The 144,179-nt window shown below is 33.5% G+C and overlaps 2 protein-coding genes across 10 annotated transcripts in view; one reads left to right on the plus strand and one right to left on the minus strand.

The window, feature by feature from the left end:
• The first annotated feature begins 46,337 nt into the window (after positions 1 to 46,337).
• LOC124365926 (endophilin-A) lies at positions 46,338 to 117,460 on the plus strand. Of its 9 annotated transcripts, none has more exons than XM_046822052.1 (11): positions 46,338 to 46,448; positions 75,174 to 75,390; positions 77,468 to 77,601; positions 80,239 to 80,305; positions 81,179 to 81,235; positions 94,038 to 94,123; positions 95,016 to 95,119; positions 98,698 to 98,879; positions 106,184 to 106,264; positions 110,728 to 110,846; positions 112,267 to 117,460. In XM_046822052.1, exons 1-11 carry the CDS (start codon positions 46,383 to 46,385, stop codon positions 112,384 to 112,386), a joined length of 1,233 nt encoding a protein of 410 aa, XP_046678008.1. In that variant the 5' UTR covers positions 46,338 to 46,382; the 3' UTR covers positions 112,387 to 117,460. The 9 variants fall into 9 exon arrangements, with proteins under 9 accessions (XP_046678008.1, XP_046678014.1, XP_046678009.1 ...); XM_046822058.1 differs by having other exon boundaries at positions 98,698 to 98,789; XM_046822053.1 differs by lacking the exon at positions 81,179 to 81,235 and adding an exon at positions 88,586 to 88,624.
• Positions 117,461 to 132,595: 15,135 nt separating this feature from the next.
• Positions 132,596 to 144,179, minus strand: part of LOC124365927 — a 12,167-nt gene continuing 583 nt past the window's right edge. Inside the window, exon 2 of the mRNA XM_046822062.1 lies at positions 132,596 to 134,276. Coding sequence (XP_046678018.1) covers positions 132,860 to 134,269 — 1,410 coding nt within the window. The 5' untranslated portion in view covers positions 134,270 to 134,276 and the 3' untranslated portion in view covers positions 132,596 to 132,859. The remainder of the gene's footprint in view (positions 134,277 to 144,179) is intronic.

A 144,179-nucleotide genomic window follows, 5' to 3' on the forward strand; every position in this document is an offset into this window, starting at 1 on the left:
AATAACGTTTCCGCAGACCATGTACATAACACACAATGTGTAGTAGGATCATTGTTGCCAGCCAAAGCAGAGACCTAGTTTATGTAGTTTAGTTTGTGCCAAACAACTGAATAACGTTTCCGCAGACCATGTACATAACACACAATGTGTAGTAGGATCATTGTTGCCAGCCAAAGCAGAGACCTAGTTTATGTAGTTTAGTTTGTGCCAAACAACTGAATAACGTTTCCGCAGACCATGTACATAACACACATTGTGTAGTAGGATCATTGTTGCCAGCCAAAGCAGAGACCTAGTTTATGTAGTTTAGTTTGTGCCAAAACCTCTGAATAACGTTTCCGCAGACCATGTACATAACACACAATGTGTAGTAGGATCATTGTTGCCAGCCAAAGCAGAGACCTAGTTTATGTAGTTTAGTTTGTGCCAAACAACTGAATAACGTTTCCGCAGACCATGTACATAACACACAATGTGTAGTAGGATCATTGTTGCCAGCCAAAGCAGAGACCTAGTTTATGTAGTTTAGTTTGTGCCAAACAACTGAATAACGTTTCCGCAGACCATGTACATAACACACATTGTGTAGTAGGATCATTGTTGCCAGCCAAAGCAAAGACCTAGTTTATGTAGTTTAGTTTGTGCCAAACAACTGAATAACGTTTCCGCAGACCATGTACATAACACACAATGTGTAGTAGGATCATTGTTGCCAGCCAAAGCATAGACCTAGTTTATGTAGTTTAGTTTGTGCCAAACAACTGAATAACGTTTCCGCAGACCATGTACATAACACACAATGTGTAGTAGGATCATTGTTGCCAGCCAAAGCAGAGACCTAGTTTATGTAGTTTAGTTTGTGCCAAACAACTGAATAACGTTTCCGCAGACCATGTACATAACACACAATGTGTAGTAGGATCATTGTTGCCAGCCAAAGCAAAGACCTAGTTTATGTAGTTTAAATTGTGTCAATGTATGTAGTTAGAATGTTTCTGGAGTCCTTGCACTTTGCACAGGTGGATGTAGTATGGAACATTAGTGCCAGCTAATGCAAGGATCTAGTTTATGTTGCTCAGTTTGTGCCAAACCTCTGAGAAATGTTTCCGCAGACCATGCACATAACACACAATCTGTAATAGGAACATTGGTGTCAGCTGTAGCAGAGGTCTTGTTTATGTTGTTTAGTTTGTGCCAAAGCTTTGAGTAATGTTTCCGGAGTCCATACACACAACACACTGCGTAGTAGGAACATTGTTGCCAGCCATAGCAAAGACCTAGTTTATGTAGTTTAGTTTGTGCCAAATCTCTGACGTTTCCGTTAACCATACAAAACACGATCTACATATTGAATGTAACATTGCTGCCAGTTGAAGCAAAGTCCTATTTTGTGTGAATTAGTTTGTACCAAACGATGTTCTCTTTCTTTCCTGTTTCTGAAAATCGTTTTCCTAACACTTAAATGCTTCGAATAACACCTTCCTAAAATTTAATAATTTATTCTAATATAGAAAACTGATATAAAACACTATTCTTGAAGACTCTCGTTAATCCGGATTAATATGATAATTCGTCGTGACAATCACCTGATGATGATAATTCGAGTAACACTGATGACTGGTGGACTAGGGATATTTTGAACAAGGACCCACTCACAAGCGGCCTCAGTACAGCCAAAGATCCGTTTATAAAAGTTGTTAAATGCATGGTCTAATCTATATCTGGTGATCGGCACTCATCCGGATAATCGAGAGATAACCGGATAATCTAAAATCTTGTCTGTTGTGCAATATGAATATACACAATGGAATGTTACTCAGTTTCCAGCTATTTTACTTAAACAAAAACTGGTCGTAACACCCAAACATTGTAATAGGTGGAATTAAAATCATAAGGCCTAATTTTTAATGCCTACTCCTGCTGTTCAGGCGTTACGAGTGTAGACGAACTGAAGAGTACACAATTTCTTAACAACGAGAAGTGTGTGTGTAACTAACTACTTAATAGCGGAAAAATTTTTGATTATAAAGAATTTTCATTGAAAGGATATTAATCTGTCACTGATTTGTGAAAATATTGCGACATAAATTCCGAGTGTTTATGCTGGCAGAAGCGAGTGCTTGAGGAAAACTGGCGCCGTGGACAAGATTTATCACCAATATCGCCGGCTCCCGGGGCGCCCTACATACACAACATCCCTCTAATTTCTCACGCAACATCATCTGAGTACATGCTACATCAACCCCTTCAGGAATTGTAACAAGGAATTATTACATTACAAAGGTACAAAGATACAGAAGGGAAACACGTTTGACAGACTTTTAAATAGTCTAACTCTTGACGTTCACATATTTAATTGTATTATATAGCCTATAGTTTGTTGATAGTCTGATATACCGGGTGTCTTAAAAGCTCCACCCCTCCTACCACTTTTAACTTTCTTATGAAAAGAGATGGAGTAATTTACTTTGGGGGATGTTTATATAACCAACTTTAAGACAACCTGTACCATTAATTCACATTTGTCCATTTCAGTACTTAATTTTGGCTGGAGAAGTTTGTGTGGTGTATTATTCCAAATGCACGATTCGTATAAGCAGTCCATATCAATATTGGAAAACACTAAACATAATTTGGAAGGGCACTAATTATACTTTTAACAGCCGACCTTAGTGAAACCGGTCTTGAGTTTTTATTTAACAGCAGACCGAAGTGAAATGATATTGAGTTTTCTTTTAACTACCCACCTTAGTGGTTGTAAAACTATATGGAGTATCTCAGTTTAAAGATCTTATTAATATCCTATAATCACCCCCCCCCCACCCCCCCCCCCCCCCACCCCCCCCCCCCCCCACCCCCCCCCCCCCCCACCCCCCCCCCCCCCCACCCCCCCCCCCCCCCACCCCCCCCCAATATTACGAAATAATATTAACGATGCACACACAAGTTTTGCATCTCATAAATGAGAAATACACATTGAACACGTGACAGAAACCCTTCTGCATTTCTCATTTGCCGACGGCCAGTAAATACTGGCAGACAACAGCCCAAAACAATTTGGCAATCGATTAGTTATATCTTACAACCGATATTTTCATTAATTGCGTACATTAAACGTTGATGTTTGTACTGACTGTAAAATCAATATAGAGAAATCAATACACCAGTATATAATTAAAGTCGCTTTTACTTGGTCCGTTTGTGCATAGATTTTTTAAACTACTCAACGGATTTTGATTCGGTTTTCACTGTCGGTTTTCCATTATGAACCAGGACAGGTTTCTAATGAAACCATAATTGGTTTCTATGGTTTTTTTCAGCAAACGTTTTAAGCATAGAAAGTGGAAGAGAAAGTTTTATACAATGCGAAAATTGATAGTTTAAGCGTATTTATTGTTTAATACTGACTAAACCTTAATACTATATAACAAAAATTAATGAACTGCGGAATTGTACTCATTTAAAAAAAGAATTGGCCCCCAAAATAAGTCCGTGGTGGCTTTATAGTCTAATTCTCCAAGGAATAACTTACAGTAACTATTTTTCATTGTTTACTTTAGCCTTGAAAAAACAAGGCAAAATAAACAATTGATACAAAGAATACTGATGGACCTGAGTTAAATTTACAATGGGCCATAGATATTACACGGTTTTAAATATATTTCTTGAATCGGTGTGCCCAAAAAAAAAAAATCAAGGCAAACTTAGTATTGGTGTCGGAAATATAATTCCCTCCAACCAGAAATGCTCGTATACGTGCGAAGCCTACAAAGTTGCACGTGAAGCCGCGGGTAACGACTGATATTTTATAAATACGTTATAAACAAATCAGATGATATTAAGTTGAGTAATTGAATGAGAATAAGTCCTCCTCCGTAGACTAATGGTTATGTCTAAATGGTAGAGTCTCGGCTCTCTAACCGAGAGATCACGGGTTCAAATCCCTGGAAGGTCCAACCATGTAATTTGTACTTTAATAAAAACCAGTGCACTTCGAACCCGGGTATAGCTGACGCCGAGGGTTAAATGAGATTTAAAAAAATACACTTGAAAAACGTAAATAAGCTTTGAAACTACTATTATTCTAAAAATAGGTATAAGTATTAACTTTGGAAAAGTCTAAAGCTCAATTCGTTTTTTTTAGGTATCGTGTGTATAGACAGTCAGACTGTCAGAAATTAAATTTATATCCAGCTGAACTTTTAGGAGTGGAAAAAAATCTAACGTCCATCCAACCAGTGAATTTGTAAGGGCACAATACACAGACAGCACGAGATCTGTGTATTTTTTTCCATATGTTCACTGTATTGCGTCGAATGCCTGTGTATTTGTTACCCTACGGCTTTATTAACAAACTAAGATCATTCATTCTGATGAAATATAATAATATTTTCACATAAAGTTCAAACTAATTACAGTCTTTGACAGTTCCGCCTTTTTTACTTAAAATAGCTAATCTATCAGGTCACATCAGACACGACACGGGTAAGGTATGCTTACACGCGACGTCGCCTGTACACGCCTGCCATACATAAGCGCTTGCTGGGTAACTTGTCGCGGACAGCTATGCCATAGAGTGATGTATTATAAAATTATTATTCGTGCCGAATAGACGAAACACACGGGGTTGGATACCGCTGAGCTTGCCAAGTTTACTTATATGTTTAATTGGGGCAAATAAACATAAAAAGCACCGCTTCTATGTGTTAAAAATAAAATAATGTATTGTCACGTTGCTTCCAAATAGAGTGATAACGAACTAAATGATATCATGGGGTGGGCATAATGGTTCCAATTTTCTATGGGAATTTTGTATACGAACTTAATAACTATTCAAACTTTAAAATTGACTTTCCTTCACGTTGATGTCGACTCACAATCACGGGCGTCAGCATCTTGACTCGACATTGCAGCTGTAGTCGGAAAAAGTGAAGATTAGTACACTAGAAGTCTAAGATAAGAATGTTGGAAGCACTCGAAGTTGTACTCATAGTGAAAATCAAACTGAGAGACACGATAGTTAAACTCGCCTGAAAAAAAAATCCCGACGGTATTAGCCACGTAATAGTGTGATGACGTCCTTCTGACGAGACCACGTTGTCATGAATCTTAAGTTGTCTCGATCCACGTATCGAGAGTCATCACACTATTATCCACATTAAAATGCCAAATAAAACATCAACAAATGTAAGTTTACTTTACTTTATATTACATTCAAAATTAGATGTCTCGCATGAAAGGGCTAATTTATAATTCGAAAAAATATAAAATTTTACTTATAGGACAAGACGCACGAGGTGTTGCTCGGTAGGTACAAAGTTCACGAGAGAAAAAAATATTACGCGTGCAAGTTAGGTTATTAATTCACCAAGAATTTGGTCCCAAGAACATCGGATATTAAAACTTATATTAACCAGTAACGAATAACCAGATATTCGTATGTTTTCCGATTTAATTTGAGGATTTCCTCACTATTAGACAAAGTACTCAGTAAATGTTTATCAGTTCTTTGTGACAGAGTTTTCATCCATCTGTTGTGCTCTGTAACAGACGTTTAGTCGACGCAACGACATTGAAACGGCGGCGCCATGAGACGTCTCGGGAACCGGGTATGATTGATACCTTGATAACAAAAGTGTAGCGGGGTTATCTCTTGATAAATTGTCTTCTCTGATAGTGCCTTGCCTCGCCGCTCAGCGCCGCCACCGTCGCCGTAGTTTCTTCATATTTCACAACACTATATACAGGTACAGTGGGCGTCGTTTATTTTCGCAGTGCTTGTCAAGCCAAGTAAAAGACTTGACAATTGGAAAGTCCAAGTGTTTGACAAATTACTTTCTAACAGATACCAAGAAAGGTCCTAAGATCCGTCCTTCTGGAGGGAAATTATTAGGGAATACATTGGACTAATGTCTAATTGGTAGATTTCTTAATTCAAAACGATATATTTGAATAAACAATATGTCTATATGTGTGGTATAACAAGTGGTTATGCCCGCTATTCTTAACGTATGATTACCAAAGTTTGCTTTTGTGTTTTAAGAGCAAAGTTATATGTACGTTAATGCAAGGCAGGGATGCCCATGGTTATAGTACAAGAACTGGAGAAAACTACAGAGTTGCTAAACACAGGGTGCGGCTTCATAACCATCTCCCATCTCAGATGGGTGCCAGACTTATTAATTGTTAACAAGAAAAAATTAAATCTATCGCAAATCAATCCAAATTCAAAAAGGCGTTAAAAGAATATTTAATAGCAAACGCATTTAATTCCGTGGGTGAGTTCCTGGAAACACAGGCAACCAACCTCGTCAGAGCTGAAAAACGTCGGGAGCTGAAGGGTGTGCGACTGAGTTGATATGAAAGATTTAAAAATATGTGTGTATGTATAATTGTGAAATGTATTGAGTACATTTCTATATTTTTTTACTTTTAACTTTTAGTTTTTTGCTTGCTTTTTTATTATAATTTGTATTTGAAAATGTATGTTTTATTTTTAATTTGAAATGTATTGTACATGATGAAGCTTATTCGCTGAAAAATAGGATTAGTGACGCATGTCATTACAATTTTTTTTAATTGTTTAATAAGTTCAAATTTATTGATGAGGGTCAATCCGTAGAGGAACTAAAACGTATAGCTCATTAGGACTGAAAAGGGTGAAGCTTCAAATTTCCAATAACATTCTACATGCCTGTTGTAGGACTCTGTGTAGTTGGATGGACGTTAACCAAAATCTGTTTAAGTGCTATCCTAGATTGTAAGAGCACCTGTGTAGCCAAGGGCCCCCAACTCGTAGCTAGTATAATTTTCATTACAGAAAAATACTGGAAGTTCTATTGGTTCGAACAAAATTGGCACAGTTATTGTATGGAATAAATGTTGACCCAGGATAGTTGTTAAATGTCCAAGGGAATAGAACTTTCAACAAAAAGGTTACGTCACAATTTACGTTACAACGACTTTACGAATTACATTAATCTAGACACATATTAGAATTGACCACTATGGAATGTCAAGATAGTCTTAAGGATATTTATTAAAGTTTCTTTGAATCTGATTGGGGGAGAAGTTTAAAAGAGCGATATACCGATGGTTAGAGAATTAATTCCAGTTGGAGCCAACTCTGAATTATGTTGGGATTATGTACCTCTAGCCTTAATGCAAGTTTTTGTAATTAAGAATATAACGTGTTGGAGCATTGAGTGGTAGACTCTGGCGGAGGGCATCCGGTGGTGATCAAGTATTCCCCCCCAATGCAAAAAATAAAACTGAAAACTCACCAAATAAAACCTATAATTAGTTCCACAAAACCACCTCAGAAATTAGAGTTGAGAACTGCAACACATCTCGCCTGTGCCTAAAACCAGCAACAGATAACTGAAGCACCTATCTAAACGGTCCCATCGTTTTCTTTATGAAATAAAACTGTAACATACTGCAATAAGTCAAGCGATGCCCAGATGCCCAGATTTCATTCGACGGTTTGCCTTCGTATATCCAATTCCAGAACACAAGTGAATAGGGTCAAAATACAATCAGGCCTTCGCTGGTCCCGACTCGGAGCCTTGAAGTTGTCGAAGGTACACCATTCCCTAGGCATCATAACAACTGAAAGGTAAACTAGGAGTCGTAAACTATCTTGGTAATTTCTTCAACTGTTTTGGTTCTCAAAAACGGTTTTTGCACTTCGGATTGGAACGGCAGTTCTGCGCTTGAAAACCCCTGCTCCACTAAATATAGAGTTGTCTGAAGAGATCCGACTCGATTCCAATCAAACGAAAAGATGGTTAGGAAAAGCTAAAGAATGTTTCGCCTTAGCTTTTTATGTATCCTCAAATATATTTTGAAGGCCGCTGCTCTTCAAAACAATATCCCAAAGAAGTTTCAAACAGAATTTTGCTAGCACGCCAGCATAAAGGATGTTTGTACAATTATAGGCCCACTCAAATTGTACCGGAAGTATTGAAACACGAAGAAAAGAATTCCGGTAAGGATGACTTGGAGAAGAAGTAGTTCGCTATAAAGATTTAAATCGAATTGAGAGACACATCTCTAATTAGGTATTTTTCGATCCACTGGCCCTTGCTGACGACCTGGTTAGCTCCAGGCCTGTTTTTCTGTCAACTCCTGATACCAGCGTAGTTTATAATGATTAACTCCAACAAGGGGCTTGCATAAGGATAAGACTGACAGAGGTTAAGAACATTGGTCCACGTATATGTAACAAGCCGGCTCAGAAGTTGCTGGGCAAACTCACGCGAGGCGGCTGATCTTACTGCCACCAAGTTTAGCCCCTCCACCTTAAAATGGTAATTTATTATAGTCCAGCATCGTCCCCAATCATCTATAACGTGCATCACCTGAATGGACGCCCCGAGCTACGGTAGAGTCGGTGACCTTTGACAAGGTGGACTAGCGTACTTCTTTGTGTCACGTTATCCCGGCTCTGGACGCCCCGGGCGGCGCGGCGCGCGGCGGCTTGTGGAATGGACCGGTCGATGGCGTCCGCGAACGCTGGCCGCCCCCTACCGAAACGTCCCCTCGCAGACCCTTCATTTTCGCTCGCCCAGCTATGTCTCTCTGTCCTTCCGGTCTGCGACATCACTTCAATTGCGTAAGAGGTTACACCAGTTTTTCGTACACCGTAACTCTTAAATTTCGTCTCGGTTTGTAGGATCGTAGTGGGTTCAAATCGAAGCCACAGACGAGGTTGTTTGGTAGTTGTTCGATCCTCAGCACATAGCTGGGCCGAGGGAGTTGACGAACCCTCTGCAACCCCCCACCCCACCGTCACTGCCCTCCCCCCACTCCTTGTGTCTGGTTCCTAAATTATATCGCAGGAGGCTTATTACGAAATAATGTAATGGTTTTTGCAATTCTTTAAACAAGGCGCCGCCGTTCGTCGTGGTCGTTAGCCGAGTGCGGGGAGGGAGCCATGTAAGTGGGTTTTGCAGCAGGTCGTGTGCTTGCACCGAGGAACAAGAAGATTTCTATTCTCGACCCCTGGCCCGATCAAATAAGTGGCCTCTATTTATTTGGTTATGAGGTAAGCCGAAACTTTAGATTACTCACCTACCCGTACGGTGCTTTTGTTACTGACAGGTTTCAGCTCAAGATTTGCTGTGTAATATTGGATATAGATCTGTCCAATGAGAAAGTGGTGGATTAAGTTGAAAAATAAAGATCTGTAGGAGTTTTTAAAATAGTTGTTTTTTTCTCTGGCGTGTAATTTTAATGGTATAACTTAAGTAATAAAGGAGAGGCCTAAAGGGCCTAAAGTTTTGGCTGATTTTTCATTGTGTCACAAAACCACTGTATATGTTTTAAACTATTATTTGAGGGTAGGGCCTACATTAATATAAGGGTTTGTTTGTTCTTTTCTCCGTCTATGTGGATTTTTAAAAAAATAAAAAATTAAAATCTGAAATCTGAAATTTGGGCAAAGCGCGTGATAGATAATCCCGTCACTTAAAACTACTAAGAATCTCTGACTATAAAAATTTAATTGTTTACGTTTTGTCTCAAAATTATCTTGAGCTCTCTCATATTCGTTTCCGAATTTAGAAGTCTAGTTTCTCAGTAAACGACGTAACCAATAATTCCACAAAGCAAATATAATCCTTTAAACTGTGGCCCCCAACGGTTGTTGCAAAATGGTTTCTTGGGAAAAAAAAAAAAAAAAAAAAAAATAAAAAAATTTTCTATTCTTTTTGTCTACATTATGACACAAACTAATATTATAAGATACATTCGTGATTTTTAAAGTATTTTGTAAAAACATCTATATACATTTTATTGACTTAGTAATCATCTTAAAAGCTGAATAAAAAGTATTTAAGTACAAAGCTTCGTACGGTTGTATAGCATATTGAGCAGGGTTGTACGATAAATTCAGTGGTGTCTTTTCCAATTGGACGTAATTTAATGGAAAATAAACGGTCCTTTTTAATTAAGTACTTCGATCATCGATAGGATACGAATTCCTCTATGTGTGACTTATTCATCCACGAACCATTTTTTCGCAATGTGAAAAAGGAATACGTCAAGCTTATTGTAGTTAAAACCTTGATAAGTAAAATTGTGTCCCATTTCAAGCGGAATGTATTAATTTTTGCAAGAGAATTTTTGTATTGATAAACCCTTATATCGCGAAATCTATGTTTTCAAGGCGAAAATTTCCATAATATCTAAGGTAAGCAGGATTTTTTTATTAGATACACATTTCTTCATTAAACTTCGCATCCACCCCCCCCCCCCCCCACCCCCCCCCCCCCCCACCCCCCCCCCCCCCCACCCCCCCCCCCCCCCACCCCCCCCCCCCCCCACCCCCCCCCCCCCCCAATAATCCGTTTTGTTTACGTTTTCCAGTACATTTCCATACTATTTATAATATAGTTCTTTCCGATTAATTGGTTTAAAGTAAGAATGAAATTGTAGTAATTTGTAGTGTAGATTTTCTAGGCGATTACATCACATAGCTATGGTGGGAAGGGTTGATTCAATGTAAATGATGACTTGAATGATGAAACAATTAGAATACCTCTTCACCCAGATAATACTATATTTTGTAGTCTTGGTGTCTATGATGTCGAAACGATGTAAAGGTTTCATTTCGAGGTTCTTCGCCGATTTTATTGCGATCTCTTCAGACGAACATTGCTCTAGAGTCCAGAGTCTAGTCTGTGACAGCGTCAGATTCCTGACGTTGCACCAAGCGGGACGTGAAGTGGATCGAAACTCAACAGCTCTTAGTTGCAAAATGTTATTTGAACAGGTTTCGAAACCGGGCGAGGGATTTTACCTGTTTAAGATATACCTGTTTTAACTGTCGGAAATGTTGAAAACATTATTGTTTACTGAAACATTCTAAAATCAGAAATAAAAATCTGTGAAATCATGAATTATAGTTTTTGTGAATGTAATATTGTATCCCATATCAGTTGTAAGAGACATTAGTCTAATCCACATCTGGTACAGTACACCCTCAACACTGCAACGTCACATGATCGGAGGGAGGGAGGGAAATAGTGGCTCTCTTCATGTGACTACGTCTACGTTCATATACTGCCTTACAAGTTAATTTGAATGTAATACGAAAAATGCATTTTTTCATGAGGGATCAAATTAAATAACTTGTTTTCAAAGAAGTTGCTCAGTGAATATATAAAAACTCACACAAGCTCCTATGTAATTCTTTACAACTGAAGGCAAAAAAAATATAATAAAGTAAATTTTACAAAAGCCTGCCAGATGAATTCACCTCCATCACAGTTCCCGTTATTTATCAAGATCGCAGTCCTCCATCTCGAAAGAACTCAAAGTAGCAAGAATACTAAACCCCACATTACAGCTGGAAATTTTTAGTGATTGATGATGACGTCTCGTTTTAGTTCACCCTTACGTCTCATACCAGCTCATTCTGAAGTCTAACGACAGCTTCCTTTACGTCTTACGTCAGCTCACCCTTACGCCTCCCAGCTAACGACTTCTAAATGACGGCTTTTCTTATGTCTCACATCAATGACACGTAGGAGATAAGCAGAGTCGAAATAACTTATGTTTACATTCTGTACTCATGAGTGGTGCATCATATAAAAGATTGTTTTTCTGCATTTCTCCGGGTTTGTTTAATACTAGTGATATCTCTAATGGTTTTCGCTGACCAAACTTGTTTGCTTGCTATCAGCGAAGCCTATTTACTCGGAGGGCTCACAAAATGTCTGTAAATCTTGTCTGCACGACATCTCGAGAATGAACTGATCTATAGACTTGAAAATTTCCATTAAGCTTCATTTCTCTATAGGCAAGATCGAGTTGGATGGTCGTGCAGTTCACCGTATGGGGTTTGCCGAACATTTTAACAGTGGCTTTATAAGTAAATATGATAACAATGAAAATCACTTAACAAATATATTTGTAAACAAGCTGAGTGCAGAGATATATAAAAAGTAAAATAAAAATGTTTATTTATAAAAAAGTTTAAAAATGTTTTTGTAAAGCCATAAATTTAAAACTATTTGAGAAATAAACTTTAGCATGCACAAAAACTTAGTACTTGTCATGTTCTTCAAAATGAGATGATAAACAATAATATTGGTTCATTAGTTACAAAGTTATAAGACATTCAAAATCCCATGTATTTTTCTTAAAGAAAAACCTCAAACAATTCCAAAAAGGAGGTTGAATATGTATATATTTAAAAAAAGTATACCAGTGACAAACATTAGTCTAGGACCAAAGGAACCCTATATAAATCAATATATATATATATATATATATATATATATATATATATATATATATTCACTTCGGGTGTATGAATGCAGAATTGCTCTATTATAACAATTATTGGACTTCTTGGTATAAAATTTCCTTTAATATTTCGGCATTTGCCGTTTTCAAAAAGGTATGATAAAAAATAACACAGCAAACAAAATTAACATAAGTAAATAAATAAATAAAAAACCTATTTCTGCGTCTGTCAAAAGTCCTTTTCTGACTGATTATGCCTTGAAAACCTGCCTGAGAACTCTGTCTGTCTTTTCACAGGAAATCTCGAAAATAAAGTGAGATACATACAATTGATTTGGAATGCAACTTAAGTGAAGAAGTTGTGCAGTTGGTTGTGCTGTGCTGTAGTTTATGTTTTATTGGAGGGAGGTAACATGGATCCCAAATCACCTATGTGTGCCCACGCCACGACAGTAGCTGACCTAAACAATTGGCGGTGGGGGCGCCGATATTGCCGAGTCCAAAACGCCCACTGTGTGGTATTGCCGTAGCGTGGAGTAGGGGTAGCCCATTGTACGGTGGTTATCATAATTAGCTACGGCCAAAGGCAATCGATAATATCTCTTGTCATCTGACCAGCACAGAGCGTACGGTCTAAGGTTGTAAAATCGACCTGTAAAGTTAGACGGATCTATTTTGTGTCTAGATGTACTGGTTGTAGTCGAAGTAGTTTTTAAATTGGGTAAGGGACTAGGGCAGATTATTTGAGCTAGAAGGTTTAACGTAATATTGGAGCTATATTGGTGGTTTTATTCAGGGAAACCCCCTTTTTAGGAACTATTTATTTTGAGAGTTCTTTCAAATTAATATTGATTTGTAATTTTTAATACTCATTTAAGTAACCTGTAATGTTTATGCAAATTGTAAAAAATGTATTATTTTGGAATGAGATTGGCTTTTCTTTTATTACTTTCCGAACCCCTCTAAAAAAAAATAAGAAGTCCCTTCTGTGAACATAACTTTCAAGAAAGTAAAAACATTATAAAATGTAAAACTTCCTGTTTGGCTATTTGAAGTTTTGTATGTGCCCCTATTTTGCCGTAACCAAAATTGTTATCTTTTTTTCTTAACTAGTAAATGAGAAACCCCAAAATGGTGTACACAAAACATTGTGTCCAAGTGTAAAAGATTAGAGCATTGAACATTTTTATATCCTTGTTTGGAATTTAAATTGTTAACTTCACTTCGCTCTCGTAGTCTGTAACTGATCGACTTAAAATCAATAGTTAATTCAATATATTCGTTATATTGGATATTTTTAGTTTTATAATCGATTATACCCTAGTTTTGCCTGTAAAGTTGGATATGTTTTGTTAACATGTATATTCGTCGAAATAGTTTAGTTGTATTACATTAACGTATTTATAGCATTATTGTATGTTGACTATACAAACAGTATAAATTGTGTTGGTAGCAATTTTTTTAACTTTTATGCTGTAGAGGGACGAAGTTAAAGGGTAAAGTAATATACATTACCTTATTAGCATGTTTTAGTACACGGTGTAGATATTTATCAAAGCACCGTTGTTGAAGGAAGTGAGTTAATAGCATACTCCGCGAGGTATAAAGCATAAACTCCGAGCTCACATACAAGCTGTTCATTCTTTTTATAGAAGGTCAACTTTTAACAGGATTAACTCAACTGCAAAGAGGTGATGTAATCTAATGAAGGAGTGACTGACGATGTTTTCTCCGAGGCTAGTAGAGATTCTATTGATTGCGTGTAGCCCGAGGGTTGTGGGAGGGGTGGAAAGTGGTGGGGATAAACTGGGTCACCCTGGGGATGGTCCGACTGTTGGTAAATTTACCGTTTGTTAGCGTTGCCTTCACGCCCACGCACCCGCCTTGGCGCACGTGGCATTCTTCCTCCCTCCGCCGATTTGTGCGCTCCAGGTGAAACAAGGAGCTGGGCGCGAGGTTGTGATTTGATTTGGACAATGAATATTTATTTATAGGTTATAAAATAGTAGATTTGTTCATAGGTCCAATTGACTTTTAACTCATTAGTTTGGTGTTGGTTGTTTCTCGTTGAGAGGCCGTATAACGCATTAATCGCGTCCCTATATATGGAGTTTAGAGCAGACATAAGATTGGAAGTAGATTCTCAGCCGGTGGACTGTAGATAAGCTCTTTCTTGGGTTACGGCTAGTTTTATTGGATGGATTGTTGCGACGATCAGCTCATTGTTGGTTTTAACTACACTTCTACAGGAGTAAACAAGAACTGTTATCAGTGCTCTTGATGTGTTTCTCAGAAGACTGTCCCTCCAGAACAAGACGATGTTTGATAAAACAAAACACTTCATTCCATAAGGCAGGATGGTCATGAACAAAGGTTGCCTTCTGCAATTTCTGGAATAGCACTGGACTTCTTGGCAGCACATAAAAGATCCTGTTGATAAATTTGCGTACGTCATTTGAAGAGGGCGTAAGAGAAAATCTTGGTGGAAAAGAATGATATTATAGTATAACATCGATATCATAATATGCAACAAATGTTCCTAAAAGTTTTCACCATTCTCACTTCAAACAGGAGTATCGATCAATCAGATTGTACTTTTAGAACCTATAATATTTGATAAGTTTGTCAAAAGCCGACGGATAATAGTGTCGCTCGGTAAAAACAGTAATACAATTCTCCAAAGTGATCGCATGTATTCTGCTATTACATATTTTACCTATACTACTTAATAGGCTCGTAAAAGGACCCACTCACCAAAGAAGATCGAAGAAAGTAATGCCATTGCAAATTGATTTGAGATAGCCGTTGGTCGAGCAATCGAAGACGTCTGACTGGATCTGAGTTTCAAATAGCACAGGTTCTTATCCTGTCAGTGATTGTTGCACTTTTTGCCATTGCAATTGCAAATTGCATCCTTTGCTATGCTTGTCAAAAGACCACTGAGTTGTAGAGTGGAGGCTCTGAAAAATCAAGAGCATAATGTTTTTTTTAAATCAAAGACGTCAGTGAATGCTGCCTGCATTACCATTTCCTTGGATGAAGTAGATCCATCGAAGCATGCTCGCTTTTCACAGGACTGTTAAAATTCTCTAAAGAACAGGATGCTTGGCATCATTAACTCTTTCAGTGAAATTATCCTCAATATCCTGTGTTCTACCAAAGAGAGGGTCTCGCACGTCATTCTGGAAGTATTAAATATGAGCGAAGGATTAGAATATTTGTTCATCCAGGATAGTTTCAGTGGATCCCAGCAGTGGTGATTACAACGTAGGTACCACAATCAAGTTTTCACGGTGTTGGTGGATATAGTATTTCTGAAAATGCAAGATTGAAGTACGTCGCACCACGTTTAGCGTAAAAAACTTCGCTGAGGTTACATCCAAAGGTTCAAGTCTTACTCATTTCATTCTCAAGATGTCCTGTTGACAAAAAGACAGATCAGTCACAAACATTTACAGACTCGAGACAAATAGCAGAGAACTTTTGCCAACGTAGAGAGTGATAAGCTCAAAAAAACTCATAAATAGACGTGCACCATCATCGCACTCATTCTTATCTATGTAGAAATTAAATTTCATGCACAATTTAAAGTCTACAAATGTAATCTTCTTCGAGATATCTTGCTACTTGATATGACATATCTTGATGCACATTTTTGTCAGGTTTCATTAGCAATATTGAAATAACAAAGTCTTATTAAACTACATGTGTTAATATCAAATGTTAAAATATATAATTGTATTCAGTTTGTTTTGAAAATTTATTTATTCTGCTATTTTATTGATGCCATCATGGTTACTCATTTAAAAAAACATTTTTCGTTAACGCTTATTCAAATGCTATGGAGTGAGATGCAACATCATCGAACTAAAGTTGTTATATCTCTCTCAACATATCAGTTGGTCTCCTGAAAGTTATTGGTATAGAGGTTTCCAAATTATTATCCAATACAAATGAACAGAAATCTCCATTCTTTGTTTATTATTATCATATAAATACAAAACATTTCTCCATAAATTCTATTGCATTTTTTATTGTTAATGCATAATGCATAATTAACCATCGTTAATTCTCAATTCAAGACATACAGTTAACCAAATCTATAGGGACGTATAGTTTTAATTCAGTTTATACTGAACAAAAAACGAATAAAGCCAGACGATACGTGGAAATCGCTGAACCATTGGATGATGCAAATTTGTGTTTTCCTCATGAGTACTTCTATGTGTTGAAAACAACGGGGGTGGCGTAAAGAGTCCCAAGGGTTATATTTTGACGCTAAAAGTCAGAGTTCAGCAACTGCGGGGGTGGTGAGAAGGGTAGCGGGGAGAAGGGATAGAGGGTGTCTGATTGCAACTTTTGTTATTGGCTAACTCTTCCCACATGTCCATTTTCATGGCTGTGTGCCCACTCGAACTTTAAACCGAGCTTAATGCAGACAGGGGTTTTCCAGGAATAAATTGATTTTTTAATCAGTATGTATGTCTGGCGATTTAATAATATTTTCCATAATGGACCTCTATGCTGGGAATGAGGTTTAGTTGTATATCGTTCCTTTGTGTAATAAAGTTTCTCAATTCAAGTATTTTTGTGTTTCAACTCATTTTAGTGGGTAACGTGACTTTAATAATAAAACTCTCCTATGTGCTTCTAAAAATCGTTAAAAATGGTTTCAGAATTCGTCGTAATAAGTTTAATACTCACCCTTATTTTTAAAATATGCGGGGCAAAAGTATATACGAGGGCTGCGCCTCGTAACTTTAATTTTGACCATTCAAAAATTTACCACCCCAGTCTCTCACTCCGTACAGATCAGTTCAAACTCTCACGTTTTCCGTGCCACAATTTATAGTCCTGGACGATTTATATATCTCTTGTGTAAATAATATAACAAAAAGCTAAAAACTCACCTTTAAGTTAACTAAAATCGAAAAACTCTGCAAATAATTTAAGGTTTTCTTTTAGTAACATTATAGAGCTGTAGTTACTTAATTTGGAACCGGAACTTGTGTTTCAGAAAGAGTTCTTTTATATTACGTTAAAATATAAAACTCAGGCGGGAGACGAGTCTAGACATGTTATCAGTGAGAAGGTCAGCCAGCTTACTGTCTCACAAAGTTTAGAACTTGTCAACTGGCCGGGGTTTTAACTTACTGACAATCAGGCTACACATCAGTAACAAGACAGCACTCACTGTCAGAATATGCCGAGTGGGACGCGAGGTCAGACTTGTGTGTGAAAAGGTCAGCCAGCTTACTGTCTCACAAACGTTTAGAACTTGTCAACTGGCCGGGGTTAACTTACTGACAATCAGGCTACACATCAGTAACAAGACAGCACTCACTGTCAGAATATGCCGAGTGGGACGCGAGTTCAGACTTGTGTGTGAAAAGGTCAGCCAGCTTACTGTCTCACAACGTTTAGAACTTGTCAACTGGCCGGGTTTAACTTACTGACAATCAGGCTACACATCAGTAACAAGACAGCACTCACTGTCAGAATATGCCGAGTGGGACGCGAGTTCAGACTTGTGTGTGAAAAGGTCAGCCAGCTTACTGTCTCACAACGGATAGAACTTGTCAACTGGCCGGGTTTAACTTACTGACAATCAGGCTACACATCAGTAACAAGACAGTACTCACTGTCAGAATATGCCGAGTAGGACGCGAGTTCAGGCTTGTTGTGTGAAAAGGTCAGCCAGCTTACTGTCTCACAACGGATAGAACTTGTCAACTGGCCGGGTTTAACTTACTGACAATCAGGCTACACATCAGTAACAAGACAGCACTCACTGTCAGAATATGCCGAGTGGGACGTGAGTTCAGACTTGTGTGTGAAAAGGTCAGCCAGCTTACTGTCTCACAACGGATAGGACTTGTCAACTGGCCGGGGTTATCTCACTGACAAGACAGCAATCAACGTCAGAACATTCCGTGTTATACATATTTACTACATCACAGGTAGCACAGTGATATAGTAGGCCTAATTGAGTCTATCATGTAGTTAGGCATTACGGTGGATAGAACCAAGGGAAGGTGTGTTATATTGGTAATTTACAAATTGGTGTGATATTTTGTCATTATTGATACCGTACATTTGAAGGTACAATTGTTTTAATCAGCTAAAGAGATGCTGCTGTCAGACAATTTGTGGATGTACCGCAGCCCCGCAATCTGTGCTGCGGAACACCTGGTTGGGATGGTATCGCTGATATTATATCATCTTGTTGGTGCCCGCAATAATACGTTTGTGACATGTATTTCGCATTCAATAATTAAGCCATATGTGTAATACCCAGATATTGTATCCCTATGCCACACGTATGTAATGTAAAATCATCATGATATTTCAATATGACAGTCGCTCATGAATTCAATCTTATCTCTGTGTCGGAAGGGACATTTTAAATGAAAAGTTTACAGACAGTATAAGATTACCGCCAATACCTATACCGTGTTTACGCTGTTTTTGTATAGAGTATTCAACACACTTATATTAGGAGATATAGATAATACTGTTGGTAGTGTCAATGCCATAACATTAAAAGTAGCTCTGTAGTCTCTATATAACTTACTTGTAGTTAGTATATACTATTATACTATACTTAGATAAACCTTAGGGTATGGGTGTTAACTAAGACATTACAGATGGGAACGTGGTGTGAATTTATAATATTAACCACACATTCTGCAATACATCTATATACCAATTTTGAGATAGTTAAGAACTGAAAAGTTACATTGATCCGCAACGTTCCTTCATATAAATCATCATAATTATCACTAATTTTCTTTTGGCTTCTTAAATTAATTAAAATAAACTAAAGATGTCTTATTTTACCAGGTGAAGTTAGAGCTAAGTAAGAAGTTTACTACAAAATTAACACTTTAGGATTAAATTACTCTCATTAAAGAAAAATTTAGTCTAGGATTTTGACCGAGCAACTGAGATTAATACATTTAGGTCGACAATCTATGACTGATATTATTAATCTCAGTTTTGTATTTTCAAACTCAACATTCTTTCAAGTTCAACAAAGTGCATAAACACAAATTTATAGCTCTACATAGAAATTCAGTACATACTGTATTTTTATTTGTAAAAATATGGTTGTCGGCTACAACTAATTAATATAATTGTTAAAATAGTGAGTAAGGAACATTTTAGAGGACACTAACTGGTTTGAACTGTCAAAGATGGATAGGTGGAAAGGATATTACTGGAGTTGGTGGCACTTGTAGATATAAGGATGTTCTAACAAACTTTGCTCGTATGTTGTAGGTTTGTTTCAATAAAACGTTGATTGACTAATAGAATATATATTTATGTCAGGAGTTCCTTACTAAACCGAGCGAACAACTAATGCACAAGCGGGAGTGTATAGCGAGCTGTATTGTGTTGCTTTGACTTTGAGCTCGGCCAGACAAAGAAACGTTTGCGTTGCCCGGTTCACTTCCAGCTCTATAACCGCTTTTGTCCCGGTACTTGATGTGAAGTCGTGCATACTCATGGGGGGGACCTTACTAGTTGTGTCAACTGTTTATTAACCATTACACTGTGATACACTGCTTTTTTAGGGATGGTCTCTGCAGTTATTTAACTTCAATTAATTACTTCATTTGTTACTTCATCTGATTTTAAAAACGTCAAAACAGCGAAACGTTTTTTGGCAAATATACACTTATTATTATTATTTTCTTATTTTTTAAATGTTTATAAAGCTTTCGTCTAGTTTTAAAAAAATACGATAGAATACACCACACGATGTGCAGCGTGGATATGCTGAGGTTACGCACAACATTTCAAATTCACAGCTACATTTGTTACAATGTCGCATTTTAAAATTTCATAATTATGATTCAAACTGTGTGGTTACAAATTTATGCATTCTGCAATTTTCTTGTTGCCACCATGGTTACCCGAAAGACCAATGTTCACTAACGCTCGGCTAAAGTCCATGGAGTGATATGATCTAGTCTAAATATAAATGAAGGTTCATGAAAAATTTCAAGTCTGCAGGTCAGTTTGTATGCGATATATCGTGTGGACAGACAGATATATCAGGTTAATATTTACAGCCCACTTCGCTTAACGTTCGTCCAGTAGCGACAACTTTCTAAAGCAGGCATACAAACATATGGGGGTTTGACATCGTTGTCTAAAATTTCGTCGCCTATATTTCCTAAAAATTGAAGAGAATTGGATATTTTATATAAGCCTACAATTAGGGTTTTGTTTTTAAAATCTCCCTAAGTAATTAAATCACGTTTTACTTAGTTTACAAGGAAATTCTTCTATTTATATCACTATATGGCAGGTTTGTAGAACTTAACGCTTCCTAAAACACCTGTAATATCCACTCTGAACTTTACAACGTGCTGTTTAATAATGAGATATAATCCTCTTTGTACCAAAAAAGCCGGACGGATTTCTAGCTCTGCCGTATTAATGCTTGTCTTCAGTTAAGTTTAATTATAATTTTTGTATTTGCTTACATCGAAGGCTATAATTGTATTTAGAGTGATTAAAGTTATTGTGATATTTATTTTTGCTCTGTTCAGTTCAGATATTTAATAGCAGCACTTTAAAACTTTAAAGTGAAATTAAAACTCAACCAAAAACAGATTGGCTACAGGAAGGGAAGGCCAGATCCTTTGACTCCCACTTTACCCTTTCTTAAAAGAGTATTAGATGTGTATGAACAACTTGACAAGTGGACACAATTTGAACAGTAACTGGATTTGCTAGCTTTGCTATTTTACCAAGCTAAGATCGATGCTTTCTACAATTGGTATTAAATAAAAGTGTTATTAAAACAGTATTAGATATTTCATTGAAGGAAGAGCTCTTCTTATAGAAAAACTATTTTCTGTTATTTGACAAAAGAAAACTTACATTTATTCAATAATTTAATTTTTTCACAGAGACCTTTCGACACACCTGACGATGGCACCTTTTATGTCGAAAGGCATCGTGTGAAAAAAATAAATTATTGAATAATTGTGAGTTTTCTTTTATCATATAACAAAAAACAGTGTTAGATATGTATGAATGACTTGACAAGTGGACACAAGTTGAACAGACATTGGTCCAGACAGGATTTGCGACTTTTGCTATTTTACCAAGCTAAGATCGATGTTTTCTGCAAGTGTTGTTGAATAATGGCCCAAAGAACAGTGGCAACCAAGGAGGCCTTAAACCTTCAGTTTTATTTAAACTCCGAACCATGAGGACTTCGATCTCGACTATATTAGTCGGCTAGTGAAGTGCGGTCTCCAATATCCCATCCTATGTGTGCATCACTGTAAATTCGTCTGTGACAATGGTTTAACATTGTCTCAAACTATTCAATATCTAAGTAGCTTTGTATCATTAGTCCCTGCCTGAGTAATTTGCACTCGAGAAGTCCAACTCTTGAACAAACCTACAGACAGACTTTAAGAATTAGGATTACAAGTGTGAGCCGAACAAATGGGAAACCTTTCCCATAAAAATATTCGCGACGTGTGTGGAGTCAGGAGAAGTTTAGTTCAGTTATAAAGTTGGAACTCCTGAGTGCTTGTAGAGAGAGAATGTTGAGGAAGTTTTGTGTGTTGAGGACTGTCGCTGTCGTAACTCAAGTTACTACGGAGCACTCACTTAATTGCTGCCGGTAAGTTGAGTACGGGTGTGTTTCTAATTATTAAGAAAGAAAGAAAAGAATTTACTTTCTCACTCTAACACAAAGATCATAGATCTTAATATATCACACATCGGGTATTCTACATGACTTTAATAATGACTAGAATAAATGTCCAAAATCATATATTCATAAATAATAACATAAATATTTCTTTAAAATTGAAGAATACAACATATAATAAAACTAAAAGATTATTACTACATTTTACATATTTTTACAGATAGATGAAAAAATTTAGGGCCTCAAAGACTAAGCCTGATTTGAGGTTCCGGTATGTGAACACTAGGTTTAAAAATAATATCATCGCTCAAAATGGAAGTTATTATACAAAGTTGATAATTAATACTTTTCTTTAAAAGCCCTAGCTAAACAAAAGGTACATTACGTTATCCCTTACATTATAATGTAATAGGATTAATCAATTAATACAGATTAACTTAAAAATGTAAAATGAGTTTAAAAAAATATTTTTATTTTACCTACCTTTTGTCTTTAAATTACAATGTAATTTACTATATATATTTTTCTATAACAATCATTCATTTGTGTAAGGAGTTGTAGGAATTTCATTTAAAAGGAATTTTATGAAAGTATAAAATGTGTATTAAGATAAAAATAACTTTTAAAAGTAAAACATTAGTATATTTTTTACCCACTCTCATTATTTAATGCATTTGCATTTACTGTAGATTTATTTCTAGTACTGTGGAGTATAAGTACAACTGACTGTGGAAGGTATTGTGTCAGTATGTTTTATGTAATTGTGATATTTATAATTACGTTATATTTCTTCTTTAAATTGTAGAAAACAAAATTTACGTTGAACATGCTTTTTAATTTTACAGACCTCCATATTTATTTAATACCGGTAGAAATTTACTTTCGGAACGAATGGCGATTCGTTGTATTTAAAAAAAGGCAGTTCGTTTTAAATAATATGGTGAAATATGTGTTCTTAATGTTTTTATCTTATCAAGTTGTACAACCTTTGAGGAATTATTTTAGAGGAACTAGTTAAATTGTTTAATGTGCTACAAGAAAAGTCATCGTATAAGTTTCATGCGTTCCAATCAATAACACCCCGTTAAGTACAATTGTAGAAATATGAATATCTGACGCGTGTTTATTAATTTCGGATTCTTATAAAAGTTAAGGATACTGTATTTTTTCAATGTAACGTTCTAAGCCCACAATAAAACATGAAATGTTTATTTCAATCTGGACTCTGTGCTATTTATGTAATCCAACGACTTGAGGGTTGATTCCAGCTTACGGTTTAGATTCTATCTGTCTGTCTACCTGATGACCGCTCTAAAGCTACGTTTTCCTAGCTCCGCGACTGGGCTTGCTCCGTGCTACGTAATTAAGGCCAAGTGCGCAGCGTGTTTAGTTGAAGCACACTTAAATACTGCGCAGCGCAAAAGTGTTTTCCTAGGATTTGTCATTTTACGCAGCGTAACGCGCGACTTAAACTCTCTGCTCGTTTCAGTTTCATCTTTAGAAGAAATGTACAGTTTTTCATTGATATGGACCGGAAAAGGAATGTTTTCGCAAAGTTATTGGTCTTCGCAGACGAGGAAATGGACGAGGATGTCGACATTGCTGTTACTCTTTTATAAAATTTTATACAATTCAATTTTTTCAGGTTTCTGTCTACGGGAGAATCATACCGATCATTGGCTTTCCACTACAGAATTTCTGCGTCTACAATATCAAATTTTATCCCAGACGTTTTTTACAGTTGTCAAGGACAAAATAGAACATGTGCATTTGCCAACACCATCGGAGATTGATTGGAAACAGAAAGCCGAAGAATTCTGGGTTAACTGAGATTTCCCAAATTGTATATCTGTAATAAGACGGAAAACACGTTAGGATAGTTGCACCAGCTCATTCAGGATACCTTTTTCACAATTTTAAGAACTTTTTATCAATTGTATTGTTTGCTATGGCTGACGCAAACTGCAAATTTGTACTGATCAATGTCGGAGCATACGGCAAAGAAGGAGATGCTGGAATCTTAAGAAAGTCTAAAATGGGGAAATTGATTCAAGAAGGAACTATTTTCCCACCTCCTGAAAAAACCTACCTTCTTCTGAAATTAAGCTACCATTTGTTGCAGTAGGAGATGAAGCATTTAAGCTGGGTAATCATGTCATGAAACCCTAAACGCACAAACAAGCAATCGCATATGTTCATAAACGCCACTTTAACTACGCTACTTGTCGTGCTGGAAGAATAACTGAAAATTCATTTTGTATTTTGTCACATTTTCAGAATGTTTTTCACACCGATAAACTTGAAACCAGAAACAGTCGACTTAGTCATATTCTTAAGTTGCTGTCTTCATAACTGGATCAGGGATGACTTTATTACACGCAACCCCAAAGGACTAGTGACTCATCCGCAGTACGAACTTCCTACACAAAACATGATCCCTTTGGCTTATGTCGGAGGCTATGCTAAAGCAGAAGAGTTTAAAGTAAGAAGCAGTTTTACTGATTACTTTAATGGAGCTTACTACTCAAATAAAATAAAAGCTCTTTATCAGAAAAAACATTGTAATGTGAGCAAACTTTGTAGCTTAATAATTAAGGGGTAGAGAGTTTATTTATTTTAATGTTCATTACCTCAGGTTTAAAAAGTCCAAATTTAAAGATTTGTATTACCATCAGTAGAACTTGTACATTATCTCATCTGTTCACTATAAGTATTAATTTTAATTCATTTAAATTTGTTCAAGTTGACATGAAAGTGTATATAATAATAATAATATACACACAGTCCTCAGCCCTGCTGCGCGGTGCGTGATTGACTGCTCTCGAGGCAGTGCTCCCAGTCGCGCAGCAAAGACCACGCAGCGCGGTTAAGGCTTAAGCACGCAACGCGTAGCTAGGAAAACACCTCCATTGGTTTACAGAGAACCGGTGATTTCGTCAGTTACGGAGCACGGAGCACGCAGCGCAAAAAGCCCAGTCGCGGAGCTAGGAAAACGTAGCTTAATCTTCGGGTGCGTTGTTTAGTGACAAACAAATGTAATTTTAATATCGAAAGTGGGTTTCAGCAACGCAATAGTATATAAACGCCGGAAGACATAAGATTCAGACTCCACAAAACATTTATCTCGTCCCCCATTCACATTCCTTACAAACCTTCATTACTCCATATACTTTTTATAACCGTCCGTCCGTATACTTTCATGGGAATGTCTGTTAGCATGCTGTCGACTACTGGATACCGTCTTCATGAATGAATGAAAACATTCTTTATTAAAGAGGCGGAGTTAGGGCTATCAAGCCCACTCTACCACTGAAATATTGTATACAGTAAATTTACAATAGTTTGATACCATTATGGTAAATTATTAACTTATTCTTTAAATAGAAAATAACACAAATGCTTAACCTATACAAAATTAAATTAACTAAAGTAAAAATCTATATATTGAAATGAATTCAACGCTTATAATACAAATAAAAAACTTTATACATATTATGATAAATACAAGAAAATTCAAAATTAAGTGCAACAACATTCAATCACTCTTAACACACCGATTGACCACATGACCGCAACAAGCAGCACCACCTCTAGTACTTGATCCTAGTCGTATAAGAATAATGTTGAATCTCAAGCACTTTACTTACGGGTGAAGTATTATGGAGGCTGTCTCGTTTTAAAGGTATGGGTAATGCTCATCGTAACTCATTTTAGTACTTTTATTATTAACTAGCAATTTTGTAGGACTTGCACGTGTATGAGCACTGCTGTTTCGAGTTTAATTCTATTTCCGACGCTAATATTGAGTTTGTCTCTAAACGCGATCAAGAAGATGCGTCAAAATGTGTATATTTATGGCGATTGTAATTTACTTCGTTCTTAGTTTCCATAGCTGATTTTTCCGTGTTTTTTGATCAAGAAGATATACATCACAGATCAGAGAAGCCTACTTCTGTCAGAAGAATACTAATAGTTTATAACAGTATTTACATTTAAAGTCAAAGATAGATAGTAACTTTGTTTATCATATCTAATAGTTAATATTTGCTAAAACTGTACATTTAAAATTTAAATACCAATGACACTATTACGTCTTTGTTTCTTTATAAGCTGAAAATATCTTTAATATTGTAGAATATATAGAGCTGGAATTGGTACCTAAAAAGCACAGTCCACCGAACTTTTATTAACCATAGTTCTTGCCGACCGCTTCAAAGGGAGTTTGCGAAGTCAAATTCTGACCGTCTTATGTTTTACGACATTTTCTTAGGTAGATGAGTACTTACCTAATCATTGAAATCTAAAAATGGCGTAAAAACTAATGGTTACTCCTTAGAGAGTTTACACACTATAAATATAAAAAATTGAAAATAGTGGTTCAATTAATTAAACATACGGTTGTGCTGTCATAAAACAATGTTTATACAGAACAGTTGATTACATTTGAAAGTGTCTTTCAATTAGTATTTCGCAACATTAGATACCAAGAAGGGATTTTTTACTACTCTAAAGACCATTAATGCGTAGCCCGTAGGAGATTTCGAAACAAGAATAAGCATATATTCATCCCAGATACCCTAAGAATGTCCATGTACAATTTCAGTACAATCGGTTGAATAGTTTACGCGTGAAAGCAAAACAAACAAATGAAGTCACTGTCACATGTATAATATTATTAGGATGTTACTTTATGATTGATATAGCTCACATAATTCTGTGACCAAAAATGGAGGCGTAATTTTGTTTTAAGCTAACGATTAATTATTATTATTCTTATTGTGGATAAAATTCCATCGATATACACTTCGATATATATATATATATATATATATATATATATATATATATATCAAACTCAATTTGTTTTACCAGAGTCGTCTCTTAACTGATGGCTAATTTTTCCAAACAGTTGAAAAGATATTAAGTACTTTCTGTTCCAAATAATGTGCTTTTCAAATTAGATAACGTGCATTGGAAACACATAAAACATAACAGCCCAGTAATGGCGCATTTTACTACTTTGCCCACCATTGTTGGCCGCCTAAACACAGCACATTTCAGCAATAGTGCCGAAAGTGGTCTTTTCAGATACGCCACCGAGTTTTCCGTGCGAGGCGACAGCCGAGCGGGGAAATTCGATCAAGGACCGGAAAACACTTTAGGTGCGAGTAATAAGCGATACTCTCCCGCACACTATAAATAATAATTAACAATAATAAAAGACAATATTTATGAATGAAAGTTTATACGACTTGGCATAGTTTTCATTATTATTAATTGTAATGTTAATTGCTTTGTTGAGCCACTTATTCTGTAGGATCTGAAGTGTTTTATTTGTTTTATTAACTCACATCTGCCTGTAGAGTATTGTTACCATGAAAATGCCAATATTTAAGAGATTTTTTTTTTTTTTGAGTTAATTCACTATCTTCTTCAGACACATCACAAGTAAAGTTAAAATTTTACTCGCCTCGCTATCGAAAGGCCTCACAAAAAATAAAATGTATTAAATATTGGTTTTATGTTTTCATGTAAGTTAACAGTAACAAATATAAGCTCCATCTACAGCACTGTAGAGTATTGTTACCATGATACCTAAAGACAGTTAGTTAATTCACTATAACGAGGTGTCATATATACTCGTATGTATCAATAGGATTATTTTGGGTAAGAATGTTTTATGCAATTACATGTCTACTAATGATATCAAGTGCAACTGCTCTTGGAATCAATGACTAATATCAAAAGGAAAATAATCTTTAGCAGTTTTTGCAATTTAAGGCCTGGAATAGCCACTTCAGGTACTCAAAACCAGTTCAGTGTCGTTACAGTGGGATGATATATAATTTAATTTCAATCGTTGGATATAAATTCTGAATGCATCGAAATCCATCTTACTATCTACGTATCAAATAATTAAATCAGAATTGTATAATACGTATCTAGTAATGATTAATTGAGATCTATATTTCATACTTTTGTATAGGAAGGTAACATAACAATATTTAAAATTAGATATAAAAGTGTAAATATTTAAATCTTACTAAATTAATCCTTCATGTAGTTTAAAGCACAATTACATATGCCGAAATAAGGTTTCTATTAGAAATACAACACTTATGCTAGGGTCAGTAGTTTTTACAAATGTTAGTGCAAGGAATGGAATAATTCATTTTGCGATCACATTACGCTCAAAAATTTAATTGTTATACGAAGCGGTTTTAGGGTAGGCCTACGCGGGTGGCATGTTTCATTCACTACTAGACTATTTTCAAACTAAATACCACTTCCTTACTTCAAATATTTATTTCAAATAAGCATGTAATGCTTAGGCCACTAAAATTTACCTTCCAAACGCAGATTCTTTCGTTTTGGTAATGATTTATTAATTTATCATGATCAAACGTAGCAAAACAAGTAAAATAACTTTTTTAAGGAGTATTTTATGGGGAAAATCAATGTAAAAAGATCCATCTTCTGCTATGGTGAAAGTGTATACAAAGCTAAGGAAAACCCAAAACTATGTAAACATAACCTTGAAAGAGCTGCGTGAAGGGAGAAGCAAGTTAGATGTGGGAGTACTAGCCAGATACTATATAAAATACTATCCAGTACATTACGAATATTGCAGTATTGTACAATACAATATCGACGGAGGGAATTGTTAGCTTTATAATAAATATTTCCCCTAACCGTTGCTTTGCGGAACACATTGACTGGAGTATCATGTAGGGGAACGATGATGGGATGATGTGATAAGGGACAGGATGCCATGCAGGGCGATGACAAGGAACGGCCAATTTCCCGACAGTTGCCCGTCCCCTTCCCCAGGGTGACCTAGTTTATCCCACCCCTTCCATACACACCCCAGGCAACACACAATCAATAGCACACCACTGTTCTGCGTGAAAACACCGGCCTCATGTTGATATTAGGTTTAATCTTTCCCTTATCCTTCCCCAGCATGACCTAGTTTATCCCACCCCTTCCATACACACCCCAGGCAACACACAATCAATAGCACACCACTGTTCTGCGTGAAAACATCAGCATCACATTGATATTAGGTTTAATCTTTCCCTTATCCTTCCCCAGCATGACCTAGTTTATCCCATCCCTTCCATACACACCCCAGGCAACACACAATCAATAGCACACCACTGTTATGGGTGAAAACATCGGCCCCGCGTTGATATTAGGTTTAATCGTTTCCCTTACCCTTCCCCAGAGTGACCTAGTTTATCCCACCCCTTCCATACACACCCCAGGCAACACACAATCAATAGCACACCACTGTTCTGCGTGAACGCATCAGCATCACATTGATATTAGGTTTAATCGTTTTCCTTACCCTTCCCCAGGGTGACCTAGTTTATCCCACCCCTTCCATACACACCCCAAGCAACACACACTCAATAGCACACCACTGTTCTGCGTGAAAACATCGGCCTCATATTGATATTATATATAATCGCTCCCTGTCTGATACTAGCTTTGGCAAAAATGTTGTGTTTTGTCAATAGTACTCCGAATGGCTACGAAGGATCATTTTGAGTTACTCATTCAGATTTTCTTTTCCCCAATAAGTTTTCTAGTTTAGGGATTCTGTTTATTTATAGTTGGCAGTTAATTGTCGACCTTTTTGTTAATTTTATTCTATATACATCTTAATTTTGTTATTTTTCCTTTGCAGAATTTTGCATATGTAAAACATGTATTTTCCTATATTTCGTTTCCTTTTAATCATTCAATTAATACCGAACACTTATTTGTGCAAGAAAGTATTTGTAGAGGTGTTGGGTGCTGTATGATTCGATTTCTGTTTTAATCGTTTTTCTTTACCGATCAGATTTTTTAATGGATCCAAGTGAACGCGCTTTACGACATTAAAGAATGTTTGACATCATTGATTCCGATTCAAAATAGAAGTGGATCAGTTGGTGATCCATCCCAATGGCACCTCTGCTATTATAGTTGAAACCGAATCCGCCATATTGGTCTGGCAAATTGCCCTCATGTCGCGTAATGTCCTGTATCCGTATCTGCTGTCAACAAAATTCATTATTTATTCCTATCGATATTTATTATTTCATGTATTATTTAAATCGATTCGTTTTTCTATTTAATTAATGTATTGATGGTTTCTGTTAGTTTTACTCCAGGTAGGCTAGTTAGTTTCCTTCCAATTTTGGAGTAATATTTTGAAATACTTGAAATAAATACTCGTATATTGTTGCATATTGTGTTGTCTCAACTTGTTAGCTAGACTATTATTTATCATGGTATTACTCGATAGTTTATAGTTGTTTACTTTGATAATTATTTATCAATATTGTTTGTATTTCCAAATTTTCGTACAAATTGTGTGTATAACGTGGAAAGAAATACAGATTCCTACATAACACGGAAAGCAATATTATTAAACGTAGAGGGATAAATCACCTCTTCATATCCCACACAGAAACTTGATGACCTATCGCGACTCTGGCATAAAGTGTGAGAGGACTGCCATCTTGGTCTGGCAGTGGGGGTTTCACTTAACAGTCTGTTTATCCTACTCATATTCAGTGCTCTATTTGATTACCAGAAGTGTTCTTTGTTTAAAGTTTGTTTTTGACGGATACGAGAAATCTATAACACTACGTTTCGAGATCTGCAATCTGATCCCTTCGTCACATGGATAAATAACCTAATACATAACTACAATCTTGTTTAAAATAAGAGACGCTGTGACACGCAACAGTCAGGAATCTGTGTCAATCTCATGTTGTGTGTCAACACCAAGTACACCGTCTCTAAAACACGTACTTAATAAAAACAAAACACTATTATTAAAACTGAACAAAAGAATACAGGTCACAGTAGGTCTGCACTGAATGATAAACCACAAAGAACTGTCCAAAAGGCAATAGTAAAAGAAACGGGAATGGTGGACCTTTTTTATTATTGGTTAATTCTAGACGGACCTCTCAAAACCATGCGGTTAATCCGCATTAGTTTATTAGAAATCTTTGAAGTGTTTGATACTTTAGGGATTTTATACTAGAATTGATGTCGATTCTACGAGTATTTGCAATGAGGATAAATGTGGAGGACCTCATTGTTCCACGAACAGTCCATACGACACCCAACACTGGTCAAAGTGGAACAATGAGGATATACTCCCCAGGCTGTAAGTAAACATATCTGTTTACATCCAGAGTGAGAGTCACGTGTGTCTATTTCAGGGGATAATGTGCCCGTTCACTGTTGTAGTTTGTTTGTTTGTTTATGTTTTCCGAGGGCGATTGTACTAAACATATCTGTCCAAGGAGGAACTGTATTCATCTGATAGCAGCAGCAGTTCTGAATTACTGAGTAGAATAATTGCCCTTACTCAAGAACTTAACACATTTTTTAAACTCGTCCACTGCTCTGAAAATCAATACAGAATTACTTGTGAACTGAAAAAAGTCGTAGCAATTTGTCATCCACTAATAGATTTCTACCTGTTTTTTGTGTTAACGTTTTGTAAAGTCAGTAGAGCAACACCCTTGATTCAATGTTTGAGTAACGGAATGTTGTGTGTAGAAACCATGTCGCATGTTGAGCCCTGATGTTCTAGCGAGGTCTTATATTACAATAGTAAATCAAAAGTATCGATACCCGTATTAAAACTGTTAGAGGGTGCACCCAAAAAATCTAAACTTAATACATAGTTAAATGGTATATGGCAGCTTTTTGGTTCCTACCATAGTTGTGCTTATGGCCCCGAATCTCGTCCCCTGTTGGTGGGACAAATTAACAATTTTTTTCATGTAAACCCCTTCAATTTGCACTTTTTGTTAAAGGCCTTTATGGAAGAAACTAAACAGTGAAACAGAGATCGCTATCTCCATGCCAATATAAAATGGCGGCTAGTTCAAGTTTAAAATATCCTTACTCTAAGCATTTCTTTACAGAAAATTTTAAATTAAGTATTGACATTGAGTTTCGATGAACTTAAAAAGTGTAATAAAATGTTTATTCGTCGTAATTAAACACAAGGGTTTTTACTAGAATCAAAATGTATTTGGGTTACTAACTTCAGTTTTTTTTTATAACAATAACTGCTCAAACTCTTCCCCTACGACGCGATAGTGTGACATGCTACTCTGGCGTTAAATCTGTAAACGGCAAGTAGGATAAATTCCCGTGGCATTCATTGACATTTTCGGAAGGAATTCTTATTTTCATTATTAAGAAATGTTTACAAACATAAACAAAATGTGTGAAACAAAACAGTTGGGTGGGCTTTTGGAATAAATAAATTCAAATCCCTTTTCGTTCGTAAAACCCGTCAGGAGCGTAATATATTGTTCCAAGATCGGGCTGAAAAGTAGATAGGTAGAAAGTTTGTAGAAATATGTCTACTTCGTATTCCTCCTTTTCCCTTTTCTCCATACATTCCTGAATTATGTTTTGATATGATTTATAGTGAGATTGTTTGAAGCGAATCTAGTTTAAAGCTGAAGAAAGATACACTAGCCATCATTTTGACATCATTACTATGTCAACGCAACAATGCAAGAAGGACTATATATCAGACTAAAGTAATAGTTATGTTTTTATACAATAAATTATAAGATACACATAGCATTTCCGAAAGTGAAACACTGTTACAAGGCTGACGGCTGTCAATAATGTATCATCATGACGCGGTTAGGTAGCCAATATAATATTTACTACCAATATATTACGTCACTTGAAATAATCAGATGCGTTAAATGTAGTACACCATTAAATTGAAAAACAAACAAGCCCCAATGAATGTATGCTGGTTTAAATCGTTGAGTTTATCAAAATATTTATTAGTTCGCTAATTATTGTTGTTGAATTGGTGTACTAACTAGCAAGACCAGTAACGTCGTTATTTTCCGTATTGTATTGTATCGAGGCAGTATTTACATGAAACTGACGTTATCGTCTACATTTGTCAAACCTGGTATGTATTTTTAAAGCGCAATTTATATTTCTATCTATTTATGATAACATAATGGTATGACATTGGCTTTTTTAAAGTGTTATCGATTTTTCGTAAAACACCATTTAGTTTTTAATTAATAATTGTGGGTGGTAAAAACGTTTCATAAATTAAATAGTTACACCTCCATATTATAAGAACCATTAGGTAATAAAACTCAAAGGAATTAATTATTATGGTCTGTTTTCTCGATGGTATTTGTAGAACTGTAAGTTTGTCAGAGTAGACAAACCAGTTTGTAGAACTGGAAGACTAGTGCACCTACAGTGCAGTTGAGCTGGAATTGCGATAGTTTCTTTCCGAGTGTCGCAGCTTAAACTCGATACTAAGGTTGCTAGTGAGGCCTCCCTTCGGAGCCTACTTGACATTTCTGTCCAGCATCCCCCTCCACCCCAGACAGCGACACTCGAGAGATCCATAAGTTACCAAAGTTACCTCGCCGTGAACGTTGGTTAACCTCTCCGTCATCTAGCATTCATTTGCTCTCAAATACATAGTTATTGTTGTGCATAATTTGAAGACAAGGTGTGTTTTTAATTTTCCTCCGAATTTCCTTTTCTTTAAAATATATGACATCGTGTGATGTCACAATACTGGCATAACTCGATGTGTCACTGTTGACGAAAGTTATTTAACTACTAATTGATGGGTATACTAACGTTTTTCACTGACTAAACTCAGTTGTTAAGTTGGTATTATAATTACTTTATATGTTACAATAATTGCCGTATGTCTAATTGATTTCTGGGTTTTGGTTAAATCTTCACAGTCTTCTTAATCGGTTTGTACGTTATTATAATCACTGATCGTATGAAACATTATCTAAAAATGGCAGTTATATTGCAACTTGCACTGTGTGTAATAGCAATTGGGTACCCCAAATATTACATCACTATAGGATATTGGAGGGGAACTACTTTAGTACATCTGCATGTGGTTAAGGTGCTAGGGCCTAGGTATGAGACTTTGGTTCGGCTAAAAACTAGTCCGATTAAATATGGGATACCAGTATATGGTTAAAAAAACACGAGGCGACCCGCATAAGAAAATCAATATGTTTATGAAAACTTGATACATTCCCATATGCCACCAATGCGGATATTATCAAAGACAAGTACGTTGCCGTCAGGTGACGCTATAAAATGTTGTTTCTATACATTGTGTATAGAACATTTTTACACCATTTCCATTTTTTGTGATCTGGCCAATTAGCAAACACCACAATGCCAGTTCATTGCAATAAATTCGTAGTTGTTTGCAACACCACTGGGTAAATCAAGAAATCTTTTGTCGCCAATGTCCATTCAGAAATCGATGTGCGTGAAACTGTACGTAGCAGTGTGTGGAATTCAATATGGTAAACCCATTCATTACTAAAATATAGTCTGACAAACATTAAAACTGAGAAGTAATGGTATAAAAGGTTTATCAGGTTAATACCAGAAGTGTTACACCGTCTGATGGCTAATTTTACAAAGCAATTTCATCTAAATTGACAAAGCATTGTAGTTTTGATAAAGCACATAATTCCTCCGGAAGGTAATGATACGGAATAAGTAGACAAGGATCTTGTGATAGATTGTTTGAGACATCTGACAGAGTCTGGTCTCTGTGGGAGGTTGTGCGGTTGTTGATGGCATCTCAAACGTTTCCATCAGAGATGTCCCTGTCGTGTCTCAAGGGAGGTCTTCCCCGTGATGACGTTTATTTAGCGGAAAACTCAGAGCAATAAGTTAAAGCGGCTAGGAGTGGGTTGCTCTCAATTTGCGGAAAGCTTTATCCTTCATTGTGAAGCGAGACATCTGACAGAGTCTGGTTTCCTTGGGAGGTTGTGCGGTTGTTGATGGCATCTCAAACGTTTCCATCAGAGATGTCCCTGTCGTGTCTCAAGGGAGGTCTTCCCCGTGATGACGTTTATTTAGCGGAAAACTCAGAGCATTAAGTTAAAGCGGCTAGGAGTGGGTTGCTCTCAATTTGCGGAAAGCTTTATCCTTCATTGTGAAGCGAGACATCTGACAGAGTCTGGTCTCCGTGGGAGGTTGTGCGGTTGTTGATGGCATCTCAAACGTTTCCATCAGAGATGTCCCTGTCGTGTCTCAAGGGAGGTCTTCCCCGTGATGACGTTTATTTAGCGGAAAACTCAGAGCAATAAGTTAAAGCGGCTAGGAGTGGGTTGCTCTCAATTTTTGGAAAGCTTTATCCTTCATTGTGAGGCGAGACATCTGACAGAGTCTGGTCTCCGTGGGAGGTTGTGCGGTTGTTGATGGCATCTCAAACGTTTCCATCAGAGACGTCCCTGTTGTGTCTCAAGGGAGGTTTTCCCCGTGATGACGTTTATTTAGCGGAAAACTCAGAGTAATAAGTTAGAGCGGCTAGGAGTGGGTTGCTCTCAATTTGCGGAAAGCTTTATCCTTCATTGTGAGGCGAGACGTCGGACAATCTGTGTAATAGCCCCCTCTGTGCCCTGTAGTGGTGTAAGCTGGCGTTTCTTTTCTGTCCCTCGCTTAATTAAAGTAGTTTCCCAAAAGAAATTCAGTGCGTAAATTTAACATGTTAAGAGAAAGTAACCGATTTAATGTATTCTTAAATTTCAACAGATGTGGGTATGAGAACTAAACGTATAAATTGAAGGCGAAGTTGTAACAGTTTAACGTCAAATGACCGACATATTTGTTGTGTATTATGTTGTATGTCGTTGTATTCACTTGTTTAACGTATGCTCTTATATAAGGAAACTAAAAAGATAAGTCGTGGGTAAGTGGTAAAGGTTACGTTTCAAACAAGGGGTAAGTTTAAAGTATGTGACGTGTCTTTCGGAACAATTGTTTACAACATAGAGAGGTGTAAAATAATTCTAGAACATAGTTTTTTATACTTTACACCGCCCAGCAACACAAGCAAAGACGCTGGAAGAATGGTTATGAGTATTACAAAACATGCATGAACATTAATATTACGGACAGAAAGTTATTGTTGAATTGACGTTGCCACCAACTAGCTAAACTCTATAAAGCCGAGGTAATGTTTGGTTGGGGTAAAAGTTTCTTATGTGGTCGTAAAAACACGAGTAACAAATATATGTATGATTTACAATGTTCAACTGGGGATTCGGCTCTGAACTGAAATTGTTGTCACCATACCCCTAGGTCTATATTAGGGTTTAGCTGAGAAAATATTTGTTCGGCGCAAGTAAAAAAATGGAGATTATCTATTGGTGAATAACTGCAATATTGAACTGGAGCATGGCTCTGAGCTGATATTGTTGCCACCACTCCATTGTAGCTGAGTAAATATTTATATGGTGCAGGCAAACACTTGGATTATAGTGTATCGATTTGTAACGTGCACTGGTTCATGGCTCTGAGCTGAAATCGTTGCCACCGTCCCTCCAATTTGCGGGATCGTTATAACACTGTAGCTAAGTAAATATTTGTTTAGTGCAGGCAAATACTTGGACTATAGTGTATCGATTCATGACGTGCACTGGAGCATGGCTCTGAGCTGAAATCTTTGCCGTGGTCCCACCAATCTGCAGGGTCGTTATAAGACTGTAGCTGAGTAAATATTTGTTTAGTGCAGGCAAATACTTGGACTATAGTGTATAGATTTATAACGTGCACTGGAGCATGTCTTTGAGCTAAAATTGTTACCACCGTCCCTCTAATCTGCGGGGTCGTTATAAGACTGTAGCTGAGTAAATATTTGTTTAGTGCAGGCAAATACTTGGACTATAGTGTATCGATTTATAACGTGCACTGGAGCATGGCTCTGAGCTGAATTCTTTGCAGTGGTCCCACCAATCTGCAGGGTCGTTATAAGACTGTAGCTTAGTAAATATTTGTTTAGTGCAGGCAAATACTGAGACTATAGTGTATCGATTTATAACGTGCACTGGAGCATGGCTCTAAGCTGAAATCTTTGCAGTGGTCCCACCAATCTGCATGGTCGTTATAAGACTGTAGCTTAGTAAATATTTGTTTAGTGCAGGCAAACACTGATACTATAGTGTATCAATTTATAACGTGCACTAGAGCATGGCTCTAAGCTGAAATCTTTGCAGTGGTCCCACCAATCTGCAGGGTCGTTATAAGACTGTAGCTGAGTAAATATTTGTTTAGTGCAGGCAAATACTTGGACTATAGTGTATCGATTTATAACGTGCACTGGAGCATGGCTCTGAGCTGAAATCTTTGCAGTGGTCCCACCAATCTGCAGGGTCGTTATAAGACTGTAGCTGAGTAAATATTTGTTTAGTGCAGGCAAATACTTGGACTATAGTGTATAGATTTATAACGTGCACTGGAGCATGGCTTTGAGCTGAAATTGTTACCACCGTCCCTCCAATCTGCGGGGTCGTTATAAGACTGTAGCTGAGTAAATATTTGTTTAGTGCAGGCAAATACTTGGACTATAGTGTATCGATTTATAACGTGCACTGGAGCATGGCTCTGAGCTGAAATCTTTGCAGTGGTCCCACCAATCTGCAGGGTCGTTATAAGACTGTAGCTGAGTAAATATTTGTTTAGTGCAGGCAAATACTTGGACTATAGTGTATCGATTTATAACGTGCACTGGAGCATGGCTCTGAGCTGAAATCTTTGCAGTGGTCCCACCAATCTGCAGGGTCGTTATAAGACTGTAGCTTAGTAAATATTTGTTTAGTGCAGGCAAATACTGAGACTATAGTGTATCGATTTATAACGTGCACTGGAGCATGGCTCTGAGCTGAAATCTTTGCAGTGGTCCCACCAATCTGCATGGTCGTTATAAGACTGTAGCTTAGTAAATATTTGTTTAGTGCAGGCAAACACTGATACTATAGTGTATCAATTTATAACGTGCACTAGAGCATGGCTCTAAGCTGAAATCTTTGCAGTGGTCCCACCAATCTGCAGGGTCGTTATAAGACTGTAGCTTAGTAAATATTTGTTTAGTGCAGGCAAATACTTGGACTATAGTGTATCGATTTATAACGTGCACTGGAGCATGGCTTTGAGCTGAAATCTTTGCAGTGGTCCCACCAATCTGCAGGGTCGTTATAAGACTGTAGCTGAGTAAATATTTGTTTAGTGCAGGCAAATACTTGGACTATAGTGTATCAATTTATAACGTGCACGGGTTCATGGCTCTGAGCTGAAATCTTTGCAGTGGTCCCACCAATCTGCAGGGTCGTTATAAGACTGTAGCTGAGTAAATATTTGTTTAGTGCAGGCAAATACTTGGACTATAGTGTATCGATTTATAACGTGCACTGGAGCATAGCTCTGAGCTGAAATTTTTGCACCACCCCATTGTAGCTGAGTAAATATTTGTATGGTGCAGGCAAACACTTGGATTATAGTGTATCGATTTTTAACGTGCACTGGAGCATGGCTCTGAGCTGAAATCGTTGCCACCGTCCCTCCAATGTGCGGGATCGTTATAACACTGTAGCTTAGTAAATATTTGTTTGGTACAGGTAAATACTGATACTATAGTGTATCGATTTATAACGTGCACTGGAGCATGGCTCTGAGCTGAAATCGTTGCTACCGTCCCTCCAATCTGCGGGATCGTTATAACACTGTAGCTTAGTAAATATTTGTTTGGTACAGGTAAATAATGATACTATAGTGTATCGATTTATAACGTGCACTGGAGCATGGCTCTGAGCTGAAATCGTTACCACCGTCCCTCCAGTAAATATTACATAATGTGCTACGTTTGTATCTTTTATTTACCTTGTACCAAAGTTAATTGTTGCACTAAAGCTGCATAAACCATACGAGCACTAAAGTCAGACTGGTGTTGTCGACATAAATAAATACAGTACAACTACGACTACAGTACGAGCGCTAAAATGGGTGGCTTGTAATGTTTGCATTGCGTTTTTGTTAACAGGTAATCATCGTAATTTAAATTCAGTCAGGGTCATCTGTGTTTTAGTTTATACATTGACTACCATTTTTACTGTTTGTACACAAACGTTTCGTACACAACTTTTTACTCTATTTACATAATATTTTTTGTGTACATAACATTTTACATAATTGGCGTAGACCAGCGGTTTCCAACCCCTAGGGGTATGCAAGGGTGTACTCAAAACATCAATAATGGCGGAAATCGTTATTTTAAAATTATTATATAATTGCGTAAATGAACTGTCCATATGTCAGAGTGCCTTAGTGCGTAGTCAGTCATGGCATGCATGACTTACTGAGCAAGCATGGACTGGACGCATGAACAATACAAACACTACTTGTGAACTGTGTTTAGTGATTGTTGGTATGTATTTAATGTTTAATATTTTTTATAATAGTAGTTACAACTTAAAGTGACTGAAAACTGGATCACTATAAACCTCTGTAAGTATCGCAGAGATTCATCTTGTTGAATTAGCAGCAGTTCGGTGCAAATTTATATACAAAACGGATTCGACAAGAGTGCATCAACAATGAATGCTTTGCTGCTAAAAGGGAAGATAAGGTCTGTTAAGAAAATGCAGAGCAGCAGTTCTCCGGAGATACGTAAAGAAAAGAAAATGTGTTAATGTATACTTGAAGTGTGGACTCTCCTTCATTGTTGGTAACGGCTGTCAAAAACCATACTAAGTTGTGTGTGGACAAATTTGATCTAATGGCAGTATGAGCCCATATCTGTTAGTACGTCACCTTAATGCAAAGCATTCAAACTTCAAACAAAAATACATTACTTTCTTATAAAGATTAACGAAAAGCCCTAAATGTGAATTCATTTTTTCATCTGTAAACAAAGTTAATGAGAATGTTGAGCCGAGAAATAAAGTTAAATGGTTTTTTGAAGATTACTCTTTTGAATTACATTGCAACTTTTTGAAAGTGATGAATTGGCTTCAGTATCTGGCACACTTGAGTGTTATTTTTTCATAAATAAGTTTAATTTTAACTATGACATCAATAAAGCACTGAAGTATATGTTGCCCTTTAAAATCACAGTACTTATTGAGAGAGCCTTCGTATGTATTTATAACAAATATACATAGGAATAAACTTGAAGCATTGGCAGGTTTGAGGCTGTACCTCTCATCATTCGACCAGATGTTAAAAAGCTGAGGTCTGGTAAACAAGTTCAAGAATCCCATTGAGTAAACTTTTCATAAACTTTTTTACAACAATATTTTCCTCATGATAGAAACGATTTTTTGCATCGTGTTTGTCTGTGTTTCATATGTATGGAAATTTATATTAAGTTTTGTGTCGCAAAATAAAACGTCTTATATTTCATATAGTATGTTGAGGGTTTTTGTGCTCTTTTACACTAACATTATATTAAGATTAATAACAAAAGTCTATATGTAAATTATTGGTGGTGTGAAGGTTGGGAAGAAGGGAGTACTTACTTGTTGGGGAAACCTTACTCAAGGGATACCGGATATAGAAAAGATTAAGAACTACTGGAGAATAATCATAATCATATTTTTCTTGCTTTCAAACAATTTTACATTGCAATTGCAAACGTCGATAAATTAAGCTAAAACCATGCATGCATTACATTGAATTCTCTCTCTCACTCATACCTGGCTTCGGTATCGTTACTTAGTTACGAAAAATAGTGGTTCCAGCGGTTTAACATGAACTCATCCTTCAGGCACTAAAAGGTCATTTAATTGAGCTCCAAACAGTGTTGGGTTGTTGACATTTTTTATCCTCTCAGGGAGATTATTAATTAATCTGACACCAGCTTGTGAAGGAAGTAGCTGTCCCCACCTCTAGTATAATAGCTGTGGACGTCTCTGCCCCGCACTAACTCACATCGGAATCGGCAATGCAGTGCTACATCCAAGATAGAGAGGCAGGGTAAAGTTAGAAAACTATACTGTGATAGCTTCGCGGCACGACTCTCTTGGTTTCAATTTGCACATAATTCTGCTGAAGAGATAATATACTCGTACAGTATAGACTTAAGAACAATAATATTCATCTTTATAAACATGCAATGTATTGTTGTGTGATATGATACACGACAATAATAAATGTGTAAGGATAACGTAAATCCTTCAAAAAATAAATCTTTCAATGTAAAGTGTGACATATTTCGTATCTACATTCAGTTCAGATGCAGTTTAAACATTTATTTGAATTATTATACGTATTTTTTCATGCATTATAATCCAATACTTTTAAAATCGATTGTAATTTCTTTGCAGTAAAGAATAATTTTTAATTATTGATTGTAAATTTGCCAGTGTTTAATTTTATATAAATACTAACTGCTGAACATTTTTATTTTTAGTTTATTTTTATATAGACTTTTGCTAATTAGAACGTTTTTTTTGTTTTTTTTTTTTTTTTTTTTTTTTTTGCAGAGGGAACCTTCAAAAGGTACTGGCGTCCCAGTTATGTGGGATTTTTACCCACTAAACCACTCTGCTGCCACGTCCTGTCGTGGCCGTACAGCACCTGGACCCTAGGTCCACTGACTGTAGAGGAAGCTCTGAAACATACTGTTAACTTGGCCTAATTAGGTTATGTTGTTTTCTGAAACAAAATTTGGTTAGTGTAATTTGCTGGTACGTCCCAGGATTGGGATCGCGGCTTCATCCTTGGGATGAGTATTCTTTACGGAGGGTCGTCCAGTATTGTAGCTGGTCGTCGCCTGTAGTCATCTGGTCCGGCGTACGGCTCTGCGATGGCTGCGATGTGGGGATACTCCGAAGCTGCAACTGCCACGAAGAATTTCTCTGTAGTTGTCCTCGCGAATACGTCTAGAGTTGGGATCTGTAATGTGTTTCTTATTGTTTCGTTGCGGACGAACCATGGTTGGCGGGTGATGGAGCGGAGAGCCTTGGATTGGATGGTTTCCAGGGCTTTACGATTCGAGCGGCTGCAGTTTGACCACCAAGCTGTGCAAGCATACATCATTAATGATCTGACAACAGCTAGAAAGATGGAGACTTTTGCACCCATTGGTAGGGATGATCTACGGTTTATTAGAGGACCTATTGATCCTGCGATCCGCTTGGCCTCTACTGCTTTCTTTTTCGCGTGAGGACCGAAGTTTAACCTGGAATCAAGCGTAACACCAAGATATTTAGCTTGCTGCTTCCAAGCGATCGGCTCGTCATCCAGTGTCACAGGCGGCGGGAGTCTCTGCGGCATCCTACGGCGCTTTCTGAAACAAACAGCTGTGCTCTTGTCGGTGTTGATGAATTACAACGGTGTTTTGCTTGTGCCGCCAGGCGAGAATGCTGATAATTACATTACAGAGCTCGTGTTCGTGCGCGTGTGTGCGTGCGCGCGCACATATTGTAGTAGTGTAGCGGGGGGATTGTTGCGTAAAAATTGAGCGTACATAGAATGAAGATGATTTACATTTTATCGGCGTAAACCTCTTCATCTTAATCTATTTATTATCCTGCAGGCAAGCATCTTCCTGCACTGACCATTGTTTACCAGACAACTCTGAGCTAGAAAGAGAGAGGGAGAGAGCTAGCCGCGTAACGCGGGTGGATTGTTTTCAATTTGCAGAAAGCTTCGCGCTCCGTGCTGAAGGCGTTCAACAAATAGCTTAATAGTATTTCGTTACCTATCCTCCTATTTTCTCTAACACCATTTCGGACAACACAACAGTGCCGAAGATAAAAGGGCGTGTGTGTGTTCTCTTGCTTCACGTTGTACTAAATTGAATTGTTTTTTGTGGTATAAACTGTGTTGGTTTTGCACCAATTAGGCATCAAGAGAACTTCCTATAAGAAAGTCTTTTTGAAATTGTGTTAAAATATTTTGCTACGAATAGCGAGTGAACATCCCTCAGAATAAATGCAGTAGATATCAATTTACTAAAAGTGAGGTGGTCGATAGTAGGTGCTATAGGCACTTGTATTAATCACTTGTTTAAAGAAATAATAAAGGTTTGTTAAAATGACCAACAACATTTCAGGCAATCCGTGATGTTTACTTAAAATTTAGTTGTATTTACAGAATTGCTGCTTGTGCCAACACAACTTCATTCTTTTGTTTGCAAAAATTAACAGTGTGACGACATAACATTTTGTTTAAAATGTTATATACGTATTTTTTTAGTTATTTTAAATTATACATTTATTTGGATCCATAATCTGATTGAAAGATGTGTGTTAATATTATGGCTCATTTAGGTACTCATAACAAACGGATTTCTTGATGAAATATGTGCATTGAAGAAAAAATATTAATTTAATGCACATAGTAAATAATTTATGATTGATTAATAAAGTTCTTAATTACTAAAAATTAATCCACAATAAATAAATAAATTATATTAGGTTGGTTAAATATTAATAAAGAATGTCCATAACCTGTCATGAAAAATGTTTTAAGTTGGTACTGGCTACTCATAATATTTCCTTCAGACCTATTTTAACATCATTGTTGGTTCAGTGTTTCGCAATTAATTAATCCAACAGTATTGTACTTCTTGACAATTTATATTATTGACGGTACATTTATGTTTATATTTTTCTCTGAAATGTGTATTTGACATTTGAGTATCTATATACTCATAGTATTTATTAAATCTGCATTTGAGTATACAATATCTGAAGCGAGTTTAATATAACTAGAAATGTAATTCTCACAACTATTTTTATGTGGATTTAACGAGGCATCTAAGACAATGAAGTCGATTGAACGAAGAAATCGCATCCCGGCCATAAATTAATACGATGACCGGGTTTATGATAACAATACAACAATGGGCCCGTGCTCCCTCTCGCCACGGATAAATTCACTTCCCCACCGCCAGGTGGCACAGCTGTATCCAACTTTTCCAATATTGCAGCTCGCGGTAAACAACGCCCCGGGCAACATTTGTTGCTGACGTTTTATTTCATTTATTCAGCTCAAGTAAGAAACCAAACAAAGGTGTAACAGGTCTGCTGTTTAAAAATCATATTTTAATGGCGCCGTAAAAATTTGTATTTGAAAATTTTAAAAATAACTCGTTTACTTGTGTTTGTTATCGGTAATGTTACAAAAATAGAATAGTCATTGTTTCACCAACTCTTGTTGGTGCGGATGTGTTTTTCGGTGCAGCCCTATTAATTGATACTAACTATATCACCCTCTTGTATATGATTGACTTTCTAACTATTCTGTCAATAATAATGACTCGGGTAAGGTTCTCCCCAGTTATTGGTTATTGTGTTTGTTTAACCTTATGTCTTAAGGTTTTTTGACACCTGAAGAAGAGGGTGGATTCCAATTCTCGAAATGTAACAAACTATTTTTGTAACATAACTATGGCATAGTTAACGAAATTCAAATGTTCAACAACTGTTATCCTTTCGATGCAATAGTTGTTTACCTTTTTTGCTGATGGAATATGGAAGAAAACCTTAACAATGCCTGGTGGTACTGATGTTGTGATACAATAGCGCGATACCTTGTTAAGATCGCATAAACATATTATAGTTTCATTTTTCAGTTAGTTTATGAACTAGATCCGTTACGGAAGTAAACCGCTACAAGGGAGATTTCCTAGTTTATAATTATGTGTTAGGTTAGTTATTTACCTGAAGAAGTGATCGGATTTCAGATCTCGAAACGTAGTGTTAATGATTTTTTTTGTATCGCTGAACGATGGAAATGTCCGGGAAAATCGTGTATCGTTCACAATGGAGTGTTGAAGGAGCCGACATAACATAAGGGAAACGTAACACGGTATTACTTACAGAGTTACTTGCAGCATTGCTGATGTTTCACCTTTTGCTCCCAAAATCTACTGAGTTCTTCCTTGGCCAAAGAGGACGAACTAATGTAGCAAGTTTCTAGCACATTTCTATCGTGTATTATGGCGCAACGGTATAGACAGTGATACGATTTTAAGAAGAACGTGTTTGGTCCACTGTGGTGACCGTATGTCTCTCACGGCAGCACGTATTTACTTCTGTCGAGATCTCTTAACTGCTGCTTTTAGGAATTTTGAAAAAAAAAAACAGTTGTTTAGGAACTCTTGTAAACATCTTGTACCCTTCAAATAATTTAGAAATGTAACTAATATAGGGTTTTGTATTCAGTCCAGGAAATTCAATACAAAGTAACAACTTGGATTAGCTGGATTTTATGCTTCACAAACATTAAAACTATTATTAATAACAAGCAACAATCGTATTTTTGTCATTTATTGTATTTTCATGCGTTTGTGTATTAATATTTTTTGAAAAGAGGTATCCAGGATATAAGTTTGGAAGGAGGGTAAACCCATCATTCCATATTACGTGTGGGAGTTATAGATCTGTCACCTTTGCATTTTTCATATTCTGTATTAAAAATGCCAATAATATTTGCTGGAAGATGTTTCTTCCATAATAGATGGCCTATCTCGTTGCTTTGCATTATACTGTGTACATGAATTCTTAAACAGATTTTATGGCATTGTACTCAGTTGAGATTTTATGGGATGTAGTTGTATTAGGAGTCACATTTATGTCATAACTGTCGATTGTCTGATATAAGGTATTTATGGCACTCGGTAGTGTCAGTTGCGTAGTTCGCAGTAAGGATTCCCCCCCCCCACCCTCACCACCCACTTAAAATATCGGATAATGTGGTTCGGCTCCCCCAGCTGATACATCACTGATACTAATGGGGCTAAGACATGTATTAATAATTATTAATATGTTGTATTTTGTAGTTTATATGCCTTTTTGCATGGTAACTAATACGTATCTGAGCCTAGCTTGAAACGGAGTTATACATATTTAATACCACTAGTTAATTAGGCCTACTACACATTTTCCAATAATGATTTTACTTTTGTGAGGCCTTTCAAAAATAAAATTAATATTGGAAATGTGTAGTAATTTACAAGTGTTATTAAATATAAAATCTTTCCAATGCCCCAATAATCTTCAATATAAATATTCTTGGGAAGGGGGTCTTCTGATTATCTCTCTGAACATGTTGCTGATGATTTTTACAACTTAATTTCATTATATTCTCATATTCAAGAATGAGTAAAAAATAAGACAACAAATAATATCATCTTGTCTATTGGTAGTAACGTAGTATATAGATCAGTGCTCTGCATATACTTGTCGTTGCACTTACTACTATATCCTTTCGTTTGCCACTTTTATTGTATTAGTTACACAAGAGATAATCCAGTGATATAAATTAAGGGACAGCAAAACAGCGATCGGACTGCCATCTGTTGAGTGAGATGTCAATTAGGAAACATTTAAATGGTAACAATCAAAGTTACGTAACGCAACCCTAGCGTCGGACCTCAGAAGTAATTAAAATAATCTCCTAGACCTCAGTACACCACGTCCGGTATGTATGATTTATCTCATGTATGTTGAGCCTGATAATCCTATGTGGTGAAGTTGTTTCTCCTTACAACCCCATTGGTGTTTAAAATTTATAACCTTTGCTGCATTCATCGTAATTGTCACGTGACTGATACTCTTGGTTATTGACAGTTGTGTGTCTTGTGTTTCAGTACATGACGGAGAAGATGGGGGGCGCGGAGGGCACCAAATTGGACCTCGAGTTCGTCGACATGGAAAGGGTAAGTTTACCTTACGATTCTATTACTTATAAAACTCAAGTGATAAGCTACGCTAGTGTAGTAGCAGTAGTATGTGTATTTCTGTTGGTGTTATTTGTATACTGATTGCTTATTCTCGATGCAAATCTCCTTCTTTCCAAATAACGATTAATCTAATTTCCGTAGAGTTGCAATTGAGACTTTTCATTCATTAAACAACTGTAGAAGGATTTTCGTACGACTTATGACGAGGTTCCGTGAACATTTTTCGTGGACTCCGGTAGATGGATTTTTTACCGCTGAGAGCAAAGTACAAACTAATTTAAATGCAGCAGACTGTAAGAGAGCCTTCATTTGTCTCTGTCTGACTCTTCCCTGTCAACTTTACAACTGGAACTGCCGCTGTCTTGTGTTCCTCCTCTGAGACAGCCAATTTGTGATACTCTGAAACGTGGAAGGCTTTTGCAAACAAGTGAGTTCCAGTTTCAAGCTTTGCTTTTATAGAAAAATCGTATTTTAGGTATACTATCGTGATAGGTTTGAAAATCTGATTCCGTCAATAAATCGAATTGGTATTTTATATTTTTTTTAATTTATTCAGTTAATTCCGAATGGATATTAAATAATCTAGGAGTGTAAACAGATTGACTTTTATGGATTGTCGATAAGTTATTAGCTGTTCTAAAACTACGTTGAGTTTTTCTCCATTAGTCGTTAAAGTTTGGCCACTAATATATTTTAAGATTGACTTTATGAATTTTCGTTAAGTTATTAGCTGTTCTAAAACTATGTGAGTTTTGTTCCATATGTCATCAAAATCTTTGTCACTAATATATTTTAAGATTTGATTTTTATGAATTATCGATAAGTAATTAGCTGTTCTAAAACGAAGTTGAGGTTTGCTCCATAAGTCGTTAAATTTTTGGTCACTGATATATTTGATTTTTCTATAAAGAGTTGTACAACATATTACATTTAACAAGTACCCATCCAACAGGAAAGGTTTAAACAATGTCCTTAAAGAATAAATAAAGATGGTAACAGGTACAGATTGGCTCTTGATCACAAGAACATTTTTGATCACAAGAACATTCGTCATCCTACTCTTATCTTTCTTGCTGAAATATAACGGTAATTTCAGAGTTAAGTGAGTTTAATCGCTTTGATGGCCTATAAACAATGTTACTTTTCACTCCCAGGAGTTGTTTTATGTCAAGCGGTTTTCATTTGGTTATGTTTGTTGTACTTCAGTTTCATGTTCCAAATAATAATTTGTATTTGTACAGAAAAGTTAAAATAAATCTATATTTTCAGTAAATAATTTAATTAGAATATGGAAATAAGTCTTCTGTTATATTATTGTATTGTAATCCGAGAAATGAGGTTTTAGTAATTAGGTTAAATGATAATGATCACTAGCAGTTACCCGCGGCTTCGCACGCGCTTTTCTTTAATGAGAGTCCGTAGCCTACTTTGTTAAAGCACTTATAATGTAATATGATTACCCTCTATGATATTTTTCAAAAGTAAATATGCATGCGATCAGGTTCATATTATTTCAGTGTATAAGTATAATCAGAGGTTGATGAAATTACTCAATATAAATTTTTGCGTGTATAGGAGCCTTTCTGGTTCAAATTAATTATATTTCCGATGCCACAACTGAGTTTGCCTCGTTACCCTCATAAAGAAAATATAGGTAGGCTATAAAAAAACTACTTTGGTTTAAAAAATCGCTTATTTACAGCTATTGCGATCTACTTCCGGTCTATTATATTTCCAGCGCCATAAAGGAGTTTGCCTCGTTGTCCCGACGAAGGAAATATTTTTATCTACTTAGGACTGAGAAGCCTACTTCGGTTAAAAAGTGTTTAGTCTTAATGTGTTTACAGTGCTAAAGTTGAGTTTGCCTTATTTACTCGATCAACAAAATGTTTATATCTATTTGGGTGTATGAGTGTGTGTAGATCTTGATCTAAGAAACCTACTTCTGGAAAAAAGCGTTGACTTACGGTCTAAGACATTTTCAGTGCCATATTAGAATTCCCCGTGTTGTCCTGATATATACAGTATAATATATGTAAACACGTAGAACTGAAAAGCCTACTTCGGCCAAAAACCAAAAAGCGTCTATTTCAAACTTTATAAATTAACAGTCTAGTGTATTTATGTTGTGAAATTTGAGTTTAAACGTCTCTTGCAATCTTCTTTTGTTCTAAGATAGTTCCAGTGACATAGTTGAGTTTGCGTTGTTGTCATGATGAAGAAAATATACAAACATTCTATGGCTGAAAACAGGAGTTTAGTGTCAGTTAACTTTTTAATATGAAATATAAATATTATAATTAAAATAGTGGTCAAATGAAATAAACATACGTGTTGTTGTGCTGTCATAATACAATGTTTACACAGAATATTTGATTACATTTGTCAGTATCATTCAATTAATATATTACACAGCTTTAGAGATCAAGATGAAATTGTTTACTACTTTAAAGACCAGTTGGGCTTAGCTGGAGGGATTTCGAAATAAGAATAGGCCTATATTCATTTCAAGATCGTTAAGAATGTCTGTGTAAAATTGCAGTACAATCGATTGCCTGAAAAAAAAAAACAAACAAACAAACAAAGGTACTTTCGCAATTATAATATCATTAGGATTCTCTTAACATTTGCTGCTATCTCATTAGTTAATCCATTTTCGTGGTTTCACATTTTTCTCCCCTAAAGAGGGATTGACACACAAAAAATGGAACAATGCAAGAAAATTTTTTATCAAATAGAAATTAATGAACTACAAAATATAAAATTATATAAACTTAAGTAAAAGGCAAAACTGCAGAACTCAATTTGTATTCATCCATGTCTGCTGTAACAGTTTAGAAAATGTATTATATTTTTTTTATAAATATCGTTAAAAATTTTGTTTGATTTCTATATGTTTTCATGGTTAATATTGTTTTATAAAATACCTTGATGATAATAACAACTGTAATTACCCTATTAAAACTGCTACCCTCAGTACAGTAATCATTAACTTGTACAGATATCTGATTATTTTTCTTTTAAAATTGTAATTGGTCTGTAGTTGTCAGACAGATTTGTATTGTAGTACTGTGCAAACCCTCTCCGGCACCTAACATTAGGCAAGTTTGTTGAGGGAAGTTTGAACTGTCTGATGGGGCTGATATTACACCATTACACTCAGTTTGCGCTGTAACTACAGTTTCGGTGTTGGCGAGCAATTATACTGGAGTTGATACTGTAGTAATAGCTGTTAGTTGTGGTGAAAGTGCAAGCACTGTATACAGTACACTAAGCGTTATCACATACAGACATTCACTGCACACAATACAATCATCAGTATCACTTCTCATAATCAGGTAGCAGTCAAATCTCATCAAACAATTGCAAATTTTGCATAAGTAGGTGTTGTGAAACGTTCTGTTGATTAAAATGTGCTGTATATTATTTTTTTTTACTTTTGAGTGGTTTAGTCAAATTGTCTTTAAAATCAATATAGATTCGTAAAAAGTTGTTTGAAAGTGGTATTCGATGAAGATGCGTAATTAAATCAATATACCACCAAACTAAGCTAGGAAAACTCTAGTGAAACAAACTCAGTAACTGTTTACTTAAGCCACTTCACACTAAACTCAAAATAAATCAACCTAATAGTTGTAAGTATTTCTCATTGATTATTATGGTTTATTTCAAAATATTACTATTTTGTCATTTTTATACAAAATCACCTTTGCTTTTAGCTAGTAATACAATTTTTTTTTGTGTTGATCAAACTAGAACATGTTTTCTTGCTTAATGAACGTTAAATTCAATGTCAACACTGTCCTGCCTTCACAAAACATCCAACTTAAACAGAAAAGGAGTGCATCATTAATCTCCATTTTCCATCTTACATTCAAACTTCCATCAAAATGAGATTGTAAGTGAAGTTTCTTTCACAAAATTTATTGTTTCAGGTTCCCTAACTAAATTTATTATTTTGTAACAAGTGAATAATATTTTAGAAGGTATATTGTGTGAAAAAATACGATTAATTGCTATGTTAAAATAATAAATTTAACTTTTAGATGTCCTATTATATAATTTGAATGAGGGAGGAAAGAAGAATTCAGTTGTGTAGCCATCAATCTGTGGACGATAAGATGATAAGATGAGCGCAGGAACCCCATACATGTGGTGTGGACAATGCCAGTATCTGTAGCGGTGCAGTGACAAAGGATAACAATGGGGGAGCACTACTGGAAAATTAATCCCACATTTAGTACCCAGTCACAGTCACGGACTGCGGTTTGCACTGTTCACCATTTAATGTTCTATAAATCACCAGTGCTTGCTGTACAACAAATCGAGGTGTGCTGTACTTGATTAACTGTTTACCGGGTGAACATTTATCTGTGTTCACCAAAACATTACAGATACCTGTAGTGATCCAAAAGGGTTCAATGGTGAAGCACCACTGGACAATTACCTCTTCCAGTTCTCAGTCACAGTCATGGACTACGGTTTGCACTGTTCACCATTCACCGTTTATTGTGCTATAAATCACTAGTGATTGCTTGACAGCAATTTGAGATGTGCTATACTTGGTCAGCTGTTTTCCAGGGGAACAGCTATTTTTGTTCACCAAAACCTTATAGACATCTATAGTGGTGCAAAAGGGATCAATGGTGAAGCACTGCTGGACAAATAATTTCTCGCAGTTCCCAGTCACAGTTAAGGACTATAGTTAGCACTGTTCACAGTTTAATATGCTATAAATCGCCAGTGATTGCTGGGCAACAAGTTGAGGTGTATTCTACTTGGTCAACTGTTTAACAAGTGAACAGCTATTTTAGTTCACTAAAACATTACAGATATCTGTAGTGATGCAAGAGGGATCAATGGTGAAGCACTGCTGGACAATTAATTTTACATTCAGTTCCCAGTCACAGTCACGGACTACGGTTTGAACTGTTCACAAATTGATTTGCTATAAATCACCAGTGATTGTTGGAAAACACGTCAAGATGCGCTGTACTTGGCCAGCTGTTAACCAAGTCAATGGTTAGCTGTCATGGACCATGGTTAGCTTCATTCACCGTTTAATATGCTATGAATCACCATAATGCCTATATGTTTAGTAAAACATCACATTTTCGTTACGTCTGCTGAACCAAATAGCTTATCAAATCCTACATAATGGAACAGACTGTTGTTTATCAAAGTAAATATTGTAACCACTTATTCAAACTACAAATTGTGAAAATATATTAAAGTATTTTGTACTATTGAACAATATTTATTTTGATAAACAACATTTAGGTTATGTAAGGTTTCATAAGCTATTTAGTTCAGCAGATGTAATAAAAATAAGATGTTTTACTAAAACTACCTTTCGTAGAAAACAAAAACAATTCTAAGAATGAATAATGTTTTCCAATTAGATCTGTGTTAGCGAAGCATGTCACTATAGGAGCTGGAAAAATTTTATTTCTGTCTGTCTGTCCACATATCTCGAGAATGAACTAATCTCTAAACTTAAACTTTTGCATGAAGCTTCAATTCTGTATAGGCAACTTCTTGATGATCTGTGGGATTTGGCTGTGCTTCATTAAAGCCTACCACTCAGTAGGCTGCTAACATTTTTTTTTTTTTTTTTCTTGTTCGGGATATAAAAATTTTTCTTTTATATGATTATGTCTCTGCCTTTTCACAGAAATGAAAATGAGCTATATCTTTTCAAGTATAGCTCATTTTCATTTTTGCATCCTATTTCAGCGAAGCCTGTTATGCAACACGTGGTGTTACGCTATCTTAAATTTACCATTTATCGTAACAAATATTAGTCTTACCCAACTGCTTACACTCACACCACTAGTCATTTTTACGGAAATCACTTTATCATTCTAGCGTTCCTTAAACATAAACCAAAATTTAAATATTTGACCCAATCATAATTTTTCTGTATAATCTCTTATGTTTATTTATTTATTTTATTTACATGCAACAATACAGGTTACGCACCCAATTACATTGTGCATGTTTAAATCAAGATGACATGCAATAATACCCACACATTCAAATATAATCCAGTCCAGTCCAGTGTTCCACCAAAATAGTTCCCATTAAATAGATAATTAAGCCTAAAGATAAATAACAGATACATATATATATATATATATATATATATATATATATATATATATATATATATATATATATAACAACGTAACAACGTTACTATAATAAAATTATAAACAAAATAACAACAATAATAAATAATCATAAATATTAACAAAAACAACAAATCAAACTCTGTCAAGATAAGCCGTAACAAAAAGAACATGTGTGTGTGTGTGTGTGTGTGTGTGTGTGTGTGTGTGTGTGTGTGTGTGTGTTTTCACAGTTCACAACCATCTTTATTCAAAAAAATTTAATAATTTCACAATGTATTTTCCCAATGCACCATGCAAGGTGCGCGCGGGAACATCTTAATTTATACAGTGGTGTCCAGCAACCATTCGAACAAACTTTGCCACATTGTTCAGCAGGCCAAAACTAACAAATAATGCAATATAACAGGTGCCCTATTTCGCTTCGTTTAGCGTCTGTCTGTTGTGTTTTTTGGGAAAAAAATTACTACTCAAAAACCACTTAAGATACAGAATTCAAACTTAACAGTTATGTTAACCTAGTGTTGGTCCTTTTCAGTGAAAAAAATAAAACAAATATCTCATTGCATTTCAAAATGGCGGCCGTTCAAAATTTTCAAATTGTATTAGCTTTGAAACGGCTACTTTGACAACAAATTCACCAGGATAACTTTTTTTAGCGTATTTTATTACCAATTCAACAATTTTTGTTTCAAAAAGATTGAATAACAAATAACTGAGTTACAGCACCAAACGTAAAAACAGGTTAAATCCATGCATTGCAAGTACATACAACAATGTAGTGGATTTTTACGAATAAACTTTTTAAGGTTCCTTATTAAAATAGTGAACAATATTATAACCTGAAATTTAATATTTATTTTTTTAAATTTGATTTAAGGTAAATTTAAAAAAAGTTCTTAACCAATTGTGAATCCTGGTTTTTAAATCTTAAAAAAAATGTTAATAGGGCTACGTTATGGTTGGGTATAGGGTTTTCTTACATGGCAATTGTGTGAAACAGCGTAATTAATTCAATGTGTTTGAAAAATTTTATTGAACATGATATTTTTTATTAAGAAATCAATGATTACATTACTGTAAAACTGTCATAATCGTTGCTCAAAGTGGCGTCCTTGTAACTCGTTGCAGATTCTGAAGCGTCGTAAGCACGATTCTCTCACCCCTTCAAAAGGATTACTGTCTTGAATAACTGCAGCAGCCTCAACAACTCTAGCTACTAGATCCATTTCATTCTGTATGGGAGTGGTATACACTAATTGCTTCATGTGTCCCCACAAGTAAAAATCAATGGGTGTGAGGTCAGGTGACCGTGGAGGCCAAGGGACGGGACCTCCACGTCCAATCCAACGATCTCCATACACTTCATTCAAATGTTGTCTAGCAATCAGGGAAAAGTGGGCCGGTGCTCCATCGTGTTGGAACCACATTCTTTGTCTAGTTTCAATAGGAACATGTTCCAACAGCTCAGGTAAGATTTCCCTCAAAAAAACTTCATAAGTTCAGTCTGTTTGGTATAATGTGTGGCCCAATCAAATATCCGTCTACTATTCCAGCCCAGATATTGACAGAAAATTTGTGCTGGAACTTACGTTGCACAATTTCATGAGGGTTCTCTTCAGCCCATAAATGGCTGTTTCGGCTATTAAATATGCCATCTCGAGTAAATGACGCTTCGTCAGTAAAGAGAACATACCTTAAAAAATCGGGTTCATCAACTAATTTGTGAAGGAACCAACGAGAGCAGTCTACCCTGAGAGGAAAATCTGCAGGTTCTAAGGCTTGTACTTTCTGATGTCTGTAAGGGCACAAACGTTCTTCATTTAACACTTTCCACACAGAACTTTTGCATACATCCAAATTATGAGCAATAGCGCGAACGCTGGTGGGGAGGTTTTCTTCTACGAATAATAAAACCTCTTCTTCAAAATCAACAGTCCGTACGGATTTTACCCGTTCTACAACATTATTTTTCAAATGTCCAGTTTCCCTAAGACGAATATGAACGGCACTGAAGACGCTATGAAGTGGGTGCAGCCTATCTGGAAAGCGCTCTCTGTACAATCTGCTAGCTAATCTGACATTGCCTCCAGCAAGTCCGTACACAAAGTGAATATCAGCATACTCTTCAAAAGTAAAACGGTTCATATCGTACAAGAAACAAAGTAATAAAATAAATTTAAATTAACAGGAAAAATTAACAGGAATTACAAAAAAGAACAGAACATTCAAACAGTGACAATCACGTTCAAAACATAGACTTGCCCAACAATGTCTTGATAGTTTGTTTATTAGTTTTTCTTCATTTAAAACACCTGATTTGGTTGCTGATTGTTGGTCAGCTGTTTTCATGTAATATTATGCTATTGTTTTTTTAAGAGCATTGTGAATAGTTTGTTTCTTTTTTATTTGTGTGTGTGTAACACATACTGTAAATGGAACAAAAATGATAGTAATATTTTTTTTAGGTTATAATAATAATTGTTCAGTATTTTAATAAAGAACCTTAAAAAGTTTATTCGTAAAAATCCACTACATTGTTGTATGTACTTGCAATGCATGGATTTAACCTGTTTTTACGTTTGGTGCTGTAACTCAGTTATTTGTATTCAATCTTTTTGAAACAAAAATTGTTGAATTGGTAATAAAATATGCTAAAATAAGTTATCCTGGTGAATTTGTTGTCAAAGTAGCCGTTTCAAAGCTAATACAATTTGAAAATTTTGAACGGCCGCCATTTTGAAATTCAATGAGATATTTGTTTTATTTTTTTCACTGAAAAGGACCAACACTAGGTTAACATAACTGTTAAGTTTGAATTCTGTATCTTAAGTGGTTTTTGAGTAGTAATTTTTTTCCCAAAAAACACAACAGACAGACGCTAAACGAAGCGAAATAGGGCACCTGTTATATTGCATTATTTGTTAGTTTTGGCCTGCTGAACAATGTGGCAAAGTTTGTTCGAATGGTTGCTGGACACCCTGTATATTGTTCATTACTGATTGATGCTGGCAGTCCTAATGCAACAGTCCATTCTATATTACAAGTATAAATTAGTTGATATTTTGCAGACAAAAATTTTAATTTTTTACTGTAAGAATTGAGGTATCTACTGTATAATCCATCGTGCTATGCATTAACAACTCTAAACATTCAACAAAGATACATCGAAATTACACATGAAATCGATGAATCAATTACCCTGCACCGAGTCCGCACAATTACCCTATACAATAACAACAGTTCATCAATTGTAACAATCTATAACAATAAATAAGCAACATATGAATCCATAAATACATAACAAATGAACAGTAACAATATAATAAATTTATAAATACAATGTTTAACAATAAATAAGTAACATTATGATAAATCTATAGATATTAACACAAATAAATAAAAACGAGATAAAACTATAAATTGATAACAAATAAATAATAACAACGAAATAAAACTATAGATTTATAACAAGTACAGTAAAAGTGAATTACAGAGCATGTGTGCTCTATTTTCTATAATAAATAATAAATACAATAGAAATACATTAGTATATGATAGAAAAGACAAAAAATAGAAAATATATAAATAAATGGGGCGATTTAAGCAACTCTGCTCTCAATCTGGCACGCTTTCAGTGACATAAGTTAATGCTTTCATTTTTACTTTAGGCTTTTTCTCAAAAAAAATTCATTGCCATAATAGGCTATGAACTTGTTAAAAAGTGTTGGGCCCATGTAGCAGAACTGGCATCTGGAGGAAACTGAACCAAAAAGAGGCAATTCAAGTTGATAGAACCTGGAACTGCGTGTTGTTCTATTCACGGTTCTGATTTTATAGTGATCTAAATATTTATGTATATGCATTAACAAGCAAAACTTATACAGCTGGTCAAAATTTAATATATTATTTTCTTTAAAAATATAGCTGATTCGGTTTGTTCTTTGTAGACCAAACATTATGCGTAATGCGTGTCTTTGCGCCATTATTATTGGCTTTAGAATAGTTTTAAATGTTCCACCGTAATGTATTAATCCAAATCTTAATATACTCTCAAACCAAGAAAAATATAGTTGCTTCATGTGTTTATCTTTAAGGTGTTGCTTAAGATGGTATAGAGAGTAATTTACTTTCCTTAGCCGTTTCGATAAAAAGTCTATGTGGTGGTCCCATTTCAAATACTTATCAACATATAAGCCCAGATACTTTACACTATCCACAACCTCAATATTGGAACAGGTACACTTATACATACAGCAATGTGAATGACAAACTAACTTCAAATCATCTCTTAAATAATCTTTATCATTGGATTGATTGAAAAAAACAAGACATTTTGATTTTGAAATATTTATTAAAAGTTTATTTTTAATTAGCCACTCCGACACCGCACTCAGATCCTCTTTAATCCTCATTTTTAGTGTCTCCTTGTTGAAAGCAGAGCACACCAAGGCGGTATCATCAGCATAAGCAAAGACTGATGAATGTAAAGGTAGTTTTAATAGGTCATTTATGTATATTAGAAAAATAATTGGACCAAGTACACCACCCTGAGCCATTCCATAAAGCAGTTCTAAAGATTCACTATATGAATTACCAATCTTTACCATCTGTCTTCTTTTAGTACATAGAGACATCAGCCAGTCCAAAGCAGTACCACCTATGCCACTAATTCTTAATTTATTGACTAGTATATGGTTATCTAGAGTATCAAAAGCTTTTTGAAAATCAAGATATACGGCCAGTGTGTATTTACCCTGGTTTCTTGAGTACATTATACTTGAAACGTGCTTCTCAAGTGCCAAATCCGTCCCCTGCCCGGCAGAAATCCGTACTGGTGTTCCGAGAGAAGTGACCTAGTGTTAAAATAGTCCAGCAACTTATTTTTAGCGATAGTTTCAAATATCTTTGCTATAGTATTAATGACTGAGATCGGCCGGTACGATGACACCTCTGACGGGTCACCAGACTTTAGGACGGGTGTCACAGAAGCTATCTTGAAATCGTCTGGAACCAATCCCTGGAAAAAAGATTTTCTATATATATGACCAAGTAAAGGACAAAATACGTTAATATTCTCTTTAATAGTTATAATATTTATTCCGTCAATGCCACAACTTGGTTTATTTTTCATTTTAACTATGGTATTGAATACTTCTTCATCGTTTAAATCAAATTTTGAGAAAAAATAGTTATACTCGGACTGATCCTCAAGGAATAGGTCATATCCGAATTCTTTTGATCTTAAATCCGACACAATATTTGTAAAATAGTCGTTAAACTTATTGGCTATCATACGCTCATTGCCTTCTATCTCCAAAAGATTGCCATCTACCATTAATTTACTGAGTTTACTTTTTTTATTTTTCACTATTCTTTTTACAATGTCCCAATATTTCCTTGAATCACCATTTGCCCTATCAATCATAGATGAAAAGTAATCAATCTTTGCCTGCCTTACTCTCCTAGAGACGATTTTGGAAAAGTGTTTGTATTCAATTTTTAGTGCAAAATTGTTCCTATCTTTAGTAAAAGTTTTAAATAAATCATTTTTACGATTTATCAGAGAGATAAGATTATCAGAAACCCAAGCATTTCATTTTCTAGTTTTACTGTTAACTTTTTTCAGGTATGATGTGTGTGTGCGTGCGTGTGTGTGTGTGTGTGTGTGTGTGTGTGTGTGTGTAATTAAAAGTATAAACATCTTAATAAAAATATTGGTAGTGTAGTATATTTGTTAAATGTGTATATGTAAGGTATTAGATAGTCTAGCTCAGTTTATATCCCTCTGACTAAGTCTTTTGTATTGATTAATATTATGTAAAAATATATCAACCTCCCCAGGCAAAGAAGTATGCAATCTCATCATTGTATTCAAAGGTGATGAAAAATGTGCCATTGTACAAGAAAAATTAATGTGAAACAAATTTTGGGATCTATTATAAAAAATGATGGAGTGTAAAAATTAATTTTTGACAAGCAAAATGAATCCATTACTTCACCTCTCAGCAATTTAAAAAGAAAAAGTAAATTCGCTAATTTTCTACGTTTTTGAAGACTTTCCATTTCAAAAATGCTTAAAAGTTGATTATATGAAATATCGAAGGTAAAGTGACCAGTTTCTTTAAAATATAAATATTGTAAAAACCTTTTTTGTACCTTTTCAATTAAATTAATGCGATTAGCAAAATAAGGATTCCATACTATATTGGCAAATTCTAAATTTGATTGGACAAGTGATATATACAATGTTTTTAAGGTTGAAATTGAATGAAAATTTGAAGACTAATAATAAATCCCAAATTTTTGTAGGCCTTATTTACAATAGATGAGATATGAGGATTGAAAGTTAAAGTAGGATCCAAAATTACGCCTAAATCCTTAAATTCAAATACCCTTTCAAGATTACTACCATTTATGGCATAGTTATTCGAAATTGATATCTTTTTCCTTGTGAAAGACATTACTTTGCACTTACTAATATTAAAAAAGATCTTATATTTACTAGTCCAATCTACAATTGCATCCAAATCTCCCTGTAATGCGTTGGAATCCTGAGGGCTATTGACTACTTTATAAAGTTTGAGGTCATCTGCATACAGTAAAATTTGTGAATTTTTTGTGCAGTTAACAATATCATTAATAGACAAATTAAAAAGTACTGGGCCCAAGTTTGACCCCTGAGGAACCCCTGAAGTTACTAAATATTGACTAGAATTGTGCCCCATACAAGAAACATATTGTAACCTATTAGAAAAGTAAGAAAAAAAAAAAATTACTAACTTAGACGAGAAACCTAAACTATGCATTTTACTTAAAATTAAACTGTGATCTACTCTATCAAACGCCTTAGTTAAATCTGTAAATATTACATCTACCTGAGAGTTATTATCCATTTGAAATAAGACATATTCCGTAAAATTTAACAAATTTGTAACAATTGATTTCTTAGCTTGAAACCCATGCTGCCTATCAGACATCAATGGTGTCATAAAATTTACAATTTTTTACAAATAATTATCTCAAATATTTTTGCAAGAGTTGATAAAATTGCAACTGGGCGATAACTCTGTACAAGCTTAGAATTTCCACTTTTAAAAATAGGTGTTACTCGAGTCAATTTAAACAAATCAGGAAAATAACAATTAATTAAACAAATGTTAAAAATTACACAAAGTGGTTTCACAAATATTTCACTACAACCCTACAATGTTGTATATGTGTGAGATATTAAAAACCATCTACCGGGTCATTTTTGTATTGTAAAATTTTACACATTTGATTTTCTCTTATAACATAATTTGTTTGTATACTAGGTGAATTATATGCAGAATAAAAGCATTTGAAGAGTATTTATACAGCAAGTTAAATTGTGTTTAAGTATTCGCTTTCCAAAATTCTGTGTGTGTCCACTCACAGAATCCATCAGCTAGATCGGGGACAATGCTGTTTTATTGTAGACTAAATTCAGTGTTTTTCTCATATAATAGAGTTGTATACCATGTGGTAACCATTAGCAATGGTTCTACATTTGTTTATTAATGGCATGTAGATTGTCAGGATATGAAATTTTTTGTTTCTACAAAGAATTTGTTGTGGTAACCCATCCCTCAGCAAGTGTTTCAAATGTATCATCAGCTTGGTTTTTGTTGTTTTTGAATTTTTTGTAACTTCAACACCAGTACATTGGTATTTAAATAATTGGAGTAATTTTTGCTATTTCATCATTTTTGTCCTATGAGCAATAGAATGACACTTTCAGTAAAACTTCATGCCTTAAAGTGTAAAACCAAATATTGAAGTGAAATTCTCACTCTGTATTTCTTAACAACCAGTAATAAGTTATACGCTCAGTTAAGAGAATTCTATAAATTTATATGCTGGAAAGTACAATCCAGCACCTTTAGAAATGTGATTTTCCTTTTCAAAACAAGAAGAAACAATAAAACAACGTCTGGAAGAAATCAGCGGAGGTGAATCCATTGAAGATGGTAAAAGTCAATTACCTGGGGAAGTCACACCGGTAATGGAGTTCCAATAAAGTGGTGGGGAGGGAAGGGTTAACAGGTGATATAATATCTCAGTTAAGTACTTTTCTAGTCCTCTCCCAGGGGAAGTTAGTGGATTTTCTCTTAAACTCGTTCCTTCGTTTCGATACAATTTCCTTGTTGTTATTCAATTTTGTTTCTCCATTCAGCCGTTTTATTGCAGAAGGCATTATATGAAAAGCGGCATTAAATCATCTGAAACACAAATATTGTTTGGTAAGGTTCGAATCAATTGGGTTGAAAGTCAGGGATTGTTACTAGTTGATAGGAAAATCAGTAGGCTTACCGTAAAAACTATATTCTAGGGTCCACTGATTGAAAAAACACATAAAAGTACACATATTTTACCCATAATTAAAATTTCTAATTATGGGTAAAATATATCTACTTTTATGTGTTTTTTCAATCAGTATATCCTGGATAGTTTTCAAAGTAAGTCTACTGATTTTCCTATCAACTAGTGGCAAATGTTGTTCAGTAAGCTAGGACAGACACTGGCATGCAAGTAAAGTAGATTTTAGAAAACTTTTGTTTGGTTGATTGCTTAGGTATGTGTTATTTCATGGAAAATAGAAGTAATATAATGTTATCCATTATGTTTATGGACCATTTGATGGAAATGTATCGATTGTTTCATAATGATTCAGGTTCGGATCTGTCATAGTAAAAATTTACTTTACCTCTTACAATAAAATATTGTTTTAACATGGTTAAAAAGTATTTACTAATAAATGTGAATTGTTTTTATTTCTCGACTCCATAGAGTCTCCCTCAGTCTACCCAGTGTGGTTTCAGAAGCAAGAGGATAGAGCACCTTAAGCATTCATAAAGGAAATCAAATTATCTATGCCGAAGTAAACTCTCACACCAGACCCTCTGGACAACGTTCACGTGCCATCAGTAAAAGGTGTGAAGTGTCAAGGTTAGTGAGGCCTGTCAAGGAAATGGAGCAGTTTGCAGGTTTATGGAGCGGTGCACTATCGTACACCAGTTTATGATTAAATCATTTTACCCACTCTATAAACACGTTATATCCACTTGTATCCCCCTATAAACGTGGAAGTGTGGGGCGTGGAACATGGAACTTCAATTTCATTTAATTCCAGTTTCTGTGTATAGCTTGTTGATAGTTTGGTGTTTAGCTTAAATTGTACATGAAGAAATTATATGCTCTACATGGTATGTTTAAGGTTGTTGAATTTATAAAGTTCCAATGATTAGACGATGTTGCTTCGAGGAAACCTAAAAGTCTCAATCGTTTACTAATATTATTTGTCATCACCAAGGTCACATATTGCACTCCCTACAACTGTACAGCATTTTAAAATTTTTCTGCATCAGCTTTAAGATTTTAAGCCTCCAACAGAAGCATCTAGTTTATCATAAACCTTTATTGGGTGATGTTTTATCGTGAAGAATCCCTAATAACTCTGCACGCATCGTGTCTCAACTGTATAACCAATGGATCACTTGCTTCCAATTTGAGAAACCGTATTTACTGTAATGCAAACAAGCCCAGGATCAGTCCAGACTGAAGGAAATGCCTAAGTTCACACCTAACACCCACCTCTCTGCATAGCACCTGAAAGTCTGTTTTCTACAATCAATGATGGGATGGATTCAAATCTTTGCATCTGGTTCAGTTTCACAAACATCTCATACCAAAAGATCATAAGAACCTAAAACAATAGCCCTGATAAAAGCCATTTAACAATGATACTCTCCATAACAGAATCATTCCAGATGATTGCTGATCACCACCATTGTTAGTCTGTTACCGCAGAACTTTCCGTCCACTGTATCAGACTCGAAATCTAGTGGCTTTCAACTTGGACCTGAAACTGTCAAAAAATCAATTACAGAGCTGCAATACGAGTATGTGCCCAAACATCTCTGAAATCTGCAATACCAACCTTTATTGTATTGTCGTGCCCGCACTACAAGAAACACCTTATATAGTAAAAATTCCTAAACAGTAATGAGGTCAATGATCATCATTATGATAAATTGCAATTTATCACGACCACTGTTTCTTCAATTCAGACCTGAAAGTTTGAGATATCCAACAGGAGTATCATAAAAAAACTTTCTCGAACACTTACCATTGTAAAGAATGTTTGAGATCATTGAAAGCAGAGGAAGATCTCTACCCTGTACCAAAACCCTTTTCGCTGCACAAGTCTGGAAATCTTCTGAGCTCAGAAAGGGGTGTTACCAACAAGTTTTACTTGGGGTGAAAACACATTATCTGAAATTGGATTCCATCTGTTGTATTGTTTAATAATGCAACCAATTCACAATTTAGCCTTTTAGTAAGGATGATTGTTAGATATCTGACAAGGGATTGCTTTTCATTTCATTCAGTCTCTCCACTGCAACCTGAAAATCTTCATTTGCAAAAGAGACTACGATTCCTTTAGACCCTCTCCAGATGGAAAATACAATAGTGTTAGAGCAACAGGAAGTCGCTTTAAATAAATATTTATAGGTTTAAATACTAAACATTTTATAATTAAAACAAATTACTGTATTTTGTTAATATTTGGAGGTTATTTAATGTTTTTTACACTATAACCTGATACTCATTTGAATGATTAATTCAAATATAAGTAGAAATTAAATGCAGGAGATAATGAATCCTTTAAAAATTATAAAATTCTGTTCTTGTTTACCTGCAGTTTTTGACTCATCTGACTACTCAAGATTCTCTGGCATATTCCAGACCTTAAGTGATTAAATCATTCTTGGGTTGAGCTAGCTATATTCTCAGTGCTCAGTGCAATATTAGGATTAGATATTTAAATCCTTATCTTTGTGATAAATAGGATAAGATCATTTTTTGTTTGCTTATAAATAACCCTTGTCTGTGGAATAAACAATGCAGTTAATTGAAACTACCAATTTACAGGCAAAGGTCAGTAAATGTATAAAGGCTGGTTACATGTATGTGTTTTAAAGTAACTGAATATTGCCTACTAGTTGGGCTAACAATAGTACCTTTGCTGGGAGGTGTCTGTCAATCTGAGTGACCTTTGCGACCTTTACCCGACATCCTCCTTTTGTGGTTGACGTCCTTTGACAAAGGATTTTGTAGCGAATAGCTTTGTAATTAATCCCTTGTGCGCTACCTTAATTAGTGAACTCCTCTTTGCAAAGCGTTTTTCTCATTTTTCTCTTTCGTGCTTTGTCACAATATTTCTCATGGACACTGATTAAGGTGTATCCCTACTGCCCTAGATTATTGTTATTGAATTAGTGTTTTTTTTTCTAATGTGATGACCTTTTCATACGAGATGAATTAAATTTCATTACATTAAATTTACATGCAAATAATTAATTAAGTTACGTAACTTGTGTTTAACATGGAAAACTTATCTGTTGAAAATAATCCCCATGGATAAATTACCAAACACTAATCACTAAGCAATAACTTTTTGTTGTTGGAAATAAAGTATACTGAAGTGATAAAATCTCTGCATTTAAGAAAATTTCAGATTTCCTTCTGACAGTTTCTTAAACACTAGTGTATAATGTAATTATTACATTTCTACCTTACTGATAGAACATCTGAGTTGGAAGAGAGTTGATTGATCAATCAATCTTTATTTCTCTGTTTTTTGCATACAAACAGTACAAAGAGATTAAATTTTCATACTTTCCCTCTTATATGTACAACACAGGATTATACTGCGCCAGGTGTCGCGTATCATGCTTCCTTGAGGTTTCTTGCAAAATTTCAAGTCCATAGCTCGTTTCATTCTTGAGATGTCCTGTGGACAGATAGACTGGCAGACATCATACGGAAAAGAAATGTTTTCATCCTCCGGCAGGCAACAAAGAAATTGTGTCAACTGCTGAGTGATAGGTTTCAATGACACTCAGCTAAATTCCATGGTTGGACATACACCATCGTATAACTCATTCTTGTCTTTGTAGAAATAGTTTGATGCAAAATTTGAAGTCAACAGCTGAAATATTTCTCGAGTTATCATGCCACAGGATATATTCACATTTTGTTCATTAAGTTTGGTTTCATAGCGGTGTGTAAATAATTAAAAGTCTGCAGATCATCACCAAGTGATGATGGTGTATGTGTTGGGATAGTTAAGCTAAATGTGTTCCTATCTAACATGTTAAATTGTCATATGATTGTACTCAGTTTTTTTACAAATGTATCTATTCATTTGGCATTGCCATCATGGTTACCCCTAAGACCAATGTAAAAATATTTGCTAACGATCAGCCAAACCTCATGGAGTTACATGCACCATCATTGAACTCTGTGTTACCAATATAGAAATGAAGCTTCATGAAAAATTTTAAGTCATCATTCCAATAGGTCGGTTGGTTTCGAGATATCATGTGGACAAAAATGAACTTGTTCCAATCCCATGAGTAAGTTGGCTTCACTAACACAGAAGCCAGTAATAATTTCATCTTATTATAAATTTTTATAGAATTTTTCACGTAAAATAATTGAAATTATAACAATCTAGGGTACATTTTTAGTATAAACATTTTACAGCTGTGCATAACAGAAACAAGTGTTATAAAGTACATGTAAATAAAAATAAACATGTAGCTTGATTGTTAACTTATTGATTGACTCTATATTCATGAACTATTGTGTTTTTAAGACAAAGTTATAATTAAAAAAATTTTCATTTAATTTCAAATTAAATTTATTTTTACATTTTTTTATTTAAAAGGTTGTATTAAGCTTTAGTTGAAGATTTTTCTTAATCCTCTTAAATGCTCATTGATTTATAATAATGTGTATTATATTTAGAACATATTTATTATTTTAATTAACAGTAGGAAAAATTTACAATTTTTGTACAAGGGAAGGGAAAAAATTAAGCTTGTTTTGTGTATGTTTGTCCACTTACCAGTAAATTTATTTCTGATTTACAAAATACTGAAATATTACTAGGATGTATATAAATTTGGCAGTGTTAAGAAGATTTGAATATTACCTTACAGTGTACATCAAATGGCTTACTGTGAATGATAAGTAAGCATGTAATAAGCATAGCCTTTATCTCTATTTTAAATATTCTGTTGAAAAAAACGTTAAGTGATTCCATATACGTTATAGTAAAGGTAATTTTATACAAATAAAAAACCAACTTTAAACTGCAGTTAAGTAAGTTTTGAATTTTTTATGAAGAAATGAATAATCTAAGATTAATTTTTAATATGAAATGTTATAAATGAGGTTGAGCACGACCACAACCACCATTGTGTCCGTGTGACCCGAGCGGAACAATATCCAGACGGAGGACAAACTGTTACCAAGTATTGGTTCGGAAACTTCCTCCATATCTTCTATCCACTTATTAATTTTCTTTCTTGCCACTTATATTGGCATTTTTCTCCTTCTCACTGGAAGAAGGAATACCATGTTTATATTGAGACCATAATTTATCATAAGCTCACCATTAGTAGTCAGCCATTTGTATTACTAGAAAGGTTGTTGACTCTACACGATAAGAGTAGGTTTAAAAATAAAAATATTTTCCTTTTATTGTGTTTTATTTCTTTTATTTTTGATGAATACTTTAATAATAGTCATCAATAACCTTGCTCATAAAAATCAATAAACTAATATTGTATCAGCAACAACAATTTGTATAAATGTATAATTTGTAATAAGGTTTCCCTGTATATATATATATATATATTTTATATATACACACAGCTCTATATATATATATATTTATATACTATCGGTAGTTCCCATGATAAACAGCTCTATATTTCTACTTAGTGTTATACATCAATTTAACAAGTAAAAGTTAAGCTGTTTTTCCACATAATCACCGTTTCTGTCCAAACACTTTTTTAGACGATGCTCCAACTTTTCTATCCCCATGTGTAGAATTCTGCCGCCAATCCTTTGAGTAACCTCTTCCTTGACTTCATCATCGGTACTGAAGCGTTGGCCACCCAAGTGTTCCTTTAATTTTTGGAATAAGTGATAATCACTTGGGGCTAGGTCTGGGCTGTAGGGGGGATGGGGCACAATAGTCCAGCCAAAATTTGTCAGCAGTTCTTGAGTTTGACGTGAGACATGAGGTCGAGCGTTGTCATGGAGAAGCCTCACGCCACTGGACAATCTTCCTCTCCGGCGGTTCTGGATCGTGCGTCTCAGTTTTCTTAATGTGTCGCAATATCTGTCAGAGTTTACTGTTCCTGTAAATGGTGATTCTCCGATCTTCAAGCAGTATTGTCTCAACTTTTTCAACAACTCCATCTGAAACTAAAGGCCGTCCACTTCAGTTTTCATTGTGAATTTCCATGCGGCCTTTACTGAATTCCCTACACCATTTCCGAACGTGTTGAACAGATATGCAGTTTCCCCATAAACTTTGATTAACTGACGATGAATTTCAATAGATGAAAACTGTTTTGCATTTAAAAAACGTATCACAGCACGAATTTTCGCATCTGGCGGTAACAATGACAGGGAGCTCAATCTTCGAAGGCAGCTAGGTCGGCACTGTTGGACGTAGCGAGGCGTGCGAGTGGTATGGATACAGAGAGGGAGAGTTGATGAGTAAGATAGTGTTGCCAGATTTCTCCCAACATATCGCATTCTGTCTCGGCGGCATAGGGAACCTTATTTTTCTAATACCCCTCGTATAACAAATATATAAACAATAAATAAATATACAATAAATAAAATCATACTCTAAAATGTATATACTGTATATATATTATATATTTATTGTAATTATTATAGTATTTACTGTATTTATTATTGAGTATGATTTTATTAAAGCCACTGTAAGTTTGCATTTAATGGTTTCTTACATTTTTGGGACAATATTGATGTATAAAAACCAACAACAAAATTCCAGTAATTTACTTAGAAATTTAATAATAAATGGAAAAATTATTCACATTTTGTATTTAGTTCGTTATACATAACAAAATAATTTTATTGGCTGAGCATTTAGTGATGCCTCTCTCACCCGTTACTGATGAAATTCGATTTCTGTGTCAGTGTCCATTGGTACACACAGTTAACTTTAGAAAGAGTTGACCTATAGGTTTGAAATTTGATGAAAACCTCTATCTCCACTACCCCACTTCTATGTTGGAATTAAAAATATATTGTAAACATTGGCCCATTTGAAATCCCAATTTTTTTTCTTGTCAACGAGGTGACTGATTACATTTTTCTTATGGGTAACCATGATAGCAAAAAAAAAAAAAAACAAAGAAATAAATAAATCAGTAAACAATAAGGTGTGAAGTTAAAAATGTATGATATTTTTCAGTAACTTTTCGGCTCTTGTGATGCAGTTACCTTGTTGGATTAATTAGTTTCAAAAAAGCTTGAACATTTTAACTTGAAATGTAGCGGAAGAGGTGTGCTATATTTTAGTCTGTTCATTGTTGACTGGAATAATTGATGTAAAGTGGGATGGAGGCGAAAGTTTTATTAACTTACTTCAATGTGTGTCTATTTAATATACATTTATTTTACAACCGAATAGTTATGTTACTTTAAAAAAGAAATACAACTTTAGTAATTAATTTGTAAGACACAAAAATAGGTTAATATAACTATGTATTCTTCTTTGTGATGTCTTAACTTAATCTGCTACAATTTATAAATTAAGTAATTTTATATATATATATATATATATATATATATATATATATATATATATATATATATATATAATCATTTTTGACAGTTTATTGTAATTCTGCCCAGTTGAAAAACAACAGATTTTAAACTTTTACAATGTTAAACATGTTTGCTTGTGTGTGAATAAACACAATTTTGACAACATGTAATGTACAGTCCCTGTTAGAGAGACAAGCAGGCCTGAACAAGTCTGACGACCAAGGGTCTCATTATAAGGGCAGCCTCTCTTGAGACTTGAGTACCAGCATATTTTCATGTGTTTTCTTTTCCGTTTTATAAATAGTCTCTCGTAAAAGAACAGCTCTTTGTGTTCTGTATTGGGGATTGAAAACCTTTCAGTGACAATAGCTTTAGTGACGTTTCCATGATTTATTTTCAGTGAAGAATAAAAACTGTTAATTTTAACTTGTTCTTTGAATAACAACATGAAGTCCCTTATAAACAAACCATACCAACTAGTTATTGTATAATTTGTACCTCGAATGGCTAATTGTTTATAAACTCTTCTGTCTTGTATTACAAAAAATACAAAATATAAACTTAAGGATGTAATTATAGAAAACCTGAAATTATATTTGATATAAATTTTGAGGGATGTTTGAATGAAAGTCTTGTAACACATACTTTGTTTGTTTGGATTGTAGAAGACATGTTTAGCTCTAGCTGAGTGAGCTCAATTGGGTGGACCAAGATCATGCTTGTATTGACCAATGAGGTGTGCTAGGAACAAGTAATGTTTTATAAGCAACTTCAGATCGATTCCCCTGGTTTGTGAAATGTATTGTATGTCATGTTGTATACTGCATAACATTGTCTGTCTAGTCTATCTACAAAGTGTATGGTTACAGTCTGATAGGTTCATCTTGGTCAAGGAAGAGCTCTATTGATATTGGGATCCAAAGGTCAAATTTATTGGTAAAAATAAAATGCTAACATTTTTACTTTCATCCTATGGTAAACTATGTTAGCAACGAGAAAATCACAGAATTAACAAATTTTAAACTAACTGAGTATATATGAACTTTTATAATGTGATATACTAGTATCACATTTGATGAAGTTACTTTGTTGGATTGGTTGATGAGACTTTCAGTTTGATGTGCCCTTATATGAATTTTTTTAAAGACGGAATTTTAAAAACTGTTAAAAGATATGATAAGTGCTTGAATTTGTATGTTGAATATGTAGAAAAGTAGAGAAAAGCTGCAGTTTTAACATGTATATAATAAAATTTTTGTATCTCAACTAGTTTATTTTTTATTTCAAAACGGAGGTTACTTTGTGGACAACCCTCGTATAATGGTTTATTTTTCAGCTTTTTCGTTCATGCCCTCTCAACAGCAAAACCCTAGTCAGACAAAACTACATTAGCTATGTGGACAGACTGAACCTGGCACTTTGATCATCAAAATTAGCAGCAGGTCCAGTGCTAGGTCTGTGCTTTGGGGCAAGAATAGATTTCGGTGCACCCTCTCACATTAATAACTAAGTCTATCCTCAATCCACTATTAAACATTAACTGTGGATTTTAGGTGAAAACTCAACACAACAGTGTCAGTTTAAAGTCTGCATGAGTACAGTACAGGAGAAGAGTGGATACAATGGCAAAGTGATACGGCAGTAGCATATTGTTTGCTGCCATTGTAAAAAAACAAACAACTGAACAGCGACAATTTATGAAGTCTGCATGAGTATAGTACAGGTGAACAGTGGACTCAGTGGCAAATGGCGTGGAACTAGCATATTGTTTGTTGCCATGACAAAAATACAAACTCAACACAACAGCGTCAGTTTAAAGTGTGCATGAGTATAGTACAGGTGAACAGTGGACTCAGTGGGAAATGGCATTGAAGTAGCTTATTGTTTGTTACCATGACAAAGATACAAAGTCAACACAAGAGCGTCAGTTTGAAGTCTGCATGAGTATAGTACAGGTGAACAGTGGACTCAGTGGCAAATGGCGTGGTAGTAGTAGCATATTGTTTGTTGCCATGACAAAGATGTAAAGTCAACACAACAGCATCAGTTTGAAGTCTGCATGAGTATAGTACAGGTGAACAGTGGATTCAGTGGGAAATGGCGTGGTAGTAGCATATTGTTTGTTGCCATGACAAAGATGTAAAGTCAACACAACAGCATCAGTTTGAAGTCTGCATGAGTATAGTACAGGTGAACAGTGGATTCAGTGGCAAATGGCGTGGTAGTAGCATATTGTTTGTTGCCATGACAAAGATGTAAAGTCAACACAACAGCATCAGTTTGAAGTCTGCATGAGTATAGTACAGGTGAACAGTGGATTCAGTGGGAAATGGCGTGGTAGTAGCATATTGTTTGTTGCCATGACAAAGATGTAAAGTCAACACAACAGCATCAGTTTGAAGTCTGCATGAGTATAGTACAGGTGAACAGTGGACTCAGTGGCAAATGGCGTGGTAGTAGCATATTGTTTGTTGCCATGACAAAGATGTAAAGTCAACACAACAGCATCAGTTTGAAGTCTGCATGAGTATAGTACAGGTGAACAGTGGATTCAGTGGGAAATGGCGTGGTAGTAGCATATTGTTTGTTGCCATGACAAAGATGTAAAGTCAACACAACAGCATCAGTTTGAAGTCTGCATGAGTATAGTACAGGTGAACAGTGGACTCAGTGGCAAATGGCGTGGTAGTAGCATATTGTTTGTTGCCATGACAATGATGTAGAGTCAACACAACAGCATCAGTTTGAAGTCTGCATGAGTATAGTACAGGTGAACAGTGGACTCAGTGGCAAATGGCGTGGTAGTAGCATATTGTTTGTTGCCATGACAAAGATGTAAAGTCAACACAACAGCATCAGTTTGAAGTCTGCATGAGTATAGTACAGGTGAACAGTGGATTCAGTGGGAAATGGCGTGGTAGTAGCATATTGTTTGTTGCCATGACAAAGATATAAAGTCAACACAACAGCGTCAGTTTGAAGTCTGCAAGAGTACAGTACAGCAGAACAGAGGACACAGCGAGTGACATGGCAGGAGCTATTGTCTGCAGACAAAGGACAAGGGTCTCCAGTTCCTCATAGTTTGTTTGAAATTTACAATCGCTCTACTCCCTCATAACCGTTGTACCACATCATTAGTCATGGTCTTAGTTATCACATTGACACAAAAAAATACACACATTATAGGACAGGGTTTAATCGTGTATGACAAATGTCCTGTTTTATTATAATTATTGTTCAAAAATATAATTTAACTTTACAACTCAACGTAAAGATTTTTTAAATCCTCTTGTCTGTTTAATAACTCTTGATAGAAATGTTCTAGAGATTTGGAACTTGATACATAAGTTCCTCTTTATCTAAGGAAAAGTTGTATGGATTTTTTTTAGTCAAAAGGTAGAAGGGCAGTTGGTTTGGTAATTCTTTTGTTACATTAATGTCAGGTTCTTCAATACTCGGTTGTATCGGTTCATTTTTTACATTCCTATAGATTTCACCTCTTTCTCTTTTTTAAAGCAAAATAAATCAAAGAAGTTTACAAGAACAATATTGTAGTCTTTGAGCTTATAAAAATGAATATGTTGTAAAGCAATAAAAAGGACAACTCTTCTATTTCTGTATATCATAGAAAAAATAATAATATTTAATCACTTGTGATTGAAAAGAAATTTGATAAAGAACTCTTGTGGAACTTCTCAGAAAATGACTGTTATTGTCAAGAGAAGATTGCAGTAGAATAAATGGAAAGAACGGGTGGAACATATTAAAGGATGAATCCTCAATTCCAATTCTATTTTGGCAGATGAAAGAGAACATGAATGGGATTATTGACACCGTGACTTTGATACCTTTATAGCTTTGTTACATAAGGAATCTATTGAATATTACACAAATTTCACATCAAAGAAATCTCAAACATCTGTGAGTAATGTTTACATCTATTTTTTTATTTGTACACGTAATCCACTATATATAAGCTAAAGGAGGAAGAGGAATTCAATTCTTGTTGTTTGTAATTGACAAAATAATTGTTTCAACATTTGGGATAGTGTATGAATACCAAAAGTTGACTATAACTTATACACACAACAATAGTTAACACTTAGTGTGTGTACACATAGAAAATAGTGATTGTAATTGTGTTGATGATATTATTTACAATTTATCAAAGTGTTGAGACCTATTGAACAAGATGAACATTATAAAATGTAAATGTGCAGATAGTTAGCACAAGTGGTACAACAATTGTCAAATAATTACCTAGCATAAAACTTCTCTGTAATAAAGTGTAATTTTTGTAATTTGATATTAATACATTTAAAAATCAAATCAAAAATAATTTGGTTAAAAGTGTTTAATAATGTTTAGTAGTGGTATACTTAATTAATCAGCTACATCTAACTTGTGAGTTTATTTTTTTCACATTTTGAGAATTTCATTTTGTCAGTAGGAATTGGTTTTGCTCTGTTACTGTAATTGAAGTTTAAAGAAATGGTTCTATCCTTAAATATTTTGTTCTTTTTAATAAAATATTAAGTATGAAAAATTCTTGTATACACAATAAAGTTTTCTTTCAAAATACTTTTTGTCTTGTCAGAATTATTTTGTTGGAGTTTGCGAGTATTATATGACAAATCTTATATATATATATATTTTTTTTTATTGTACATATTGCGTGATCCTAACCACTTCCTTATAACCTTACAAGCTCAGATCCTGAATTTCTTTGTTGTAGACTGTTTTAAATTGTTATAGGCAATGTAAAGAAATGAAAAATTACAACATGCTATATAGTAGTGAAACTTAAATTTAAATCATTACAGTATTAATTAAACTAGACACGATTAACAATCTTTGTCTAAACGTTCAAATAAAACTGACAAGCAAGAGCCTCCCCCCTCCAGCATTTAGAGTAAGCACCACCATGTATTGGATACTGCCAAGAGAAGCTATTTCGAACCGTAGAACCACTCCCAGAGTGCTAAAAACCTCCATGCTTACTCTTACCTTAGGAGAGATCATCATTATCAAAAATTCCTCAAGGGAATAACATACCTTACTTATAAATAAATGAGTCAATTTTAATACATATCGTCCGTTCTGAGTACTTAAAAGTAACTTCAGAAAATACCTAATATACATGTACACTTATGACTAGCCATTATTTTTTTCAATCTAAGAAGGTGTAACAATATCCTGTGCATGTCTCCATTCTAATCAAGGAACCATAACAGTTAAAACTTTGGTTTTTCTTCATGTATGTTGCGATATTCAAGGGTAGGAGTACGTTGCACCATGTGTTGCATAATGCTTCGCTAGGGTTGCGTGTAAAATTTCCAGGATATAGCACATTTTACTTTTGAGATGTCCTGTGGATGAATAGACAGTCATAAAGGAAAGAAATCTTTTATTTCCTTCTGACTATGTCTAATTTAAGTTTCATGCAAAATTTGAAATCTGCAGAAGAAATGTTTTTTTTGAGATATCTTACAGATAATCATAATTATGTGTTACTGTGTCACTTATTAAAACGTACAAATAATTTTACTCAGTTTGTTTTACAAATTTATTTATTGTGCGATTTAATAATAAATAAATCACACAAAAAACAAAAAAAGTGTGTGTGATTTTTTGTAATCATTGCGATCTTGCTTACCCATGAGACCAATGTAAAAATGTTATCTAAAAGCTAAATACCGTGGAATCATTGAACTCGATGTTGCCTAAGTATAATGAGGCTTCATGCAAAATTTCAAGTCTGTATATAGATCGGTCAGTTACTTCTCAAGACACCATAGGGACAGACGTAAGTACAGTTTTACAGCCCCTCAAGTAGTAGGCTTCGCTAACACTCCAAAATATAAAAGAATAGTTATATTATTATAGTTAATCAAACATAGCTTACAAGCAAACTGATTAGATCAGTTGTTTAACATTCTTATTGCATTCTTTTGCCATGTGATAAACGTGGCTAGCTTGCCCTAGAGCAAAAACGTTCGTATTTGTACATAAGTTCAAGCAACGTGGAGCTATTGAGAGTCAAATCACAAAAAAGAGGTTTAATTTACTTTGCTTGCAGTGTTTACAGCTCTTAGAAAGTTTTGAAATTTCTGCGCCTTTGTGAGCTTGCCGAGAAAGCTTTTGATCAAGACACTGAACAATTTAACTGGCTTAACACAATCCTCTTTACTTTACGTTCAGCTTATTTAAAGTCAACCCTCCCAGTGGAAGTTATTTTTTTCTATAGTGGCTGACCATTTTCAAACTTTGCATAAGGTATTTAGAAATATATGAAATTGAAATATCTAGAAGTATTATAGCATTATGTTACATACCATTCTACTAAAAATGAAATAAAGATTGTTTATGGAAATATTTATTAATTTCTCACTAAAGTATAATTTTTTATTTTATTCTTAAATTTTATGGGTTAAAAAATGGTTAAGAAGTGTTTTGGGTTAATGGTAGTGTTGTGGTTTTATGCCTTGGAAAAATACCAATGATGGGAAATTCACAAAAATAAGATAGTCATCATTTCATGATGATTTTATGTAATTTCTAATATAAACAAAAGGTTTATTGAATTATCTTGAATAGAACCAAGGTAACAAAACATAAAAATGGCTTATATTTTCTTGAATAACAAGTAACTGTAACATAAACTATCATTGTCTGTGTACTGTTGTCATTGGCTACATTTAGTGTTTGTAACAAAATAAATATTTATATTCAAAAATAAAAATAATTTTGTCAACTAAAATCTGTTTTGTATTAAGCCACTATTTCAGCACACAAAGCATGACTCTCTTCGAGCATAATATTACCAGTTGCTCACATCAAACAACTCCTGTTTGGGCCTAAAACAGTTTTTTGATTACAGAAAACAGATGTCACATTCGAACTGGTGGATGAGGTTCAGATTAAAACCAAAGAATTCCTGCAACCGAATCCGACAGCGAGAGCCAAGATGGCTGCTGTGAAGGGCATCAGCAAACTGAGCGGGCAAGCAAAGGCTTCCACCTATCCTCAGAGCGAAGGTGTGCTGGGAGAGTGTATGGTGATGTATGGCAAGAAACTGGGTGACGACAGTATCTTCGGTAGGTACTCAGAGCTTTTTTACCTTTAGGAGTTAGAACTTCATCGAGTAGAGAGTAGAAATAAAATTTCTTTTTATAGATACGTATTATTTAACGTTTTTAGTATATTTAAGTGATTCTAATTATAACTATTACAAAGTAAGGAAGTACCCATATCATAATAATAAAATGTTTTTGCACCATGTCTTAGTGGTAAGTAGTGTTTAAAACCTTTTTTAGAAAGACTTTTTTGTATGAATTATTCATTGCTCATAAACATGCTCTCTTCTTGAGTGTTTTTATTGCACTTGCACAATAGCTACAATAAAGAAATAAGTATAAACTTGCAAGATATATTTGTACATTACTCTCTAACTTTATAATTCCTTTTCATGCAATTCATTTAAAACCTTTAGAAAAAAGCACTTTATTTGAATTTTTATAGCTTTCAGGAGGCATTTCAGGAACAGACAGTCGAGGCCAAGCAGGTTACTTGGTCTTTAGACTTTGTGAGTCTGAGATATAACAGTCGAGTATAAGCCAATTTGCATTGTATAAATATACAAACTAGCATTTCTTGAAATCGATAGAGAAATTTTCCCCTAAGAAAGAAATTTGTATGCCACACTATTTTCAGTACGAAAAAAGTTACAAATATAAATAAAACATTTTTCTGCAATCATATATTCCCTAGGATTACACATTTAACTCCTTAACGGTTTTTAAAATAATATTGTGTTCATAGACAACCATTGCGTAAAAGAGTGGTACTGATGTACTGTTACGCATTTTCCTGTTTTATTCTGTTATCTGCCATAATATTGTGCAGTAAGCATTTCTATCACCGTAGTATTTATTTGAAGTATTTTAACACCATTTTCTCTTTGACTGTGTTTTCACAGGATACTGATATATTTTCACCACATTGTTTTTTTTTTTTTTTTTTTTTATTGTTTAGAATAATGAAAAATTTCTACACTATTATCCTGTTTTTTAAACATATAACTAAAAAAAAAGAATAAACTGGGGTTCATGAAATTGACAGATTTTAATTATTAACATTTAACCAAAAGACAGGTATTTTGTTTTCAGCATAACTAAAAAATTATTGATGTTATAATATTAGAAATTATGAAATCAGGCAATAATTGGGGAATCAAATTTATTTGTGTATATCATATTTGGTATCTTAAGCTTTGGATAATTACCTAGTGTACTTGAAACTTTCATCGTACACTGTTTGACTAATGACTTGTTCCATGGTATCTTTGAGAATAAATTATACCTTAATCAGTTGTGAGCTCTTACCATCAGAGGGTTGCTGTGTAAGGTGGGAGGGGTGTGCCACTGAGTAAATAGACTTGTCACGAATCTGTCACCAGAGGGTTGTAATCCACTTGAGCCGTGGATCACAACTTTGAGCCATTACTTAGAGTTACTGCAAGAGACGTGTTTTCCTTGAACATCATTGAATTGATTGGTTTAAAGCTTTCCTGTGATCTGTATACAAAATTTATAGGGAATCAGTCACGTACAGTGAGATTAATCATGATTGCTTAAATGTTTGGAAGTCCTTAGTTGAATAACCAATAAATTATTAACCCCGAAGATATCCAGATCAAGATATCCTAAGATATCAAAATGCATCCATTCTAAAGTTTTGGGGAAAAATTATTTTACGAGGACTAAATGTTTTTTACATTAAAAGAAATAAGAGAAATTATTATTAAAAACTATTTAAAACGTAAAATTAGTCTAAAACTTAATTTTTGCAGAAACCTTTTTACCTTTTACAGTCAAAGAACCTTAAATGTTGTTTTATATTATGGGAAAATCATTGCTGAAGTTTATAAGAGAGATACACTGTCAAACAGAAATTTTTGGAGCCTTTTCATTCTTTGCACACAAATTATGTAAAAGATCTCAAAGATGGTTTGATATTGTGGTACAAGCACTGTTGGAGTTTGGCGAAGGGATAAAGCAGGTGGCTGATATCAAGTATTCTTTGGACGACAGTGTCAAATAGAACACTCTAGAGCCTCTTCACCACTCACAGACAAATTATCTAACAGACCTCAAAGATTGTTTGACATTACAGGACAATCACTGTTGGAGTTTGGCGAAGGGATGAAGCAGATGGCTGATGTCAAGTATTCTCTGGACGACAATGTCAAGCAGAACTTCCTAGAGCCTCTTCACCACTTGCAAACAAAGGACCTCAAAGAAGTCATGGTGAGCAAAAATTTCGACCTGCAAAGTGAGAATGAAATAATAATATATTTTTAAATTGGTTTCTTTTGTTGAAGTTTGGAGAAAAAGTAGCTAGCTGAAAGTGAGATATTATAATTCTGCTCTACTTTTTACTACTTTTTATTTGTTTCACCTTGTAATTTACATCGCTCATAGTTGAAATTTCTGTTTTATATTTTTATTTTGTTCTTTTTTGTAGTTCTTTCATGGCTTTGGAAACCTCGTCTAAATGACTTTCAGTTTATTCAGATCATTCTGGTTTTTTGTATAACGAAACGGAAACAACAAGCCAAGCCGTTTATTATTGGTTAATCAACTGGTAATGCAGGGACAGCTGTTGTACGTCAGAAGTAAACAACTCAACTTGTTACTTGATGCTTTCAAACTCGCCATGTTTCATGGTTAATGTTTTGTATCCTGTAGATGCCAAGAAGGACTAGGAAGTGATCATAAACCAAACGAAGTTTCTGACGTTTGTAGTGTTTCTTATCTTGTTTAAACAATTATGCTCTGTGTTTTATATGTTCTGTATCTCAAGGTTCTCCTACACATCCAAGAGTTCCTAACTTTAGCTCTCTTTGTAATCTAAGTGTGTATTTCTAGTTGCTACGTTTACACAATGTTTGATTTAGAAAACTGCTTTTTAGGTACAAATTCATTTCCTTTGTGACTTTTTTGTCTTAATTCAAATACAATTTTGCATAGTTTTGCCCTTCAAGTGCACTTTCATGAAATACTTAGAAATTTTTTTTGTATATTCACCCCTTAATAAGAAAGAATCAGAAAGATATACATTTTGTAGCTCTAGTTATGAAGTGTTTTATAAATTTCTGCAAATTGCTCATTTTTGATGTGCGATCTTTTTTGTTTAATTCCAATGCAACTTGATAAACTAAACATTTAGTGTCATAGGAAAAAATTATTTTTGTGTATTCTACAATAATTTCACCTATCCGTTGCCAGACTGAAGATTAAAAGTAAATTTACGACAGTGTTTAAATGTATTTAGAACTCCAAAAATAATGAACAAAATTGACAATACATGTTGATAATTATACTAAAATTATAATAAAAATAAAATTATAATTATAATAAAATTATCTAATAATCAAATTCTGACGTAACAAAATAAACAAAAAATTCACATATTTATAAAGAACATTGAAGTCAATAATGTGGCATGGTACAATGAGATGAGATGACCTTCCCACAGCCAGTACTATTAATTGACCTAGAGCAAATTCCTGCCAATTATCACTTATTTTGCTTCTAAGCCAATTGTTTAAAATTTATTGATGACAGTTACATGGTCCCAAATTAATTAATTATGGATTTATTCAGTAATGCATATATAAATTATTATAAATATAGCAAAGTAACTGGCTGACTCACACACTCACTGTAATGTATAGAATGTCCCAAAACCAAACTTTTAAGGTATTATGAACAATAAACAAACCAAAATATTATATTCTAAATTTAAAAACTCATTAATTACCAAACAGCCACCATTTTGTTTTTCTTTTCCCTTAGTAATTTTTAATATGAGAAATTAATATTTTGTAACTTGATGTATAGCTTTGATCCAAAACTTCATACCAGTAAAAATATTTGTTTACAAGTTTTATTTTTAAATGGCAGCTTTTTAAAAACTAAATGTAAAGATCTTAAAAATGCAATATGAATTTTAAAGTTATTGTTACAACATTTTATCAGCGCCCAATAACAGAAATAGACGCCGATGCATGCCTCCAACTCGGTATCACCCAACTCAGTTGACGTAGTATTGACAGCCCACCCGAGATCGCGCTATGCTATGCAGTCTCCTCTATCCTGCACTTCCTCATCCCTTGCTCCGACCCTTCCCCATACCACCTTGCTTTTCCTGCATAATTTCACTCCACAGCTTGTTTACAGAATAAAACTTTTTTTATCGGATGCTAAACAATATGTAAAGAGCATACAATATTTGTACTAATTTAGGAATGTGTGACTGATTATTAAGGACCAAACAGGAACTTCTTGAAATCATGTCACTGTCTGTCAGTCTGTGTGATAATTCTTGATGAAAAGTGTGAGGCACTTGAAACTTAGTACACGAGTTCTTCTTGGTTCAAGGGTAAACCTTATTGATTTTGGAGTCTAAAGGTCAAAGGACAGTCTTGTGGAGTAACTATTGATAAAAAAGGTCCTAGAGACTTGAAACATGGTATGTGTACTCGTCTTGATCCAAGAAAGAGGTCTATTGATTTCGGGGTCAAAAAGTAAAAAAGACTGTGAATCCATCTGTGCGAGAACTCTCAATGTTTTCTGTTGGTTACACCTACTGTGTTGCCTCAAGGCTGTTTTTGATACATATATTTTTTTAAGATTTCTTCTGGTTATTAGACACTGACCAATGACAGCATTGGTGAGTGAAAAGCATCCGTCCACACATACACATGTGCGCTTACACACGCATCTGTGTGTGTGTGTGTGTGCGCGCACGCGTGTGCATGCGTAATGATTAAAGTACATGGTGTGATGTTTTATACTTTAAAAATAAAACCATTTCATTCAAAAGAGCAAATATTAAAAGATTTAGGAAACACTACAGAAGTTTTTTTTTTGTTTTTTTAGCATCATCGAAAGAAGCTGCAAGGCCGACGGCTGGACTTTGACTGCAAAAGGCGAAGACAGGCTAAAGGTATGTTTTGCATCCCATCCTCTTATGTCTGTGTTCACTACCGTACAGTATTGCAGAATTTGATATTTCATCAGATTTTTTTCAATAAAATGTTTTTCTTTTACTGAAAAATTCATTTGCATTTTGTGCTACCATTTAAAAATTTTTGTATTTGGTGAAATTCAATATCGGGTCTTGTAAAATTATTATTAGATTTTCTGATTTTTTTAGAGCTTGTTTTGTTGAAATCCTCATTTAGTCTTACCTATATGTCATCCTGATTACAATGAAATTTGTTAGTATTAAATAATTAATAAGATATGAGCACTAATAATTTATATTTTTCTTATAAAAAAAATTATTTAGTGTAAATCTATTATTTGAGTCATTCATATTGTTTGTTAAACTTCCAACTTCTACTTTATATTCTGATTTTTAGTTGAAATGTGCACTCAAATCTTAAATACATTTTCATTCAAATAACAAAATGATAAAGCATTTTTACCAGTTGGTAGTCTGTTTGATTCACTATGGTTAATCTAGCTACCAACAGTCGTAATTTTTATCTCAAAATCACACATAGGTATGTAAGTATAAATTTATTGGATCTGAATAATTGAAGAAATAATTTTAATCAAAATTAATTTAATTGATTCAGTCAATATATTTGTTCAATTTGTCAAGCAATAAACAATAAACAGTGTCCTAAACGGATGTTAAAACTGTTGTTCTAACCAAACGATCGAGGTGTTTACGTTAACTAAGATGGATGTTTGCACTGTAGCATAGTCTAGCCTGGCACAGACAATCACTCTCACCCCTGCACTATGTGTTACTCTATGTCTTGCCGAAGAAGAAGAAGAAGTGATGTGTAGCTAAGGGTGTTTGTTATAGTGAAGGGCGCTACTAGCCCCTACAACAGCCCCGCCAGGTCTCAGGGTGGCGTTGTCGGTACGTTCTCCCCACCACCACCCCCATTGCCTTCGCCAACGCTAATGTACTTAGTCGGCTTCATAAACGTCTGGCGTAGTCCTCTATGAGTTATCGTAGTTGTTAGATGCCACGGCTAGCCAGAAACCCGAGTATGTTTCACTTGTATTGCCTTAAACATATCCTTCTCAAAGCTGTTATTTCAAATTTAACTCTAAGAAATTTTTCAAAAATTGTTCAAACGATTTAAAAATTATTTTTATTCCATGTTTCAAGACTAAGGAAATTCCAACTCTACAGTATCTAAATTGTTTTTTATACAAATTGTTCCTGCAATTTCTTGTAGTAAGTTCTTCAAATTTTTATAAGCACCCAAAAACTGAAATTAAACAATTTTTTCATTGACTTTTACAGTTTCCTTACATTCACAATCAATTTTTTTAAACAGAACAATTAGTAGAATTTTCAAGGCCACGTCATTCTAATTTGCAATGGTTTATTGAACAATTGGTTTGTGATTGTTGTACAGATATATCTATGCAATTTAACATAATAAATAGTAAGAAAAACAATTTTAAGTATTTATAAACACGCAACTATATTTCCAAATGTAAAGAATATTTTTTTCATTTCTTTGACGAATTCACCATTATGAAGAATATTATAGAGTAGCGTCAATTAGTTTTTTTTTTTTTTTTTTTTTGTGGGAATAATTTAAATGTCACTTTTTGAATCCACAATAGACGTGAATCAAAACAAAAGTTATCTAATTTTAAATAAAACTAAATTAATGTATTTTTTAGTGATTTACTGTATTTTTGTTAAGGGACAGTGCAAATGTCACCACTGCTCTCTAAGTACTTGCTCTTAACATTTACAACATAATTATTAAAATCAAGTTAAGATTGACAGCAGTTTTATTTCAACAAAAACATCAGTTATGATGTTTTGTTGAGTTTGGCATTTTCATATTAAACCTTGATGCCAAATAAACTAATAATTAGTTATGAATTATTCATAACGATAGTCCACTGATAAAACAAGAGTTTGACAGATGTTGTTTTCTACCTTCTATTATACAAATTTTTAATTAGTTATGGAATTTAATCATACTGTTCCAGTACGGATTTTAAAAATTTATTTAGTTTTTGAAATTTTACAACATATTTCATCTACATAGAGAACAGTTTAACAATAAGAATTCTATTTTCATTACAATTGGAATATGTTGTTTTTCTGTTTTTTTTATCAGTATGAAAATATTATATAGGTTTTAAAATTTTATATAAAAATATAAACATATTTCATAATAGTTATATTTAGGTTTAATATTTTTTTGTTTTTGTAATTTTTTTATCTTTAAGTGGTTGAAAAAATTCAAGTCTTTTTTTATTAACAATTCAACAGAATCGTCATCAAGACAAGTCATGTATTTAAATGCCTATGTACTGTTAGCCCCCATCAAAAAGTTAATTTGAAACATAATACCTTTTTCTGGTATATTACTTTTGTACAATAATTTGTTACCCTATGATTATTTGCCTAATTTACTGTCTACAGTTTTCTTTGTTCTTTGTATAATGAACGCTTAATATGATGAAGGAATTTTAAGAACAGCGTACACTTTTATACCCATTTTTAATTTTGTTGGCTTTTGTTTTTTTCTGTTTTGAAAAATACACAGATTACATGAAAATCTAGAAGAAATAAATCTACGTTGTTATCACAATTACATATAACAAGAAAATGCTTAATCTGTCGAATGTAATGTACTGTATTTAGTCATTTATTAGTGATTAGCTTTAGATCGGAATGGTAAATCCGTGTCCTCTAATCACTTCATACCTCTTTTTGGTTTTTTTCTATGTATAATCATTTCTCAGCCATCACAGTACAGTAATATAAAGATTTGGATAATTTGATTGTAGTAGTTTTGAGTAATTTTTCAACTCACATCTTGGTGTTACATTTATTTTTCTCTCATTTCTCTCTTGCTGCATGCACTTCATGTGACTACCACCTGCATTATGTAATGTTACACTTCTGTTGGTGTGGTTGTCTCCGTATTTCGGTCTTGTGCGTCAGTAATGGGTGACGAAACACGTATTTGCCTAAGTTAACCCTTGATTACTTATGCTGTCACATACAGTTTGTTCGAAATTGAGTTTCATTCATCAACATTCTTTGAGTGCTGAACAACTTACTTTATTCAGTGCTAAACATTTATGGCCTATAAATCACTTTTTAAGTTTTAAAGTTTTTAAACGTTTAACACTGTATTTATTGGGCTTATATAGAACTGACCAATGAATAATTAAAATGAGTTTGCTTTACAAGTTATTTCATGGTTTTAAATATCTGAGGTATTTTAAAATACTCAATAATTGTGGATTTTTATGAGTGGAAATTCAAAGGTCTTTATTGCATCTGAATAGGCCTCAAAGGAACTTTATTAAAATGTGCAAAGAATTTACTGTCCTGTAGTTTTTCTAGTTCTCCAATCGTCAAGTAACTATTTCACTTTAACAGAGCATATTAGTTTCCTGCCGCCCATGCTTCTGAGACACCGATTTTAACATGGGGTTAAATTTTAATACCGTCTTATAAATAGAAACTCTTCTCAAATCCAAAAATTTTTCACTATTAAAATTTCAATTTTAGTGCTAATGCATTGTTAAAATTAAGATTATTTGTTAGTACACATTTGTGAGTATGTGTGGTTTATAATTCGTATTCAGTTTTGAGTTCCATAAAACCTATACTGTGTATAAATTATAAACCATTACTATTAACATTAGCATTAAAACACTAACATCTAGGTTTCTATAGTGAAAAATTGATGGATATAAAACAAATTCCTGTTTATAACACAGTTTTAAACTCAAGCCCCATCGGGTACATGCGATCTTTCACAACTGTCATTGTGTCAGGTACACACTGGGCTTCATAAAGCGTGTCATGCGCCCTGATGGGGTGTACTTTGCTATACATTTCCCTATTGCATCTCTATTGTTTGCCTGTCTTGGTGGTTTGTTAAATTTGATCCCGTGCTTAAATGAATACCTCAGACTATCATGTACCCCATTAGCACACGGAGAAACATTAAAAAATATATTGAAATAATGTTTTTGTGCAAAATTCTGAGGCCTATATACTTTTCTCATTATACTTAGATGTTTAATGTAAAAAAAGATTACGGTTTATGCGATTATTATTGAAAAATCCAATGGCATATAAAAAAAGTCTTGAAATTAGCGTGAATCTTGTTATCGTGAACGTGTTAATCAAATCCTCTTTAAAATACACGATTTGAAGAAATATTGACTATACATACTGTTTTTTGTTACATTTTAATTATGGAATAAAAAGTACGTAAACAACAATGTATGAAATAGTTTATTGCGAGATAGGCTATATGTTGTATATTTTGCTCCTGTTCACTGGGACTTCAATTCGTTCTCTCATATGCTAGATAAGCATGTTACCGCTACACCACAGTGACTTCTTTTTGTGATTCAATTATTTTATATTTCGCTGTTTCCTTCACACATGGGTTTAAAATAAATGAACTAGTATGTGATAAAAAAAAACAAATAATTGTCAAATTACTTATAATACTCTCTAAATAAATATACATATATAGTTTTGGTCTGTCTGAAATGTTTGGTGGTCAAACGCTAATTGCAGAGATTTAGTTAAAATGGATTCTCCACTAAATTGATCCTAAATAATTTTGTTTGAAATAATTTCAACTCTGTAAAAATACAGTGTCCCAAAAACATAGGGTTCCATGTTCGAATCTCAAAACTTTCAATTACAAACATGTATTATGATGTATACCATTATAAGGGTCTTTGCATCCTAAATATTTTGACAAAAAATGTCTTATTATCTTTATTTGTTTCAAAATTGCTGCCTAAAGTGTATGTAAAACAGTGGGTTTTTTTTATATTTTGTTCTTTTTGCCATTCAGGGGATTTGAATCCATACCAAAATTTAATTGTTTTTTGATATTTCATGACACTAGAATTGAAATAAAACCATGCATGACTGTATTTTTCAAAACGTTTCTACCACTAAAATTTACTTTTTCGAAAATGTAAAAATGGCAACAACCCAAAAATTTTAAATGGTATGAAGGGGGATTTTCACTATATCAAATTAAAGGTTCTACAATACTGAACAATGTTCACATTTGAAACGTAGAGATAGAATGTCCTTTTCTATTTCTACCTTTACAAAACTATGACTAGTAAACTGTATTTATGGTTACGAAGTATAAATTTACATTTTCTCTTTACAACTAGTTAGATAATTAAGGGGCCAAAAAACAAAATAAAATATTGAAAAAGCTGTATTTACTAATTGATAATAAATATTACCTCAACCATGCACTCGAGCTTGGTTGCATTCAGAAGTGTGTGTGGATTACACAACAGTACTCAGCTATGCCTGGAACACAACGGGATACACAGAGTGTCATTTTGTGGCAGGCAAAAATATAAATCATATAAATGGCAGGTAAAAAAGCTACCCACTCAAATTAGGATGATATGAATTACTCTTTCAATAAAGACTTATTAAATTTAATAATTTTATTAATACTTTGAGTTTGGATAGGGTATTATAATCAGACTGTTTCTTTCATAGAGTATGTAATTTTGTTAGATAATTATATTGATAGTAACATTTTAGATATTTATATTAAAGAAATCATACTAGCAATAACATTAATATTTTTACACTAATGGCAATTTTAATTATTGTAATAAACATTGTCAATGGAAGTGGTACAAGCTCGTACAAAACTTGCTTCAATCTCCCATGGGATTTGAACTCTAAACTCCAGTACTTACTTGCTAGTCACTAGTATAAACAGAAGCTTGTTGTTAGTTTGTTATATTTGTGTATGTAAAAATAAAGGAGGTTATCCTGTTTAGCATCTTCTATGTTAGAAATTCTAATAAATTGTGTAATTATAGCAGATTTAATTTTCTTTTGTGTGGATGCTTCTGGTTATTATGCCAGTTGCCTTTTCATTCATATGACTATCCTTCACTCAAATGGAAAATATTGTTTACTTAGTTCTTGTTTCTTTTGTCTAAAATATATAACATGGTTTGGACTATACTCATTTATAATTTCTAAAATTTGTAGCAAACCATACATTTTATAATTTTTTATAAATTAACAAAGTTGGAAATATTATTATTGCCATTAATTTTGTTACATTTTTAAAAGTTGTTCTGGTCCATCTAAAGAAAATTTAGGAATAGTTGGCAACCCTTGTAGAATTCCTATTGCATCTTGTTTAATTAAAATGGTTTGTAATTTTTTTGTTTACTTTTTCTTTTTGCTCTTCATAATCATTTATTTTCATGCATAGGATTTTAACACTCAGCTATATATTTTATTTTTCTCTTCTATTCCTTTTTCATATTTAATTTAGTCTCATTGCTTTTTTTATATTATTTCCATTGAACTAATTTGTACATATAAAATAATGTAATCCCTCTAACTGTCTCAATCCTTGATCTGATGCCATTTAAGAAGTTAAAAATGCTCAAATCCATTTCTAGCACTCCACTATTATGCTAAATCAGCAGCACTAAAACCTCACTAAAAGTCATAAATTTTTAAACACTGTTGTTTTTGTCAAGAAACTTTACAATAATATTGTATTTGTAATTGTACAAAAATGTATTGGTTGCATAAAATGATTTTCTAGAAAGTGATAAAAATATTTTTGCAATTAGACATTTACGTTTCATTTTCAACTTAATGTGTATTAAATTGAATAAATAAATACTTTTGATGACCATTATTGTATGAAGAACTAATTTTTCAATTTGTTGTGTCAGAATTCTTTAGGAATATTATTTTATGGACATTTGTGCAAGTGTTAAAGTTGTACTCTTACAATAAAGCCAAATAAAACTTTATGATAAATAAAAATTAATGTTATATAGCTAATAGAAAATTGCCAAAATATACTTTTAAAATGAAAATGCTTAACCAATGCTGAATTTACCTTTATGACATGTTTTTCTAATATCAAATTAAATAATCAATACATGCTGTTATAGAATTTAAAAGAATAAATTAGTAATATATATATATATATATATATATATATATATATATTACTAATTTATTTCTTCTGATTTTTACAAATGACTTAAAGTAATATAAAACACAGGTTATTTTCATTTCTTTGAAATTTGTTATGAACACATAAACAGGTGTAGATAGTGAAAACGATAAACTACTTAGAGCAAGATAGGACGCTAGATACAAACAAAATAATCTAATTTTTGTGAATGGACGACAAAGATATATATATGAAATGGTATTGACAAAATAGTTACATCTTTACCAGATCCATTTTATACCAGTTAACCCAAAAACCAATTTGATATATTGATTTTGTTCAATGATTGTTTTATAAGTATAATTAGATACATTTAGTAATATTAATGTACATGTACTTGTACTTGCAGGATTCTGAGAATTTATATATGTAAAGCGTCCATATGAAACAAAAGATGTTTTAAATGAATTTCTTAGTACGTTATCATTACAGATTTTTAAGGTTAAACCATTTGTGTATACTATTCTAATTTTTTATCAAAATCTCAGTATTTTGATTAGTACAAGAAATACAGCAATATCAATTATAATAGGCTGGTAAATTGCTCATAAACTACATATACATTCAAGTGTTTTTTTTTTAATAACATTTATGGTTAGTATAAATATTTATCATGTTCAAAATGCATTAAAACGGTCTTGGCTTTTTCCTACAAACAGTCACCTTGATCTCCTCAAAGAAACGCGTCCAAAAGTTTTCTAAAATCCTATAAATACCAACAAATTATAGTCATATTCAAGTTCTACCAAAACAAGAGATTATACAAATAATTTGTTTATTACAATTGATTGTATTTATAAAACACAATAAATAAGTAGGAACATGGACTGAATAATTATAAATCTTCATTAATTGCAAACTAAATTATCAGTTTTAATGTAGCACTATTTGGTGTGCAGGAGTGTTAGTTATATGTACCCATTACTCTATTACTGCCAGTAGCTAATTTTCAGTAGTTCGCAACAATCGCTCAAAATGGTTAAAAGTTTCTTAAATGAAAACTGAAAGTCCCGGCCCGACCCTCGGAATAGTGAGTAGAAGGCATGTCGGTAGTGACTAGGATAGCCAGTGCAACGTTCACTGTTTCAACACATTTCTTCTTCTTCAGTAGTAAACGTTGAGGTAGATCCTGCACCTCCCGGTTACTGACTCGCACTGTTGGTTATTACTGAAGAAGAACCGGTTTGTGTGTGGAACTGTGGACTTGTTGTGTTTATCAGGACTCCTGGCTGCTATCGACGTGTTCTTATTGCCCACCGGTGAGTCACCACACTACTTAGTCCAGCTTTTTTACTGTTTGTTTCTTTTCTTGCGTTATTTGATTTATTTTCTTATTTTTCTTTTTAACTTTAGATCAATGTGTCAGGTCATGTTCGTCTTGATTCTTATGCATCCCTTTTCTATTTTATTTTTGCATTTTTGTGATTTTAGATTTTTTTTGTCTTTGAAAGCTTGAAGTTTTTTGGATTGCGCTGGGAACGAATCCAACAGCTGGACACATGCATCAGTGAAGAACAGAATCGCCAAGAGCTTTATTTTGTCAATATAAATAATCTACTTTATGTTGTGTGTGATTTTTTTAAATGAATGTACACCCCACATACCTATTTGTTATTGCACCAAAACCACTTAATTTTCTTCAGCAATGAGGAGTGTTGAATTTTTTTATGACCTTAAAATAAATCTACCAAGCACTGACTTATACAACTTCGAAAATAAGCTTTTGTGATCCTTTCTTATAGATGTTGTTCTTTTTTATTAGTATTCTGTACCGACGTTTTAAAAATTAGTCTAGGTTATTATGTCAAGACTATAAAATAGTAATTTACTGAATACTTGCATACTGAAATATATCTTGTAGATATTGAAGTGTGAGAGGCACAGTGGACCTTTTCAATCTATAATGGATAAAGAAATGTTATCTTTTTGTGACAAAATGTTTCGACAATTCAGCCCACAATGTCACTATACAAAGCAGTTTTTGTTAAGATGTATCTTTGATAAACAAAGTGTTACAAGTAACATTAAATGTTTACAGAGTAATTATACACTCATGAACATTTATCATTGTTAAAAGAATACTGAAGGATCCTACTGAATGTAATGATGCATTTTAAGTCTTTATGACATTTCTTTACATTGTTATGTGCAACTTTACTCTCTTTTAACCTTTTGACACCATGATCAATAGTTCTCTCTAGGACCAAGAAGAACCTATGTACCAAGTTTCAATTCTCTAGGACCTTTCTATCAGGAGTCAGCCGGACAGAGATACAAAGACACGATTTTAGGAAAGACCTGTAGATATTTAATAATTCATGAAAAAAATTAAATGAAATTAAAAAATGGCCGTTAAAAGGTAAAGTTAGGACTATAACACAACCAATATGAGTGCTGAAAGGAGAAGAGAAATTCCTAATCACATGTTATAAGATTTGTTATACAAATTAACCGAAATTTCATATTTTGCATCACTTACAGCCTAAAATCATTTCTAGACACTGTACCTGACATGCTTTAGTTAGTGTGTAGTAATAAAATTAAACACTTTTGAATATTCTGAAATCGGTTATCTGAACTTGTAAAATTAAAAATATAGAAGGAAAACAAACAAAAATGGAAAAAAATTAATATCCAAAAGTTGTGAGATGTAGAAGATATCAGTTGAAACAGCCACCAACATCAACAGGATCTGGTCATTCTTGAGTATGGAGTTATTAAGAGCCACAAATAGGGTTATTTAGTTTTGTATTTATTTTCCCAATTCACATCCTCATCCCTAATTTTTACATTGGATTTGGGAGATGTTTGGACAAAATCTTGTTTGTTAATTGTTTTTAATGTTGTAGTTATATTGCATTCCTTCGATCAGTATCAAATTAAAATTGTGGGAATTCAAATTAATATTGGAGACTGACCAAGTCTGTTGTACAAGAAATAAAGTATCAAGTTGACAAAGTTTCACGAAGTGCCATAACTCATCAGTAAATTCCGTTAGCTGTTAGCATCAATTTGAAGTGGGAGAGTTTTAACATAACTTGCTGCAGTAGTGGTTTGAATGCCTGTAATGCGTATGATCAAAATGTTCTTTATTACAAGATGACCCCTGTATGTTATTGTTGTCTTTTCACATCATAATGCTTTTGATTTGTTTATGTTGTTGTGTTTTTGCTTTCTACAACTACAGGTTTTCTTACATAAGTATATCGTCTTAGTCTCACATTTTAATTTTTATATAGCAATGAAGAAAAACTGAATATTTCCAAATCAACTCCGAAATTGTCTCAGATTGTCAATTGTCATCATTGAACATCATACAAACCAAAAACCGACACAATCTAGAGAGGGGATTTAATAATAAACAGATCTTTAACTGTTTTTAAGTTTACAATACACTCATAGCTGATAAAACGCAGATTTTAATAAACACACATTCATATGCACTCCTTTGATTGTTCTAAGCACTGTTTCGAATTATATGCATGAGCATGACGATATCTTGATGGATTCAAGTTCCCTGAGTCTTACCTCTGCATTGTTGTTGTCTTTAGTATAAATATGTGATCATCACACTAATATCACCTATTTTATCTTGTAATAAGATGAACCCGAAAGATTTACATTGGAGTATTTCATAACCTCTTACAACACTTCAAACTATGATTGCTGCAATAGATTAGGAGCTGAGAACCAATTCACATTGCATAAGTACACTGTTTGGTTTTTTTTTAACTAGGTAGAGGATTTTTGTCCTAAGAAAGAAATTGCTTGTCATCATTTTGGAGGATGTTGAAATGGGAGGGTATCAAATCATCAAAATGGTAAAAAATATGAAATATTTTTTTCACATCATATTTATTCTACCTTGATGTGCTTAACCGACCATCAGGTAAAGAAATAATATTTATATCACGCTTAGACAACTATATAAAGGTATCTGAGAATGATACTCTCCCATTTCAATCTCCACCATAACTGATGTGGCTAACGATTAATTTATTTTTTAGGAATAGTTTCTTTACCGATTTCATGAAAAACCCAATCATGTGATTGTACAATGCAAATTGGTTTCTAGACTTCAAGATTTAACCTTGTACTAATAGCATGAAAAACAGGGTTAACTTATTCCTAAAGCTATATTTGAATTATTGTTGGAGTTAGAAAACCCTTTACAGTAATGTATACACGTTATTAGGGAATCAATAGAATCCAAAGACTGGAATTGAATGTTTGATAATTGAATAGGTTGTATTAATATGTTAATAAAGCTTGGGTCAGTGATCATATAATAGACAAAAAGTTACAGATTTTTTTATTCTAAATAATATCAAACAAAGTTTTAAAATGCAATTTAAGAATCAGGATTGACACTCATTTTGAACTTTTCCACAAGGACAACACTAAATCTCAACTGATTTTACTCCAAAACTTATGTTTCTAGAATTTTGCTAGGTCTTTCATTTTTTTAAAGGAAGACTTAAACACATCCAAAGACCTCCTATCCGTATGTTCTCATATATGATCGCTATTTATTCAACAAAAATCAATTTAAAATAATTACAACCTATACACCTGTTTTAAATATGCCAATGATGAATAATAGTGTATTTTTAAAAGAAAAAGCCTTGTTAAATTTGGCAAGATTGTTTTAGTGCAGTTACCTCTTAAGTATATTAATAAATATATAACACAAGACACTTAATACATTTCAAGTAAGTAGAAACCTGCAGGATGACCAAAAAGTTTGTGATGAAGAAATTTGGATAATATTTCAAATTTAATGGGATCTACTTTTGGTTTATTACAAATGTTGAGAGGATAGTGACCTTACATCAAAATTTAAAACTAGCAACTACTATTTTCTATTATATTACCATGTAATTGTTTTTTGTAAAAAAAAAAATAATATACAAACAATTTATTTTTATTTTTATTGTTTTTTTAGATATAAATATTAAATATTGCTTTAATATTAAATTTAACATAAGACTTCAATTTCGTATATTACAAAATTCCCTTGTTCAGACTTTGTTCAGTAACACTTGGAAATAGTTAACCTTTGAGTAAAAATCATAACTATCGTGAAACGTTTTAACATAAAAATACAGGAAAATCCACCTTTTTAAAACAAAATAAATTTGCGATTGACCTGTATTGTTATTTTAAAAGTGCTTGTTTCATGTAGTATTATTCATGTTATCATTTACTTCTACAAATATTTAAATTGTATTCATGACAAGCCTTGATCTTGAATATCTGTAAAAACAATAAAAATAATTAATTCTGGTTCAGCAAATGTTTTGTTCTTATTTATTTCCCGATTCTCTCGTATAAATAGAGGTGTTTGCTGTTTAATATTTTAGTTTTGAAGACATGTCTTCGGAAAACATGTTCTTGACATTTTAAATATGGAAAAGTAGATCTCATCCATCGATATACACAATTCAAATTCTGTAAATTGTCTTTTATACTTGTGTTAGCTAGAGGGAGAGGATTCCCCATAGAATGATCAAAATGGTATGTTTCAGTAGAATAATGTTGTTACAGTATTCTGGCGTAGGCTATTCCATATACTGCTGGTATAAAAATGTATAAAGTGTCAGTCAAATCCCGGGACAGCTTAATATTATTTTAATCATTACAAATAGAGCTACAAAACTATACATGAAAAAATATTTTAGTACGTATTCAGAGGACCACTATGCTCCCAAGGGGATATTATTAGTTGAATACATTGCTACGAACCCAACTTCAAAAGGGTGATCCTAACCATAATGGTGGCTTATTGTAGTTTAAAACATTGTTAGTATCATGTAAAGTTTTGTAGCTATATTTTTAATGTTTAAAATAATATTAAGCTTTCGTGGGATTTAATTGACATCCTGTATAACACGTAACATATTCTGTGTTGTCATTTATTTCCATGATTGGTGTCTTCTTGATGGTGTGTTGTCTGTTTTTCATATTCTCGCACTGTTTAAAAAAGAATTTGTAAATACACCATTTTTATGTAGTACTATTGAAATTAAATTATAAACCTGTTCTTTTACACCTTCAACATTTTCTGTAATTATTTTCTTTTATTTGAGTATTTATTATTATGTTTATTGAACTTTATTTTATTAGTTATGTACATTATTAATATTATTTATTTGTTTAGTGTTTAGTTTTCATTTTTCTTATGTTATTATTTACGGTGATCATCAAACTCCCTATAAAGTTTGCTGTTGTTACATTTCCATGAAACTCAGTGCTTTACTAAATCTATTTTTTCTTCTATTTCTATTCCAAGCCTTTCTGGTTGCAAAATTTTGTTTGTGACATATTCAGTCATAATAAAATTAAGTTAACGAATAAAAACTTGTTCAACTGAATTTAAAAGCTCATGTGAAACAAATTGTATTTATTACATTTTTTTAAACTATGTAATTATTTAATTTTATATTTTAATCTAGCACAAGAGATTAATACATATAATTAACATATAATTTATTAAGTAATTTGTTGTATTGTTTAATTGAAGTAGATACTTCTGGTAATTTGAGCACAGTTTGAGTAAGTTCTAGAAGGTTTGATGATCATCAGGAATGTTGGTTTAAGTTTGCCGTTGAGTTGGTTTTCACTTTGGTTGACGTAGGCTTGCCGCTATGTCAACAGGATCTAACATTGCAGATGACGAGATACGGCAGGCTGAGGAGAAGTTTGCAGAGTCACTCCACCTCGCACAGATGGGAATGTTCAATTTGCTGGAGAACGATGTGAGTATAACCCAGTGTTGCATGATTGTGCATATTGAGTTTCTGTTATTACAATCATTTAGTTTTCATTCTGTATTGAAAGTCTAGTGCCCTTTTATGCTATTTTATTATGGTTAAAGCCCATACATTATCTGGATTCTAACAGAATTCTTTCTGTTAGCATTTGGTGAAAAGATCATGTTGATGGATATTCTGTTCCATGAGTAAATTCAGTTATGATGTTATTAATCGTATTTAATAGTGATGACGTGGTCAATGTGCCATCGCAGAAAAATACATTGATAACATTGAAGGCATTCCTCATGTATTGTTTGTTTGCAGCTCTTTTTATAATTGGCTCAGTCCGATTTACATGACTCAGATCTGTACTGCACAGCCACATTCCTTCCAATCGGATAGGAATTGAGAATAATCACTTCAATATAATTTGAACTAAAGACTTTTGTGATGTGTCTGACGAAGATAGCCTTGCTATCGAAAGGCCTCACAAAAATAAAAGTATTAAATATTGGTTTAATGTGCTTAAATGTAATAAGTAAAGACTCACATGTTTATTATGAATGCCCAAATTAACAAATTCATGGTTAAATCATTATATTTTACTGTAAATGTTCACATATATTGTACTCTTTGAAATGGTGGAAAAATAACATCATCTCTGTGAAAGCTGGCTGTCAAAATTGTAAGCAAACGGCAACGGACAAGCCTATTTCAATAGTGATTAAACTTGAGAGTATTATGCAAGTATAAATTTTAACGTGTTCATAGTAGTGGGGAGCTAGCTCTTGTGTGTTAACATGCTTTGAAGTTGTTCTCTGCACATTTTGTAACAACCACATGCTGCAGATTGTGATAATGTGTATAATCCTGTAGTACATGTTTTGCTATACAGGTTGAACAGATCTCTCAAATGACATCTTTTGCCGAAGCCCTTTACGAGTACCATCAGCAGTGCACGGAAATAATGAGGACTGTCGTGGAGAACCTACAGGAGAAGTAAGTGATAAGGAGATAGTTTACAAGAGATCCAGTAGTTTTGGCTTTTGTGACATTATGTTCTCTCTGAAATATTTAGCTTTAAAAATATGTGTACTGATTATTTCTCTATTCATAGTAAAGGAATTTTTAAACCTTTTTCTAAATGCTTTTTAGAAATCTGTTTATAATAATATATTCTATGTGTAATGTACTTAATGTACATCTTAACCTATGCTTACAATGAAAACTGCCATGACTGTGTCAGCAGACCATATTCTATCGTAATGGGAAATGAATAATATTTATGTCTAGCAAAGGTTGCTTACACATAAAATAGAATTACTGATTTTTGTTTTTTCTACATCTTAGGATAAAAAATGTTTACCATTTCTAGACATCTTATATTTACAAAAAACAAGTTAGGACAACAAGTTGCATTACAATGTCAAAAATAAGTAACATTAGCTAATAAGTTAAAATAAACAAGACAGTAAATAAAATTACAATTATTTAAAAAAGAAATACTATAAAACTCCTGGACATTGTAGAGACTTGCAGATATTAAAATAGTCTTAAGTACTGACCTTAATTTCTTTAAAGGCAAAGCTTGAATACTCCATGGTTAGGTATTAAAGAACTTTATCCCCTGTGCCATTCTTTAGTGCCAGTAATTGCAAAAAAACTGAATCGAATAAATCCTTGTATCTAATTTATTATTGGTTGTAAAAGTGTCCCAAGGCCCAAATCAACTAATGCAAACAATATACCATCTAATCCGCTGTTCTCTAACTATAGATCACATGAAGTTTAACTATGAGAGTTTAGAATATTTAATTTATTATCTATTACCTTGGAAGAGGTCCATAGCAGGAGTTCCGCAATTTAAGTAAATTTTACATTTTTACTGATAATTTATAGATAAGTTTTTTCAATCTTTTGCGCTCAACAGGCAAAATGAGTGCTAAACTTTCATTCTACTCCAGAGGCAAACTGAACTTGATTTATTCACTAGTCCCCATATTTCTGCTTCACTGTGTTCCTGCATCATTTCTATGGTTCCTATGTTAGACATTTATATTTCTTCTTCTATGGAGTCACTTTGAAGTTGTTTTTGCTGTATTATATATATAATATGTTTTCAAAAATGTATAACATGTTTTATATTTATTGTCTTCTTATTTTTAATATCATATATGATTGTTTTGTCTTGTTATATAAAATGTATGCAAAATAAATACAGTTTATATACTCGTATGTACTAAATATTTTCTAAATTTAACAACTTGTTGATATGATACACATTTGCCAAATGAAAAATGTTTTTCATGTCACAAAACTTAAACAAATTTTAATATTTATTATTTGATTGTTTTATTTTTCCAACAATACATAAACATTAAAATAACTTCATCATAACTTTTTTTATGTGGAAGGGAAAATCTTGCAAATGCACCAATCATTTTGTACTGATGGTATTGTCACTTGTTATTGTTACTTCTGTATCTTCTTACCAGGACTAAGACCGCAGAATAGCATTACTTCAGTTTAATAGCTTACTTTCAGGCTACCCAAGGGCCATATATTCCATTGTCTTCTTCCCCAGAATTTCTATCACTATTCATGCCTCTACATTGCTGTAGCCTTCCTTCTTCAGTGATAATGTCCTTGGTGAGTGTATCAATCTCCAAATGTGGCCTTCACTCTAAAGTCAACTGCTTACACATCAACAATATATATGTATATTAGATCTCTTGAAACATATATTTATAAAACTACTTGTTATGTTATTAACTCCACTTATAGGGTTATCTACCGGGTGAGTTTTTTAAAGTGATCCAATAGCTAACTTTTTAATTACACGACTTAGCACCACACTTTAAATTTGGAACTTGCTCAATTTTAAGTTTCACTCAGGAATACACTTTCAAATTTTCAAAAAGCGGTCAACTTTTTTTTATTTTGTCTTTAAATGGATGTGTTACTTATTATTTTGTTCTTTTCTAAATGTTGCATATATATATATATATATATATATATATATATATATATATATATATATATATATACTATATTTGCAAAAAGGCCTGAAAACAAATAATTTATTGGTTTAGATATGTGGATGATATATTATGTCTTTTCAATGGAGATGAGAACCAGGCAGAACACTTTTTAACATTTCTCAATTCTATATCACCAACAATTAAGTTTTCTAAAGAAATTCAAAAAGTCAAAATTAACTTTCTTGATATAAGTATTTCTAATCTTAATAGAAGTCACTCATTTGAAATTTATAGAAAAACAAACCAAACAGATCTTCTAATATCATCTTCCTCTAACCATCCTTGGAAATACAAATTAGCAGCATTTCACTCAATGGTAAAGAGAATATTAAATATACCAATGAGTGATGAGAATAAAAGTAAAGAAATTAAAATAATAAAATACCTAGCTGTTAAAAATTGATATCAATCCCAAATTGTAGACAAAATGATTAAGAAGAAAACAAGAAAAATCAATAAAACCAACAAAATACTACCTAATCCTAATACTACAGAGATTCAGAAATATATTTGTGTACCATTCAATACTAAATTAAACAAAGCTGTTCGAAAAACCTTTAAAAATTCAAAATTCTCCATCAGTCACCAAACAAGAAATAATACATTTAAACTTATTGAAAACAAAGTGAACCAAAATGATGACAAACAGGAATTATACAAACAATCCGGAGTTTACAAAATTAACTGTAGTGACTGTGAAAGCTATTATATTGGGCAAACTGGAAGAAATTTTAACAAAAGGTTTAAAGAACACATACAAGCTTTGAAAACAAATAACATGTCTACAATAAAATCAAATTTTGCTGAACACTTATTGGAGACTGACCATAACTACACAAATATTGAAAATAACATGGAAATTTTAGATATCGAAAGGAAAGGAGAGAAATTAAACACAAAAGAAAAATTACGTATTTATCTAAATTATAATAAAGATCCTCATAACATTTTAAATAGTAATCTGAAAAATAAGACAAATCCAATTTTTGAAAAAATTAAAATATTAAATACAGATTACTATTAAGAAAATTACAACTGTGTCATTTAAATTTAACATATGTTTAAAAGGTCCACATGTGTATATCTAATTGTTTATTATTTATTTATTTATTTAGAGGTTAATGTACACTGATGATGGTTAAAAACCGAAACACTGTATGTAATAAAAAGATTTTTAAAAAGGGTTTTAGTTACTTTCATTACATTAATTATAAAACTACATATTAAATGGATCTTTCAATGCTGCTGTGATAAAATATATAAAGTTCAGAAGGATACTGTTTACTGAGGCTTGAAAGTTGTTAGAAGTCCACCAAGCATAGAAATACTACCACATCTCATGTAGAATTAATTTCCTAGATAGTTTTTCCATATATAATTATGAAGTAAAAGTAATATAAGTTGTAAACTATTTTCTGTACTGCCATTTTGAATAAACAACACTTTACAAAACTTTACAAAAGCGTCACATGCATATTAGTTTTAATAATTAAGTCCAGTTTGCATGTGTAGTAATGTTGGTCTGTGACATTGCAGGAAGGTGGAGGCAGCCAACCGGCCGAAAGTGGAGTTTGTGCCGAAGACGCTGGCAGATCTGCATGTTGAGGGGATCTCGGAGAATATGAACGGTGGGAGCATTTTCCACACTGGCAACAGCCACACGTTCAGCCAAGAGCGAGACGACCCATTTGACCCCTGGAGTGCCAAACCGGCCAGAGGTGGTTGTTTATTTGTGGTGGTTGTATCGCACAGTGCACACTCGTTAAATCGCATCTTCCTAAATTTCCAAAAAGAACTCAAATTATTTTGTTATCACGATTCATAAATCATAGTGTGTTCATTGTTTTGGCCTAAATCTTGTGAATACATGTAAACACATCTCGCATTATTTAAGAGGGAATACTAGTTAACTGTGCTACAAATTGGAACTACGATCAAATCCATAAATTTTTCACCATAGAAACTTAGATTTTTAGTGTCTCAATGCTAATAAATTGTTAAAAAAAACTTTTACTATTAATACTGCTGGTTTATGATATATATCTAATATAGAATTGCGTATGGGAAATCTATACTGAATATAAATGATATACAATTAGTATTAACATATAATCTTATTTTTATTGCATTGATAAACTAAAATCTAAGTTTCTGAAGTAAAATATTTATGAATTTAACCCTTTGAGTGCCAACGTCCGATTTTACCGGACGTTCAGGAAAAAGTCACTAAAAATTGTAACCTTTAATATTTTTAAATAATATCATATTGAAATGTTTGTGAAGAATCGTTCTTTTCAAAATAAATTGTTATAGTACACTTCCGATCAAACTTTAAATTATGAAACTCACATATAAACATTTTTGGTTGCCATAGCTACCAGAAAACAATGTGACAATAACTTCTTAAAAGTTGTATAACTTACTCATTATTAAAGATAATAATATAAATTTTTCAAGATTTACAGACAATTGCATACACTTTCCAGTGATATGGACTAAGAAAAGGACATGAATTTTTTTGGTCATAATAATTTGGTTGAAAAATGAAATTAAAAAATATTTTTGAATTCTTTTGAGGTAAGTCCATTTTTGGTATTCATAAATTTAGTGTTATGGTAACTTTGTTATTTTATGTTAATTAAACAGAGTTTTCAGAGAAAAATAAAAAAAGAACCATGTTGATAGCTTATTAAATAATCGAACTGTGAATTTTTTTACTAAAACCTTGCAAAATGCCTGAAAAAGGGCTGGCACTTTTAGGTACACCCACTAGAAAAATACCTGGCACTTTACAGTATACCCACTCAAAAAATACTTGGCACTCAAAGGGTTAATACGAGTTCTTATTTATAACCTAATTTTAAACGTAAAATAGCACATAAGTTTTGGCACATGAGTAGGTCTTTTACCTTCACAAGTTCTGACAGTTTATGTAGTTTTTAAATATAATTTCGTCATCATACGAGTTCAAAGTACCTGGCATATATTCTAATAATATTAAAGTGTGCACTGTGTTTATTATTTTACTATTATTTTGCTTTATTTCCTTGTTATTTTCCTGTTCTTTTTACTACTGTTTTATTTTCTGTGACATTAAAACACTCACACTCATTATTATTGTACTGATTTCCTTGATTGATGTTATTAATCATTACAGAATTCACACCAAACACCAGTAGATATTTACATTGTTATCAAAGTCATTTATCTGTTTTTTTAACAAGTACATTTGTTTAATTTTGTCAGAAGAATAATTTTGGTACTGTTATGTTTTTAGAAAGTTTATACAATTCAACGTTAATTTTAACGTCACAAAATCTAAACAAAAGGAACTGTACATTTTTGCCGTTAAGTGTGATAAAGATCGTTATACTTTTTTATATTTGTTAATAATGTTTAATTGTAATTTTTTTATTAAATAATTGCTCGAACAGACTATATAATGTTGGTTTGTGGTTAATATCACTAGACATACAATAATTGCTAAGGTGTATCTATATACTCCGTATGTAAATAGTTCTTTTAAATATATAGAAATGTAAACTTGTATTATAAAATATTATAATTTTTCAGTCATTTTGATTTCAGTTAATATCTAGTTGACAGGCTATATTATATTTAAATGCATTTCCATAAGTGCTCACTCATACTTTACTATTGACAAACATAGAGCACTCATAATTCAACAACACGTACCTGTTTGGACACGCATCTTGCCCAACCCGAAAAAGAGCAACATTTTTTGTTTGTGTCAAAGTAGTTCGATTTTTAGTGAGGGTTGCTGTTTGAAAAATTGTAAGTTAGAAGGAGTTATCGCTGTAGATTTGAATAAACAACAAAGTAGAAATATTTCTTTAGTTTTCTTTTTTATATGCTATCGCTAAAAACTTTAAAAATGAGGAGAGGTTAATTTTGATTACCATATATGAAATTGTAAACAGTGTTATTAAAATTTGATTGATTTGCCAATATTTAATCTCAAACTCTTGTCAATATCTTAACACTTAAATTATTCATTGGACACCGAGGTAAGTAAGCACTAATTAACTACTTTAGCAATCTGAAGGATTGAAACGTGCAAGAAATTAGTTAGCAATGAATTGTTTAACTAGCATGTTAGAGAAATAAAGTGGTGTAAACCTTCTGTACTTTAAATTTAACATCTATAACCTACTGTTTCTGCAGTATGTTTTAGCATTATAAATATTGCATATTGCATCTGAGTTGTCTTTCAACTGTAGTTAACAAACAAAATATTAATAATATTATATTGTTTCATACTTGACATCAGCAATTAATTGTTTCGTTTGTAAAGGTAATTTTTGTAATTCAAAATTGTATTTGTTTAACAATGTCAAGAAATTATAACTTTGTAAAATAACATCTTGAGAATAATGAGAACAAATATTAGTTTTAGAGTGTCTAAAAAATAAATGTTATGTTTATTAATTTGATTTTTAAATGTATCCAGAAGGGCATAAAATGTCACAATTGTGGTTCATGATAAAAGAACTATAATAAACATTATCAATAATGGTTATTATAATTTCTTTGTGCACCTTACATGTAACTGTTTTAAATTATGTTGCTAACCTCATAAAACATTATGTAATAACTTTAAAATTAATTAAATCAAATAAAATATGTAGATGCAGTGTTTTTGATACTTGTTTGTGTAATATATTCTTAGATAATGAATGTTCAGATGCTATTTTTATGTCATTTAATAGTTTTCCAATCAAGCGTTCGATCTGCACACAAAAAAGATCATATTAGCCCAGGATTCTTGAGTGACTTATGCAAAAATAGAACCATTTTGTCCTTTTGTTGAACTATTCAAGAGAATGCTAATAAAGTGTACTCTTTGATTGTGTGCCCACAACAATAAGTGGCCAATATGCATCCATATGATTACATGCCATCATCTTATATGCACAATTGGGTTCATCATGAATGTTTAATAGTAAATTTAAGAGCACGGGAATTAGAACGTAAAAATAATTGACAGATAGATAGATAATGTTAATGATAAAAGGAAATATTATGTTGCCATGCATCTTAAAGTGTATTTGATGTTTTAAGCTCACAACTCAACAAAAATTGTTTTGTTACAATAACAATTTTCACAAATGACAATTTTGCTACTGTGTTCATTTTTTTAACCAGTATTCCCGAATTTATTTTGTTTTACTTATTTACTTTGTATTAATCCTTTTCATTTCATGACTGTTTTATAATGCAAGCACCACAAATGTTCGAACTGGGTCAGTCTATATCTTGGTCATATTATAAGTGATTAGTTTCTATAAATAGTTGTTAATTTTAGAAACTAGGTTCGAAGCATAAATACAGTAGACACCCTCTTGTAGGTAATTGTCAATATATAACCTCTATCACACACGGGTCTTACAACTGACTAACCTACAATAGTTGTATTAAACCATGTTTTTTTTTCGAGTGTTGTAAATTGATAAAACAAATTAAACCATAAAATTTGGGGCTTTTATAAGTTGTAAGCATTTTGCGGTCCGCAGTAACTTTCCTAGAAAAAAGTTAAAATACCTATCTTATGGCAATTTCTACAAAATACGAGTGAAAAACATTTTGATAAAAATTGATCATCCCTGTTAAACATTTTTATTTAACTCGCTAGTTACCTGGAGGAGGATGCCTTCTGTATAACACTGTGAAATATTAGTTTTAAACACAATTATTAAAATTAAGATTAGTTCAGGTTCATGTATGTATGTATAGAATGGACCTTTGTTTCTGCAGTTAGTATAGTAGGTTTGCAGCCATGCTAGTTTATTCTTGTTTGGAGGAATGGAAGTAGTCATATATACAAGACAGTATTTGACTGATTGATTACCACTGTGTAACACATAGAATATCAACATATGAACGAGATATTAGAGACTGCGGTATCAAAGGTCATCGTCACCTCTTGATTTAACAATATAATAATTGAGTCAAGACTGATACAGAAAATGCATTTTACAAACATTCTTGGATTGATTCTAACTGAATAAAAAGTATTATTTTTTTGCTGCACAATGTTTTTAAATGTCTTAATTGTTCTATTGAGAATTGCACTCGTCTTAACTATTTTGTACATTAAAACTCAAGAAAACTGCCACACAATACTTACTCATTTAATTCAATTTTCACCATTACTACTTTATATGGCTGCCTGTACTATCAGTTCACTAACTGCAGATATAAATTCATTTTATATTTAAATGTTGCTTGTACAATTGCACAAAAATATTTGTATAACTATTCTTTATTTCAATAACTTTGTACCTGATTTATTTCATTGGTACATCTGAGTAATAATAGATCAATGACTGAAAATTTAAGTGTAAATCTGATAACTTATTTGCTTAGTAATGAATCCTTTTAGTGCTCACAATGTTTTTTGTTAGTTAGCTGAATTTTCCAATGCCTTCACCCAAAATGCAAATTTTTATATAAGTTAACTTTGTGTGAAAATCTTCAATTTTTTCTTTAAATAATAGTTCATTTAATAGGCTCTCTAAAAACAAAACATGTAAAGTATATACTATTTTAAAACATGTTTAATTTCTCATTCTTTCTGTTTTATTCCCAAAATTATAAAGAAAAAAGTATTAAAAAAATAAAGAAAGAAAGAAACACTTCTTTATTGAGGCGAAATTAGGACCATATATATGGTCCTTTCTTACATTTAACCTCTAGTATCAGTCCCTTACAAATAACCTTATTTTGTTGACAATAAATAACTATTTTAAGATTTTATCTCTAAACATAATAAAAAAGATATTAGACTTTTAACCCTTTGGATGCCAACGTACCGGTATTACGGCCGTCGGCTACTCAACTGAAAATCGCCAACGGCCCGTAATATAGGTACGTCACGTTTTTCACCTTTAATTTTCTTATAGTTCATCTTATTGCCGCGAAATTTTGACTAATCGATAGTCGATTAGTTGCTTTGCAACCACAAAGTAGTTAATTCGTTTATGGACTGTTTTTTTTGGTCGTATTTGAGCTTCGCAGCTGTTGAATTGTTTGGTCGAGATTGAGGTTACGTTCGTGTTGCTATGCGTTGTTTACGTTTGTAATTCTCTCATTACTTTTGTTGTTAGGGCATTTTTACTATGCCCCTTAAATTAGATTCATTGGTACTTTGGGATTATACAGACCACACCTAGACATGAATCGTTATTTGACATTTAGCTTCAACTGATTAATAGATTAGCGTAGAACAATATTTCGTCAGTATAAAACAGGAATTGTCTTATCGCAAACCCCTCCCCATCCTCAGACAGTTGACATTTAGCTTCTACTGATTACTAGATTAGCGTAGAACAATATTTCGTCAGTATAAAACAGGAATTGTCTTATCGCAAACCCCTCCCCATCCTCAGACAGAGGTCAAAGTCGAGCGGTGTAGTAGATAACGTGATTGCAGAGTCTCGCCGCCCGTTCGCTTTGTTGTACTTTCGTATTTTACCCCTACATTTCTCCAAACACAAAAATTCAACAAAAACAAACATTACCAAACAAAAACTAAACTCTTTATTGAAAAAAAACACACAAAACTTGTCATTATTCTTGATCAAACTCCACCACCCAAAATGCGAGTGCCTCCGGCCGAAGGTGCTTCCGAAGCTCGCGCTGATGTCAACGAAAGAAAAACATCCCTCGAGATAGTATCTATCAGTAAATATAATTCTAGAGGGGCTAATCAGAAATATAAATTGAATTGTAATGGAAAGGCAATTATGTACCGTGCAAAAAACTTAAATAATCATGTGATGCCGCGCGGCCTGCCGTAATCGAGATTCTCGAGAAAGATAAGATAACAGCGACCACAATACCGATCACAATACCTGGAAATGCTTGTTGATTGATGGAATGTTAGTTCTGTTACTCAAATACATCGTTTTATAATGTTCTAAGTTCATTGAAAAAAGTTTAAGCGAATCTGACCTCATTAACAATTGATAATCTTTGTAAGTTTGTAATTTTGTAATTAAAAAGTTGTTTTTTTCGTTCTACAATGTTTGTTTATAATATATCTATAAATTTATAGTTTTGTGTTTTTCATAGTGGTGTGGTTGGTATAATCCCAAAGTACCGATTTGTATAGTGTCAAATATTGATTTGTGAATATAGTGTAACATTACATACAACGTCCATGCAAATTACAAAAACTGTGCCCGTGTCACATTTAGTGAAAAAAATCATAACTGGACTTCTATATAAGGTAGACTTTTGAAATTTTGTAATTAGGTTAAGGGTTAGATATAGTTTACTAGGATATAACAGGAAATCAGCATACATTTTCTTTTAAACCACTTATTTGTGCTTAAAAAAAATGTTTTTTGGAAATTTTAATTTTTTTTTCTTAATTTTAAATTTTTGTATAAGTTTAAATTACATTTATGCAACTAAAATTTACCAACATAACAAGGGCATTTCATAAGCAAAATAATGGTAAAAAATCATCAATATCTGTTAAAAAATAAAAAAGTTATGATACATTTAGTGAAAGCTTGCAAAACTGCTGTAAATGCCCTTGGCGTTTCTGGGTAGTACTTTTGGAAAATGGGCTGGCATCCAAAGGGTTAAACGATCTCACACACTGCCAACATATGCAAAATATTTTTCCTAAAAGCATAGTTAATAATTAAAGAGTTGTTTCATGTATTTGATAATAAAAATAAAAAAATAGTAATTGCTTTGAAAATAATAATTTTCAAAACATTTGAATGGTGAGAAAAAAATGGCCTGATATATCGGACTTGCACTGAAAGGGTTAATTAAGCATTAATAAAAGTTGAAAAATATGATACTATTCTTCATTCAAATATGTTATTAAAATATCATTTTAAAATTACATTTTATATGACACTCAGATTAATTCATACGTATGTACAGAATGGGATATTAATGGTTATTGAGTTTTAATATTCCTGGGTCCACAATGACTGGTGAGTGCTCAGATTATGTTGAGCTATATTAAAATGATGTGTAGGCACATCCCAAGCGAACTCTCCGACACACAAGCCGAACCAGCTGGAACTGATAACAAATGCCCAGCCTCGCTCCACCAACGGTACGCTGCATGTCCCCCTCCCTTCTCCCCCTCTAGCATGTGCTGCATGATGGAGGCTTTCCGTTTCTCTCCGCATCGCCAATATTTAATTGTTCTGTTACGTTTGTGATTTGTCCAATATAATGTTTGCTTTAGTAATCACGGCTTTTAAATATTTTATATTGTTATTGTTTTAACTATTTGTTGCCCATTTTTCCAATTTTCGTTTATAGTGAAGTGAGAAATGTAGAAAGTGTGTTGTTATCTACAATTTTCGGTTTTAATCAATTTTGAACATATTTAAGGCTATAAATTTGACCAAGGATTTTATTATAGTTACAGAGGTAAGGTTGATTTACCAAAGATCTAATAGGAATATAGACTTAAAAATTATAGAATCTGAAAGAGTTTTGAATGGAAAGTTTTACAAGCAGCTAAATGTACGAAACTGACATAGTCAAAAGACTAGCATTAAATGGAGTGGTGCTTTTATAGTATTCTTGCCTCTCTAGTTCAGTATAGTTAGAAGCATCACCTAGAAAGATTGTGTCTTGTTACGGTAAATACTTATGTGAAAGCAGTTTCAATTCCTCTGGTTTTTGCGATCACCTACACTTATTTGTGTAAAATTATAGTTTATTCCAGTAAGGTAGTATAGGTTTCTTATTTATTCCAATAAATTATTTGATAATGGCTCTTGTACATTTGATTTTTCTCATAGTACTAATTTTGTAAATAAGTTTTTACCAAAACCATCGCTGTTTCACCAAATAGGAAGCAAAATGTAACAGCAGTGTCACCAGCCATGAGACTGAATTTCACCATGAAAATAAGAGCAAATGAAACTGCTTACTAAATCACTTTTATAAATAACAAGTGCGGAATATTCCAATAACTTGGGTAACTCCTCTTAATGGAGTAACACTTCAAAATGATGAAAGTTTTCACCATAACTTATGCTTTTGTCAATGGAGACGAGAGAGTTTCATAAATCTAGTACAACAATATCTACATTTACTGGCTTTTCATGTATTAGCCTAAAGGTAAGTTATGTCTAAATTTCTCTCTAACTGTTTGGTAGACTTCATATTCAAAAATTCTTCAAATGTATTTAGCTCCAATTAGAATAATTTCCTTATAGCTTATTTATTTTAAAGGTATATTTTATTTATTTACAGATTATTTTATGTACCTGAAAATTGTATGATAATGAATATTAATTTGTTTTAGCTATTATTTATATTGCCTTATTGAGACTAGAATAATTTTATACTTATAACTATAGAAAAGTATTGTAAGCTATAATAAAATATTTAAAATAAATATATTGTTCATTAAATAAGCACTTAGCTTTTAGGAGTTAATATATGTTTTGCTAATACGTAGAATTTTATCTATTTGTAGCATCAATTGAATGATTTATTTTATACTAGTAGCATGAAGTTCTGTCTCTAAATGTTTAATGAATATACTCATAATAACTTATACCATAAAATGCATGTCTGTCTGCTTTTAAACATTTATTTTTCAATTGTATTTACGTTTGTTTGTATTGTTTGCAGTTAAGTGTGGCAAATTGTATTCATTTTATCGCTGACTAACTCTTATAGTGGTTTCATTTAGCATTGTGCAATTTATACTATTTTTATAAACTGTTGTAAACCAGTTATTTAAACCAAGTCTGTGAGAGAAAGTTTTGAGTGAAATTAGTAATCTTCTAAGTTTTCCTGTTCTAGTGAGAGCTAATTAAACTCAGCATAGTGATGTTCAAACAATGCTGATGCAATTAAAATATTGAGATATTTTGCTGTCACTGTGGAGACCTCTCTTTAGTCAAAAGTTGTTTGACTGAAACAGTAATGTTTCAACATGGCGTAAAATGGAAAACTTTGAAAATTGTCATGATGCTCTAAGAATTTTCGTTGAATGACATCTTTTATGTTACTGTCAAGTTTATAGTTTGTGTTATACTTTTGTTAATTATAACTCACATGCAAGTCACAAAATCAAAATGACTATGGTCTATGTTGTCTATGTACACAACATAGTCTTCTAAACTCTTTGGATTTAGTTATGATAACAGTGACATCGCTGGGGATTTTGTCTGTTAGAGACAGTTCTCAAACAGTAAAAATCAAATGCAGCGGAAAACAAGTCAAAACAATGTTTTAATTATAAAACCGTTCTGTGTTACCAAACAGTGTGAACAGGATAACTAAAAGTTTACTACTGATCTTTATTTTTAGTGTCCAATATCATGTTATGTTTAAAGCTTGCTAGTTTTTATGAATATGAATTATTATGTATAAGTATGAATTAATTTTGTTGATTTAAACTCATTATCTTTACTTTTGATCTCCTGTGTTGTTTATTTGCATGCAACTATTTTATATGCTTCTTTTTATGTGGTGAAAAACATTATTGATAAGCATGTTAAATTGAGCTTCCATATTCATGTTTTGTTATTTATTTGTTGTCTCGAACATTTATGTAAGTGTTCTATTGATATGTTTTAGCATTGTGTAAAAGTTGTATTTGTTACATGTTATGGCATTGTTAATCAATTTTTTTTTAAGATTTCGGTTAGCAAATTTTCATTACATTGCACAAAAATTTATTTTGGTACTAAAACTTAGAGAAAGTGGTATTTCTTAGTATTAATTCAAGAAAGAAACCTATAAAACAGAATCACATGTATTTAATAGCTATAGAATCACATATATTTAATAGCTATAACAGTGTATTTAAGTCCCTCAATAGCAGACATTTTTGGCCTGTACAATCAGCTGAAATAATTTGTAAGCTGATGTTAAGTAAACATAGTAAGTATATACAACAAGTAATATGCTTTTTGAAATATCTGAAGAAAATTTCTTTCGACTTTACAGTGCAAAATATCGTACTGTATTGAGTTGCCAGCCTCACATCTGCTTCACACATTAAAAATTATTGCTCCCAAAAACAGACACATTTCACGTCATAAAATCATAATTCTCTATGGTAACGTATGTTCTGTGACCTACAAATATTTTGTATGGTCATGGTGGTAGTATAAGTTATCTATATCTTTTGACTTTGCTTATCACATCACATTACTCCAGCTGTCATCACACTGGCGGTTGTGGTGCCGGCGGTTGTGGTGCGTAGTTGTTGTGGTATTTATCCTTATTTTCCAACCAATTTAGATCCAATTTTTTACTTTTATAGGAAATAAAATAGAATAGAAACTGAAAAATATTGTTTTCCACATTAATTTATTTGTCACTCAGTACACTAACAATGAACAAAAACAATTGAGACAAATAATTAAAAAATACAAAGTAAAATCCTCTTCGTCAGGTGGGGGAGGATAGATTCCAATCCTCAAAACGTTATGAACTTTTGTAACCTCTAACAATTTCAAATGTCCGAAATCCTGATATACTTTCAAACCTTCCATTGGCAATAAAAAACTTTAAAACAAAGAAATTTTGTTTTGATTTGCTTTAGACTCAATAAAATTTTTATTAAACATTAGTATATTGTAGACAATTATGTTGTGTATAATATTATAAACATTATATGTATATTTTTATACTACAGTATACTTATAATGCATTTGTAAAATGTTTTAATTTTCCCTATTCTCACCTTTGTATTCTTCAGTACAGCCTTCAGAAAAAATGTTGTCAGTTCATAAGTATCTACTACAATTTTTGTCATCCTAAAAGGGTTCAAGTTGGCTATAGTTAAATAACCTGGAACTTTAGCCTATAATAACAATGTTAAACTTCAAACAATTTTATGCCCTTATTTTATTTTTGTAGAATTATGGTAGCTGTCTCATTTTAAAGATCGTATTAATACACATCCAAACAAACTCCTTTTTTTTAGTTCTTGTAACGTTTATAGTTCTTGAATATTCATACAATGTGTTCAGTAAAACAAAAAAGTTTGAGACATTTTTTCTGAATGACCAATAAAAATATTTTTAAAACTAAAAACAGTTGGACGTGTATTAATTAGCCATTACAAGTGGCTCTGAATTAGTTAGACAGTTCATTATATTTGCAATGCTGCATGTGGCTAACGCTCTATACTGTATGTTTGTTTGTGGTGCATTGCCTGATACTGGATTATAGTAAAAGAGTTAGATATTATATAATATATTTATTTTTATTATTTAAAATAATTAGATGCTTATTTAGTATTGTATTAAAAGAAGAATGTTTAAACTATTGTTACACCATCGCATTTAGTGTGATTATTATTTGAGAGTCTGGCGTAGTAATCATTATCACGATCTGTTCTGCGCACTGAATAAAGTTTTGCATTGGCATGCAAAAAGATGTCAACAAGTCCCATTAACTTAATTGACACGTAAATTAATATTATATGCTGCTTAACTTTGTTCGTTTAGTTGTGTTGACAACTCTGATAGAACTCTGTATTAACTTGTGAAATGTCTGGTGGACTGGTTTTGACTTGATCAAACATGTTGACAGTGTCCCCGATGACATCGCCAGTGAAGAGCTCACCCGCACGAACCCCGGCCATGAGGGGACCCTGTTGTACGGCATTGTACGACTTCGATCCAGAGAACCCGGGTGAACTTGGATTCAAGGTGGGTTCATTGCCAAATTTTATTTTTCAAACCCATAAATCTACTTAAAATACTGAAAATATTTTAGATAGAAATAAGGTCAAAGACTTACTTCTTTACCTTGGAGCCAAAAAATGAAGCTAGCGATGTTCAACAGTGTTTTCCATTAATTCCACAAACTAAAGAGAATGTAACAGTTCTATACTGATTGCTAGCAAATTATCATCATCTCACCAGCAGAGTCGGCAGAGATTTAGTAACCAGATCTGAGCTATTAAGAGTTAAGTAAACATGTAGGATGTATTTGAATCCATCGTATAAACTTGTAAAGCATGTTCTACAAAATATTGCCTCATTCTAAAAAAATGTATCACTATTCTAATCTTGGGAATAGGCTGATGCTAAAAGAAATCAATCACGATATCAATATGAAAATTTGGTTTCGATACTTAATTTTAAATTTGATTCTCTTTTGAACTGATAAAAAAGTTATGATTTTAATTATTTTTTTATTCAATAATAACATTATTTTTACTTTCCCAAACTCATATTCTTGTTTTACATTGAAAACAATTTTGGACAAACGGGTTACATTAAAATAACGTGAAGAGTGTTGTAGAATGTCAGGAGTAGAACTAATGTATGAATGTATGTAAAAGGAACTGAAATAAAATTGGATATGCATTCAGAAAAAAAGGAAGAAATGTTGGATCATATTGGAGACCACTTCTGTAGGCCAGTAAATCTGTGATGCACTATAACACTGCTCAAACTTCATTTCTCATTATTGAAGTGTATTCTATAAAAATATTTTTTAAAGAAGGATTCAATAAAATAACGTTAAATTTAACTGTTACATAGCAAAGTTCTTTATTTATTATTTAATTTAAATTCGTTTAAACAGCTAAAGTATAAACTGCACAAACCATGCATGAAACAATTCTCCATAATCAAAGTTATTTGATTAAAATATAATTTCAAAAATATTTTGAGTTTTAAAGAAAATAATTTTACAGAAACGTTTTATGAATATTTACCATAGTGTCATTGTAATAAACTCCAAAGATTTTTGGACATGGTGAAGACTTCTTTGTTGACAGTCTTTTCATATTTTAGAATTTGCCATTATCAGTAAGGATTTAAATGTATAAAAAAGAACAAAAATTGGAATTAACCAAGTAAAATAGTAAAAAAATATAAATACAAATATATGCTGCTTTTGCGAAATTCTCTATGAGTGCTATTGTACTAAAATAACAATCAGTTATAAAAATAGAAATATACATTTTTTTTATAACAAAATCTATTTTGCTCGTAGATAGTGAGAGAATTTTGGTTTAGACTCTGTAATTTTACTGGTTGTCTTGAAAGATAGCAGTAACAAAAGAAAGGTAAAATTTAAATTTGTTTATAATTTTCATTACTCTCTGGTGTGTATTAGGAGGGAGACACGATAGCTCTACTGAACAAGATCGACGAGAACTGGTTCGAGGGCAGTGTGAACGGTCGAACCGGCTACTTCCCCATCACTTACGTGCAGGTCGTGACGCCGCTGCCGTAAACAACATGGCCAACACTCGCTTCCGTCGTCACTGCGTCATCATTCCTCACCACCTTACCAGCTCCCTCTGTAGGCATCTTTTTAGTCATTTAAGGTAGTTTTCATTGTTAAAAAACCAAACTAATCGTTTTGATCAATTGTTATTAATTTTGTATTGCACTGTTACGATTACAAACTGTTTTAAAATGAATGTATTTTCTATTTAATAACATTTTAGTTATCTAATGCTGATTACCATGTCTCAATGAGTGAGAAGACTCGATTGCTAAATTATTCTATAATAGATTGGGCGTGATGTGTTTTCAAAATTACCTCTGAGAATCTTATTGCTATATTAGTTCACACATATAATCAGTATTTATTTATTTAACCTTGAATCATCATGGTTTCAAGGAAAATCTGCTGAAACACAGCAACAGCTTTTAACAACTATAAATTTGTCCCAAATTGAGATTATTTTTAAAACACATTATATTAGTTCAGTATCAATAGTTGTCTCACTCATTCATGCATACTTTATTTTCTATTTCTTAGTCTACTTTTAACTATTATTAAGATTTTTGTCTTATTTACTTTTGTTATTATGAACATTCTATTACAAAATGTTTACGAATAATATATTGAAATAATATACATTTCTTTAAATTTTGTTTTTGTTCTTGAGTCTTGTGTATCTGAGTGCAAACCAAAGTTGTTAAAAGTATTTTTCAAATACTATATTGTCCAACAGTGACGTATAATAAAACAAATGTATTCATGTTTTATCATAATTCGTTTTTACATTGTGCTGGTTTCATGTCTTTTTGTTTTATTGTATCCCTTATTTATTTTGGTTCTAAAATTACTGTTAAGGGTATTTGTAAAAATAATTAAGCCGTAAATAATTGGGGCTAGTCTGTTCTAAGTTCAGTAAATTAGGAAGCTGTTTAGTACTGCACTTTTTTACAGCGTTGTATATTTTCAGTATAAATAAAGGAAGCCATATTAATTTTGAATATTAGTGTTTCAATACCTTTAGAATGATGCACAGTTGAATTTGTTAAGTGTTATAAAACAATGTGATATTTTTGTCGGCATAAGTCAACGACAGCAGTGATGGCTGAACCGTAACTCTAACCACAACTGTGACCGTGAACCGTTGACTAGCAGGTTGCGTACGGCACACTTAGCTCGTTAGACGCTGTTTCGTTACGTCCCTGCAGCCATTGTACATAATGTATGTAGATTACCATGAGTTTCTTTCAGATCAACGTATCATTTAGTAAATGTTAAGACTGTGTTATATATCTTTTGTATTACATGTAAATTTTCCGTTACGAGTAGTCGATGTATGGAGGGGGAACTAGGAGCTTTTCAAAATTTTTGTTTCCCTACAATATATGACAGTTTTAATTTTTTTTAATAGTCTCATAGTGTATTGTTCAGAAGTAAATTATATAACGGAGGTTTGTATTATATAAAAGTTTATATTATTTTTACTGTAATTAGCTTGATATTGTTAGTTTATAAATTACATATTTTAATTATAAAAATTATACATAGATCACAAAATGTATCAACTGACATTTTTTAACTTAACTTTACAAATTACATATTTCTGTGTTTTATATTATACCATATTTTTATTTTCTACATAATATTATGGATTGTGATAGTAATAAAACTTAACAATGTTCGAGTTGTTTTAACTTCCATTCAAATGTTATAACTAAGATTCCTCCTCTATTCAGAAAAGTATATTTTACTAGTTACGTTTAGTTTTTAGCTTAGAAGATATTTCTAACGTAATCATATGAAAAACTTGAGATTTTGCCATATTGGATTCAAAGCCTGGATAAATATATTTAGCCATCAACTGTTAACTTTTACCAGATATTTATCTTGTTGTTGCATTTCATCTTCATACTTACATTAAAAGGGTGTTTCACTTTCAGATAACTTAAAAATCAGAACTTTTTAATACTATTGCAAATTACTCGATTAAAGCCTAATACTGAATAAATGGTGTATTTTTAGAGTAATTTTTTTCAGTTTTGCTGAAGAATTAAATTTATTTATTGAAACTTTACCACACTTGTAATTACAGAATTACTATTGATTACTTTTTACAATTGCAGAATTCAGAAAATAATTCTTTTTGGGCTATGAAAGGCTGTTTCCAAAAGGTATAGAACATTTTGAGTTCTGTGTTCTCTTGAATATATGAGACAATAAGAAAGTGCAGCACCCTTGTTTGTAAAACTGTGTTCAAATAACTAGAGTCATTATTATCCTCGTCTGCATTGTTAAATATCCATACATCTTCTGTGCTGAAATGTTCTCTTATCTTTTATTGTTTTGTTCTGGTAAAACAAATAATCTCTGTAACTCATTTTTTAATACCATCCTGTGATGAAGAAGATGATTCATAAGCAAGTGCATTAGTGTGGTAAAGGGAAAGACTTTAAAACAGTTTAAACTGCAATTTATTACATACCGTACTTTGAAGTTATAATGCTGCACTAAGCACTCTGTATAATCATTTGTAAAAAACATTGTGTTCTTCAGTTATTTAACTTTTTCAAAATTTGTTTTAGATGTTAATCTGAAATGATTGAGTAAATAAGAGAAAATTCTTTTTCAAAAGTAGCAATTTTAGCACAGGAGACACTGAAGACGCCTGCATGCGTGATGAAGCGTGTATGTTCCTGTCCCAGCATGTGTACTGTCGACACGTTTGATCACGCTATACTTGACAATACTCCCCAGCCAGACAATATTTGACTGTTTGGTGTCTGTGCCTCCTCCCTTTCCCCTTCACCTGCTAGAATGTGCGTAATAGATGTACTCTCCTCTCACCAATTGTGCGTTGTCTTTCAGCTGGAATGTCCGCTAAAAGTGCTGTCAGTTTTCAAGTATGTGGAACGAGAATCCTGTATTGTATTTTCAAAACATCACCAATTTTTCTGTACAGTTCACATGGTAATTTGTTCGTGTTTTTGTTGGCTGTAAACAAAATTGTAATGTAAAATACGGAGTGGAGTTTCCAGCCTATTTAATATAAAGGCTATACAGTAGCATTAATAATCTGGATCAATTGGCACCTAATCCTGTTGGGATTTTTGAAATGTCTGAATTAGCTAAATGAACTAAAAAAGAGGTAATGACAAAGAGCTAATGAAAAGTTAGGTGTAATCAATCATAATCACCCTGTTATTTATGAAAGTAGAGCTGATAAATAAAACTATTCATTAATATATTAATAAGCTTTAAATGTGTAACTTACTGAAAAAATAACTATTTAACTTGGAAAAATAACATGTTTTTGGTAAATCTGAACAAGTCTTGTAACAGATTTGTTTACTGAAAAATATCAGTACTTTTTCTGTATTACCTTATTCATCAGGTTTTATAGACATTCCACTAAGTTAGATGTTGTAAAGTAAAACCTGTATATGTACAGTAATGCACAGAAATGGAGATTTGACAGCCTTTTATCCGACTCAAAAAACTATGTCGCTGGAGATTGATGTCTTACTTTTGGATAAATTTTCGAATGTTTAAATTTTGATAAACATGATGGACTGTGCAAAAATGAACAGTGTGAAAGGTTTTATATTTCTACAGTCAATACGAATAACACTATGTGTATTTAATATTTTAAGACTACAAAGCTACGTCCCAACAACGGACAGATAGGTTAAGATACATTAGAGAAGCTTATCACCTATATCAGCTTTCCTCGGCAGTCATTGTACGTAGCTTTGGTTGATATTAGTGTGTGTGAGGGTCGTTTGAATTGAAAACCAGTGTATGCTTTATAAATGATATAAAATAATATATATATATATAACGTGTAAATATGTCATTAGATGTTGATTGCCTCCAATTTTTGTGTATATTGAGTTTTCAATTAAACAATAGTAGTATTGAGATATTATACATTTTTAGAATTAATGTTGTAATTTTTTTAAGCTCTAGATGTAAATTGGTAAAGTTATTTTTTATTTCATTTAGTACTGCATGTTTGTGATTGTTTATAAATTGATAGTTGTTTTCTTTTGTTCATAACTTAATTTTAACTTCTTTAAAACAATGTCAATGAAAGAAAGCAATTTAACTTTTATATGCCTTCTGTAACATACAAAATTGTATTTTGTAATTACTGTTAGTAAAGAATTTGCGATTAAATAAAAACTAAACTATGTTGAGAAAGATAGAATATATTTTTAAAGAAAGGGAAACCCAGACATGCTAGTAAGAATTTGATCACATTTGATTTTTTTTCATAAACAATTAAAGATTTTCTAAATTTAAAAATCTGTTAATTGTAAAATTTGACTTGTTAAAAAATGTTTGTTATTGTTGTAGTTTAGATATCATCTTAGTGTGATGATTCATCTGTTCTATTTTTTTCAAATTAACCATGTAACGGCAGCTCTGAACTAAAAGTCTAGTTATTTAAGATAGTTTAAAAAGCAAAAACGAACTCTCTTGAAAAAATACAGTTCAAACTGGTATTGAAACTGTGCAAAACCTATTAAACTTGCCAAGTAAACACAGAAATATTGGTGCTTTATACATATATTTGATAATGAATGATTCCCATTGTATCCACTAGTGCTAAAAAGTAACGGAGTTTCACGTACTATATTTTTACCGTAATATTGTTATTTTATTGGTTTTAATTGCTTATAAGTTTAAGTTAGTTAAAAATTATAGAAAAAGTGAGAACAGTATTATCAAACTTTCCATGGAAGGTGCTTAGCTAACCAGTAGACCAGTGCAGTAAAGAATTAGAGACAAAATATCAGATCAAGCAATAAATTTTACATTATATTTGATTGATTTTAAATGAGTGTCAGATTTTCTTTATTATACTGCATGCCTGTGTGCTACTCGAATCTATATCTGTTAACTCTTCATAAAGTCTGTATCTGTTAAAAAAATTAAAGTAAAATATATATAAAAAAAACTTGAATTGTTGTTACCTATCTCCTAGTTACCCATTAAGTTGTGTAGCCATTCTACGTAAGCCCTCCTTACCTTAACAGTTGTACATTATGAAAGAAACAATAATTATATGATAATTGTAGCTTTTTGAGTTTTATTTATCCTGTCTTATTTATTAACTGTCGATTTGAATTTTGATTGATGAGTAAGTGACTGTATAAACCAAACATCAAACCAGTGAGTCAAGCACAAGAAATGTTATGGAATATTGCTCAGTGGTCTATGGAGTTTCTAAATTGTGAAACAATACAGTGAGATCTTTGCTGGTGTATATTTACATAAAAATCTGGACATCCCTTGACCCTTTAAGGAGTATGGACGTCATATGACGTCTTCTTTTCATAGGCTAAAATGAGTAATGGATCCAAAAAATTACCAAAAGGAGTAAAAATTTAAAATTTTTTAAAAAATGTTTATTTACATTTGAAAGCTTAATAAAAAAGGACTACGTGTTCTACAAGTCAATATTTCAGTACTTTTTCAAAATCAAATGTCTTATTTCCTCACTATGGCAGAGTCAATCAATATTGTCTGCCATTTAGACAACAGTAACAAACTAGATGGTTGCTCAACAAATATGTCACTCTAAATATGGCCACAGTATGCAGTATATGAGGAATGGCTAGTATGTATAATGTGGTGGCATATTCTGATAGCAAAGCAATGCACGCGCGACGCGACCTTGAGTCAGTGGCTTCTACCGGGTGGCTACTGCGATCTGGTGGTAAAATCAGATTACAAGTGATTGCGAGCACAAACATGGAAGTTAAGTATGTTGCCGATAGACTGAACCACTTTACAGACAAATCTACTTAAAAGGCAATCAGGAATAGCATCGCATTTACGATAATACAAAAATACATAGGCTAAACGTCATATGATGTCCGTACTCCTTTGGGTCACTATAAGAATATACATCTCATATGACGTCTTTACTCATTATGTATAGATTACACGCACTCCTTAAAGGGTTAAACCGTAAGGCCAAACGTAAAGTGCCATCAAAGCACGGAGTATAGTTTCGTGGTGATACTACCCAGCACAGAGTATTTTTCTGTTTTCAGTAGGTTTTAACAAATCTTTAAATACGCCATTTAAAGTTTATTTGATATGACCATCATCGATTAGGCGAATAAAGATCCTAAATTTCACTTAATGGGTATAATATAAATTTTTATTTAATACTCGGTGGGGAAGATTGGAGAAGGGAGGTTATATAAGAAAATATGAAAACAATTTTTATTTATTGGTCTCTAGAAATTAAAACCACAATTTTTATAGATTGAAAAGTGAAAAAATATATATTAAAAAATACACAAATTTTTTTATATGTAACTCTGTAAAAACCCTAGTAGTGTTCATTCAATATTTTCTTAGAGAATGAAATTTCCAGAAGCATTGAACCACACACAAAGCAACGTTATAATCCTTGTGTATATATATATATATATTGTAATTCTCCCCCAGCTCGTTCTCGTCTTGTTGTGTTTGCACACATGACACTGGCGTGTTGGATACTCGTTTTTATCTGTTGAGGGAACAGATATAGGGTTTGAGTCAGCTTCAGTGGAGGTTCAGCAGGAGAACGGCAGCCGCATTTTTTCTTCTGAATCTCTGTCTACCTTTTTCTTACAGGAATTGACGTATAACCTCAAGATAGAATTCGGACAGTGGTGGTCTTTTTTTCCAGTTTTACACATACATATTCCATAAGCTTTGTGCACTATCGGATCCAGAATATGAAGGAACAGCTTTTGTGTGCAGCTTATCCTAATTACATATGTGAGCATTATGTATGTTCTGTCAACAACACCCATGTTATTATTGTACTCATGGATTCACTTCGGTAATTTAATTTCCCTGTCTCAATAATGGAATCATCGTGTTCGGTTGTAATCATAAGTACTTGGCACTTGTCAATCGAACTTACAACCATGCTTGTTCAATCATTGTAAACCTCTCATTCTCCAACCTGTAACTCTTCTTGGAACTCAGGTATGCCTAGTCTGTTACTGCTAACAGTATCACAAGCATTGGTCTTATGCAATGGACAATGTCTGAACTATTATACCAATTGTCTACGAACAAACAATAGCTCTTGTTCAAAGTAAGGCGTAAATAAAGTAATAACAGCTCCTGAAATTTTCTGTGTTCGATCTCTTACTGTCTTGTACAGTGTACACAATCAAATCAAGGACATATCTTGTTTCACAATCACACACTACATAGATTTTTATCCCGAACCTCCTTCTTTTTGATGATACAACTGTTGGTAAGCTAACCTGACTGAATAGCAAGCAGTAAAGTCTCATCAACACACAAGTTTTTAAATGGAATGACGTTTTGTGCAAATGTAGTCCTAAACATGTCAACTAGTTCCTTTAGTTTGGAAAGTCTGCCGTACAGATCTGGCTGAGTGTAGTTAGAGAAATATGATAGGCTCAATATTGTACAAAATCTATTCCTAGCCATAATATTTTGTATGTAGTTCTATTTGCAACTTATCTGAGGACCAATTATTTTCTACATTATTTTTTGCCATTCACCATTAGCAGTGAAACAGCTAAAAAAATGTAACTTTTTGTGAAAGGTTAAGTACTGAAGTCTTGATTTAGGTGATAGAACATGGGGTGAAATACAAATTGATAATAAATATTTGTTTGAGCTAAAATAAACTCTATGGTACTAATCATTTTTTCAAAGTAATATAGCTTCTCACAGAATCGTAGTTGTTGACAACATTAGTTCTCAAAAATATATTTCATGTGTGATGATTAAAAGGAAATCAAAAGGTTAAGAGGAGCCGGGAGCTGTATATAAAAAATGTTAGTTTGTTGAACTTTGAGGAACATTCATTTTTATACTATTAGAGATAGAATATTAAAAGATTTTGTATATTTTTATGATTTTTTAAATAGACTATTAAAAGTGGTTTTTTGTTGAAAAATACTTCAGGAGTAAAATATTTTTAAGTGCCCATGTTAAACAGTAGACAGTATCACCTAAAAAATAAAAAACTTAAATTGATGTCTTATAGTTACCTAGAATATATACCTTATGTGGCCAAAAAAGTTATTTTCAGAAGTTTGATTATATAAAGAATGCTCAGTTATATTTTAAGATTTATCTACCACCTTTAAGTTAATGAATTCTTGCTCCATATGAATGATTGCAAGGCTCTTCTACATCCTCATATTTATCTCTCAATCTCCGTTTAACCAAACTTATATTCTCCGACACATTTTAATTTCATCATTGACTTTATTAGATGTCTTGATGCTCACAATGTCCGAGTTTCAAAGAATTGTTAGACATTTGCCTCAAGACACGATTTCAAACTTGTCATATACCTCACATCTTACAACACTGCCTTCATTGAAGCATGAAATGACTTCAAGATCTCCAAGTTTTAGAGAAGAGAGCATAACAAAGGTACACTTTGATAACCAAGACCGTAAGTTATTTAGAGACTCACTCAGAGTTTGAGTAACCCCCATGAAAGTTCCTCCTCAACATGTTAGGTGAGAAAGGTTTCTGAAAATAAGTTTAATTAACCCCATGACAACTTTAAGTAGATGGAACTGGTCACGTTTGCACCTTTCTATTTTGTGTGCTGGTTGGTATTTTCACCAGGTCTCAAGAGATGTAAAATTAGCTGGATTGCAATTGCAGTAATTGACAAAAAACTACTCATCACAACTTCACAAGATGATCAACAAGTTGATGACGAGGACAATGATGAAACCGAAGATGAAAATATTCCTACACACTGAGAAGATCTTATGTGTTTCTAAAAGACCTTAAAATGGATGGAGTGTCAACTGGAATTCGATACTTTACAACTACTTGCTTTCAAGCACCTGTGGAAACTTGCTGTTTTTAAACAGGCTACTAAGTCAAGGCAACGTACTCTACTCGAGATATTCAAGTAAAATAACGACTTTATTTAAACAAACTAAACTACTATAGATAAACCGCTTGCAAAGAAACCTGCGCAGAAGCAAAAATCTGAGCAGGAGAGGTCCCTCTCCAGTGGTGAGGAGTTAGATAAGGATCTCCTCGTCTCTGTTTTATCAGCTGTGAGGATCATGTCTTGCTCGCTACATTTTGTTTACACTGCAGCTACTTACCTATTCTATAAGTATATTGTATTTTTGTGTAGGCCTATAAAAGCGTAAAATATTAATTGAACAGATCAATGTAGCCATAAGCATATTCAGTGAGCTTGCGTTTTGGTGTGAGGTTAGCTGCTAAGTGGCAGTGGCCAGGTCAGGGCATAAAGCAAGTGGGCGAGTGCAGAGCAGTGGTGGGGATACTGGGAGAGGGCTGCATTTACCCCACCCTGCGTGAACTAAAATCACCAGTGTCTTTTTGAAAGCGGTTAACCTATAGTTTCAATAAAAAACAGTGCTATTTTTTATACACCAGACCACTACACTGACCGCCTGAATATGTCAAAAAAGAATATCCAAACACCCAAATACCCATGTGGTGTATGCAGTATTGGGGTAAAATACTCTGGAATTCGCTGTACTGGGTCCTGTGACAAATGGTACCATGGTGGGTGTATTAATATAACTGAGAAGCGACTTAAAAAAATGACCGAGGATGAAGTACATAACTGGACGTGTAACTCATGTAACACTATAGTGGATCCACAAAACAGTTCCCTCCCTGAAATAACCGTTGAAGCCTTAGGGGAATCACAGCAAATCCCCATGTTAAAAACACCTAGAACACCGAGATATCAAAGCAAGGTTCTATTTGAAGACCCCATAAACAAAGACTATAGCCCTAGAATGTGCCCAAATGATATCAATGAAATCCATACAAAAATTCAAGATCTTAATAATCAAGAAAATGATGACCTGGAAGCCTCTCTTACCCTGGCTGCAGAGGCAGGAAATGCCCTACTCTCTGAAAACTACACTCTTAAGCAGGATCTTTCAAGAGTGAACATGGAGAACACCGAGCTTAGAGCAAGGATTTTTGACTTGGAAAAGAAAATTCAACCAGCCTATGACGAACAAATAGCAAATCTAGAGAACGAAAAGGAGCATATTCTACAAAGAAATGAAACACTACAAAACATGTTTCACGAGATGGAGAAGCAAATAGGAAAAGAAAAAGAAATGCAAGAACAACTAACTAGGGCTTTTGAAGAACATGACAAAGAAAAAGAAGAGTTAATTAGGTCACTTGAAAAAAAGATTAAAAACCTACTGCACGAAACTAATTCCAAGGCTAGTGAAACTGCAAGCAACCCCCTCGAAGAGAATGAAACGATACTAAAAAACTCTGAAACTCAAACGTGCACAAGTGAGCCATATGCTATGAACACAAACTCTTACCTTCTCACACAGCTAACAGAACTGAAAGTACGCCAAGAAAAAATGGAAAAGCTGATTGAAACCATACAACACCAAAACCAAGACGGATCCTCAAACTTAACGGAAAACTTTAGCATAGCTGCACCGACATGCTCAACAGCAGAGGCATGTTTCCAAGGAAAAAAACAAAATAAGAATAAAAACACTCCAATAAAGCACCAAACCAAACATAAAACAGATAATAGGAAAAATATATTTAGTGTGTCACTGCAAGTAGCCAAATTTAGGTTAAACCCAGAACCAAACACAGCATCTGTTACAACAGAAACCTACACACTGGAAAATTCAACAAAAAAGCTACCTCCATACTCCGCTCAACAACTCAAACCAAAAGAATCTCTCGAGGACTTCTACAACAGAAACATCAACAAACTTATTAAACCCCAAAATGAAGCTAAACGACCACTAGCCCTAAATCAACCAGAAAATAAAATGGCCTCAGACAACGCACACACAACACAAAGCTCAACTCCCACACTGCCAGTTCTAGAAAAAACTAGTCAATTACCCAGCTCTCAAGAAAATCAACATTTTTTATTACCAACTCAAAAGAAGAAATTTTGCAACAGGACCTTCCTAAACTCAACATTAAAACTAACTCCAAAAAGGTACTATCTCCGCTGAAAATTGCCCATCAAAATATAAATTGCCTGCAAAATAAAATAGAAATGCTTTCCCACTTCCTTTGTGAACAAAACCCAGACATAATATTAATAACTGAACATGGACTTTACAAAGAAAACCTGGAAAACACCTGCATACCTGGCTACTCCCTTATTGGCGGTTTTTGCAGAAAAACTAACAAAAAAGGAGGAGTGGCGGCTTATGTAAAACTACACCTCCAAGAATCTGTAAGACTCCTACGCACAAGTGATGACACATCTGAACTTGTCTGTGAAGCAGTTCTAACTGAAATAAAAATTAAAACAGAAGTCTTGCTGCTTCTGGGGGTTTACAGACCACCTCATGCCAATCTGGACATTGCAATTGACATCCTTGCAGATATTATCGACCAACCTCACCAAACAAATAAACACATACTACTAATGGCTGGCAGCTGTGGGAGTAAGGGGTGTGGCCTTGGACTGGTTCCGCAACTATCTAAGTGGCCGTTATCAGTGTGTAAAAGTCGGAAACAGTTCGAGCTCACCTCTTCCGATCGCTATAGGTGTTCCCCAGGGGGCAGTCCTCTCTGCCAATCTGTTCCTTGTGTTCATTAATGATCTCCTTACTCAAAATTTTCGCGGACAAATCAACGCGTTTGCTGATGACATCGCCTTATTTTATTCAAGTCAAAATGTTAATACTATTTGGGAAAATATTGATAGAGACTTGATCAAATTAAGACATTGGTGTAGTATAAATAAAATGGAGATAAACGTGAGTAAAACCAAGTTTGTTAATTTTGATTTAAGAGGTTTTGACTTCCACAAACAGCTACAATACCATACTATTAAATGTACCGATACTTCAACTAATTGTAACTGTCAAATAATTGAAAAAGTGAATAGTTATAAATATTTGGGAGTTACATTAGATGAAAATATGACATGGGAAAAACATATTGTAAACTTACATAAGTCAATTGCCTTTAATATAAGAAAATTCTACTTCTTAAGAAATATATGTGACCAGTCTTTGATGCGTTCACTGTATTTTGCATTAATTCATTCTCGAATTCAATATGGAATAATTTGTTGGGGCAAAGCTTTCAAATACTTAATAGACAAACTAAGAGTTACACAAAACCATTTTATACGAATCATTAAGGCAAAACGAAAATGGGAAAGTTCTTTTCCTATCTATTCTGAATTAAAAATATTACCGATCCAACATCTATATATATTTAAAGTTCTCAGATTGTTCTATATCAGAAGCGGAAATCAAGGCACTAATACTCTTTTTTATAAAACTCGAAGTTTACATAAAAATTTTTTTAGAATCCCAAAAGTTAACAAAATTATTTTTAGACAGGCTTATGGGTACAATGGCCCTAAGTATTTCAACCAGTTACCAAATAATATAAAAATGTGTACCAATTTAAAAGGTTTCTGCAATCAAATGCAATCTTGGCTATTACAAAACGCCGAAATTGACTTTTTAAATTCAGTCTTAAGTTAGATAAAAATTGTATACCTCTTAATGTCATAAGCTATCATTGTTTTTTCTTAATTTGTTCTGTTTGTTCTTATGTTTGTCACACACAGTGAAGGAAATATTAACTTGTATGAAACTGAACATATATAAAAAGTAAGTAGTCGAGTAAAAAGTATATTTACTTGCAAGTAAATTCCATGTATATCTGCGAATTTATTTACGTTTATTAGCCTTAGCCTATCTCAATCTAAATGGTAAATCTTGCATTTAATGTAAAATTGTAAACAATGAATTGGTTAATTTAGCACAGTTGTTTGCAACAGATGTTGCGGATTTTTTATTTTGATTTGTAATAAATTGTATTTACAGTAATGCAGGCGTGCTCGAGCTTTATAATATTTTGTAAAAAATACTGAACTCATGTTGGCCATATACTAGTAACAGGCCAACATTATTTCCATTTATTACATGTATTTTATATTTACCTTATTTATATGGAAATAAATCATTTATTCATTTATTCATATAAATGTTAATAACCTCCAAACAAACAACGAGAATAACAAACTGCTAGAGTTCCTCTCATTCTTCAATATAACAAGGCAACAACTTCCACCAACCCGAGTAACGCACCTAACATCAACATCAATAGATTGGATATGTACGAACATGGAAAAAAACAGGCTACATACATCAGTCGTGACAACTGGGCTCTCGGACCATACCGCACAGCTGGCAGAAATTAACTTAAATAAAAGCTCATTAAAAAGACCAAAAGAAACAAAGAGAATATTCAATTCAACTACCACTGAACTCTTCAAATCATTGTTAGCCAGTCAAGACTGGGAAAAAGTTCTCCTGGCCAAAGACATCAATTCAACCTACAACCTTTTTCAAAATGCAATCCAAACCCACCTCAACACAGCCTGTCCTCTCACCAAATCAGTACAGAAACGCCGCTCAACAAGACCATACTGGGATGGTGAATGTAACAGATTGAAAGGAGAGTATATAAAAGCACTGGAACATGAACTCTGCACAGGGAAAGAGGAAGATAAAAGATCCACAGCCGCAAAGAAAAAGGAATATGACCTCAAGCTAAAGACATTACGGAAGCTACAAAATTCTAACCACATAGGCAAGTCCCACAACAAATCAAAAGCCTTGTGGCAAGTAATAAATGCAGCAAAGAAAGCCTCAGCTGAAACAAAAAATCACATTGAACTACAAGTCAACGGAAATATCATAAAGGACACAGTGGACGTGGCAAACTGTTTTAACAACTACTTCACAACCATAGCAGAGAAGACACTCGAAAACAACAACATCAACCCAAATAGTACTACCAACTACAAAACCCCAATAACGAACAATAGTTTCAAATTTCAACAAATAACAGAAACACAGGTGCAGAAAACTATAGATACCCTTAAGCCAAAAACCTCCGCCGGCATTGATGATATATCTGCCAAGCTGACCAAAGACTGCAAAAACGAACTAACCATGCCGCTAACCAACATTATAAATAAATCCCTACAGCAAGGCATTTTTCCAGACAAATTAAAAATCTCCAAGATATATCCCAAGTACAAAAAAGGACCAAGAACAGAAACTAATAGCTACCGCCCTATCTCTCTCATACCAACTTTTTCTAAAGTCATAGAAAAAATTGTACTGGAACAACTTCTACACTATCTGAACCAAAATAAACTACTTACAAACCAGCAGCATGGCTTCCTAAAGGGCAAATCAACAGCCACGGCCATAATACAACTCGTCGAGCACATTATAGACATGTTAGAGGAAGGCCATATGGTCACCAGTCTTTTTCTAGATTTCAGCAAGGCGTTCGACTGCATAAGTCATACCTGCCTGATAGAAAAATTAAAAGCACTGGGAATAAATGGACAATCAGCAAAATGGTTTCTTAGCTATCTGAGTGATAGAAAACAACTCGTAGAGCTGCGACATACTGTTAATAACTCATCAGAAAAGGTCCAATCTGATCTGCTGGAAGTAAAACGAGGAGTACCACAAGGATCTGTCCTGGGGCCAATACTATTCATCCTATTGACAAATGACCTACCAACGTACCTACAAGGGCCCTGTCACACTGTAATGTACGCAGATGACACAGTTATCACACTCGCAGAAAACGACAGTGAGTCACTCACCACAAATACCGAAAGAGCTCTTAACCGGACCAAAGAGTACTGCGCTCCAAACAACCTAGTCCTTAATGTTGATAAAACTGTACAAATAATTTTTAACACTAGATTAAAAAACACAGAAACATCAGTAGGCAGATTACATGAGTATAAAACCAACACAAAGTACCTGGGCGTCACAATCGACTCCGACCTCTCATGGAAGACACACATAGATCTACTATGTAGGAAGATCAGCTCAGGAGCTTTTCTGATCCGTAGACTCCGTCAAATACGCACGCCAGAGGCAGCAAAGACCGCCTACTATGCCTTCCTTGAAACCCATTTAAGGTTCGGCATAGCAACCTGGGGAGGAACGTCTGCAACAAACCTGGATAGAGTCCTCATTCAACAAAAGAAAGCTATAAGATCTCTGACAGGGCTCGAGCAAAGAGAGAGCTGCCGAGCGGCATTTGTCGAGCAAAACATTCTCACAGTGGTGTCACTATACATACAAGAGGTCATCCTGCACACAGTCTCTACAGAACAACAAAGACACAGAGATATCCACCATCACACCAGGCATGCCGCAAACTTTGCCCTACCTCCTCACCACCGCACTCTATACAGCAAGAAACCATCATACATTGGTGCAAAACTTTTTAATCTTCTACCAGAGAACCTGAAGAATGTGCCACCCCAGAAGCTAAAGAAACAATTAACAAACTGGCTACTGAAGAATCCTTTCTACTCACTAGAAGAATATCTGAATAAAACAGGTCGATCTCAAAACTGATAACTTTCAGAAAAATCTGTAACATTTTTTAATGATTTGTAACTTGACGCTAATGCTAATCTCCAAGATTATGTAAATAAAGTCTATTGTCTATTGTCTATAATTTGTATTTCAATCATATTTTTAAACATCATTTGAAATGTCGTTTCAAACTTACTTTCTGTTTATTACATTTTACTTTGTCTATATGATTAGAGTTCTTCCAATTAACGAGTATTTTTTTTGCTTTAATTATGAGATACGTACAAATATCTGAATCGGCCGGTTCCCTGATTAATTCAGATGATTGGAGTTGTGTTGTAAATGCAGAAGTAAAGATGTTTAACCTACCAGATGATTTGAAATTAAGGCTTTCTACACCATACTTGGGGGGACCTTGAAGAATAATACGAGTAAAGCTATAATTACTTTGACTTTATTTGACAATATAACATTTCTTGATGGAATGTTCTAAATAACAATGAATGAATTGCTAAATATATTGCTGCAATTATAACCAATATATAGTGTGTAAAAAAAAGTTCCGCACAGACTTGATCGTTTCTAAACGAATACAGATAAAGCAATAAAACTTGGTTCATCGTTACTGCACCTATAAATCTACTTTTTGAAGTAATAACATTTTTTGTCATTTCAGGGGGACGGTCTGCAAGAAAATCCGCAAAACTGTTTCCAATCACAGAGTTTTTAAAAGTTGTAAAATAAATAAACACTGTACAAATTTAATGTCCTCTAATAATGGAACAAAACTGAAGACTTTAAATCAAATAAATGTTTAAAATAAGTTTGATTGTTTAAGCGTGACCACGAAGCCGGAGAAATTAAACAGTTTATACGGGAATTGCTGTTAGATAATTTTACACGGAACTAACTAGAAGAATGTCAACCAGTTCCAAGTGTAGTAAAATCCAATGTTTCACTTAAATCTGTTTGCAATATCATCGGTCTAATGTGGTCTGGTATACTACGTACTACATTGCATAAATTAGCAAGAGATATATTTTACTCTTATATCAAGTCTAGCATAAGAAATGTTTTACTCTCTACAAACCAACATGGTACAATTAATTGCAATTTGATGTCTTAAGAACAAGACATCAACTGGCATTGTCAATATCTCTGCTAAGCTACTGAAGACATGTAAAGAAGAACTTACCACACCACTTGTACATGTCTTCAATCAATCATTCAGAAATGGAATTTTCCTGACTGACCAAAAAATTTCAATAGTATTTCCTAAATTAAGGAAAGGAGATCGTCTTGTACCCAAAAATTACCATCCTATATCACTAATATCCACATTCTCCAAAATGTTTGAAAAATTAGTGCTTCAAAAACTTCTTCAACATTATATCTCTTCATCAATTACTTACCCCACATCAACACGACTTTCTCAAGGGAAAATCTACCACTTCAGCCATCATCACCTGATGGGTTGAGTTTCTTATAGACAATCACATCAACAGCAATCCTATCCTTATTATCATCCACTTTAGCAAAGGTTTTGACTACTAGGACAATACTCAAGTGATGACCAAAATGAAGGTATTGGACATACACAGTGCCACCAGTGTTTTTTGCAGGTTGTGTGCAGGATCTGCTCTATCTTTTCTATATAGTTAATATAGTTGGGTTTTATTAAAAAATTGTATATAAATTGTATATGAAAGTGAACAGTAAGTAACCCACATCATTATTACAGTGTTTCTTTATGCAAAATTTAACAGGAAGGTACAAAATTTAGGTTTTTTCCATAATTATTTTTACATTTATATCTATTTCCTACAGAAGATAAGAAGGGTCTTGAGATAAGGACTGATAAGTGAAGCAATCTGAACTGGCCTTTGCCTTTGTTTATGAGCCTGAACTTATCTCATAAGATTATCATATCAATACAGTGCTCTTTTTAATGCACCTGTAACAGACTTGGGTTATTCAGACATGATAGCTGAGTGGTAAGGTTCAGGACTAGTACACTGAAGATACCAGCTTCAATTCCACAAGACATTAGTTAAACTTTTTGCTTCATAAAGATTATTTGTTTTTCCTTCAACTCTGTATTTACAAAAGTTATTTAATTTTTACATCTATATGTTTATCTTCAGACTTTGAACTAACAGTTAATAAATTGATTATTTTGTTTAAACTTAACTGGCTGGATAAAATACTATAGTAAAAAAGAAAAATATACTCTGTATATTATATACATAGACGGAACTGAACTGAGTGTGGATCCCTTTTAATTGCATTTGATTAATTGTTTTTTTTTTTTAATAAAGTTATAAAATTAATATACTGGGCATATAAAATGAAGTTCTAAGTGAAATTGTAATATTGTGAAGGCAGGAGTAATTAGTATTTATACTGCAATGGATCAAGCTGATCTTAACAAGGAAAGTTGTGGGAAATGTGGACGGATCGTAAAGCATGGAGGAGTATTTTGTACAGGTTATTGTAACAAATGGCTACATTTTAGGTGTATAAATTTGCCCTATTCAGCTGTTAAAAGTTTAAGCAAAAGGGAATTAGAAGTGTGGAAATGTCCCTCTTGTGTGCAGCAATTGACAAAAGGAGAATTTCACAATGATGTGATAGAAGTAAATAATCCTGAACTGAAAAATTCCCTAACACTTGCGGCCGAAATAGGGACAGCTCTACTCAATAAAAATGAGGGTTTGAAACAGGAATTGCATGAAATAGAAAACAGGAAGTTACCTCTTGAATCTGAACTTGAAGAAGAAATCATTAAAAAAGATGAGCTTATCAAAGAGTTAAAAAGACAATTAAAACATGACGAAGAAGAAAAAATCAAAATAAATTAAAGGTTAAGTACTTAATTATTTATTAACGTTTTATAATAAGTGTTTGTCTAATTTTATTAATAAATAAATTTATGTTTTGTTTATGTATGTATATCTTATATTGTTTCTATTGTTATTTTGATCTCTAGTTTTCATAGATATTAAGTCTGTTAAGATTTTATTAAGTAATAAATTTTTTAACTGTTTTTTATTTATTGACTTATTTGTTGTAACTTTTTATATCCTTATATTATTTATTTAAGTAGGTTAGTGACGTGGCAATACTGCTCAATATAAATAACTTTGTCAATGCTTTTGTAAGCCTGAACGACAATAAAACATATTCTTCTATTCTTCCTCTTCTTCTTCTTCTATAAATGGAACTACTTCAAACTGGTTCAAAAGTTTCTTAACAGGAAGAACCCAAATAGTTAAGCCAAAACACACAGAGAAAGGAGTAACAAAATTAGTGAGTTCAAAACCACTACCACTGATAAGATGTGTCCCACAAAGCTCTGTGCTGGGTCCCATACTTTTTTTATCTTGTTAATAAATGACCTCACTGAATATCCGGCGGAATATAACGAAACACTGATGTATGCAGACAATACTGTCCTCCTTCAGTGAAAAACTCCCTGACATGCTCAAAGTCCGTTCATCAGTGACATTAAATATGGCTATAATTAAATACTGCCACTGTAATAGCCTGGTTGTAAATGAAGATAAAACCCAACAACTGGTGTTTGGCAGAAAAAAAGACTAAGTAGGACGACTTCCAGATATAGAAGCATCCGAAGATGCCAAGTATTTGGGAATAACTATTGATAAGCAACTGACATGGAACCCTCATATTGACAACCTATGTCTGCATATCATGAATCACACCTGCGGTACGGACTCAGAGTTTGGGGTAACCATTGGCAACAAACTTGCTGCGTGTCCTGGTGCACCAGAAAAAAGCTATTACGAGTGCTTGCAGAGCTAAATAACAGAGACAACTGTCAACATTTAAAGAACGGAAGGTTTGCATGTACATCTTAGAGGTGGCCACTTACACTAGCACTCTACAGCTACAGAGAGGTACCGATATACACAAATACAACACTCAACGCGCCTCGAACTTTACTCTACCAACACATCATTTGACCAACTTTGAAGAGAAGCCTTCCTACCTGGAGCCTAAGTTCCTCAACCTGCTGCCCGAGGCAGCCAAGGAGAAGGTGGACACACCATGAGAAGATGACTAACCACATACAAGAGTTCCTGAACTGGAGAACATCCCCTATTGACCTCCAACAAGAAATGATAATGACTACAATTTTATTTTATTATGTTTAATTTTGTTAACTACTTGACGCCAATTTTGTACTCTTAAGTTCATGAATAAAGTCTTCTGATTTCTTATAAAGCATGATGCCTGAGTCACAAACAAATATATAGTATGAAAAATCACAATATAAAGTAAACTTCGTGACGTAAAAATGCCCGTGACACAAGTGATTATAACATGACTAGTTATAATAAATAAAACTGTTTATTTTTCCTTTTTTGACACATGTATAATAATATAAACTGATTTTAAGGGTATTTTATAAATATTACTTCTATTATTGATCATTCACCAGTTTGGAATAAGCTGTACTGAATTTTGTAATTCGTAATATTAGGTACTTATTTGTATAATTTTTAGTACCCAATTTTAGCACAAATTAGTAGTAACGTTTAAATTGTATTTTAATAAAAAAATGTACATTTTACATACATTTGTAATTTCTCCTGTAAATTCAATTAAAGAAACACATTTTTTAATTAAATTCAAAATAAAATCCTGTCCATTTCTATTTATAAACTATGAGAAGTAAAATAATTTCTTTCTTATTTCAAACTGACTTTGAAATAATCAATTCTGTCCACCCATAATTCTAAATAAGGCAGACTTATTAGCTTTAGTAAATAAATGAGAAACAAAAAACAATTCTACACAGAGAAATAACTCAATAATCTTTATTAGAATAAATTTAAAACAGTTTTATTGTCTAAAAACCATACAAACTACTAAATCACATTGTTTCCTTTTAGTTTTAACTTTAAATTAAAGACTGAATTTTAGAAATGCTTCAAAAAGATTCTTGCTTTGTTTTTGGTGCAACAATAACTTTATTTTAATAAAAGAGTTGAAGTTTATTGAACAAATATTTATTTGAACAAAGTACCAACTTTAGTACAGTAGTTTAATTTAGGTACAAAAAACTACCAAAATTGAAGGACATGAATGTTGTACATCCCTTGAAGACACAGCCGTGGCAGAGATCTGCCACTGAGCAATATTGCTTTCTCTTTCAGTGTATATAGCCGATAGTGTCTCTTGATGTCCCACACTTCCACCACAAAGCGGTAGTCCACTCCACCCACCAGGAGGATATCAGAGTCCAGCAAGTAGACTTCCATCACCTCAAAGTCCACTGGCAACACAGTGATCTCCTCTTGACTATCCAGGTCTACTACCGTCACAGTGTGGCTGCTGCCGAACACCAACTGGGACTTGTAAACGTCCAAGGCCTTAGGGTTCATGGGATAATCAAACTTCTTCTCCACTATTTTCTTGCCAGTCTTCGAATCCAAGAACAAATAGCTTCCGCTGTTCTCCCATTGGTTACAGGGAAGAATTACAACCTTCTCTTCAAACAACATGAATGGGATCGAATGTTTTGATTCTACATAGAACTGAGTGTACTGCAAAGTTTTTAGGTTGTAGCAGAAAATTTTACACCTGGCATCACTAGAAGATTGTTCAAACATGTGGAGATATAAGGCGATATACAGGTATTCTGAATTTTTCCCACAGCATATGTTCTCTATGGATTCTTCCACTCCAGGAATACGGTCTTCCTTAAGTTTCTTCCCGGACTCAAAGTCCCATATGTGCATCACTGACTCTTTCAACCGGAAAGGCTCCACGATTCCAATGAAATATTTACCCACAGTTTCATTGATGCTGGTGAAGTCACACGGATACAACCCTATGTTGGAAGTGTACCAAGAGGTCATCATGTCACTGGCTGGGATCGTGTGCGAGAACTCCTCCTCCTTGTCAAATATCCTACAAAGTTTTAGCGTAAACATACCATCAACAACAAAATAGACCTGTAGCAGATTGCACTGAACAATTAAAAGGCAATCTCCAATAGTTTGGAATGTTTCTGTACACATTTGTTGAAGTAAATAGGGTACCGACTGAATTAGAATGGGGCTTCCATGAATGTCCCAAACGTGAAACATATTTCTGTAAGAGTCGTTGAGAAGGAGATACTTGTCTAGGAACTCAGTCTTTTCAATATGGCCTCTAGAGAATTTATATTCTACACAGTGTTTATGCCGAAAGTTGTTCCTCAGGTGGATCTCTCGCATGTAACTAAGTCTATATTTACATATAGGACTCAAATCTTCACAATCACTTTTAGGAACTTCGAATGCTGGCTTCACTAAATTTGGCATGCTTTCTAAATGGAGGTTAGGATTGCAATGGCGTTTCCAGATTATATTTTTGTTGACGGAATCTCTCCAACGGGAATTGACAAGGCAACAAGACAGTACATCCTCCACTGGCAGAAGGATGAAAATCCGTTCAGCCACCTCTTCAGGCAAATCTGTGGGATCCATTGTTGACCTGCAACAAGAAAAATATTATGTAGGCTACATCTTGTGTTACTTCAGCTTATTTTCTTAAATAAGATATTCGTAAAGTTAAATATGTACACGCCAAACATATAAAACGGTTAGTAATATTTTTTTTATAATCATTTTAATAGTAAAATGATTAACACAATAAAAATCTAGTACTTTTTCAGACTGAAGAAAAAAGTAATCTACTACATATTCTCTAAGGGACTTATTTACATAAGATTTTACATACAAATATTTTAAAAGTAATATAAATGTTAGTGTGGTACTCTTTTCTTTTCTAATATAATTGTATTTAGGGTCTTTTAATAAAAAATATTTTGAGATCGTTCCCATTACTATAAAGTTTATAACATTCCAAATATTTGTAGATATGAGTATTAATTTTAGAAAGATATAACTTCTAAACTCAAAAAGGCACTAATCAGAAGATAATTTATTAAACTAATTACAATGATTTAAAATATAGTTATATGGAAAACCATGTACAATGTGTGATCAATGAGTTTTGCGGGTATGGAGAGTCCGATTGTCAACATTTTGTTTTTAGTGATATTGGTACTCATGCTCCTGAAGTATAAGAAAATTTCCAACTGCATTCACTGTTTACTTTTTCAGCCGCAGCTGTTAAGGTGACTTGTTTCATGAACTCAGCGATTTTCGTTTGTTATAAAAAAGGATCAAAGAATGTGTATCAAGTTTTGTGTGAAGAATGAAATAAAATGTACCAAAGGGTGGGAAATATTAACAAAGGCCTATGGCAAGTCTGCTATGAGTACAACAAAAGTTTACAAGTGGTATAAAAATTTCAGATATGGCCGTGAAGGCATTGAAAATTATGAACCTTCCAAATACCCCAGCACATAAAAACCCGATGAAAACTTAAAAAGAAGTGGAAGAAATGGTTATGAACGATCGTCATATAACGATGAGAGAAGACACTGATGATGTTGGCATATCAATTAGCTCACGCCATGAAATATTTTCAAATGTTTTGGGCATGGAAAAAGTGCGACAGCAAAAGTTGTTCCAAAATTGTTAAAACGTTAATGACGTCAAAACTAAGGTCAATTATACCAGTGGAGGCATTCTGGATCAACAAAACCAAAAAAGGCTTGACAAGTGCAGTCGAACATGAAGGTTATACTCACTGTGTCCTTTGATTTTAATGCCATAGTACATCATGAATTCTTGCCACAACGTCAAACGGTCAATAGTACTACCTTCAAGTTCAACGCCGTTTGCATGAAGCTATTAGAAAAAAATGCCCTGATGAAAAAAATTTGGCAAAACAAATCATGGCGTTGCACTATTACAATGCACCTGCTCACACTTCATTGTTTAAAGTTTACTATTACAAACAGTTTCAAGATTTTAAGCAGGTGGGGCCGGAGCCAGGTTGTGGGATAGCCTTCTCCTAGATTAAAGCTCTGGTCAAAGATTGGGAAAAGAGGACAAGACACAATAATTGGAGTAAAGCCTCAGGATTAAGACTATCCAAATTGTTTATCTCTCCTTACGCTAAAGGGTGGACAGCTCTCCTAGACCAGAATAAGGAGGATATAAGACTGATATTAGGAATGTTGATAGGACATGGCCCTCTGAGCAAGCACCTTATGAAGGTAGGCCTTAGTCAGAGTAACGAATGTAGACTCTGTGGAGAGGAGGAGGAGTCAGCGGAGCACATTTGGTTAGATTGTCCTGCCATCGTAGAGACTCGGAAAAGATACCTGGGAGCATATTTCATCAGCCCCAAGGACATTAGAGAACAGGAGCCCCCTTAAATCTGATTGGTTTTTGCAAAAGCCTCGGTCTTTGAGGGCACAAAAAAATTAAAGTAAGGGAGGCGCAAAGGTCCTTTTAGGACTAAGCACGGGGACAAACTGTCCTTTTCCCTCAGGAAGAAGAAAAAAAAAAGATTTTAAGTATAAAGTGAAATTTAAATGCATCTTGTTGTAAGAAAGCTTAATTAATTATTTATAGTAAAATAAAGATTAAATTGTTTAACAAATGATTCACTAATGCTTGTTGATTAAGTAACTTATGGATTACCATAAGTTTTCAGTGAAAATAGATGTTGGAGCGTGTCAGAATTTGCTTGCTTCTACTACTGTTTCTGCCGCAAACATAAGTTTTAGCCAATAGTGGTGGCAGAGGCAGTTATTAAGAAGACGATATGAATATGGAAGTGAAGAGTTCAGAGCACACATGTTTACCACTTCTTCAACTTTACTTTTCAACCTCTAATAACATTACAACCAGAAAATTCTAAACAGAATACTAATTTTTAAACAGACAACTTGTTCCCTCCAGAAGATACCTACTTTAATTCCCTGTAACAAATCTCTCATAATCTTTATGCATCAAATGTAGCGTTTCATCTTTGTTTGACATCATCATACATTACATCATACCTTCCTCTTCAGATTGTACTGAAAGACTAGACAAGGTGGATCTTGGTGCATATTTGTCACTTAGAAATCCGAAAACGAATCAGTGAATGAAACTAAAATCACTGAAAAGAGCAGTTCTTTCTTAACAGATGGTGTTTTTGTCACAAGCCTAGGAATTTCCTTTACATATATACAAAATTTGTTTTCTAGTGACTGGACGTGTGTTTTTCTATAATGCCCAATGACTAATGTCTAGTCATTTTTTTGGCAAATAAAACAATACATGTTATTTGTTGGTATTTATAGATAATTAATTTTTCATCTTATACGTGTTATTTCCAAATAATTTATAATCACAAAAATTTGTATTTTTATACGGTGATGTTGCACTTGATTGTTTTGACCCCTGTAAGCATAAAAATTTACAACATATATTATATAAATGCAAATCTTATATTGTACGCTATATAATAAAATTATTTTTTTGTAAAAAACATTTTCCATAAAATACAAAAGTACAAGAATGAAAGAATTTGTACTTACTTTTTTTATTTTTGCGATTTAATTTTTTGTATTTTTATTTTATAAATTTTCAATTAGCTAATATAGCACAATTTTGGGATTATTTTGATATAACACATGCTGTGTTTGTTGTAAAGCAATCAGGGTGAGACCACCTGTCCCCGATGTAATAATATAGCGGCTGAACCAAACCTACCTTCTTCGTTTTTAACGGAAACACCCTAATCTCATCTTCAATGAATTCGGGAAAATAAATTTTAAGATCGAAAAATACCAATAAATGGCACTTTTGAGGGATACGGGCAATTTATGAAAGATTTTCAAATGAAAAGATAGGTCAAGCCGTACCTCATTTTAAAGATCTCTCTATTCACTGATCATTTTAGAAAATAAGTTTAAATTTATTTCAATTCCTTTATACAGAGTGCTACAACATATCAGAGTGGTATGCTTTCACAGTTTTATATTGACATACTAACATTTCTTTTGTTAATTTACTCCCTTTTTGTATATGTTGAAATAATAATAATGTTAATAATCAAGCTAACTATTAAATTCTTCTTCTTTTGGCCATTTTAGTTCTTCTTCCAAAATAATTCTGATACTCATCCACCCGGATTTTTATATTTGTACTTTTAGAGTAAAATTTATCAACAACAATTAGTTTTTCAAAAAAATCTTCTATTAGTATTACTATTTTTTTCCCCGTTCAATATTCTACTTCTGCAAAAAACAATGTATAGCCTAGGCCAACATATAAGGCATGTTTTTTAAGTAAATAACGTCTGTTTTGTTGTAGACACTAGTAGTTCTCACAAAAACCGCAATGAGCTGTTGTGTACCAGCATGCCTCGGGAACAACTGTGTGGTCAGTTTCAGCTCTGTAGCTAACCTGCAGGGTTCTATTCTGTGCTTTCAAAATGTTAAAGACTATCAAGTCTCCCACCACGTGAGGTTCACTCAGTAATACGGATTTGTTGGCAAGAAACCTGCGTACATTTGTGAAGTGTATGGTGATACTGTTATGAATGAAAGCAAAGTGCGTAAGTGGATATGACAATTCCAAGATGGCCGTGATAACGTCCATAATGAGGAGCGCTTCAGTGCCTTTCTTTGGTTACAGACCATTTGGTGGCTTCAGTTGAAGCGAGGATTCATGAAAACAGGTGCTTCACAATAATAGATCTTTCAAAACAATTCCTGATGTGTTGCGATCAGTTCTTTACAACATTTTTTCAACAAAAGTTTAGGAATCTGTGCTCCCGTTGGGTCACAAAACTCCTAACAGAATTCCTAACAGAGGACCACAAAAACCAAAGATTTGAAGTTCTGAACTCGGCAACCATTACAATAATGACAACGACTTGAAAACATCAACAAACTCTTGGTTATCGGAGCAGGTGGCATTTTTTTATGAAGACGGTATTTTAAAACTGGTTGAGAGGTATGATAAGTCTTGGAACAAACTTGGAAAACTATGACAAAAAATAGAGTAAAGTATGTTTCTGAAAATAAATTTAATTTTTCAAAATAACCTTTTTTTATGTACTTGTTTAAACGGACCTTATTAAGGAACACGCCTCGTTATAAGTGTACCTTTGCATAAAGCACGTACTCTTATTTTATAACAATTTAAAAACACCCTTGCAAATCGTAAAAAAGTATTTTTCTTAAATAAGTTTTTTATAAATGAAGAGTAACTACATAATTATAGCTGTGTGAAACTGCCCATAAATTCCACCCATACAAAGATTCAATCCTACAACACGAATCTGGTTCGTTGAACTACTTGTAACCTAGTTCATGAACAACTTCTAACCTAGTTCCTGAACCCATCCTTTAAACAAAACTACATTAATTTTATACTTTGAAGACGAATAGAACAAATACAAAACCAAATCCTTAGAATCTACTTAACTGGAATACCAATAAAGATTTTAGATACACAAAGACTATTTTATACTTTTATCTTAAGGCCAACATGAGAAATGTATGGTCCCATAGACAAAAAAGTATGAGCCAATTTTGATAAAACTTTGCATACAAATTCTAGACATAGTCTATTATACTATATTACAAACCTCATTCTTAGACCATGCTTATTTTGAGAGCTATATCGATTCTACCGACCTAAAACTGAAACTGCAAGTTATGGATGGTCCCGTACCTCAAAAACTTACAAGCCGATTTTGATAAAATTTTGCATACACATTCAAGACCTCGTCCTCTATATTATACTACAACCCTAATTCTTAGGCCGCACCTATTTTCAGAGCTATATCGATGTTCAGACCCAATTGCTGAGTCCGTAAGTTATGGATGGTCCCAACTTCAAAAACCTACGAGCATTTTGATATAACTTTGCATACACATTCAACATATAGTATATTACAACTGTCATTCTTAGGCCGCACGTATTAACGGACCTATATTGATGTTACGACCCAAATGCTGAATCTGTAAGTAATGAATGATCCCGTACTTTAAAAACTTAAGAGCCAATTTTGATAAAAACTTTTCATACTACACATTCAAGACAGCCCAGGAGCAATTCCGATCGGTTCTTTTCCAACCTCAGATCATGTCTTATATCATCCAACATGATCTGACATCGGAAAAGTTGAACAATCTGGGACGCTGAGGTCGGGAAAGTACTGATTGAAAATGCCCCTGACCAACTGTGCGGGCTTCAATGGCAACCTCGGCACCATCCCGCACTTCTGTCGAAAAAAGAAAAACACCCCTCCAAGTAGCCAAATTCAGGCTCAGATCACATGAGCACTTGTAAAAGTTATCATTAACTTTGATAGACCTACTAATAATAACATTATTATACCTAATCAAAACCTACTTATACAGTGTAATAACATTCCGTACCGTAATATTTCAATTCCTAACCTCATTGCTCGCACGAAATCGCCTCGGCTTTTATTGGTTACCAAGAAACCTAATACCAGAAAGTTGTTATGAGAAAGCCAAATCATTCAGCCCAGCTGTTACTAAAATAACAGTATCCTGTTAATAGGTTATCACTGATTAACCAGACACTAATACTGCCCATTTGTAATGGCCGCGAGAACAATGCCTATGTGCGTGTTTTATTTGTATCACAAGTTGTCAAAATAGTAAACAGTAAGTCAATATTACACTGTTCCGTTTGTTACATTTTATAATTACACATGGCCTAGATAGCTTTTATTCATCATAAAATTATTACTTTTTAAGATATAAAATCAACCCAATTATACAGTATTATAATTTAAAATACCTATAATGTAATTTGGTTTAAGTAGCTACGTCCAGGATTTGTTACTCATGAATATCGATGATTCGATAATCATGAATATGGGTAGACTTTAATAAGCGGCCTACACTTGTTATTCGGTTGTTTTTATCGAATGGTTCGATGTTTTTATCTGAAGAAATAGTTCGATATTACAATTTATTTAACTTAGCATATGATTTTAACTTATTAGTTATAGTAATTTATAAAAACAATAGAACCTCAAAAAATGTTGAGTCTTTGAAAATGGCGATAAATATGAGGAATATATGTAAGGTATTTCTTACAAGTTACGAGAATTGTTTAAGTGGCTTTAACATGTGGGTTTGGCTCCTGGTAACCCATAGGGAGAAATTCTTTCCTCCATTTCACAAAAGCGGTTACTCATTGATATCAAGCTGGGTAAGTTATAAATATTGAAGGTTATTTTTGACAATGGAAGGATTGTGAGGGAAACAGGATTTTTTCTGACATTTGCCATCGTTCAGTGAAACAAGAAATCAGTAACAGTACGTTTCGAGATCTGCAATCTGATCTCTTCTTCAGTCGTAGGTGGTTAGTAGACGAATGAAGACGTATTGTGACTTGTATTACGTAGTTCAGTTTTAATGATTAGTGTTGTGTATAGTTTTTTATTAAGTGCATGTTTATGGAGTTAGTGAAGTTGACAAACAACATGGTGGTTGTGATTCCTGACTTAGGCGTGCCACAACGCTTTGGTAAGATTTGTTTACTTTAACCTAGTTTGTAATTATTTATTAGGTTAGTTCTTTACTTGAAGAAGAGATCAGATTGCAGATCTCGAAACCTAGTGTTACTGATTTCTTATAAATATTGTAAGGTTTCTTTGATATACAAGACTAGGCCATAGTTGGTTTTGTTGTTTTGTATTGTTACTGTTAAATTTATAACTTTAACCCTCCAAGCGCTACTATCAAACTGTGCGATATGTTCGAACCACTTTAAAGTGCTACTATCGCACTGTGCGATATGTTTGTTTTTTGTTAAATTGCTGTAAAACAGTTTATTTAATTATTCCGTAATTTTCATAGTACAACGTAGGAGAGATTTCTCTATGCACTGACTCTATTTTGTAAGCCTTTGAGTAGAATGAAAAATAGCGCTATACTTTGTTGTAGTTTTAGTCTAGGTTAGTTATCGTTTGGCCGCGACGCATTGTTTTGATTCGTGTTATTATTCACTTTATGATAGATTCTTGCTTCTTGTGTGTATATTTTCTATTTTATTATGAGTTGCTACAGTGCCTTAGAGCATTTCAGGAGGCCTGTAGGAGGAGGCAGACGGACGAGGGTAGCGGAGCAATCAGAATCTGACTCTAAGTTTCTTTAATCAAATGTAAATATGTATATATATATATACATATGTATATAAACAAAAGGACCATAATAAGATTTTTTTACTATTCATAATTATTATAACAGACATTTATCTTTTGTGAGTATTATGTACATCTAAACCAATATTGTTTGAGAAGTGTCTACTTTAAATGTGCCCATTGTGCAAATTTTGGTGTGCAAAACATTTTTTTAGTTTTTATATTTCGTGTTTGTAGTTTTTGTTCAAAAGGCTTTGAAGTGACATTTTTACTGTTCACAATGAAATTTGAAATAATTTGTATATTTTGAAATATTTATAACCATGTTTAAAAATGCATTTACAACCTCACCATCTAAAAAAAAGAAAAAATTATCTACCATTCATCAAGACTTTTTTAGAGAAAAGTGGTAATTATTTTTAATTCTTTTTCGTAATTGTCATATTATTGGCCGGAGCAGCAAAATACGAGTTTTACATTATTAACTCATTGGAATCGTCCTACAGAACAAAACGGGTTTGACGGGGTGGAAATGAGAAATAACGAAGTTCTAGAACATAAAAAATGGAACAACTTTTCAAGCGCGGAGCAACATTTCCATGTTCTACATCCACATTGGGCTTCATGTGACCTTTTGTGACCATGATTCAACCTCGTGATGACGTCATCGGATGCGGCACCATCTTTGCAAACGTAAATGAAAAATAATACTGAAATGAGCAGAATTTTGATCCAAATAAACAATGTTTTTCTTAAATTTCGAGCTACAAATGAATTAGTTGTTATCGAGTTGAGATGAGTGCCTCCGGCCATCAGCGCGAGGCAGCACCTAAGGAAAGAAAAACATCCCTCGAGATAGTACCTATCAGTAAAATATCAAATTCTAGAGGGGCTGATCAGAAATATAAATTGAATTGGGTACTTTGGGATTATACCGACCACACCCAGACATGAATCGTTATTTGACATTTTGCTTCTACTGATTACTAGATTAGCGTAGAACAATATTTCGTCAATATAAAACAGGAATTGTCTTATCGCAAACCCCTCCCCATCCTCAGACAGAGGTCAAAGTCGAGCGGTCTAGTAGATAACGTGATTGCAGAGTCTCGCCGCCCGTTCGGCTGGTGCGCCGCTTTGTTGTACTTCCGTGTTTTACCCCTACATTTCTCCAAACACAAAAATTCAACAAAAACAAACATTACCAAACAAAAACTAAACTCTTTATTGAAAAAAACACGCAATTTAACTTGTTTTTATTCTTGATCACACTCCGCCACCCAAAATGCGAGTGCCTCCGGCCTCTCAGTACTGCCGAAGCCCGCGCTGATGTCAACGAAAGAAAAACATCCCTCGAGATAGTACTTATCAGTAAAATATAAAATTCTAGAGGGGCTGATCCGAAATATAAATTGAATTGTAGTGGAAAGGCAATTATGTACCGTGCAAAAAACTTAAATAATCATGTGATGCCGCGCGGCCTGCCGTAATCGGGATTCTCGAGAAAGATAAGATAACAGCGACAACAATACCGATCACAATACCTGGAAATGCTTGTAAGTTTGTAATTAAAGAGTTGTTTTTTTTCGTTCTATCATGTTTGTTTCTAGTAATTTATATTTTTGTGTTCTTCATACTGGTGTGGTCGGTATAATCCCAAAGTACCATGAATTGTAATGGAAAGGCAATGTACTGTGTAGAAAACTTAATAAATCACGAATACCCTTAATATGAATACGTATATAAATGGACATTAATAGAGAACACTTACCATGAGTGTGTTCCCCAGAATGTACAGAAACTAAATAATTTCGTTTCGGTCGAAACGTAACCTCTTAACATGCCCGACAACACACTCCGACACAACTATTCACTACGATTGGTTGAACTAGTGGATGGTTGATCCATGATTGTCACGCACTCACTCGATCCAAGCTACAGTACACGTTATCTCTGACTTCTGCCCCAGAGCGCTCAGATAACACATACACTATCAGTCCCACCCGCAGATAATATTTACAATATCCAGACACAGCACACAAACAGAACATTAAAACATTAAGAACTTAACTATTTATGTATATACCCTCTAAAATCATGTTATTTGTCATTTGCGAAAGTGGATTTTAAGAAACCATGTATTTTGCTCCAAAACAGCCCAGCACTTTAAAGTGATTTAATTACCACTTAGAGGTTTAAAATTGTAATGTACGAGATTCTTCTTGTTACTGTAATTTATTATAACTCTTATTGTGGACGATTTTACATATCGAAGTTGGATAATATATCGACCCATTCGATAAAAACAACCGAATAACGAGTGTAGGCTGCTTATTAAAGTCTCCCCATGAATAT

This window comes from Homalodisca vitripennis, chromosome 7 (assembly GCF_021130785.1).
Source record: "Homalodisca vitripennis isolate AUS2020 chromosome 7, UT_GWSS_2.1, whole genome shotgun sequence".
NCBI lineage: Eukaryota > Metazoa > Arthropoda > Insecta > Hemiptera > Cicadellidae > Homalodisca > Homalodisca vitripennis.

Coding starts and splice junctions, on each gene's coding strand:
- LOC124365926 (XM_046822052.1), top strand. CDS start 46,383: ATGACGGAGAAGATGGGGGGCGCGGAGGGCACCAAATTGGACCTCGAG. Junction 75,391..77,467: donor GGGTGACGACAGTATCTTCG/GTAGGTACTCAG, acceptor TTGACATTACAG/GACAATCACTGTTGGAGTTT. Junction 94,124..95,015: donor TCAATTTGCTGGAGAACGAT/GTGAGTATAACC, acceptor TTTGCTATACAG/GTTGAACAGATCTCTCAAAT.